The 139343-nt window shown below is 43.1% G+C and overlaps 12 protein-coding genes and 1 long non-coding RNA gene across 23 annotated transcripts in view; 6 read left to right on the top strand and 7 right to left on the bottom strand.

Annotated features, from left to right (window-relative positions):
- otud7a (OTU deubiquitinase 7A) overlaps positions 1-16217 on the top strand; it is a 34837-nt gene extending 18620 nt beyond the window's left edge. For both annotated transcript variants that reach the window (XM_035641333.2, XM_035641331.2), the window contains exons 4-13: positions 1-32; positions 138-356; positions 1754-1855; positions 2293-2420; positions 3061-3173; positions 5787-5914; positions 6004-6153; positions 12036-12150; positions 12696-12780; positions 13030-16217. The exon at positions 1-32 is cut by the window's left edge and continues 154 nt beyond it. In XM_035641333.2, the coding sequence (XP_035497226.1) occupies positions 1-32; positions 138-356; positions 1754-1855; positions 2293-2420; positions 3061-3173; positions 5787-5914; positions 6004-6153; positions 12036-12150; positions 12696-12780; positions 13030-14598 (2641 nt within the window). In that variant the 3' untranslated portion in view covers positions 14599-16217. The remainder of the gene's footprint in view (positions 33-137; positions 357-1753; positions 1856-2292; positions 2421-3060; positions 3174-5786; positions 5915-6003; positions 6154-12035; positions 12151-12695; positions 12781-13029) is intronic.
- Positions 16218-21460: 5243 nt separating this feature from the next.
- klf13 (Kruppel-like factor 13) lies at positions 21461-39186 on the bottom strand. 2 transcript variants are annotated; one of them, XM_035641740.2, is made up of 3 exons: positions 38965-39186; positions 38345-38815; positions 21461-28178 (listed from the first exon to the last, which is right to left on the bottom strand). In XM_035641740.2, exons 2-3 carry the CDS (start codon positions 38781-38783, stop codon positions 27862-27864), a joined length of 756 nt encoding a protein of 251 aa, XP_035497633.1. In that variant the 5' UTR covers positions 38784-38815; positions 38965-39186; the 3' UTR covers positions 21461-27861. The 2 variants fall into 2 exon arrangements, with proteins under 2 accessions (XP_035497633.1, XP_035497632.1); XM_035641739.2 differs by having other exon boundaries at positions 38345-39186.
- Positions 39187-42767: 3581 nt separating this feature from the next.
- Positions 42768-47333, bottom strand: LOC118314941. Its single transcript, XR_004794767.2, has 4 exons — positions 45594-47333; positions 44957-45104; positions 43467-43828; positions 42768-43054 (listed from the first exon to the last, which is right to left on the bottom strand). It is a non-coding gene; the product is annotated as an uncharacterized LOC118314941 (long non-coding RNA).
- Positions 47334-61392: 14059 nt separating this feature from the next.
- Positions 61393-74366, top strand: LOC118315615 (transient receptor potential cation channel subfamily M member 1). Its single transcript, XM_035643047.2, has 27 exons — positions 61393-61398; positions 62209-62285; positions 63130-63325; positions 63510-63723; positions 64047-64171; positions 64276-64447; positions 64808-64982; positions 65521-65644; positions 67302-67374; positions 67508-67608; positions 67896-68069; positions 68181-68315; positions 68436-68486; positions 68613-68753; positions 68857-68886; positions 68965-69257; positions 69475-69703; positions 69870-70001; positions 70107-70238; positions 70339-70467; positions 70569-70820; positions 70923-71097; positions 71707-71727; positions 71821-71965; positions 72061-72266; positions 72546-72678; positions 72768-74366. The coding sequence occupies exons 1-27, from the start codon at positions 61393-61395 to the stop codon at positions 74158-74160; spliced, it is 5034 nt and encodes a 1677-aa protein (XP_035498940.2). The 3' UTR covers positions 74161-74366.
- An 85-nt stretch (positions 74367-74451) lies between these two features.
- LOC118315622 (ras-related protein Rab-8B) lies at positions 74452-77896 on the bottom strand. Its single transcript, XM_035643057.2, has 8 exons — positions 77247-77896; positions 76677-76737; positions 76513-76573; positions 76338-76415; positions 75975-76064; positions 75817-75882; positions 75672-75722; positions 74452-75580 (listed from the first exon to the last, which is right to left on the bottom strand). Exons 1-8 carry the CDS (start codon positions 77368-77370, stop codon positions 75488-75490), a joined length of 624 nt encoding a protein of 207 aa, XP_035498950.1. The 5' UTR covers positions 77371-77896; the 3' UTR covers positions 74452-75487.
- Positions 77897-78266: 370 nt separating this feature from the next.
- Positions 78267-79908, top strand: rps27l (ribosomal protein S27 like). Its single transcript, XM_035643062.2, has 4 exons — positions 78267-78371; positions 78836-78944; positions 79437-79547; positions 79661-79908. Exons 1-4 carry the CDS (start codon positions 78366-78368, stop codon positions 79687-79689), a joined length of 255 nt encoding a protein of 84 aa, XP_035498955.1. The 5' UTR covers positions 78267-78365; the 3' UTR covers positions 79690-79908.
- dnaja (DnaJ heat shock protein family (Hsp40) member A) lies at positions 79905-83884 on the bottom strand. The gene is made up of 8 exons (XM_035643053.2): positions 83745-83884; positions 83338-83483; positions 81696-81870; positions 81498-81602; positions 81192-81419; positions 80850-81080; positions 80656-80756; positions 79905-80536 (listed from the first exon to the last, which is right to left on the bottom strand). The coding sequence occupies exons 2-8, from the start codon at positions 83467-83469 to the stop codon at positions 80321-80323; spliced, it is 1188 nt and encodes a 395-aa protein (XP_035498946.1). The 5' UTR covers positions 83470-83483; positions 83745-83884; the 3' UTR covers positions 79905-80320.
- A 1198-nt stretch (positions 83885-85082) lies between these two features.
- Positions 85083-90071, bottom strand: idh3a (isocitrate dehydrogenase (NAD(+)) 3 catalytic subunit alpha). Of its 2 annotated transcripts, XM_035643054.2 has the most exons (12): positions 89962-90059; positions 89565-89630; positions 88434-88496; positions 88234-88317; positions 87939-88053; positions 87509-87696; positions 87147-87280; positions 86947-87049; positions 86776-86840; positions 86250-86334; positions 85909-86061; positions 85083-85819 (listed from the first exon to the last, which is right to left on the bottom strand). In XM_035643054.2, exons 1-12 carry the CDS (start codon positions 89986-89988, stop codon positions 85733-85735), a joined length of 1170 nt encoding a protein of 389 aa, XP_035498947.2. In that variant the 5' UTR covers positions 89989-90059; the 3' UTR covers positions 85083-85732. The 2 variants fall into 2 exon arrangements, with proteins under 2 accessions (XP_035498947.2, XP_035498948.2); XM_035643055.2 differs by lacking the exon at positions 89565-89630 and having other exon boundaries at positions 89962-90071.
- cib2 (calcium and integrin binding family member 2) lies at positions 88910-101829 on the top strand. Of its 6 annotated transcripts, none has more exons than XM_035643060.2 (7): positions 88910-89017; positions 95365-95574; positions 97035-97069; positions 99131-99242; positions 100325-100472; positions 100581-100776; positions 101023-101829. In XM_035643060.2, the coding sequence occupies exons 2-7, from the start codon at positions 95524-95526 to the stop codon at positions 101042-101044; spliced, it is 564 nt and encodes a 187-aa protein (XP_035498953.1). In that variant the 5' UTR covers positions 88910-89017; positions 95365-95523; the 3' UTR covers positions 101045-101829. The 6 variants fall into 6 exon arrangements, with proteins under 6 accessions (XP_035498953.1, XP_047189285.1, XP_047189284.1 ...); XM_047333329.1 differs by lacking the exon at positions 88910-89017 and adding an exon at positions 93857-93982; XM_047333328.1 differs by lacking the exon at positions 88910-89017 and adding an exon at positions 93869-93988.
- On the bottom strand, positions 90643-94281 carry lrrc61 (leucine rich repeat containing 61). Its single transcript, XM_035643056.2, has 9 exons — positions 94148-94281; positions 93071-93166; positions 92833-92979; positions 92660-92720; positions 92394-92479; positions 92243-92308; positions 92081-92149; positions 91485-91610; positions 90643-91406 (listed from the first exon to the last, which is right to left on the bottom strand). Exons 1-9 carry the CDS (start codon positions 94173-94175, stop codon positions 91300-91302), a joined length of 786 nt encoding a protein of 261 aa, XP_035498949.1. The 5' UTR covers positions 94176-94281; the 3' UTR covers positions 90643-91299.
- Positions 101830-104088: 2259 nt separating the features above from the next.
- LOC118315618 (SH2 domain-containing protein 7-like) lies at positions 104089-107168 on the bottom strand. The gene is made up of 8 exons (XM_035643052.2): positions 106962-107168; positions 106733-106869; positions 106155-106315; positions 105906-105995; positions 105506-105671; positions 105261-105413; positions 104485-105147; positions 104089-104379 (listed from the first exon to the last, which is right to left on the bottom strand). Exons 1-8 carry the CDS (start codon positions 107014-107016, stop codon positions 104335-104337), a joined length of 1470 nt encoding a protein of 489 aa, XP_035498945.2. The 5' UTR covers positions 107017-107168; the 3' UTR covers positions 104089-104334.
- A 2308-nt stretch (positions 107169-109476) lies between these two features.
- tbc1d2b (TBC1 domain family, member 2B) lies at positions 109477-121766 on the top strand. 2 transcript variants are annotated; one of them, XM_035643049.2, is made up of 13 exons: positions 109477-110119; positions 110972-111122; positions 111851-112025; positions 112903-113054; positions 113373-113593; positions 115650-116075; positions 116250-116360; positions 116722-116918; positions 117084-117578; positions 117674-117791; positions 118070-118255; positions 118814-118935; positions 119304-121766. In XM_035643049.2, exons 1-13 carry the CDS (start codon positions 109679-109681, stop codon positions 119497-119499), a joined length of 2991 nt encoding a protein of 996 aa, XP_035498942.2. In that variant the 5' UTR covers positions 109477-109678; the 3' UTR covers positions 119500-121766. The 2 variants fall into 2 exon arrangements, with proteins under 2 accessions (XP_035498942.2, XP_035498941.2); XM_035643048.2 differs by having other exon boundaries at positions 109480-110119; positions 113328-113593.
- Positions 121767-121904: 138 nt separating this feature from the next.
- Positions 121905-135965, top strand: dapk2b (death-associated protein kinase 2b). 2 transcript variants are annotated; one of them, XM_047333327.1, is made up of 12 exons: positions 121918-122113; positions 122703-122870; positions 128294-128515; positions 129647-129785; positions 130640-130769; positions 130861-130909; positions 131002-131028; positions 131137-131289; positions 131777-131822; positions 133894-133983; positions 134106-134186; positions 134814-135965. In XM_047333327.1, exons 2-12 carry the CDS (start codon positions 122794-122796, stop codon positions 134889-134891), a joined length of 1092 nt encoding a protein of 363 aa, XP_047189283.1. In that variant the 5' UTR covers positions 121918-122113; positions 122703-122793; the 3' UTR covers positions 134892-135965. The 2 variants fall into 2 exon arrangements, with proteins under 2 accessions (XP_035498943.2, XP_047189283.1); XM_035643050.2 differs by lacking the exons at positions 133894-133983; positions 134106-134186; positions 134814-135965 and adding an exon at positions 132433-133713 and having other exon boundaries at positions 121905-122113.
- Positions 135966-139343: the final 3378 nt, after the last annotated feature.

Raw genomic sequence — 139343 nt, 5'->3', positions numbered from 1 at the left:
GTGTGCGCAGAAGCAGGAGGACAATGCACAAGGTAGCAGGGCCACCGCAACACAGTTTTACCACCACCAATCACCAGTTCCCTTTGTCTTGGGTTGCTTCCCACTCATCCATTCAATTATTCCCTTTTCCGCTTTAGAGAAGCGTCTGTCCCGCGGAATCTCCCACGCCAGCTCTGCCATCGTCTCCCTGGCGCGGCTGCAGGTGGCCAGTGAGTGTACCAGCGAGCAGTTCCCTCTTGAGATGCCCATCTACACATTCCAGCTGCCAGACCTCAGCGTGTACAGCGAGGATTTCAGGAGCTTCATAGAGAGAGACCTGATCGAGCAGTCCACCATGATGGCTCTGGAGCAGGCTGGTGAGTACCGCTGGAATGTGACACATTCTTTTATTGTATTCTCCTACTACTGATACGAGATATGTAACATAATCTGTGTTGTTTATTCAGATTACACTGAAATTCAGAAGGCCCACAAAGCAGCAGCAGCATTGCCACTGAAAGTCAGTAAGGGACACGGAGAAGTAGAGCATGAGACTGAGGGCGAGACCGAGCAGATCCGACCAGCAAGACAACAACAACTAATTCAAACATCCTGGATGTAGCTATGTAGTTATGCTTAAAAACTATAGTTACAGAAGTGTTGAATTGATGAAATCATTAGCTAAAATAATGGTGAAATGGTCAAAAAATATATTAAATATACATATTTATGGCTGCTGGAGTCAATGGAGATGTAATGAAATTGTGGGTGAGAGCGAACCAATCAGAAGACAGCATCTTATCTGGTGATAAGTCAACAATTTACAGTCGTAAAAGTCTGAGGCCTGTCATGAATTTAATCAGAATGATATGCATCACAAACTGCTGGTCGGATCAACACAGAGACACTATAGAATACGTATCTCTGCAAACGAGAGGGGGGGGGGGTTCTGATTGAAGGTTCAACCATACTGTATGACCTGTGCTAATGATTTGCCTTGCCAGAGAACGGCCATTGAGGCTAATTATGCTTATTGTTGGCAAATTGTACTTGTAGGAGTCACAATTCCAACATCACTGAACAGACAGGAAAGTAGCAATTTTGCAATCTTTTCATATGCAGGCACTAGGCAGAAACAGACGGTTGACAAATTAAAAGAAAACCTGAAAAGTGAGTTGAGAAACAGGACCAAAATGTCCTCATTCACAGGGCACGAGGGGAATGGTTTTAATGTGTATGAAAAATGAAGTGAATCACAGGCTGTGGCCTTCACAGTCACCAGATCTTAACCCAATTATAAACACCTCCAGGGGAATGTCGGACTGATGTGTTGTCACGCTCTCTGCCACCATCGTCAAAACACCCACGAATTTGTCAACTGTATTTATTTCATGTCTGAAAAAAAGGAAATTAAGAACTCAAAATGAAACTTCTGTATATACAAAATGCCGGGGTGCTTGTGTCAATACTAGTGTTTCAATCCCATTGAGATCACGTTTTATTTTGAAGGCCAACTTTTATTTCCAACGCCAATACTCAGTGTCACTGTTCGAGTCCCATAGACGTTTCAGCCCAGTTAGGAATCAATGGGATAGTGTACTGGACAATACAAACGTTATTTTATTATGTTATCACTACTCTTTTTTGTGAAAGGGAAAGTAGGACAACATCCAATTCAAAATGAATTTATACAAAAGGTTATGAGTGTTTTTTCTCCTATCTGTCCCTCAGTTTTGTACACAATTTCTGCATCTATTATCTTGTATGGGTGCAGGTCGTCTGAACTGGTGGTCCACCATGTGCACCAGCTGTAAGAAGCTGCTTCCTCTGGCCACCACCGGGGACGGGAACTGCCTGCTGCATGCTGCCTCTTTAGGTTAGCTACTCATGCACACTTAATAGTACAGTACATTTAATATGCACTATAACATCATTTCCATCAGCATCTCTCCAGGACAGCTTTCAACATCAAGTTTGGAATGGAACAACTGTGTGAGTCGGTGTCACAGGTGTCTGTTAGCAGTGTCTGCACTGCATCGTAGCTGCTCCAGAGAAGGGAGTGAGAAATGAGGAGATAATTAGGGATTAATGTAATCTGCACTGACAGTCAGACAACTAAGGCCCTTCGATGAGTGATGAAAGACATTTTTAGTTGAACAATTGAGGTCATCTCTGAATGACTTATGAACATAATTGCATGGCTGGTGCAGTCGAGAATTGCAACCTCTTGTTTCAACCACATACGATGACAATGTCGTGTTATGTCCTCAAGCTTAACATGCAGTCACGCCGTTGTTTGTCTGTGTTGATCAGGGATGTGGGGCTTCCATGACAGAGACCTAATGCTGAGGAAATCCCTGTACACCATGATGAAGAGCGGAGCGGAGAGAGATGCTCTGAAGAGGAGGTGGAGGTGGCAGCAAACCCAACAGAACAAGGAGGTTGGGAGAGTGTCCACCGTTGCACAGCGCACCTTTTAAAAGCATCACATCCTCTTCACTAATGGCACTTTAATACATGCAGGGATGAGCCACTCGTAACCCCTGCTATTTCAGCTTCCTTGCCGGGCCTCACATTTGGATTTCTGCTGCAAGGAAAATAGTAATTCTATGATACCAATTGTGGATTAGTAGCAGTGCTTCTAATACTGTCAAATCCTCTGCACTTCCTCTCCGTTCTCTTGATGTTCATGGATTAAAGTATTTGCCTGTCTATTAAAAAATGTGTCACCAAAGATAGCTCAGGCAAAGAAGTAGTACAGATGCTCATGTTAAAAAAAAAAAAACTAAAACTAAAAAAACAACGCCCGGGGCATCGTGGTGGCCCAGGGATCTAAGACGCAACCCATGTGAACACAGTGTCCCAGTTTGCGTCTGGGCAGGGATCTTTGTTGCGTATCATCCAGCTTTCTCTAATTACCCGTATTTGCTGTCAGTCTCTTCTGTCAAACCATACATTAGCAGATTTTTAAAAAAAGATGCAAAATGGAAATAGTCAAAGTGACTAATAACTGGGATCGTGTGGGTGAGCCCCAGCACGTGTTCATCTGTATTTCTATTTTCTGTGCGTGTGTCTTTTCAGTCGGGGCTGGTGTACACTGAGGAGGAGTGGGAGAGGGAGTGGAACGAGCTGCTTAAGTTGGCCTCCAGCGAGCCTCGCACTCACCTCAGCAAAAACGGCAACACCAGTGGAGGGTAAGCTGTTTGACTCACATACTATAGACGATTACTACATCCCAAAAGGCAAGGCAAGGTAAATTTATTTCTACTGCACATTTCAACAACAAGGCAATTCACAGTGCTTTACAGAAAACATTAAAAGCATTGGGAAGAAACACATAAAATCATGTTAAAGTAGAATAAGAGAGGTGATAAAAGTTACAGTGCAGTACAAGAAATGCATAGATAGGCAGCGCAAACAGAAAAGTCTTCAGTCTTGAGAAACTGAGAGTTGCAGCAGACTGCAGTTTTCTGGGAGTTTGTTCCAGATATGTGGAGCATAGAAATTGACGCTGCCTCTGCATGTTTAGTTCTCACTCTGGGGACAGAAAAGCAGACCTGTTTCCAGACGATCTGAGAGTTCTGGACGGTTCGTAGCAAAGCAGAAGATCAGAAATGTATTTTGGCCCGAGACCATTCGGTGCTTTGTAAACCAACAGTAGTATTTTGAAGTCAATTCTTTGACCAAGAGGAAGCCAGTGTAAACATCTGAGGACTGGAGTGATATGATCTACTTTTTTGGTCTTAGTGAGGACTCGAGCAGCAGCGTTCTGAATTAACTGCAGCAGTCTGAATGACTTTTTAGGGAAACAGCCTGCAGGCATGCAAACCCCGAACTACCAAGACACAACACACATTACGTTCAATTAACCAGAATCCTGCTGTATTTCTTCCGTGATCATCGTGTACGATGGAGACCAGCACTCATCGCACATTACAACTCTCCGGCTGTGTTTTAATGTCTCGTGCGTTGAAAAACAGCATGAGGCCTACAGTGAAAACAAAAGTGACCTTCTCACTGAGGTGGATTTGTCAGGGAAACTGGTCCCGCTCGGACTGTCGCTCTTTCAAATTGCTTCTTTGATTCAATTCCATTGTTGACGCTCACAAGTGAGACTGTGCCATCTACTGGCTGCCTTCAGCACTCATCACGTCTTCCATAACGGCCTCCCCTGAGCGCTGGGTTACTTTTAGCTGCTGCAGGTGATGTGATTCACACCCTCCTCCTCCCCCTTCAAAACTGTGGGTTTATCTCAGGCTACAGAGGCAGAATGGAAACTCACTCTGGTTTCCTCCTCCTACGCACAGATACCGCGTGGGCTTCTGTTTCCATTTTCACTGAAATAAACATTTTTCATATAGTCACTAGGTATAGCAGATGACATGGAGGGGAAAAAACCCCAGCTATGATGAACAGACAAAGTCATTAATGTTCCTGCTTTTGATTGAAATGTCATACAATTACATGTTAATACAATTTTACATAGACTACGTATGGCATGATCGCAGTTTGGGCATGTTTAGGTTCACGTACATCACAGATGACATGCCTTTGCTTCAAGCAAGAAGATTTAAAGGGACAGTAAGAGATTTTTAAACCAATACACGTTTTGCAAAAATCATGCACTCCTGGCTCCACACAACACCACACAATCACTCCCAGACCCCTTAAGAGGCGTGTTAGCGAGTGATGCTACAACTCGAGGGTGCTGCCTGGTCAGTGCATTAAAATCATCAAGTGCAACAAATAGCGAATCAAGCTTTCTCCAAAATCGCTTACTTCTCCTTTAAGCGTAGAGGTCAGCGTCACCTAACACACATAGCTGTGCCAGCAGAACTTAATACCTCTGTGGTGCTTTATGTCCAATATGAGAAACTAGTCAAACCTTATATGTTATTCAATGGTGTGATATAAAGTGTAACCTCCTGTGTTGCTCTGTGATCCATCTGTTTCATGTGTCTGAATTCAATCTCCCTCCTTAAGACGAATCTCCTCCCTCACCTCAAGAATTAACTCTGACCATCATGAGCTCATAACAAACTAGGCAAAGCGTGTTTCAATAGCAACATTTGAAAACCTTGTTGTTTTATATTAATTCATTGTCTTCTCAGTGTCCTTTGTCCAGCACAGAGCCCTCTATCACCGAGAACATCCCATTAAAGAGCACAATTTGCTCATTTAGTCTGGTGGTTTTAACCTCTCATTGAGTTTGACTGTAATGCAGTAATCAGGTCTGGGATGTTTGATGGTCCTAGTGCGAGATGAGCCCCTAAATGGGATGAGTGGGATTCACATATTAAGAGGCTCTTTATTAGAGTAGATGTGGCAGCGTGGCTGTTTGTGTGGCTGACAACTTAATTGTTGCACATCCTCTGGTTCCCCAGTGGTTGCATGCCTGAATGCTCTGCCTCTGCTTTTTTCTCCCCTTCTCTCCCTCCCTTCCTCTTTCTGCTCCAGTTGATCCAAATACGTGCATGTGCAGATTGATTTCTGTGCATCGTTGTCCTGTTTGTTAGAGGTAGTCAGAAGGCACATGATTAGCACATACATTTACTATTTCGACTGCAGGTGTTCCTACCAGTCAATACCAATCCGAGAATTGTCAGGAATACTATCCCATGATGAGCTATTTTAACGCTGCAAATCTTCCAGAGATTTTCCTGCAGTATCCCCACACAAGCTCACTTGAACATTTCAAGAAGATTTTACTTGAGGGCTGGCAGGAAAAATTCCGGATAATGTCCGGACTTCAGTGCAATGTGTAAAAGCAGCAACAGTGTTAACCTTTTTTTTGTTCCCCTCCTCAGTGTGGATAACGCTGAGGATCCGGTCTACGAGAGTCTGGAGGAGTTCCATGTGTTTGTGCTGGCCCACGTGTTACGCAGGCCGATTGTAGTGGTGGCTGATACGATGCTCAGAGACTCAGGAGGAGAAGGTAGACTCACTGCGTGTTGTGACGATCCTCTGAGATACAGGAGGGGGATGGGACTGACACTAAATATGTCGCTCTAACTGATTTTCCAGCGTTTGCTCCCATCCCCTTCGGAGGCCTCTATCTACCCCTGGAGGTGCCTCCGAGCCGCTGTCACTGCTCCCCTCTGGTCCTGGCCTACGACCAGGCGCACTTCTCTGCACTGGTGTCCATGGAGCAGAGAGACCAACAGAGAGAGCAAGGTAAGCAAGACTCACTCTTGACAGAAAAGGCTTCCGACATCTGACGGTTGAATTCTGGTTTATTGACCTTTGGTTGACCTCTTGTATTTAAAAAAAGTTTTACCCTTTTGTAATGTGCAATAGTTAGGCAGTTTTTGCTTTTAACTTAAGTGCGTTGATTGTGAGCGTGAGGGCGAGTGGTCTGCCTGTCCTGTTAGAGGTGAATCATTTATGAGACAGCAGTATAATTACCTGTGATCCATTATTAAAACTGGGCAGTTGGCAGCAGGGACCAGGGAGTGGCCAACTTGGATGGGAGGCAGACAGGAGGCTTCTTCTTCTTCTCCTTTTTCTTCTTCTTCTTCTTCTTCTGACTAATCGAGTATTAACCAAATAATTCAAGCCTTGTATGTTATTGTATGTCTACATTTCTCTCTCTGAGGTCAGTTGACTTTAGTCTGTGGAAGTGGGTGTGTCTGTTTATGCCCTTTCTTCTTAACACAGGAGTCTGTGATACGACGCTGTGCAGAGCAGACTGATTGTGTTGCATTGTGGTGAGATAGTGCTGATTTTCCATTTTGTGGGGTTGAGTGACTCTTGTTTTTGTCTCGTCGTACACGTTCAGATTCCAGTGTTCCCACTCAGGATGCATTGCTTATTTTTGAGGTCAGAGTAATCCTCACATGGAGGTCCTTTAATTGACAAATGAAGTGGTTCTCCTTGACAACCGGCGTTAGTAGTCACGGCACTCTTCTGTATCTGACTCAGTGGGTGGAACTCACTTGTCATGTGTGTGGGCAGCCGGCCGGCTGCGTGTCTCTCGCTGCTTTTCTCTCACCCTCAAATACAGATACACTTACGCAAACAGTTTCTTCCTCTTCCCTCTGTCTTCCTCCTGCGTCTCTTCCTCTTTTTGTGCTTTTCTGAGTATGTACGGCCCCGTTCTCGGCCCATAAACACCAACCTCGTTATTAAGCCAGGGCATGACCCACTAGCAGACAGACGTGGTTACTAACATGCCATTTCTGCCCTGAAGTCATTCCCTTTTGTGCCAGCAGCACATCAAAGACAGGCTCATCCACAGCCCGTAACTATTCAGCACTCCGGCTTTTATTTGGGTCTTGTCATGTGGCAGAGAGGGTTCTCCTTGTTGTCCACCAGATGGTGCATATGTCCAAAGAACTCGCTGTGGCTCGATCGCAACACCACTGCATGACTGTACTTTTTTCATTCTGGTATGCTGTGTCCTCAGATAGGATCAGAGTGCATTTTGTCTGCAGTCTGTCTCCAGGATGTTATGAAAACACTTACGTACGCACGGCTTGGTGCAGTTGCTTGGTGCATTTGCATGTCATGTGATGAATCATATTACACTGTGATAATACCAACCACTGCTGGTCTGTGTATATTGGTTATGCATTTTAATGGTATTTCAGAGGTGAAATTATTTGAACTGAGTGATGTTTGTTAGATTTTATTTTATTTTTTTATTCTTTTTTAACCTCATGAAAAGTACAGTGTTGTGTCATGCTGGCTCATATCTCTGAACAGATGCCAGGCATGCAAGCAAAGGGTAGGCAGACAGACCTAATCTTCCCCTGCCAATTAGGGCAGAGTAGCCCCAGCCTGCCTCTAAGCCCCCACGACATCACCACATATGGGCCGGGTCCTGGGCTGTCGGGGCCCCAACAGACCGACCCTCTCTCCTGACAGTCGGGCCACTGTGTGGACGTCTCAGGTGGAGGGCTGCTCTCAGTTTCCCCCTGCACAGCGAAGAGCATCCGAGGGGCTGTTGGCCCGGTGTGTGTTCAGGTGCCAGAGGCTGGGTCAGAATACTGGCTCTTTCTTCAGGCCTCTGTATGGAAGATTATAGCAGAGTCCCTCCCAGTAACCTGATTCTAAATCACACTGACACATCACGCTACTGCCCCTTTCATGGCCTGCTTGCATGGCTGCTAGGACTGTATTGATGGTAGATGGTGAAAAAAACAAGGGACGGGTGACTGGAGTCAGAGGCTTTTGCTAAGGATCCAAACTTTTTTCTCATTTCTGTTTTTTTCTCTTTCTGTTTTTTCACGTTTGAGCATATCCCAAAAGTGCAATCAAGTTGTTTTCCTGGGTAAGGCAGTCAGGTGAACCCAGAGTCCTGTGCACATGGGTACGCTTTCTCTCAGCCCACTTTCTGCTCACCTGCTGTGTGATAATGACTCCTCAATAGATGCCGTTGGCAGTGTCTTTTATCAGCTTGTTTGTGCTCCTGTGGTTAAATGACGTAAGCGTGGAACTGGCCCGCTGGAAAACTCTGAAACTATTTCAAGCTCTGGCCCCAGTACCAAAACACTTCCAGGTTTTCGTTGGCATCCCATCATCAACCCTCTGACACCAGAGTGAATGAAGTAAATGGTCGTCTTTTACACAAAGACCACCTACACAACATTGCAGTGTAACCATCCAGCCCTGGCAAGGTTTCCCCTCCTCTATCTATTAAAGGCACCCAGTGTATTATTCACCATGCACTCATTGTAATTAAATCAACATGGCAATCAGAATTAAAATGTGATGTGTTGTGGTTTTATGTGTTACTTCAATTGTGATGCTTGTAATTACCACCATGGTTCCGCTGTTAAAATCTGTGGCGAAAAAAAGGCTCAGGCTTGTTTATTTCCACGGCTGCTGTTTACTCTGGTGAACTGGGTCCTTTAAATCTGCAGCTGTGCAGACTGACCAAAGTCAAGACTTCAAATTTGTGCATTTTCCAGACAGTACAAATTGTTCTTGAATCGCAAAACATAGGAAACATTGGCTCACTGTGAATCAAAGCTCGTAATGAGTGACTTTGTTCAGAGAAGGGAGTAAAATGAGGAGGGAGAATTCGATCTCATAATGCTCCCATGACACATGGCATGATGTTGTTCATTTTGCTCAAATAAAAAAAAAAAAAGACCAAGCAATTACATTTATATTTGACCAAATCATGTGAATAAATGCTTTGAAATGATATCTACCTCGTTTCCAACAGCTGTTTCCTCACTGAGTACACCCAGGTCTCCTCCCTCCCTCTCAGACTGTACCCCCCCACCATCAGAAATGCAAACTGAGCAAGGCGAGGCAGCGCTGCTGCTGAGTACACTGCTCGCATACCACTGAGGCCTATGATGTCATCCATGCATAAGCTATGGGAATCGGTCATTCAAGGACAGCACAACAAGGCTGCCAACAGGGATAGTAAATACATTACAGCACACTTTAGTCCCCCAGAGCTCAATTGGCAGCGTTGAATCTGTGAATCTGGACCGGGCCCAAGCGGCAACAACAGCGCACACAGCACTTTGGAATGGGGAGAGACAGGACAGCTGCATCGTGGGAGCCAGGACACCAACTCACAGACCTCCGCTGCCTGCTGCATGACCCGAGTGGGAACTGAGTGGGAGCTGGCTTACTGTCTTGCTGTGTGTGTATATGTATGAACGCGTGTGTGTGTGTAGTTGCGATTTTTAATTTTATTGGCCTTGTGTGTTCTAGGAAAGAACCCTCTTCTTTTTCTGTTTTTTAGCCCTCACACTGTTTAGTGCTGCTATGCCACTGACCTGTTCGGCTACAGGTATAAGTCATTCCTTTTTTTAGGTGGATGGTATAAAATGCATTTTCATATGCTGGTGTGACGCAAAGGCGAGCTTGACATTGCTGGACAAAGCCTAGTTTGTCAGCAGTGCAGTTAGTGATACGTTTGCCCAGCTGAGCAGGATTTGTTTGCTTAGCAACTGATGGCGTCAGATAAAAACAAGTAATCGTGATATCGGTGCTAAATGTGCTAGCCAGGGTGTGGCTGCGCTAATGCTGTTGCAAGAATTTAAGGCCTCATCAAAATGCGTGTAGCACCAGTATTTTGACAGTTTGCGTGCGTCATCGTGTACTTTGCACTCGAGCGCGGACAAGTCGGAAAGAGACACAAGAGGGACGGAGTGAGGAGTTTGACCTGCAGTTTCACCAGGGATGCAGGAGGGGCAGCTGCTGTCCATGTCTCTGCGAAGCCTGCAGAGCAGAGCAGCCTCTTGGCAGTGGAGGAACTGATGAGGCAGGGAGGAGACTGTATCTTCCATCTGGGGCCGACAGTGAAGGCTGGAATGTCCTCGGCCCGAACAGCCTGCCTCTCACTGCTGTCATGTGGACAACAGCCCCCACACTAGGCGGCCTGAGGAGAGCTGTCATGTGGGCCAGTGGGGTCTAGCTGGTCCTCCTCACACTCCTCAAAGGCAGCCATGCACTCACTCGTACACACAAATACATACACGGCGCCCAGCACTGTGCACACAGTGTAAGCACGCCTCCCACGAGAGGAAGCCCCGCGTGGGTGTCTGTTTTATGTTCGGCGTCCAGTGATTAATGTTGAAAATCTCTTCCTGCTTGCAAGTAGCTGATCATATCCTCTGCTGATATGATCAGCTACTCCTGCTCTTAACCTGTACTGCTGTGTCTGATTGCACTCTTATTACTAAACCACTTAATCATGTACAGTACAACCCCGATCAGCTGTAGAACTACTCAGTCAATATAAATCCAGGCAGCAGGCTCATCGTGCCAAGTTTAGACTAAGGCTGGAGATATACTTTCCTTTTTTACTATGCATGCCCGTACGCATCATGGTTGCCTTGCATATCCTGCATCTGTTGTGGACGTCCTCAGAAATGAATGCCAAGTTTAAAAAGAAGTCGTATGCACAAATCAGCAGTCAACCAATCCAAAAAAATCTGATCGTCTGATTTTTCTGTCCTTCGCATAGTTGAATGCATATGGTCTTCCTGTGTATCCATAGATTATAACTGTCATTTTAAGTATGATCATATTATGTCTTTTAGATTGTCAAGCTGAACTGTCGGTTTGTTTATAACCTGCTGTACCGTGCAATGTCGCTGTGCTCCAGGTCTCTGTAATTGCTCTGATAAGAGCATTGGTATAGTTGCTGATAAAAAAAAGACCATCAGCAGTTTGGCCATGCTGGTTTAAAAGTTGGAACTGAAAGTTCATTCCTGACCTTGGAAACGATACGATAGAAACTGTCTCACCACAAGGTTCATTTATTATCTGATCTGCAGCTTGTATCACATAATAAAACCAAAAGCTCCAGATTAGGCTCTGAGCTAAGTAGTAACATTAGACTAGAGAAGCCAGGACAGTAGCTCAGAGAATCAAGGACCAGTCTGTTTTATATTAGAAGCAACCACGTTGAAGCTTTTAAAGAGACACAGCCGACTGAAGCCTTTCTCTGTCTAGTAGTACGAATGTGAGTGACACTCAATCGTCACGGTCACTGAAAACTGGATGGCAGATTGAATCCTCAACCACCTCCTTCCTACCAAATATAATTTGATTCAAAAACCTCTTTGATGCAGATGCTGGAACTGCTTCTCTTTGGCGGGGAGTCTGATGTCAGATGGTAGTGATGATGATGATGATGCCACTCACAGGCAGCTGATTTGGGCCCAAAACAACTTGTTGAAACAGATCTTCACCTTTTGTAGCGCCATGCACGGCTCCGAAGAGCATTCATTTTATCTGAGTTGTGGATACTGTTGACCTGACAGAAATACAGCATATACAAATATACATATTGTGTACTATTTAATGTTATGATTTTCTTTTTGTATTATCGCTTTTTTTGTATGTATGAATTGTCTCGCGAGCCGCATCAAATTGTCTAGCGGGGGCCGGAGGTCGCCCACCCCTCTTTTGACGCATGCTGACAGGCATCTGGGATAGTTAACGTGGCATCATTCTAGTGCGGCCTCATGGTGTCACTTTAGCTCTGACACCACGGTCATGTGGGAGAACGGGCAGCATGCAAATGTAGTGTCCGGTGGTAAAGCCAGACCAAAGTAACCTTTTGATAATCCCATCTCTTCCAGCTGTTATCCCTCTGACCGACTCGGAGCACAAGCTGCTGGCACTCCATTTTGCCGTGGACCCTGGCAGGGACTGGGAGTGGGGGAGGGACGACAACGATAATACCAAGCTAGCCAAGTAAGTCCTGTATCGTATATCACAGTGTGTTGATGCTTATCAATAAAGCAGACAAAGGCACCGACTACGAAGGCAGCCCCGAGAAAAGGTGGGAGAGTGAAATCTGCATGCAAAGGCAGTTCTGTTAGTCTGACACACAAGGCTGTTTGTGGGGGAATTAACTTTGATTATGGGCTCTGGATTCGGGTTGCTTCAAAGAGTGAGCGGGGAGAGAACAAATTGTGAGTCACGTCAGTCATCCATAGGGTGTCCCAGGAATGGCCTCACTAAATCAGCAACACCCTCTCTGAGTTTAGCAAAGAGTTTATGTAAGGGTTTCTGTTTCACATTCTTGCCAGTCAGGGGATTAGCTTATCCTGAAACAAGCTGCAGTATGAATAATGCAGATATACAGAGAAAAGTGGCTCAAACCACTGGCTAATGCCACACCTTCTGCTGAAAAGGGCTGCACTACAATCTCACTGTATATATGGCAGGAAGTTTGGTTAAAAAATGTCAAAGTTCAGCTGTGAGATTGTATTTAATCAATGCATGTTCTCCCACAGTCTCATCTTGTCTCTGGAGGCCAAACTCAACCTGCTGCACAACTACATGAATGTAACATGGATTCGAATTCCATCTGAAACAAGGGTAATTTATTTCTGGCACATGAGTCTTGTTCGTCTTGGTTCATCTAGCTCAGGAGAGACTCCTCCATTCCAGATGTTCTTTAAACCACAGGGTCCAATCAGTCACTGTAATTTACTGTCAGAAGGCAATAATGTCAGGCATTTATGTGTGCACTGAATGTGAATCTTCAGAATTCAGGCAACTAAATTCAAAAAATTGTTGCTTCTGCTATGTTCTGTGTTTTCGCCAACGCTGTGTGTCTCCGTGCAGGCTCCCTTGGCTCAGCCAGAGTCTCCCACAGCCTCTGCAGGTGAGGACGTCCAGTCTCTAGCTGAGTCCATGGACTCTGACCGCGAGTCTGTCGGCAGCAACTCTAATGTCAACACCGGCAAGCCAAGCAAGGAGAAGGACAAAGACAAGCATCGCAAGGACAAAGACAAGAGCAGAGCTGATTCTGTTGCCAACAAACTAGGTAGCTTCAGCAAAACCTTGGGAATCAAGCTGAAGAAGAATATGGGAGGCCTGGGCGGCCTCGTGCACGGCAAAATGAACAAATCTAATTCTGGCTCAGGTCGTAGTGGGGAGAATGGAGGGGAAAAGGCAAAGAAGAAGGAGTCTAAGACAACCAAGGGAAGCAAGGAGGAGTCAGGTCAGTCAGCAAGCTCCACCTCTTCTGAAAAGACCACTAGTCCCTCTCCCACAGACAGAGACAGACCCTCCAGCTCCTCCCCCACCGAGAGACAGGACAGTGCAGGGAGAGTCTCAGGGGACAAGACCATGGAGAACTGGAAGTACAGCACCGATGTCAAGCTCAGCCTCAACATCTTGCGGGCTGCCATGCAGGGGGAGCGCAAGTTCATTTTTGCGGGCCTCTTGCTCACCAGCCATAGACACCAGTTCCACGAGGAGATGATCAGCTACTATCTGACCAATGCCCAGGAACGATTCAGCCAAGAGCAGGAGCAGAAGAGGAAGGAGGCGGAGAAGAAGCCCCCTGCCACTAACGAGGTGGCCGTGAAGAAGCCTGAGCACGAGAGTGTCTTCCAGAGGGAGAGATCGGACAGTTCGCCTCCGGAGAGCTGCTCTCCGGTCCTGCCCCACCACACCCACACCTACAACCACAACCCACAGCCCCCACTGGGTCTCAAGATGCAGGGCAGGAACAGTCCCACTCCTGCAGCCCCCCTTGTCTCTGTCCCAGTGCCTCCGCTCACACCGCCAACAGCCTCGCACCATGTCTCCCACCCAGTCCCGGCCCCTGCACCTTACTCCTCCCCCAGTATTGGTGCTAAGAGACACGGGCCTGTTCCCGTGTCTGCCCACTACAGCCATACACCGCCCATCCAGAGGCACAGTGTGATTCACATACAAGATGTCAACATGCAAACCTCCATCTTCCAAGATGACCCCTATAAGCCCGTGGTGGGCACCCTAAAGACATGCGCCACCTACCCCCAGCAGAACCGCACACTCTCCTCGCAGAGTTACAGCCCTGCTCGCCTGTCAGGGGTCCGCACTGTTAACACCATAGAGACCCTGTCCTACAATATGCCTGGCGAACACAAGTCCCACACCTACACCAATGGATTCGATGCGGGAGACATTCAGGACTGCCTGGAGTTTGCTGATGAGGACAACTCGTCTCACACCTGGCTCAACCAAGACAAAACCAAAGGGCGGAGCTCTGGAAGCCCTTTGTACTGCTTTCAGCAGCGCCGCTGCAAGAGGGAGAACTGCTCCTTCTACGGCAGGCCGGAGACAGACAACTACTGCTCCTACTGCTACAGAGAGGAGCTGAAACGCAGGGAGAGGGAGAGCAAAGTGCAGAGGCCTGCATAGCCATCACCGCCACTTCAGCCACTTGTCAGCTAGGCCACAGGAGACTTGAGGGAACGACACCATCTGCACTCTGCATTTCGAAATAACGTGACGGCAAACATTTTCCTATTTTGTTGAAGAATGCTCTTGTATTCCTGTCGCCCTGCCCTTGTTAGTAAAGAGTATTACTTTATGATGGGGGAAGCAGAACTTGAAACAGTGAGCAGCTTTGGCCAGAAATTGTGCTATTATTTGTTGTTGTTTTAATTTCTGTCTCATTGAATTTAGTCTTTTACTTGTTTTAGAGTAAAAGTCATCTCTGTGATGTAACTCTCTGTATGTGAGGGAAAGTTCTTTATTTTTCAGAAGATTTGCATCTTATCTGGAGGGAACATTTTAGCTCTTTTAATCAGTTTTAATGCAATACCTCTGCTTGGTTCTTCAAAAATCTCTGTGGGAAATTTGTAGTTGTTTTCCAATCAAAGTAAATTTAATGGGAGATTAATATTAGACTTTAAAGCAATAAATTGGTGATTTTTGCTACACCCTCTCCCAATTTCGTCTATGCACCAATAATATAATTACTGTAGGTTATCTGTGTCTTGTAAATTGTAAAGGATTGTCACGGTGTGCTTTTGTAAACAATTTGAACTACAGGAATTAAAATGTGTGAGCATCATAGGTTGTAATGTTGGATTAGGGTGAAATGTAAAACTCTCATTTCTTACGTGTTAACCTTTGTCGTTACCACAGTGCAAGGGTTCGCTGTCAGAATTGGATGCAAAATATTGTGCGAGATATCATTTCTTATGTTTTGCATAGTCAACCTCCTTAAAACCACAAGCACTGCCAAACTGGCTTCTTTAAAAAAACAAAAATTTGATTCAAATTCCAAAATGTTTTTTTGTGCCTAATACTGAACAATGTGCGTAGGACAAATTGCTTCTCAAATATGCAGTGTTTTATGGTGTGTTTCTCCGAGTCGCCTATTAACTACTTAATTCAGTCAATGTGTTAGATGAGAAGAATTGTGGGTAGTGAGAGCAGGCCGATGCGTATTTGTCTGAAGTGTGATTACGTGTCTCTTCCCCCCTCTACACACGCCACACGATGTGCAATCATGCTATAAGCACTATGTGGTGACCTGCAGTATAGATGTCACCAATCTAGTGTGAGATTGTGTGTTCTTCCATATCTAGAGGCCGTTAAAAGAAGCACCTGCTGCTACGAGCACCTCAAGCCTTTGTGATCATCAGTGCTTTAATCAATCAGTGGGTTTGTGAAACCCCAGGCCTCCAAGTGCTTTCTGCTCATTCGACATGACTACTGTAAAGACGCAGTGTTTGTGTTGCTGTTTGTCCCGGTGATGCTTGGATAATGTACCATGCTGTCCTTAACTAAGTGTGTCCTGGCCAAGGATGTCCACTGCTCCCTCGGTTCACTTCTGTCTCTCTCTCTCTCCTGTACACATCACAGTGTTGCTCCTCTTCGTGTCTACGTGACCAGTTCATGGACTCCCACCATGTTAGGACTGTAAGATATGATTTTGTATTCCTTTAAGAGTTTTACACTACTTTAAATTATTAATTTGCACATTAGGTACAGATGTAAATATGAAAAAAATAGTTTATTGTTACAAACATGGTGTGTCTGTGTCATTTTTGTTTTTGTCAAAGTGAGGAATTTTTTTATCAGTATTCTGCTCTTGAAAGTTTTAAGGTATTATTTAAGGTATCCAGGGAGCAAAGCACTACAATACACTTTTACCCTCTATTTGCTCATCTTCCTCTAATCTCTTACCTTCCTCCCTTTTTCCTAGCGGGGCCTTAAAGCAGATGATTATGGGTGATTACTGTATTACTGTACCAGAACTCAACAAGCATGAATATGGCTGTTTTTCACAACAAACAATGAAATCTGCAATTTCAACTTTTTCTTCTGGGCAGTTGTTATCAGGTTGTTTGGTTACCCATAACGGAGAGTACTGCTCAGGCTGTGAAAACAGTCATATAATGTCTTGTGTATCTCAAAAGTGGAGAAAATAACCACAGTGATCGTCAGCGTTACCTTGAGTTAGATTTGAGACTTCAATTATTTGACAGAAAATCATCTTATAAAGAAGAAAAAAACCTGGGTTCATGGAGTTTGGAAGATGGTTCATTGCACAAGTAATGAAGGTCTAAGAGAAGATGCTGTTGAGTTGCATGCTAGGAGTTTGAAGTCAGGTTATTTCGGCCTCTGCTGTGCTGATTTAAATAAAAAGAATGTAATCCCCCAATGTTTATGGAAGTGTAATAGTAAATCCCTGGGGTACGTCAGTTTGAAATGATGGTCAAAATGCATATGAGGCCAAAAATCCAGAATGTTTTTGGTGGTTGGATCTTACAATTCCCATAATGCAACTCTTTAGCATCTTTCATGGGACATCTGCTGCTGATTCTTGGGAAATAATGATGTCTTTTAAATGACACACCTTCATTCTGCTTGACAGTTTGGAGGCGTTCCACAACCAATTGGAGGTCTCTAAAAGCTGCAAACACTCATGACATCACTATGACATCACTGGGTGGTTTGGTTTTTTGTCAGACTACACAAAGCTCCTAAAAGACATAGATTTAGTTTTCACAGGGTGTGAATTATGGACCGGTCTCCACAAATGTTGTGCAGTGCTCCTTTAAGAGGCTGTCACAACATTTGAATAGGACACACTGATTTATAAGACTCAGCATTAATGGGAGGAGGCGATTAATCTTGGCTCGGCTTATTGAACAAGACAGAACAAAATGGGGGGAAAATCCCACCAAAATTGGTCTGAGGTTACCGAGTTGAGATTCTTGGGAGTGAACTGCCAAGTAGGGCAGCATTCCTGACCGATAGCTGCAACTCTGCCTTGTTCCTCCAGGGACATTTGTTCACTGGCAAGAGGATCGACACCTAGCAGCGAAGCTGCAGCCTTTGAAAAGCAGCAGAAAATGTGCAAGTGCATTCATGGGAATCCTCTCCATCGCTATGATGGTTGAATCTAGCGAGGGCGTGTCCGACAGCCTTCACATGAACATGATTCAGAGGATACTCAAAGAGAGGTTTAGTCATGTATTTGTCACTGCAGAGATGTAAGGATTAAATCAGTTAAAGCTTCATTTAATCTTCTAATGCAGAGAACAGGAGAGGCTCGTGAGAATAACTCAGTGAGAAGGGTTTCATCCCAGTGCATTAACGCTGTTTCCAAAGCCTTCCAGTCAGATTATCATTGATTTTGCACAAGGAATCATGATTGTGAAAATGTAGAAAGTCTTTGGGTGAAAGAGATATTTCAGTCCACTTTTGTCAGATGGAAATATCTCAAAAACAATTACATGGATTATCTTATTATTATTATTATTATTATTATTTGCGGATATTCATGGTTCCCAGACGATAAAATCGTGATGACTTTGGTGTTCCCTTAACTTGGTTTTGCACTTGGAAGCAAGTTTCAGCATGTTATCATGCTAAACTAAGATGGTGAACAGAATACATTTTAGCATATTACCATGCAGATGTTATCAAAGACAAGATGTTAAAAGTGAGGTGAGAGAAATTGGCCTATAACAACCAAAAGGTTTAAAAGAACTCTCAAAAGATTTTTTTTTTTAAATTAGGTAAAATTACTCTGCTTTTTCCAGTGTCCACTGTCTGTGCAGCAGCTGCGGGCTGAGTTGGTGGAGTGAGTGAGTGAGAGTGAGGGGAGGATTCGTTCTGTGGGCAGAAGCCAGCGATGTGTGGGAAGAGTTGCGTAGTTCTGACTGAGCGTATGAGTCTCGTGACTGGGCTGCTCGAGACGACAGTGTGGGTTAGACTCTCTTCTCCCAACTGTTGCCCCGTGCCTCAGGTCACGGTTCTGGCTGCTAATGATATGGACTGACTTTCACTTTGACAGTGAAGTTTTGGAGACGAATTGCAACTCCACGTGACGTCTAATATTAGTCACACAATGGCCACTCCAGGGCTCTCTTTCCTCACAGCAATATATGCCGAGCTCCCGTATCCTGCATCTTCCAAGAACTCAAAGAGAGCACATTGTCTACTTCCTTGGATCCCCTTTTTCTCAGAATTCCCTTTGAATTTGCATGTGGGACCTCCCTTCCCTTTTCAAGGCAACAAAGAGCTCTATCAGGCACACAGCAGCCATTTGGCAGGCCCCTTGCTCTCACACAGTTCAGCAAAGCCTCCATGTTGTCAAATTCACTCACTCAATTCCTAACCAACACTCATACTGAAAACGCCAGGATACTGTAATTCTTAGCTGCCTTTTATTTCCCTTCCAGGTGCATCCGTCTCCTTCCTCACATAATCAGAACCCATTGCAGGCCTTAACATAACACACAACAGTTCATAAATATTGATTTTCATGGAAAGCATTTGCCTCATTAAGACAGTGAAATTGAAATGTGGGACAATTACGCATGGCCATGGGTGTATAAATTGAATATTTAGAGCCTCTTTGCCCTTTTTTCCCCCAACAACTGTTCCCATCAGCTGGACGCTAAGCAACTCTACCTGACAGTAGGTGCAGTGCTGTTGTGTTTTAAGCAGGTTTGCTGCCTTTGATGTCTCTGCTGCAGTGAGTGGTACTGCCAACCCCCTCCCCACCTCCCATAGCTAAGCCTTGTTCTCAGCCAGTGCCAGCCTCCAGTATCTGAGCTCATCCCACCCGCTCCGCAGGATCTAGCGCCAGCCCTGCCATGCACTGCACTTGGGAGTGGGTGGCATCACATGGCCCTTCAGCCTGCCTTCTGGGGCTTGGCATGGAGGAAGAGGGACACACACACACACACATACACGCACACGGGTCTCTGTGTGATTAGGACCACTGTTGACGCTGCTGCCGAACACATCTCTCTCTTCTTTTCCTGTGGATTAACTCCACTGAATCTCAAAGGCAGCGATGCCCACACACCTCAGTGGAGCATAGACCCTTTTCCAGGCTGCAGAGCCTCCCACGCTCTAGACTGTGAGTGTGTCTGGCTTGGGTGCACCAATCAGCAGCGGGTAACACCTCCCACCCACCCACCCGCCCCCTCATGCTCATCTTCCATCTCTCTCACACACACTGTGCTGTACTTTCTCTTGAGACAATGCATTCAAAGTAACTCATGGCTGAGCTCCTCGGAATTCGGTGGATACCTGAGTTTGTTCTGCATCGAGGATTTCACCTGGAGTCATCATGGGTGCTCCTGAGCTGATAATCCTGAGAAAAGGTGGCCCTGCAGTGACAGATCAGTCAAACTGAAACCGCCTCCTCTGCCCCCACATCCTGCCTCCAGGTGACTGCAGCAGAGACGTGCTCTCACCGCTGTGTACATTGTGCCTGCATCTGCAGCAATGTAACTCGCTATGGAGGAGAAAATGAGTCACCTTGATTGATTGACATGCAGCCCAGACAGAATATGTTTCTCACCCATGCAACCACCACAAAGATCTTTCGTTTGAAATGGTGAGATATGTGCCGGTGATGCTCGTGATCAGAAGCACCACACGATTCGTATATTTAGCAGCTCAGATTCTTGGCAACAGTTCCCTGTCTATATTCAACCCCCCCCCCCCCCCCCCCCCCCCCCCCCCCAAACAAAAAAGGGTTAAACTAACTATGCATGTTGGCACCGAAATATAAAAACAAACTCTGGGAACATGCAGGCTGTGATATGGCACACCAAATTGTGTGGCAATGCCAGGGGTGGCAGCTTGTCTGTCTGTGTAGTATGGTGTGTTGGTAGCTCCAACCTGCCAGGAGACAGGAGGTGCACAGATTGAGCCGGGAGAACACCAGGCTCCTCATCAAGAATTTGAATGCCTTCGTTCTTTCTCTTCCTTCCTGTCTCACTCCACATCGCATGATTCATTGTGAGCAGGAAAGGCCACGCCTGTGATCTCTGCTGGTGTCGCGGAGGCACTCTTGGTCGAAGAGAGGGAAAAAAACACATGTTGGCAATGATCTTTTCACAGCGGGAAATGCAGATGGAGAGAGAAACTGTGCTCTGGATGAAAAGTGCACTTTTTCACAAGGTGGGGGGTCCGAAGTTTGTGGTGAATCGTCCATTCCTCAGAACTCGCACAGGCAGTCAGTACATACAGGAAACTTCAAGAAACACAATTTATCAGTTGATTTGAGCTGAAACGGGATAAGGAAGGAAGGAGTACTCGGCACTGCAATGCCCCACCCATTGTTGATACCCCAGCAATTACTGTAAATATTTGCATGGGGAACAAGGTGTACTTCCTCTTGCAAGAATAATACTGAAGTGCAAAGTCGGCTGTTGTGAAAAGACTTTCTAACTGAAAAATATATGGCCTCTTTCTACAGTTATCTGATGTAACTCTGATACTGTTTTATATTCATATAAAATAAAGATATTAACCCTTCTTTAAAAAAACATTCTTCTGAATGTAAAGCTGAAATCCCAAACAGTAAAACACACCCCATTTCAGTACAGTGCAGTCAGAGATATTGTACTCATTTACACGGCATGACCAGAAGCCTAAGTTAGCTTATGAAAGATATGGAGTCAGTTCCCTGACTTAACTTAAAAGAATAATTTGAAATTTTGGGGTTCACATACCTTTTAGCACATCTAAAGTTAGTTGGCTCACATGTTATATCTTGCAAAAAAATATGCATATTATGTGTATTATATGACAAAATGAGGCAAACCAGAGCCACAATTTGTTATTTTTTGGACACTGAGCTAACCATTAGCTTCATCTCCTGTAGTCTACAGACACGGATGCTTCACATACTTCTTGCCTATGTTTAGTTATCTATCCTTATTCTGTCACGTGTTCATGTAAACGGGGGCCACAGGAGCTGTCACATCAACGGGAAAAAAGAAAGGCACAAAACAAATTTGAGCTGCTTATTTTATGAATTTATTTCCAAATGTAAACTTCACTATTTCATGCATACAAGTTATGACAACATACATTATTCAACAATCTGTTATTTTTCATATTTGCATAGGACATGGTCACAATATATTGTCTAACATGTAAAAAATAATGCCATAAAAAGGTACAGCAGAGCAGCTAAGACCAGCACATTAGAAGTGTGTAGAATCCCAGGAACTGTACAACTGTAATACTAGAATGCAGTGATTTTGGTTTGCTGAGAGAGAAAAAAACAACGAAAAAAAAACAAATCAACAAAATGACACCTGAATGTTAGAGTGAGGTCATAGGTGGATGTACTGGCCATAGCTGAGTCGAGTTATTTACAGATTAGATTTTATTGGTGCTGAGAGGGAGAGCAGCACCATGGAGTCACTACAACAGGCAACTGATGGTGATGGGCAGAGGAGAAACACAGAGGTATCAAGAGAGCAACGTTACACTAAGGAGGTACATTGAAGACAAACAGGTACAGGAAACAGGACCAAAAGGCCCTTTGTAATCAAAGGGAGGTCACTGACAGCACTGTGTGCTGCGTAACTTGGATCAGACCAATCCTTTGAGGGCAAAAATGTCCAACGCTTGAGTAAAAGACTTTTGTCAGCGTGCTTTTCTAGAGCAAACTCTGTGCAGTGTCCTTTGTGGCAGTCCAGCAAGAGCACACAGTCAGTGAGGGGCCAACCTGCCCCGCTGCATGTTCACTCGGTCTCTTTAGTTTCTAGTCTTATACTCTTTCACTATTTGTCTGCTCTCATAATTATATGGGTTTTGTTCATTCAAGTTATTTGTTTATTTTTTTTAAGTTGAGGTTGATGTAGAAAAAGGTCCATATGAGACACAACATCCATTCATCTGCACTTACAGCACATAAAGATGAACCCAGGGGTCCAAATGGGTTTGGGTTTCAAAATAAATGCAACATTCATCTTTCCCTTCGAAGCCTTTGGTAACAACTTGTAACTGCGGAGCCTCTGATGAGCTGCCAGAACTCAAGACTCCTTCGCACTGGTCAAGAACCACTTTATCCTTTCATGGCTAACTTTTACACATTATTCCCACCTTAGAGAGTCCCGGCCTTTGTCAAGAGGGAGGACATCCTCAATATTTTTGAGATATTGCATGTAGGGTGTTTATTTGAATTGGCTTAGCCTGCACAAGGAGCCTGCAGAGAGTAAAAGGAGAGATTAAACCTGGGAACTGTTGACAATGGGAAACGTACCTTGTGCACAACTCACAACGTGTAAAACCTCACAGTCAAGACAAACTTCAACTCATCACCTGCAAAGATGCATCAGCTCAATGTAAGCAGCACATTTATAGCAAATGCAATTTTCGATCCTTTGGAATGGTTGGGCGTTCATTATCATTAAGATTGTTTATGTCAAAAATACCTGTAATAAGCCATTATACAATGTTTGAGTATTGTACAGCAACAAAGAGAAGAAGAAAAAAATTAAATAACAAGAACCAAATGAAAACAAATCTACACAACCAAAAATGTTTACATTAAGCAGAAAAGAAATATTTAACTTAGAACAGTTGCATATCAAATATGCAGAGTTGCTTCATTAAATCCTGTACATGACATAAAAAACATGTCTCACTTTATAAAACTGTACAAGTTTGTTAAATGTCTGATAATAGCTATTTTTTTTCTTTTCATCCTTAACATTTGTATGATCTTTATGAACTTACCATAATGGTTTTGGCACGCAATTGCATCAATCATGCTTTTACATTGTGATCAGTCACACAGTTTTCAGCTGAGATGGTCTCATCAGTGATATATTTATGTAATTAATATGAACTTCTTAAATAATATTCATGTTAGTTCTTTACATACTCGTCAACAATCAATTCTCTTGCATTTTACAATTAGAAGAAAAATAGTAACTGGTACACTCTTAGCATCCTGTAGAAACCTTGTATTTCCATTTTGTTATTGTTTAAAGTCCTTTTTTTCTCTAACAGATATCAAAGTCTGTAATCTTACTTGGATTACAATTACAATCATAAAGTTGGATTTAAAAATGCTGAAATAGAGCTTCATACCAATTTACAGTTGACATCATCCAAAACACAGTAAATATTTAAACCAAGACATATATGTGGAGCTCAGTAGGGAAGGGATGGTTTAAATATTTTTTGTAATGTGAAATAATAAAAAATATGGTTTTAGTTTTTCCCAGAAAGATTAGTTTTTGAATCTACAATGATGTGCCGGACCCTGACAACATGGGATGATTATATAAAATGTGGTCCAGGGTTTTTTTTTGTTTTGTTTGTTTGTTTCTTTTTTGTTTACAGAAAAAGTCTCTTTCCTTCTTCATTCAAGTAAGAACAAATAAAACCACCAGTTATTTGTGCTACTTATCAAGCAAATGTAAGCTACATGATGGATACTTTGAAAAGATATGAAGGTACAATAAAAGTCAGATATTTCCAGAGGTATGATTCTTGAAAAAATATACAAGCTTAATTAAAGATTTTACACGACACAACAAAATAATAGTAAAAAAGAAAATATGACTAAATTTCTAACTCACAATGGTGTGGTCTCTAATCTTATGGAAAACTTTCAAAAGAATCTAAATAATAAAGAAGAAGAAAAGTCACTACATCTGAAATCGATGCACAGAGAGGTCAGGACGTTTCCTTTTTTTTAATCATGACATCCCAAACACTCCCCAAACAATCCTTTCACTTTCTGACTTGGAGGAATTTTGGATAACAGGTTCACTGGAGTAACCTGCATCCTGACATCAACTGAGTATTAAGTGTTTCTGGTTAAAGGGGTGAATCCCAAGTCATGGGGTTAATGTTGTGTTACTGTGTCAAAGCAAAAATGCTGCCCGACAGAAACAGTTGACCATAATGCTGTGATAAATACAAAAGAGACGCTGACATGACCTGAAGACAATCGGAAATCTAAAGAAGAAAAAAACATAACAAAAAAAACAGACTATATATCTTTCTCCAGAGAGGTTAATAATTATTTGACAACAAAAGCAAGTACAGTAAAAATGGACATGTACAAAACTGTGTTCAATGGCCTTTTGTGTTGTATTATTCAAGTAAATTTGGTACAGTGAGATTAAAAGTTGAGAGACACGGTGCCTGTTGTTGAGGCCTGTATATCATTGGTGCAGTCTGGGTGGATGGATGGACAGACTGGGATGTCTACACTGTCAAAGTCAGTTTGTTTTCTGATGGTAGGAGCTTCCTGTTGCCTACTGTACAGTATGTCCCCTGACACTAATGGTCAAAGGTCCTTAAAGGGGCATTTCATTTCACTGAAAACAGCGTCCAGAGTGCCCAGTGCTTACTAAGTCGTAGAGCAGGACTGTTGAATGTTCTGCAGACACAATAGGCAGGAGCTGGGCCCATACATAGTCGTTCCAGTGTTTCCAGTGTGGTCGGACACTGGCCAGCAGTGAGCTCTCACCCAGGAACATCGTGGGAGGCTGGCAGACATTTCTGTGCAGCAACTGAAATCTACTGACTGTCCCATATCTGCCGTTGCGGATGTCGACCCTGAGGTAAATGTGCAGATAATGGATGAACAATAATTCGTGAAACCTGTTTGAGGGTGAGCCACACAGACCTTTTGTTGTGGTCGTTGTTGTTGTTGGGTTTTTTTGCAAATATAAAGTTACACTTACACTACAAAATTGAGTATAATAAAAAAAAGAAGCCATGAATCAATACCACAAGAAGCTGCTCAACAGCAACTAGGAGAAATTGTTTGTGAAAATCCAAGTTTTTCTTACAGAAATGGTCAAAGTAAAACCCTCTCAGTGCTTCTTTCACTGGAAGCTACTGATCAGTGGCATTCAAAATGTCATCTTGCGGTCTGGAACCTTCCTTATCATCTTACAGAGGGTCGTTTTCTTTTTTTCAAACATGTGGTGTTTTGAGGAAACTACTTCATTCGATCTAAATAAGGGATGTTTTCTTTCTGGAGGATGTGACCGAGCTGATTCTTCACAACTTTAAAGAGAGATGTCTGCTGTGGAGAGTGAGGGACAAGGCCTGCCTTTCATGAACTTACACCTGCCACACTGCTTCAAAAAACCATCTACGCTTTCAGGGCGAACTTGTTAATATGCATATCGTGGACTGCAGGGTGAGAGTGCAAAGACTTGTTGGTAAGAGGAAGCTGGCACATGCGATTCCCGGTGACATGACACCGTTTCCAACCATGGTGCTGAAGCATTACAAGAAAATGTAGGCATAACACAGACTGGCGGGGCTGCAGCAGTTTTGATAGTGGTGCCTGTTTCCATGGAAGGTTTACTGTGCCTTTTGCCTGACTTATTGAGGCATGTCAGTCTAGAAAACACAAGTCAGCTTTCTCACGGGACATCTGAGCTTCACAGGCAGGACAACGTGAGGCTGGTGAGAACTGCACTTTGCTGATATGTACATTTTGGTTCAGATGTTTTCACAACAGTTTAAAAGCCCCATGTCGCGAGCGAGAAGTTTGAAAGCAGCTGTTTGAGAGCACAGGTTTACTGGTGTGAATTTCGGAGCGACGTGCTCCTTGGCATTGTGAAATCAGACTCTCCACAAGGACTAGAGGATTTCTACCTGTGCTTAGGATGGAGTTGGGTACATCCCACCCACGCTACCAGCATTGTCTAGGCAGTACCGTGGTGCATGTACTTCTCTTTCTACTCTTATCCTACAGGTTGGATCAGCCCACTAATTACAGACATTTTTATGCTCACAGTTGGAGGGAGGGAGTTGTGGAATGAGGAGGAAATGGAGGGTCTGTCTGGCACTGTGGGTCTCCTCCTCTGTGCTGCTCGACTCGTGATTAGCCTCTTCTCGTTCATCAGGACCTGCCCTCTTTTGCCTGCCTATTGCAGATTGCTGCTTTGGTCACTCTGTGCACCACCGTGTCGCAGCCTATAGCCTGGCTCGGCCCACCACCCTGGCCTACATTTGATCTCCAAGTTTGCTCGGTGACGGGACAGGTAGAGCCAGATAGGTGAAGGAAGACTCCCTGTGAATGGCATGACGGCGTGCGCTACTCCTGCGGGCTGTGAATAGCTTCTTGTGGGATGCAGCTGTTTCCTCCAGGGAGGCCACATTAGTCAGAGCCAGGAGGAGGGAAGTGAGCGGGCTGTCTGGTTCTACCTGTGATACTGCCAACCACCAGCCCCAGGCCTCAATGAAGGGCGGCTTACAAGACTGAGTAGAAAGCTTTCTTTCACTCTTGTCTTTGGTACTTTTTCCTATGTGCTCGAGACAGGGATAAATATTGTTTCAACTTTAGTCCCCGTGTGTCCATTTTGTGTGAAATTCTGGCTGATGATACAGCACTTTTATTTATAAAAAAAAGAACAATAAAAAAACCAGCTGCTTTGAAACTTAACTGTCACTATTTAAAGGTTGTAAGGTTTCTTCGACTGAGTACATTTATAAAAACTGTTCACCCAGTATAATCCCGATCCTCCCACAGCGCAGATTTACACAGTATATACTGCACACTGCTGTTGAGTGAAATACACGTTTAACCCAGTGTAATGGCAACTGACTATGAACATTGCAGTGGAGGAACAGATGTGTTTTGTTTACTGAGGTGAGGGTCTGGAAATGGATTTCTTAATACACAGCATTTATATTACATATAAATCCCCAGAACACAAGGGAGACCAGGACATGAACTCCTTGTACAATTGACCGTATGACCGTAGGGTTAGTTTCCTTGAATGTGAAAACCAACAACAACAAAAAAAACAAAAAAAACAAAGAGTGCAATTTGTGTTGAGTGTAAGGCTGCTATATATGTACTGTTTGTTTCGCTCTACTGTGTTCATTCTTTCAAGCTAACAAGGCCATCCCTGAGCAGGGCGCAAAATTCAACCCCTGTTGAATTTCAGAGTAAAGTGATGAGTATATTGTGCAGTCAATGTAAGTACTGTTACGTACTGTGGTATTACAGAAAAAGCAACTGTCTTCAATCCTGAGGTGTGTGTTAACCCCTTCTCCTCACCTGTTCAAAAACAAAAAAACAACAAAGAAATACATGAAAAAAAACCTGTCAGGGTGTCTGTGTTTTTGTTTAGCTCGCTGCGAATGTATGTTGGACAACTAGCCATCATTAGAAGCTAAGAAAAATACAGACATATGGTACAGAATGTAAATATTGCCGTCTGGGAAAGGCATTACCTTCTTTTAGGATCACACAAGTAATTGCACTACAATAAGCAGTTATGTACAGTATGGTACACCACAGCAAGCGCAGGAATAGCAAAGGGGGGGGGGGGGTTGCTGACAACTGTGCAACACAAGTGTTATGATGAAAACACAGGCCTCGCAGGTTAGAGGCGGAAAGTGCGACTGGTTTTCAGTTTAAGGCGAGTTGGCTGGGCTGAGGGTGGGGCTGAGGGTGGGGCTGGAGGCATCCGAGCGGCTGTAGTCGCTGAGTGAGCCGGGACGTGTGGTGCAGCCGCTGCTGCCGCCATGAGGCCTCTTCAGCATGCCGGGTTGAAAATCGGAGTGGCGCCGGGCGTGCTTCATCAGGTGGTCGCTGCGCATGAAGCGCTTGTCACAAAGCGGACACCCAAACTTCTTCTCCCCCGTGTGGGTGCGGTAATGACGGGCCAGCTCGTCGGAGCGGGCAAACTTCTTACTGCAGTCTGGCCAGGTACATGGGAATGGCCGTTCTCCTGGAAAAAAAAGGAAAAGGGGGGAGAAATGTTCATATACATAGTCACACAAGAAACACAAGACTTTAGCAGCGTGGCCATAAGGACCACGGTTTAGCCCATTGTCCATACTACAGATCATGTATACATGAAATCAGGGCTTGCCATTTTCCCAGGCACACTATGCTTAAAAAAAATAACTCTCTCCATTCATTTGAATTTGATATGAAAATCAACTTGCACACATGTTATAGGATGGGCACGATGATGGATTTCCTATCTTCTGCACATCCCGGATCTTTACACGCACATTTTGACACCGTACTGAAATGTCTGGAGCAAGTAGCTGCCTGAAAGTTTTAAACAATCGGGAGACTGGTGGACAGAAATGTCAAGTATTTACATTTGTTTTAAAGGGGCCAAAACATGCTAAATCCACGTATATGTAAAGTCAGTGTCAATTGGTGTAACATGAAGGGAAAAAAAGAAACTCACAATGTTCTTACGTCAGCACTGTGATCACAAGACGGCTGCCACAGTTAGTGACTCATTGTGAGGTGTTTACAGGTTAACAAGTCCTGAACACCGCCATGCACAGCAAACAGACTTTTTTCAAATAAGACAGGTCCTGCTGAACAAGACTGTGCAGTACGTTGTCAACTCTGAGTCACCAAGGAATAATGATCCCATGGTTACTGTTGGGTCTCATAGGTCAGCAGGATGAACGATATCAAAAGACATCCAAGACATCTTCAAAATTATTTCAAGAAATGTGGGACAAAAAGTCTGTAAGCCGTGGGACTTGGGGGTAAATCACGTAAGATTTTGCGCTGTGCTAAAGGAGCAGACGCAGTTTAATTATCTAAGCTCCAGATGCTTATCACATTCACAATGGTTGCCCTGCCCCTTTTCCAACATGCAACTATCTGTGACTCGGCACATGGGAAATTACACCCTTCCCCCCTCCATCAGGCTATAAATGTGGGCTTTGACACAAATATACTCAAAGCCAGATGGCACTATATATCTTGTGGTTTCCTTCCATTCTGATTTGGAAACGGAGAGCATGGAGCCTAAATGCAGCGCTCCGAGTTCAACGGCCAATACGTCTCATCCTGTACTCAGTTTAGTCCCATTTCACTGAGTTTCTGCCTGACAATAGCTACATCCAGCACGCTAATTTTACCAGGGTGACCTCGCAGTACTATATAAAAAAGTGCAGGACATATATATGTCATGGTTCTTTCCGTAGAATGAGAATAATCAGTAATTTGAAGGATTTGAGGTTTGAAAAGGAATAGATGGTGAGGTGCGTCGATGTTTATGGGTGGCATGACAAATAAGCACATAAGAACAGGCCTGCCAAATACTTTCTTTGTTCTGTGGTTTCCCCGAGGGCCACAATGGAAACAGTGGTGTTCAGCATCAGACACTCATATGCTACCTGATTCCAGTGAGTCTCAAAAACAAGAACTCGGTTGACTACTGGTCTCAGTCCCTCCCCCCATACTGCATGGTTACAAAGCGTGCAGACAGACAGAGCAGGTCTAGACAGCCCAGTCAGTGTTCCTGCCTCTGACGCCTCACCTCAGCTCCAGACAAACTCAATCAGCCCATGCCCACTACAGTTCCTGAGGGCTCATACGGTGCTCCGCATATGTAAACTCTCTAACTGAAATATGTACATTTGCATATGCACATTGCATACTGCCTTGTTTCCTTTTAGGTTAACACCATCCTTGTAGTAGTACCGCTCCTGCAGTGTGACTTTTAAGGCACTAATCTCTTTAAAAAAAGACTCAAGATAATTTGATTTCGTACTTTAGAGGTGATCGAGAAGCACCTGGTCCTGCCAAGTGACTTATTCGCTAAAAAAGAAGAGCAAAGCTCTGCAGGCTGCTTGAGGCTCATAACCAGTGTAACGGATCCAACAACATTAATATTTAACCAGACACCAGAGAGCTGAGCTGAAATATCCAGCCTTACTGCCCTGATACAGTAATGCAGTCATAGTGGAAGCATCAGGTATCCAACAGCAAGTCACAGAGACTCCTCAAATTATGTAGAGCGCCGTGACTTCTTAGAAAATATAACATGAACTGATACACTCCCCATTTTCATCTCATGCCAAACAGTTTTTGGCATATAGGTCAACAATATGAATATGCATTAACACCCTGCTGCTCTAATGTCAGCCTTGGAAGATTCACTTGCATAAGAAAAACATGCAGTGCCCCAAATTCACAACCTGAGGATTGGAAGGTTCAGGGAACAAAAACTTTGATCCTGACGGGAAATGATGGTAAAGGCGATTACCCTCTTGGTAGGAGGATGTCACTACAAGATTTTTCAATAGAGTGTGGTAATCGCTCATCACCTCTGTTGACAGACGAATGTGGCCATAGCTACTTCCCTTACCCTGCTGTTCTTCCCATCTAATTCCAGCATTGTAACAGCAGGGCACCGCGGCCGCCATGACGCCAGTGCCCCAAAGAGACCAGGCACCCATCTTTGGCAGATCGCCATATCCAGGGTGTGGTTTGTCTTTCTCAGAATGTGTCAGTTGCAGAGGGCAAGGAGGAGGGGGGTGTTTTTCCCTAACGAACAAAGTGACCCAGTTACCCACAAAGTGAGTTACATCATGCATGCAAACTGTACCTCTGCTAAGCATTCGTGTCCCCCCTCCAAGGCGATGCGATTATGTCACAGGTACTCTTGTTATATAACTGTTCCATCGGAGGCCACTGGGTCAGTAAATAAACCGCTCATCTCTGCTCGTCTCCCTGCATCCTCCTCTCATTCATATCTAAGAAGTTTGGCTCCTCGGTTTCTGCAGAAATGGCGCAGGGAAACGGAATCCGTCTCCCTGGTGTAAGGGATGCTGTCTGTGAAGGCGAGATCAAATCTCTTTTTGACGTGAGCAGCAGCAGCAGCACAGCAACTCAACTCAGTCACCTGCTCCAACAACAGCTACCAGTATTTCAAAGAAGAGTAGATAACATTCCTTGTGTGTTCTCAGGCATGGGCCAAACACAGTGTACAGCTAAAACCTCCATGTGATCCTGCCATGAGAGATCTAGAGTAAATAGCTCTTCACGGTGAGAAGGGGAAAAATACAGCTCCTGTTGATACATCGGAGATCACCTTGAAGTTAACTTTGTTCTGCCTGCACAATGAGAACCAGAGCAGGAAATATCTTTTACAGAGCTCAGAACAAAAGAACAAGATGTACGCACGCACGCACACACACAACATGTACAGATGTTTACAAGCCGACACAAAGGGGAAAGTAAGACTGGAGTCAGACTGTAGATCACAGCTCATTAGACTTGGAGCTACCTCACTTCAGTGCGGGCTCAGTGGCACAGCCTGCTTGGCAACATGAAATGAGAGGGACACCACTAACTCCAGTGGTAGGGATCAGCCGAATCCTGTAATTTGGATGCATGTTTACAACATGCTATGACCTGTAACCAAACAGGAGCCGGCTACTCTGCCAGGAGACAACCATTCATGTGATTTGGGGTAATACTAAAATGACTGCTGAGTCCCTCATCAGCAAAAACCGCCGGAGCAGACTGGGTAACCCAACCATGCCCGGCCTCTCCCTCCGTACTCACCATCACATGCCAAGATGATATAAAGACAAACATGGGAGTGCAGAACAATAAACATACATTAAGGCTTTTTGCAGCTCATCTTGTCATTGTTCATACTGCAGTATATGCAGGCTTCACTTGTGCAAAAATAACAACAAAGGATCACAAAGTTCTGCGGTCTGTAGGGGGGGGGGGGGGGCTACTTGATTTGAAACACATCTGAGATCGGAACAACTGTTTGCGTGGCTGTTTCTCTATGAAAAATTAGCTCAGTGGGAGAGGAGTCAAGTCTGTCTTCCAAAACATGTTTTCTCAAAAGCTCTATTCACAAGAATGAGTCTTGTCTGCAGGAACAACAAAATACCCTTGGGTGGGTCAGGTGCTCGTGATGAGGACCAGCTCAAACTTGTCAGGAGAAAGCTCCGAAAACAGTGGGCATTTGATCTGTTATCATCTTTTGTCTTTATTGAGAGGGACATTGCTTGCCATTGAATAGCCCGGCTCCCCTTGTGGGCCTGTAGCTTGTCAGCTTGTGAACAATAGCGGCAGCCTCGCTCCCAGCAGGAGAGGCACTCCTGTAATACATTTCAATCAGACAGGCTGTGCGTACTAACCGTAACTCAGTCCCCGTGGTCTGCACTGCACAGGGCTTATTGACATTCACCCATAGACATGCAGCGGGGGTCGAGTTTGACTGTCTGATTCCTGTACACACTTAGACATACATTACTTCATCCCCTTGACTCTTTAAGAGAAAGGCCCGGGATAACTTGCCTTGCATTGACTAGCTCATCACATTTGCTTCAATTAGCGAGAGTGGGCACTCTCTTTCAGCCTTGAGTGAATGCTGAAGTAACCTGCAGCCTTGATACGTCGAGGCAAAGTCCCCTCATGTTTTAAGCCCTGGTTAACTATGGACATGCAAACAGCTGCAGCAACTGTATTAATGGGTGTCTGCAGTTGGTCCACATAAGCAGGTGGGATGCCCCATCACCCACTCTCGCAGCACAATGCCAGCTCATTCCACTGATGGAGTCTGACATTACAGCTCCTGTGAAATAGACATCCTCACCACCCGGTGCCAAACAAAGAGCCATGGCCCTGCTAGCTCCTGGGAGGCCTCATCACACACGCGATAAGGGGAGATACAGGCTGGAGATAATGCCAGCTGTCCCAGTGTTATACCTGATACTCTGCCGGTGAGTGGGAGAGAAATATTTTCATGTCTCACTGGGGAAATGATAATGCCTTTCTTCCCCCAAGACTGAACAAAATACTACTTATGCATGCAGAGAAAGGGGACACACCTTTCATGCCGTGGGGAACATAAGGAGCCCGGCTCCAGAGAAAACACTCCCTCTGACATTAGGTCCACGGAAATTTTCCGCCATTCCTCTCCTATTCAAGCTGTGCTGAGAAGAACACAGTGTACACAGTCCGAGTCTAACTCTCAGCTGGGATCCAGTGAGTGCTGGGCTGACAGGGGTGTTTCTCTGCCGCAGAGGTCACAGCCCTTCAAACGTTAATCAGATTAGCTGCAGATGCATGCAGCTGAATAAATGACCTACATCAATGGAGGGTATTGACAGTGACTATCCTGGTATCTAACCCCACCCCCAACACTGTACATTCTCCGTCTCTACACTGCAGAACCCTCCCTCGCATGCGAGATGCGGTTGGCAGTTTTTGAACAGCAGAGGTGAAAAATGCACAGCGCTCCACAGGTCTGTATCCCTCTCTTCCTGCCGCTGGTAATCAACACCACACCACAAGCTGTGGCCGGGTCTTGGCCTCGGAACACAACACGCTTCAGCACCTATTTTGCTTTGCAGGCTGGAGAAATGTGGGAGGGGCTGGTCGGGGAACAGACAGAGTAGCTTTTATAGTAGTACTCCAGAGCTAACTAAAGAATACATGAGCCCCGTGGGCCATTGGAAGCAGCACAGCCAAGGGACTGCCTGACAGGGGCCTTTCAGTGTTATGAGTGTCCACCATGCATGCTTAATCATAGTTAAATCAGGTTTACATTCCAACATTAGTGAGGGAACTATCCTACAGCCATCTCTACATGTTGGGGATAACAAACGAACAGCTTGTGCACCAGCACATGTCATGCCATTGGCCATGTCTGTCATTGGAGCAGCAACACTGCACCAGAGGATTAGCACAGGCAAGATGGTGGTTCCACTGGTTTTATTTACATCCTAAGGATCAAGTAGATTTACCTAATACCTTGTTTCCATTGGATACTGTACTGGTAAATATGGGCCAACCAGATTTAATTCAAAGTCTTATTTTAGAGCAAAGGAAAACACTCAAACATATTAATCTTTAAACGTATAACATATAAAAGTCTACCGCCATGCTATAAACTCCATGAAGCTGCATTTAGGCAAATTGGTGCTTAGAGCTTACTGACACCTGCTGACAATGGTAATCATCCTGGATTCATGATTGCCTTTACAAAACCCTAATGGCGATGCATCCCATATTTGTTTCAGTCTGGACCTAAGTGCACTGCCTAACACACTGCTAGCCTGGCTCAAAGCAGACAACTAGTAGCATCACCAGAATGGAGACCAATGGAAACTGTTGTGCATCTCCTGACGTCATTTTATTACATGTGAGGAGAAATATGGCTCAACTGGGAGGAATGGTGGAAATCCTGCCGTGTGGCAGGTAGAGAGACTGACCTCTTGTGCCCCAGTCGTCTTTTTGATATTGCTCGAGAAAGAGCAGGAAAACCCCATCTCCACCCTGCTACCTCATCGCTGCCACCAGCCACACAGGAACACTGTGCACTCTGTGTAGCAGGGCAGCCAAATATAAAACCACTGGCAGAGATGCAGCACATATAATAAGAGACTCCTGCTTCTTTTTTTCCATGTGGAATTTGGGATAATTTCACATTTAAATAAAGTGTCATTAACCGCAGTTATTTGACCGAAAATAGAAAGCGTGCATGAATGAGTGGAACTACATGGCAATGGAGCAATGCTGCCAGGTGGTGCCACTTATTTTTTAGGACAGACTGTAAAAAGCTTTACAGCAAGCTCTCCATATTAGAGGTACCCCCAGCATAACACAAAGGATGTCCAGACAAAACGTCAAACCAACTGTAAAATATGTCATTAGTCTCTTTGTCTTTGAGAAGTATTGACCCTGTTCCTCCCGGTGATTCAAATAGTTTTGGAATAGGTCTCGTACACTGACAAGATGGCCTTTTGTGAGGCCCAGCTGTGGGGGGCACAGAGGACCCGGGCTGTTCCTTCTGAAGAAGACATGACTTGTAATGAGCTTGTCAGAGGCCAGCTCTCCTTTAGAGATGGCAGTCTGCATGACATGACAAAAGCAGGGTAATGAAGCTTCACACACAACACTGTGTACCCCATGACCGTAAGACACCTCTTGGGAAAGTGGGTCTTCATTGTTAAGAGTCTGCTATACTTTTAAGAGGAAGAGCCAAAAAAGAAACCAACGGGTGCTGAGAAACACCACAAGAGAGAATCAGCAGTTTTGCCTTTATGGCCTTGGTTTGCTCCACTTGACTATAAAGCTAAAACTTTATTTGTACAGCAGCATTACACAACTGCAATTTCCATACTGCAGGATAAGTTGATGTGTTGGTGAAAAGCCCCACCTCCCACAACAGGAGATCAGACAAAAGCTGTCTGGTAACCATGGACCCCTAAACTGCTGTGGATTCCTGGACTTCAGACACGATGCAGTATAATGACAGATTTAAGTTCAGCATGTACTCTCATGTCTGCTGCATGGCACGAGACAAACGTAATGTGAAACCACTTCATCTCCGCTGTGGAGACCTTTAACCAGCAACTTTTGAATAACCAAAGAGATACATTTCCCAGTTTCTCAAGAAAATCCACAGGTCTGACTGTGGACGGTGTGAATATTTAAGTCGCTTATCAATAACAGTAATGAGTAAACAGCTAATATCAACGAGAACATCATGACCTAAACTAAAATATCATTTTTGCATGGATGAAAAATTATGGTAGCCTATGCTATGATATAACAGTTGGGAAACATTCATTTTGAGTTTGTTATGAGGTTGATCTTGTATGTACTGTAGACAACTGCATAAGAAATAAAATTAAGCTCAGGTTTCAGCTTCTCTTGCACTCGGACAGATCACACACATACAAGGATTGAAAAAGATGGAGTGATGAGGCTTGGCGTGTGAGAGAAGTCAAGTGAGGACACCATGTCCCTGGCTCTTTGTGTAGGGTCTGTAACAGTGCCCCCCCCTCCCTTCTCAATTGGATAGTGGTGCTTGGCTGGGACTGACTGAGCTGGGATCCATTCTCTCTTGACTCTGTTAGTAGGGGCTGAAGGGAAGTACACAGCCAGAGTCTGGCTCTGTGAAAGCACCGCAAGGTTGGCTGAGACAGCCCCAGCTGAACTCAGATGACCCACATTCTGAGACCATCCAATCAAATACGCGGAAAGAGTCATTATTATGTGAATTTATGGCACACAAACCAATCACGAAGCCAGACGCCGGGACATATCCACACAGAGAGGCAGGCGGAAAGGAAACGCTTAACAGGCAGGGAGAGCAGGGATTGGTCGAATACGGTGCAATAAAACTGCACTTAAAACACATGGCTGGGGCTGAAGGGAAACACACTGGGCTGGAGGCTGGCACATGAACTGAGATGACTCACGTTTTGTGACTGTCCAATCAAACAAGAAGAAACAATCCTCATTATCAGAATTTACAGGACACAGGCCAATCACAAAGCCAGATGAGTGTATCATAAAAGAAAATAATAGACCTGATAAGCAAAGAGACAAGGGCAGGGCTGATAAGACAGTTACAGTACTGTACTATAACACTGTTCTTAGTATTGTGGACTCCTGGTGTTTGTGCATATACAAGTCAAATCAGTGATTCATTCTCTGGGCTCGTTCTTTGAGACGTACACTGACTATACAGAGCACCAAGATACAGGACATGCAGCTTGCATGAACAAAAATACGACAATAGCTCCGCGGGATTAACGATCATCTACCTGCTTCAGTGTGACAAAACGCCACATGTCAGGCCTGTGGTAGTGTGTGCTTGCAGTTATAGATTTTTGCTTTATTTCCATGGCATATGGCATCCATATGCAATTCTTCCAAAGGACAATGAATCGAGCGATATATGAATAAAAAAGAGTTGTCATGCCAGAGAGGGGAGTGTACCCCAACAGTTAGGCAGGGCATAGAGAAAAGGCTTCAATAAGCATCAAGAATTGAACCCCTGGAAAGACTCATATATGTTTATAATCTCAGAATTGTGTATTAAAAAAGGGGGGCTCGTAGTCACGGAGGGTCTTTCTTATACATATTTCTATAGGATCTCAAATACAGACTCAGATGTTAAGTTCATACGAGGCGATGTGATCAAGAGATCTGTGTTGTTTCTGGTGTGTGTGTGTGTGTGTGTGTGTGGGATGGATGATGCCGGTGGGGAGGGGGAGTGTGAGCTGCGGATGGAAGGGGAGGCTCCTCAGTCGAGGCTCAGCTAGCTGAGTCTGTTGCTGGCCAGATCAGCTGGCAGTCTGTCTGGTGGGGGTGTGGCACATCACAACAAAGGGCTCTGGGCAGGCAGACGACTGCTACCTCTCTTATCAACCCCCCAATTTGACTCGATCTACGTCTGTTTTTCTTCTCTCTCTCCACCCTCTCTGTGGCCCATCCCGCGGAACGCAAAGCGCAAATGTGGAGGTGTGGTCCCTCGGGGAAGGTCAAACGACGCATACAGCCGATCTGGAGCGCACTTGATCGCCTCTCTCTCTCTCTGTGTGTCTCTGTGTCTCTCTCTCTCTCTCTCTGTGTCTCTCTCTCTCTCTCTCTCTCTCTCTGTGTCTCTGTCTTCCTCTCTGCGGTGTTCGCGGTACACTTTGTCTGCTGGATTGATCATGGGAACTTTTTTGTGCATGCCCAAATTAGTGCACACTCGTTATTTTATTTATTGTGATGTGCACGTTACATGGTGACACTTTGTTTTGTCACCTCGCCATTAAACTAACCAAAGTTTTACTTTGAAAAAAAGGGGACGTGTGAGATGCTTATACGCATTCTGCTTTGCATTCTCGGTTTGTGCGTACTGTGCCATGGTTCTTCTTTTTCTTTTGGAGGGGGGTGCGCAAGAGTAAAGCTCCGAGACTCGAGTGGGAGTGGCACTATTTTCGACCCCCCTCCTCCCTCCCCCCGAAATTAAAATGACACTTCGCAAAGTTCATCCAAGTTCGTGGTAGAATTCTAATGCTTTGAACTGCGAAACCAAATGTGGCTTCGTCGCTCTGCCTCTGCCTGACTCTTTTCAGTTTGGGTGGATCCGCGCATATTTACGCACAACACGAGGACATGCAGCAGTCAATCAACCCTCCTCTGCACAAATGTCTGCTTGAATGTCAGAGGAACCACTCACACACAAACACACACACACACACACACACACACACACTCCCCTCTCCTATCTTCAGTTTTAATAATCTCATCCTCTCGCAGTCAGGGGAACCACTGCGCGCGATGCTCACACGCAGCTACAAACAATGTGCGTCCGGTGACACTGACCTGTGTGTGTCCTCAGATGAGCTTTGAGGTGGGAGGATTTGCCATAAACTTTTTCGCAACCTGAATAGTGGCATTTGTGCTTCTTCTGAGGTGACTCCTGCTCGGCGCGACCTCTCGATCTTCGGCCTCTTTGTCTGAGCGAGGGGTCGGAGGTGGCGGTAGGTGTGGCAGGCTCCCCATCCTCTCGGAGGTTCGGCGCGCTCTCCTCCTTCATTTTTGCCTGCTCGGCAGAACTGTTGGGAGTCTGCTGGTTGAAATCCGCCAGGATCCGCGCCACCACGAAGAGAGAGGAGTTGTCCCTCACCAACGGCTCCTTCATCTCCTCTCCGTTCCTGGAGGAGGACGGGATCTCTGGTCTAATCTCCCTATTCCCTTTAGGAGCGTGGACAATTGCACGGCTGGACATGGAAACAAGGCACTCTGCTGCAAAGTGATCCATTTTGTCTTTGAAACAGCCCCCCCTGCTTCTCACTGACATTCAAAAAAAAGAAGAAAAAGAAAAAGAATAATTATAGAAACGATGGCGTGTGGAAAAAGTACTTGCTCCGTAGTTCCCTTTGTGCGGTGGTGACGAGCAGGAGGTCGTTCTCATCGGAGGAGAAGTGACTTTAGGATCTTACCCGGCTTTCCAATATCATCAACATCCTGCGAGAGCAACGCCTCGGACAAAAATGCAGACAAGCCCCCCTCAGAAAGAGCGCGCGGGGGCGAGAGGGACAACAAGAAAGCCACAGTCTTTGTTTGACGTTTGCAACGACGCTGGAAGCAGGAACTCTAGGAACTTGCATGCGTTGCCTCCCATCGCAGCGTCCAGCACCCGCGCAGTGAGCGTGCGTCCTCCGAGCGGCCGCTCCTGCTGCTCGAGTCCCCGCGGGGGGGCGTGTCCACCGGGCAGCGCTCCGGCGGCGGCGTCAGCGCGAGCGCGCATTCATTGGGCACCGCGTGTCCTCGAATGCACCGAGCGGGACACACACACACACACACAGGTTGCGAGACGGGCTGTATGCATTGCAGGTTCCATTTGGGAAGAATCGGTGCAGCACATCACAGGCGGGGTGGTTTGTTTTTTTTTCCTCTTTTCCCGCGGAGAGGAGTGGCTTGTTCTGCAGCCTGCAATGCATGCACACACTGACACGTTTTGGTTCTATTTGCAAAGTGTATTGGATGCCACTGATTGATGGTATTATTCTACCGATTTGTCGATTGGGAAATGGCCAAATATGCAGAGTCTTCACAAACTGTTTTGTCTCAACAACAGTCCAAAATAACAGCCCAGACCTAAGGGTGTCAGTTAATGGAACTGGGAGCAATTTCATCTTGCCATCTTGAAAAAGCCATTTTCTCACTGACTTCCCCACTTGTTACATATACACGTGACCAATCACAAATGAGGAAACAATAAAGAAAAGCACACAAGTCACAGAGGAACGTTCAGGCAAGTGAAGTTGTCACGGTCTACAAACCAGGCTGCAGCTCATCATCAACAAGACCCCCCCGGTTCTTTGTGTCACCTTGGAGCAGGGCCCCTGGCCAACGACACCTCGGTGATCCAGCAGTGACCTCAACTGCGTCCGACGGACAAATTATTGGCCTAGTCTGCTGGGATTCCACAGGGAAAACAATTCTTCTTCACGGCCTCGCAAAGGCTTTTAATTACACTCTAGTCAAAGCAGGGACAGTGGCGTAAACATTACTGGTAATTTACTTTTTTCTTCTTTTTTTTTTTACAGTTGTTCAAATACCTGTCCAACCTGTTAACTGAACCTCTACTTTTACGTGATTGCATGTGGGGCATGGTCATTTGCAATGTATACATGCAGGTCGAAAAAGACAAGTGGTAAAAGTTGCATCATATGTGTGTTGTGGCCTTGCCAACTCTAAAAATCCTATTCAGGAGTGGATATGTGTCACGGTCACGATCCATTTTGAAGCGCAATATTCTGCTAAATTTAACACCAACAGCTTGCACATTGTTTTCTGAAGATGGCAGCTGACTTTCAGCAGAACTAGCAATTTACCTCAAAACCTTCCTCTGAGCAGCTCTCTGGTCTCTGCCAGCTGAAATGCAGCCAGGCACCACAGGCAATGTCTTCTTCAATTTATCCTCAGGCAGAGAGACAAGTGACACCATTGTGGGGCGGAAATATTCAAGGTACAAAACTGTGCGATATGAATGTTTTTTTCTCATCATTAGACAGCCAATTATTTCATAGTAGTTTTAGAGCTGATCCATCTGAACAAATGTTCCAGAAACTTGGAATTAAATCCCAGGCGATTTTTCATTAATTTTCAACGTTAGATTTTTTCAAACATAGACATGCTGGAAAAAAGCGCGTCACCAGTTACAAAGTCCTGGCAGAAAAACAAACCAGCTGATGCTATTGATTAGCAGCAAGGACACACGTGATTGGCCCTGATGACCTCATGCACCCAGATTAACCCCACTGTTCATATAAACTATATTTTCAGGAATGATTTAACACAACTCTGCTTTGTATATAATGTTCTCAGTGATCCCTGTCTGCCGCGCGGCCGTTTTTTTTTAATCACTTCTTTATCCAGCTGGAAGCCCAGTTAACAAAAGTAGTTGATTAGAAAAAATGTCATTAAAGAAAGGGAATAAACACACACTCCACTGATACAGTATAAGACCTGCTTCTCTGCAGCAGCTGATGCTCTCCTGGGAGAATGAATGCACACTTTCAGCACTGTGCACAAAAGCCCGCACTAGAAAGTTCCCAGTGTTCGGAGTGAGCAAGGCGATGTGGCATTCAGAAGGCCATCTGGCTGTATTATTTTACATATTCTTTCACCACAGAGCACAACAACAAAAAACGTGGTGTTCTTGTATTTCAGGTGGTGCTTTGGCTATGGCTGTTCTATGGCTGAGAGCACGTCAAGAGGGTGTAGTTCCTCTTTCACAGGGTTATTTCCCAGAGCTGTGTAGAAACTGTAAGTGTTTATCAATTCCCACGGGGTGTACCCGCACACGGAGACCAGAAGAGACCGTGAAGAAAAATCGGTCGCAGCTCTAAAGGTAACATGCAACAGTCTCTCTCTCTCTCTCTGTGGCTGCAGCAATCTGATGATTCAAGAGACCTTTTGTACATTCCCAAATCCCAGCACCAACTCCCCAGTGCTGCAGCACACTGGCACTGACATAAAACTCTCGGGCAGGAACAGCGATTTGATTGGCCTCCTCACTTCTTGTTTGTAATGGGAGAGATCCTCTTTAAGCACAGGGCAGCCGGACCACTATCTGACTGGCCTGTCGTGTCAGGGCCAGGTTCTCAAGGCAGAGAAAAAAAACATCAGGAACAATAAAATGAACATGAAACACCACAAGTGCACTTAGGCAGATGAGTTTTCTCTTCTCTGAGGCAGGTGGTGATGTTCAGTGGAGAGCATAGCATGCTAATACGCAAATACATTATACAAAACGATAGCTTTGGTAATTGTATTGGACAAAATAAAGTTTGACCTAATGATGGGCTCTGTGCAAATAAAAAGTCCCTCTCGTGATGTTTTCTCATTCAAAAGAGGCAACTGACAACTTTAGTGCCCCTAGTGGTTCCAGGTGGCGTTATTGTTCAGTCACTGCCGTAAAGGCGCTGCAGTAGCGTACTACTTTTCAGAGCTCCCGAGGAAGTTGTCAACGCCACTTTGGAGAAGAAAGAAGTTTGTACACTGAAGCTCCAAAGCAAAAAACAACTGTAAAAATTCCAATTTGAACATTATCACGAGTCAAACATCTGGTAGTAGTAATAAATAGGCTGGTCTCTTTACTTACTCATCTAATAGGAAAAAGGCAAACTGCATGTTGTGTTTGAAGCCTCTCAAGCCTCGGAGCTCTCTCCACAGATTGAATGTCAATCCGAGGTTCACTTTTTAAAATGTATTTTTCTAGTTTCTATCACTCTCCTTCATCACCTTCCATTGTTTCTCCATCAATAGAATACTTTTTCTCTCGGGGGGGTTGAGGTGTTTTTGTCAATTCTATTGTCTTCCTTAATTGTTTTGGTAACGCAAAGGGTTTTTTTTGTGGGGGTTTTATGCTGTAAATCGAGTCTTAACTCTAACCCTGAATGCGTCCTGGTGACCAAGAGAATAAAATGGTGAAAGCAGGGCTAATAGGGGACCATTGTAATTAGGATGGTGCCATTTTCCCATCACCATTACACTGTGCCATCAGTTTTTACAACACAATGACAAGTTTATGCCAATAAATTCTCTCTTTCTATTTTAAAACAGAACTTTTCCTGTAAACCTGACCATTCCCTTTACTGGGAAGTTCCCACTGGGTTTCCTTTGACTCAGAGCTCAAGTTGAAAGGGGACGCCAACCTGCAAGACTTCCCTTAACCGAAAATCAGCCAGCTCTTATCAGAACGGGAAAAGTACTAAAGCACTTTAGGGTGTTATAGTGCAGAGCCAGTCTTTCTGGAAATGTCAAGTGTCTTATGTTTTACTGACTCGGAGCATAATAAACCTAATAAAATAGTAAATAAGAGACACCAATTCTCCGATAAATACTAGCATATTATGTTTTTTGAGTTGTAAGAACAGACACAGAACATACAGTGGACCATAGATAGGTCCCACTATATTGTCACTCCTTTTTGTTTTTGTTCTACAAAGTTTACTCATCCTTAGTGACACACCAGAAGTGGGGCCTCATGACTAATGATGACAGAACAGGCAGGGATTTCACCTGTAAAGAAGCAAAGAGGATCAGTTAAAGAGTAAACAGGATCGTGTAAGTCAGCAGTAGCCTAACACCCACCTTCTGAAACTCTGTAACAATAGACCGCATGAGCTGGTGTTTCAATAAGTCACGTGTTAGATACTTTTCCCTTGGCTGACAAGGGAAAAGTACACCAGATTGCATGCAGCATGTAAGAACGCAGTAATCACATAAGGTCAAATGAGTCAGTCAGGTGTAACTGAGACGAGTAAACAAGTCCAAACTATGTGTTATTGTAACAGTGCGTCCTGCCTACTGTCTAGCAGGATGTTCTACTTACAGTGTTATTGGGTTTATCATAAAGACTCCCATAGTGCAAACAGGAGACTGAACAAATACTACTGAGTATTCAGCACAACAGTGAAAGCAAAATAATTACTTGGCACACGTATGTACTCCTTTTTCATGCTATCCTCATACAATCTGGTGTTTTATTAGGAGAGGATTCAGGATTAGATCTTTCACAAACTGCTCTCAGACATGCACTGAAGTCCGGACATATCCCTGAACTTTCCTGGAGGTTCTGTGTGGGAGATGATAGAACGCAAATGTTGCAGGCCCCAGGTAAAATTTTGGAAAAATGTCCACATGAGCCCATGTGAGAATACGGCAGGAAAATCTCGAGAAGATTCTCGAATGTTTCTGAAATGCTCCTGCTGGTGTGAACACGTCTGACTCAGACAATCTCCTGCTGTCTTCTTCATGTGTGAACTGCAAACTTCAATGTCTGATAACATCCACCTAAAAAATGCACAACTAAAGTTCAGTAATCAACACATCATATATCTACAAAAACATGTAAAATACCAAATGAATGGCTAAAGAGGGCATGTGTGATTTTGATGTTATGTTACGACTTTTTCTTGGCCAGGCAATTGAATCCTAGGAGTCTCCGCTGTTTGTCAAGCAACCTCATGGAGATGGCAAGACTCCAAGTCATTGTGCTTAGCCAAGAAGCGATCTGGCACACAACTCCCAGTAAAACCACAAATTGTCACACATACGTGCATTAAACAAACAAAATAATGTCTTAATCATCTTTGGAGGTGCTGGAAGGTGGACTTTGTGATGTTCAGAGTAACCCCCAAGAGCAGCACAGGGCAGTTTGTATAGATGCTGTCACGCAGGTGTCCTTCAACAACAACAACTGGTAAGTTGAGACTGGAAGAAAGATGAGGAATCATTGTAAAGGCCGATGGCACAAAGGAGCACTCAAAGGTGCTCTGTGAGGCACCTTGCAGGAAGAGGGTGGACACTGAAAGGGGGGTTGCTGCACCAGTTCGCGGAAGGTTGGGAGGTGTTTGTTGTTGAAGGAGTTAGAATTGGTAGTCATCCTCCCTCTGCATGTGCCTCTAGGCTGTCCACACGTTCAGCCACACAACAGTGGCAGCCCTTTTTCACCAGTATGTTAATCCTGCCTGCCTCCCCCGCCTTGGTGCTGCCTCCACAGCACACCACCACAAAGGACAGAGCGCTACCCCAACTCTCATTGATGGAACATGTTGAATCATCTGTTGTGCAATCTGAAACAAGAAGAGCCTTCCTCAACCGCTCTATCCTATGACGTGAAAGTGATGATTACCATGTATGTGGCATTGAGTTCAAACTCCACGTCACTCACTTGACCCCCAGGCTAACGCTGAGCCATGAGTATGTACTGCCATCTTTGTCCCTTTACATCACAGCGTGGTGGCTTTGTCCACCGCACACAATACAGCTCAAAAGAGCAAAGTGAAGCGGACACAGTTTTGCTTTTGCACCCATTTGCTGGTCAGTCGTGGCCCTATTCAGAATGCATTGATCAGTGCTGTGGCGGGGGAGGGATGTGCCTCGCAGGCACTGGTGAGGAGAACTAACTCAGAAATATACCATTCAGCTTGGTGGCGAGTCCGCAGGCGCTGCATTAACTCGCTGCGCCGATGCAGTGGCGATGAGGCCATCTTTTCCAGGGTCACTCAAACAGAAACACTTATGTGACATGTCATCCATGAAGAACGGGCCACGACTGTACAGAACACTGCAACGAAACACAGAAAAACACAACTCAATGTTAGAATGTTAATGTTGATCCAACCCTGATGTTGATCCAACTGATTATTTCCATCACTGATTAATCAGTTTTCTGTTAATCTGATTACTTTTCAATGAATCGTTCACCAGCCATAACAAATATGATAATGAAATGATAATTTCCCAGGGCCCAAGATATCTTCAAATAGCCATTTTTTTTTTCCTGAACAACAGTCCAACCCCCCAAAGATATTCATTGAACATTGGATGTAACTTGGAGAAATGCAGAGATGCATCTCACCAGAGGCTGGAAACAGTGACTTATTCACAATATTGTGAAATGACCAAAGTGAATCAGTGATAAGAGACCAAACGGGCGCCCACGACTTTCTCTGAAGTGCCCTCATCCCCCCATGCGCAGTGTTTGGTGCAAATTCTGACATGTCCCCCAACTTGTCTTCTAATCTTAGTCTATGTTTTGCGCGCGTCCACGTACTTGCCTCCACTTTGCGCACGGTAGTGAGCCTGTTTGCGGAGAGCAGAGGGTTCAAATGGAAAACAACGACGGGGTGCAATTTCAAAACATACGATTTCCAAAGAAGCACTCTTGCATCACGCGGCTGATTTCACCGCTGCTACCGGAGCGCGCTCTGGAGTCATCGGGTTCACAAGTGGGCGAGGCTCCACGCGGTCCGTGCGCTGTGGTGCGCAACCGCAGCGCTGCGCACGGACCGCGTGGATGCGCCCCGGCGCGAGCGGGTGTGAGGAAATGCGACGGGAGCATCTGCAGCGTCGGTCTCCCTTCAAAAAACTTCCCCCAGCTTCGCACCACTCGCCGTAGCGACACCGTCTACGGGGGACGCGTGTTGTTTATCCTCGAATGACCCCAATGCTGAGGCGAGAACATCCCGTTCCCTGAGATATTAATAGCTCCCCTTGCGTCACCGAAACTGTGGAGGGGCCATTTCGCTAGACACGCAACGGAGCCACGAACTGTGCCAGCAACACATTTCTCCTCCTCAGCAAACGTGGTTATAAAACATGGTGGTCATCGTGCCCCATCAGCTGTCGCGAGTGTTACGCACGCTGTTATCAAGCGTGGTGACAGAGGACAATAAGTTCTGCAAGTGCACATTAGGGGACTTCAGTGTCACTGACCTGAAGGACAATATATTTGTGTGCATGTACAAAACACACAATGAGTCAGTGTTGAAGGCAAGAAAAAAACCCTCCACCCAACAATCCAGCACAGTTTTGTGTCAGGGGGAGAGCCAATGTTGTGGATGAGCTGAAAGCCATAGCCTACAAAGCACAATAAGCCATATGTTAACTCAGCCCCTTCCCCCAGTCATGGCCTGCATAGCTGCCTGAGAGGGGTATGGGAGGGGTGGTCCGTTGCTATGATTCTCTGGGAGTCTCCTGTCTGAGGGGATCTATGGGGCAGGCTGATTCTGAGGGCTGACATGGCAGCGTTGTATGTAGGTCAGCAACAGTACAAAAAAAACAAAAAACTTAGGCGGCCCCAAAGCACACTGGGGTGTGCATGTGTGCAATGGCAAATTGTAAATCTTTACATAACACTGTAAAGTGACAGGCTGGGGTTGCGCCTCACCCAGTCATGAGGGTGTTTCTTGTGTCAAGCCCCGGCGTTTTCTAATTCCATCCCTTTTCATTCTGTGCCCGCACAGCAACGCCACACCTGCATCAACAAACACATGAGTTGAGGCCTTCACCCCTGGAAGACGCATGTTGTCCGACGCCAGATAAAACATCCTGTAAAATGTGCTAAAATTACGCCGGCTGGTGAAGTTGCAGTTTTGCACCAGACCACTTCTCTGAGGTTTATTTCCATTGTATCACAGTCGCCAACGGCGGGGAAGAGCTTCCTCAGCAGCCGTGAAAACTATGATTGATTTTGAGAAACCTTCAGGGCCTCTGGTAAATGTTGATGTAGAATTTGAACTTGCAGCTTGGGAATCAATAACAAACACAACCTGCAGATGGAGACCATATGAAGACCATTAAGTGGAAATTAAATCACCCTTGAGTCAAATCTGTTGTTTCCATGCAAGGTTGAGACTGAACTGAGCGTATAGTACGTGTAAAGAACCGATTGTTTCCTGAATTTGGTTTGGACTAAAAAACAGGGAACTGCTGGTTTTTTGTTAGAATCCTATATAGATCTCATAAGAACTTCTCTTATGAAGTTTTAGATGCCACACGTAGAATCATCAAAGCACCTAAAACACGTACCTGACGTGTTTTGCTGCAGGGAGTTTCTGTGTTGTGAGCTGTCTCGGTCTCAGTCAAACCCAACTTCCTGTGTGGGTGTGAGAAAACAGTTCATCTTTAAGGGAAACGATTTCACTTACATAGAGACACAACTGTATATACTGTTCAAGATGAGAGCAGAATGGAGCTTGTATTAGAACCTCAGATTAACTTTGTGACCCCCACATTTCTGGGGCTTTGAAAAAAATGCCTGGATTCACAGCAAGTGCATGAATAAGTCTGAGTGTGGCGTCATGACCTGCAAGAGGACGTGACTTGATGCGGTTTATTTATCATTGCTGGACGTTGGCTGGAACTTTTCTTGCCAGCCCCCTGGTGACATTTTCGGAAAATGTCAGAAAATGTCAGAAAATGTGGGCCCATGAGAGAGTACAGCAGGTGAACCTCTGGAAGATTCGAGGCGAGGGTGTGGGCGCTCTACCCAGGCGCCACGCCTCGCCCGAATGTTATGGAAATTTTGACTAGAACAATCTCCTGCTGCGTTCTTCATATGAGAACATCAGCCTGCAAAACACGCCCAGACCCAATTTTCCGGACATTTTCCGGGGGTTCATGTCTGAGAACCACTTTGGTGTGATTCAATCATCAGTGGCATTATTTGGTCAATTGCATTTCCCCTACTTGGATTTGATTTCAGACCCCTCATTCACATTTATGTTTTTTACATCGCTGAAGAGGTTCCTCGTGACAATATGTCTCCAGAATGATGAAGCCACCGTAGAGACTGACTCGTCCTAACAACTCAACGATTTGGGTGTTTAGCCGCAGTCAGCACCAGGTCTTTAAAGATTTGTTTGCTCCCAGCAGCCCCAACCGATTACCGTACCGCTGTTTGCCTAGTCTCCCACCACCATCTGCGTTTCAGATCATCCAAGGCAGTTCTAATTACAGTCACAGGCAAGAGCCTACAGATAATGACAATGCTGCTATGATCAGCAGGATTAGACACGTGCTCGTCGACTTGCTTTGACTTGGGCTTTTGTGGCCGCCCTGTGAGACCCCCTGGACAATCACTGAGGATTGTCCAGGGGGACAATCCGACGCGTTGTCTCCTGCTCAGGACACTGCCGGTCAAAGGTTTTAAACTAGGCTTTTTCTCATCTCATGTAATTCTGTGTTTTTTGTATGACCCAGTCATGGAGACCGCTCTGTGGATCTAGCGTGGCATTCGCAGCAGCCTGTGACTCAGATGAAGCGCCAAAAATATTGACTATTTTTGGCTCGTAATTCCCAGTAATCCCACTCGCGGCAGTTCTTGGACTGTAGAGGTAATCAAACAGGAAGAGCAATGACTATTGATTTGGCTTGTTTACAGCAGATTCTGACATTCTCTTGCATCTATTAAAACTGTGTTGTCTTGACAGTCGTTGTCCCACACAAACAATGACTGCATCATGTGGCTTCGGTTCCTAGTGCGAAAGTGCTGTTCAGCAGTTCCGTGCTGGGGTTTTTTTGTCTGTCTAGCTGTCTGTTCCCGTCTCGCATCTCCAGTGTGTTTATGTGGGGCAGTTCAGATATTTCCTCATGATGATTTAAAGGTCAAGAAAGAGGAGGGGGAAAGAAGACTTCTGAGTGTTATTCCCACATCTGGTAGTTTGGGTCTTGGGGACTATGAGAAGTTGATTCTGGAAGTTTACGCAGCTGAGCACAGGAGCCACCACCCTCCTCCTCCAGTGAGAAGGATCTGCAGGGGAAGGGCTTATGTGCCTCTCCCCCTCGACAGCCCTGCAAACACAAACATGGAGGTTTGAGAAACTTCTCCCATCAAAGGAAGGGGCCACTGTTCTGTTCGTTTTGACATATTGTTAAATGCTGTCAGCGGTCGGAGAAACCTCCTGCAGGTCAAGAGAGCTGCTGTTTTACAGCCCCACTGCATCATATGGATTCCCCCTTAACCCTTGTGCGGGCCCCCAGGTCAATCTGGGAAATGCCCCACGCCGGCATGTGCTCACCGAGCGGCAGAATAGAGATATATAAACAGGCCCAGACCATTAACTGCTCCGTGCCGGAGATTCATGGAATGCATTTCTCCCAGGGGACGTGTTTCCAGGAACAGCTCTGCTCAAGTGGTGAGCAGTGAGCTCGTCCGTAAGTGGAGGCAGGCAGCGCCCGTCATGGTGTTCGCCAGAGAAGTTGTTAGCCTTGTGCAAGCAGCTCTATCGTCTACCACGCCTCCTTCCTGTCCACTTCCCTAAAATCCGTTTTGTGCTGACAGTGGAGTACAGAGGGACCACTCCTCCGAGCATATGCCTTATCACCAGTGTTGTCCCCATAAGCTCTAACGTTCAGGAAAGCCCAAGGTGCATCACGCCCGCCCATGCTATTTTACCCTTCACCTAATTCTGCCCCCTCTCGAGCCCCAGACATTGTAAACATCCTTTTTCTGACATTTGTGGACACACCCCACAGCTCTGAGACGTGACCCATAGGAGGCCTCCTCCCCTATGGGCCTCCGTTAGGCTTTCTAGCTCCTGGCAAGAATCAGCTTTTGCTTTCACTGTTTTATTGTTCTGTGCATCTTCAGTTGCAATGTTACATCGCTCAGACTATTTTCCTGCAGTACAGCAAACGTACAGTGTGCATTGTCATGTTGCCATACACGTTGACTAGAGGATTAGACTATTGGATTATATTGTTTTGGCACTGCAAACAACCTGCAGTGTGGCATCAAACCAGACAGAATGCATTAATGTAGGAATATGTAAAGATACATGGCACATAAACATGTACAGTGTTGTATGCTGGAAATATAGCCATGGGAAAATGGTAAATTATAATATACACTGAACAAAACTTTTGTTTTTGCCCCCATTTTTCATGAGCTGAACTCAAAGATCTAAGACTTTTTCTATGTACACAAGAGGCTTATTTCTCTCAAATATTGTTCACAAATCTGTCTAAATCTGTGTCAGTGAGCACTTCTCTTTTGCCGAGATAATCCATCCACCTCACAGGGGTGGCATATCATAATGCTGATTAGACAGCATGATTATTGCACAGGTGTGCCGTAGGCTGGCCACAATAAAAGGCCACTCTAAAAAAATGTGTACTTTTATCACCCAGCACAATGCCACAGATGTCGCAAGTTTTGAGGGAGCGTGCAATTGGCATGCTGACTGCAGGAATGTCCACCAGAGCTGTTGCCCGTGAATTGAATGTTCATTTCTCTACCATAAGCCGTCTCCAAAGGCGTTTCAGACCTCAGGACCTCCATATCCAGCATCTTCACCTCCACCATCGTCTGAGACCAGCCACCCGGACAGCTGCTGCAACAATCGGTTTGCATGACCAAAGAATTTCTGCAGCAGTTAGAACAGGCAGAGAAGAGCTAGCAAATAGCGGTCACATAGCAAAATACAGTAGATCTAAAGTTTGCTATCATTTGCCACAATAAGCCGCTGGACACACCATTACATTTGACGTTTACTCTTTTTGCAGACGCTTAAATCCAAAGCAATTTCCAACTGAGGGGATGAGGTAGAGAAGAGCACCGGAGGTGCAGGGTAAGAGATAGTTAGGCTTGTTAGAGGCGGGAGGAGAGGAGGCGCTCAGGGGAAGAGATGAGTCTTCGGAGGTTCATGGAGACGGAGAGGGACGTCCCTGCTCTGATTACATTTGGCAGCTCGTTCCACCATCGGGGAACCAACAGTCTGGACCGACTGTCTCGTGCACGCATGGCTTTGCCAGACGATGTTCCTCGGAGGAACACAGTGGCCAAGAAGGAGGACACTCAAGTAGATGGGTGCATACCCACGTGTCGCTCCGCAGGCCAGCACTAGTGACTGGAATCGCATTCGGGCGGACGACCACAAGTGCGTCTGTCGAGCCAAATTCCCGAGTTTGTTGAAGTGCATTTTATTGCTTATAAATTAAACTTTTACAAGGATTAGTGTGATCTTTCTTTCAAAAAGGTTTTATAGTCTGGTTTTAAACAATGATTTAACAACATTCAGCACTTTGTTCCACACCTCTTTAGAGCACATTTTGTCTGAGACGTACAAATCAAGCTTTTACTGAGTCGTGTCAGATAAGTGGTTATTATGTGGGGAACTGGGAAGATGCAACAGATGGACGCAAACAGAGCAGAGGGAACATGTCCTGGCATGACTCACTCATAACAAAACACTTCCTGCCCTGAAGTTCAGGTTCAGTGTTTGGTCTGTGAAGAGAGATGAACTGTCCACACTCATATAGCTGCATGTTGTCTCCCTCTACACATTTAACGTTTTCCCATCCAACTGTGTGCATGTTAGTATCTGCCGAGTGTGTTTGTCCTCCACTGCGGTACTGAGGGACTGAACACACCTGAAGCACCAAGGTCTCAGGTGAGGGTGCAGTCCATCTCCTTAGCAACCAGAAGAAACACTGGCTGTTCACCAAGTCCAAAAACACACAACTTTTATTGTTTTGTTACCTTAGGTCATTACAGATTACCTCGACAAAAAACCCCAGCGCACATGCAAACAAAAGCAGACATGAGACATTGTGGGCTTTTTTCCCAACCGCATGTTTCTGCAGTTCTCTTGTTTCGAGCATATAAGTGTAATTTAAAACCCTGTCAGCAATAAAGGTCTTCCACAACTTGCACAAAGTGAAAGGTCCTCTTTTTTTGTGTGTGGAACAGTGACTACTTCCAGAGTACACGTGGAAGTCGTTTTTTGCCTAAACCTGCTTTCCAGTTGTCGGCTTTATACCACGTGGTTTAAGAGATGAAATTCGTCACACAAGACATTTACAAATTATCAAGTGATTAAAGCAGCTCAAGGAGCTTGATTCAAAGTGGAGAGCGCCAAACAAAATGTTAGGTGCACGATAGTAGGACACTGTTCCTGTTCGCGTTGAGTTTGCAGACTTTTTTATCCGTCCCGCTCTGATAACCTGATAGAATTAGAATCACAGCGACTGTTATTATGTCCGGTCAATCAGGTCAATCACTCTGTGACCTCCATGGTCAGAGTGATGCACAAAGTCCGTGGCCATACAATAGTTCCGACCGCCATCTTGTGGCTGAAGTAAGGTATTACGTGCTCTGTGCCCACAGATTTAGGTCTGTAGTACATTGTGTACTCTGAGGAGATACTGTTAAATTAATAACCGCTTGTATTTTAATGACAAAGACGCCACATTATTTTTGTACACATGAATTTACTGATTATTCACATCATGTTTTATTAAGATTTAACTAAGGCATTACTTTTTAACATTAATTCTGACACAATGGAGCCAACAAAAGCCTCATCAATGATGCTTTTGAGTCAATTTGGATTTAATTTATCTATTATATACCTGCTGCCAGTGAAGAGAGATTATAATATGCCAACGTCCTGTTGGGTTTATGGATGGAGGAGAATTAGGGCCAGGCACGTGGGGGAAAAAAAGAGAAGAGGAAGTTTTGTTTTTTTACATTTGCATTTTGGTAAACAAAGTTGAAATGTTGAAGAAAAAAGTTGAAATGTTGATTATAAAGTGGAATTTAATCAGAGGAGAATACTTCTCTTAATTTGGCATATAGAGAACAAAGTCGAAATGTCGAATTGATGAAATTGTTCTCCAGAATCACACGTGGTAACGAGGGAAATTCTCTTTCAGCAAATAAAAACGACAAAGGGATTGTGCCAAAAACTGCATCTGTTCAGAAGGAAAAACCTCACAAGTTTATAAAGATGAATCACTGGCAGCTCACACAGCTGTCAGACTCTCTGACTGGACTTGATGGAACAGAGGAGTTGACTTTACTCTCTCACTTTAATTCTCAACAATCCACTTTATTCTCGAAATGCTTTATTCAGTCTTCAACTTCACGTATACCAGTAGTTCAATCTATCTGTTTTGGATTTTAAGGACAAGCAATGCTAATTCCCCTGCGTGTGTGTGTGTGTGTGTGTGTGTGTTTATTTTTTTTACGCCCCAACTTTAAAATCAATAGACCTAGTGCTTCTGCAGTGCTTCACCTTCTCCTGGAGACTAATAATCTCCCCTAGGGACACCCGGCAAAGCCACCAGCAGATGATAAAGCTCATTTGTGTCTGCTTACTAGGAGAAATTAGACATTATCCATCCTCTATCCAGACGGACACCACTGAGACACATGGCTGATGATGACGATGATGTAGGGAAAACAAGGAAATCATCTGTTCATGGTTGGTCCTTCCTCGGGGAAAACATTGTCTGACTTTCTTCACTTGCCTTAGCAGGTACAGCTCATGTTGTTTATTATCTCATTTGCATTTTTGCAAGGGCTGTCTTAGACTATTTCTATTAGTAGCATATATTTTTCTTGACAGTTTTGAATGTTGCTATGGAAATGTTTCTCCCCCCCCATGGCAGCTCAATTTAGTATCCAGTAGAGGGAGTTGTTGATTTATGATTGTGTTAAAGTGTTGTAGTTTCTTACTATTAATTCATCTTTCAGCTCTTATATTATTTAATTTCTGTTAGTGAAAAGTAATTGCTCAAATTTTTAAGGGTTGGCTAAATGCATTTACGCATCGCAAAATAGTTTTATTTTCCATTTATTTTGTTGGTATTGGTCAAATTCTTTACTATACTTCAGATGAAGCGGCTTCAAATCTGTGTTGTGAAACAACTTCATGTGGAACAAAACTCCATTTAAAATGCTGCTATTGAGTGGAAACGTGAGAACTCCACCAGCATTATATTCTATCATGTCATAATTAGATCCTGACTAGCGTTTGTCCGTTATTATCAGCTGATATGAAAACTTTTATTTTACCAAATAACCAGTGCAAAAAAAGGATTTTTTTGTTTACATTTTCTGTAAGAATATATTTATTTTCTGAATTGAAGTTCTACACATTTGGTTATATTTTTGTTTTATTTTTATTTAGAGTTATTTATAATAAAGTTTATGGTTACACTTTAAAATATCAAGGCTCAATTACTTTGTCATAAAGGTTTGATATCTTAGGAATCATTGCCAATTTTCTTTTGAAAAACAATAATATACATATATATATATATATATATATATATATATATATATATATATATATATATATATATATATATATATATCGGCTAGTATATTAGTATCACTTATTATTTACTCCCTAATATCAGTATCAATATTGTCCCAAAAGAAATCCACATCGGTCCGGCTATGATTGTAATAGTAACAAAACCATGTTAAGAACATTTATCCCCGGTATTAAATAAGAGTTGAGTAAAGGAGTCTGACAACATGATAGATGTTGTGCTTCGAGTAGATTCAAGTATTCACTATGTCTTCAGTCTGGTGCTCGTCTCTGCATCACACTTTGTACATTGCATACCACTCTGTTGGCACCCTAATGGGACACACCCGTCTTCCCCTGTCAGACACACTGAGCCTCATCTGGTGGGACAACCTTTGGCTTTGCGCCTGCTAACTTTAGCCTTGCAGCTTGCACGTCTCTCTAAGCCTTTTTTTGGGGTTGTTGTGTACCAAAGTAGATTTACCTTCAATAACCATTTATTAAATCTCTATCCATTAGACTCTGAGGCTTCATAAGAGCCGGCTGCATTAAGCCTGATTATGGGATGCCCGGCAGAGGAAAAGGGTCTATGTGTCAAGTGTGTCATCGAGTGATTTATATCCCTGGCTGGGATCCCTGTCTTGTCAGTCGGCTGTAAGCGGCAGAGGGGAGAGAGATGCACTGAAACCGTCAATGATGGTGAAACTCTGATTTTTTTTTTTGTTTCTTTTTTTTTATATGTGAATCCAGCGGTTGTTGCCATGCCTTGGTTCTGCAGTGGGTATCTAGAGTTTCGGTCTTGTTCTCAAGCTGACGTTGCTGCTGAAGCCTGACCTGCCGCTGCTCTCCAAGGATCCCGTCGAAGTCAGTTTGAGTTAAATTGTCAGTCTTCAACATGGACGCCAAGGGCCCGAGTTCCAACTTCAAAAGGTCCTCCCTGAAACGCACAACGTCTGGCTCGCAGAAGGTAAGATGAGGTGACATTCAACATGTGATTCAGCATCGCCTTACAGAGTTAGCTCCGACTTGGAGTGTTGTAATTTGTCTCCAAGAACTTGTTTGATCAAGTACTAGTAATCATACTTACAGTGGCATCAATAATGAGGAAATGTTTCATGCAAATGACTGACAGCTGTATTTTATCTTGGATGATTTTTTTGAACATGTGTTATTCAGAAACCATACAATTTATTTCTGACAGTGACTTGTGCTGCACAGCTTGTGTCACATGGCACCATTACTATAGCCAGAGCCCATATTAGGGCCTAACCAATCATTGTAGAGCCTATATGTACGGGGTAATGACATGCATCCTTTAGGACTGTTGGCTGTATATTAGTGAGCACGTGCTCTGCACTCCCACTCCCACAAACTTACAGTTAAGTGGTGTTTGAGGCTGAGCAGCCGCTCGCTCCAGGACGGCAGTTTAATCCTTCATAATGGCCCAGTATGGGAGACCATGGCCATGGCAGATTAAGGATTTTTATATCTTTCTAAAGTCTGCTTTCATGTGATTAACACACACCTATTAACATGTCCTTGAAAGCAATAAAGATGCCATTTTTATATGCATGCACCCCTCAACATCCAATCCAATGGGCAGTGTGTGCTGGGATTACACCCACACACACACACACCCACACACATACACACACACACACACACACACACACACACACACACACACACACCACAAACTAACTCACTTGGTGTCAGTTTTGCGGATGCACACGTGACTACGGAGCAACTGACTTTTTGGGGAGAACAAAGAAGAAAAATGCTTTCTTAGTTTAAAATATATGTTAAGTAACTCTAACTCTACAATTTTAAAAGCATCTAATTATCCAGAAACAAATATAAAAAATGATAAAAAGTCCTCCTTTGTAGATAACATATTGTTCATATCCATTATCAACATTAAAATGTTCCAGTAAATATTTATATATTTGTTAAATACATCGTCTGGAAATTATTCACTATGTGTCTAAATGGGCCCAACTCCAGAAGTATATCCCGGCAGAACATCTGACGCTGACATCCCTAAAAAGAATTTAGTGTGATGAGATTCTATATGGAGCCATTATTTGGTGAGATTATTATTCTTTGTACAATCCACAGCCTCTTTTACATGAGCTATCACTCTGTAAAGCAATCAGCAATCCCATGGCTCTCAGCAGAATTTTTAATGAGATCGGATATGTTTTCTAAATATAAACTCATTGGCTGCGCAAACCAGACGGCCGAGAGATAACACTGTCCTTCTTTTTTTTACTGATCATGCTGATATCCGTCATGTAGTTACTGAATGACATTTTTTAATCATGGCTTTATCTGCTTTATTTAAATGATAAAGCATATACTTCATTATTTACAGTGGGTCATGGCAAAGAAGGAGGATTTGCTTTTCATCCATTACTGTATGTAGTGCGTCAGGAACAGGAGACAATATCCGTCTGAAGAGTTTGGATGCAATTTGATTAGAAATGAGGGGAAAAGTATTGCTTGTTGCACATTCAGTTAAATATGTGATATTCCCCTTTCTGTTGCTGTAAAGAAATCACGAGGAGTCCCATCCACAGATAACAATGTTCACCAGCAAATACGGTGACTGCTGACCTTCCGCCACTTTTACTGGGATATTGTAGCTCAGTGCTTATTAACAAATTAACTATGTGCATAAAAACTGCAAGATATATTCAACATTTGACTGAGAAACTACACTTTTCACAGCTGGATATTTTTGCGAGATCACATGACTGTGTGTTGTAAGCATCAGGCTCAGGTCAGCTGAGGGCCAAGAATCTTCTTAAAAAAGCTTTAAGATTCAGGTCAGGGTTGAGCATGAATTACTGGGGCCATGCGGCACCAGGCCTGGGGTTACGGCAGACCCCCCCCCCCCCCCGTGTGTGAAGGTGTGAGTCTTTAAAGCTTGTGAAAAATAAAAGTCAAAGCGAGTAAGATCTTTAAATGTTACAGCATACTGCAGCAAAGAAAAAGCTAAAGCGGTTTAGCGTTCGTGTACAACTTTAGCGAGGTAGCTGTACCTAAATTGTGAACCAGACTAAAACTAAAGGGACATTATGGTTGTGGTCAAAGCGAAGGGAAATTCTCTGGATTGTGCTATGCAGATGACAAACTCCATATGATTACACGTCAGAATAAAGGGACACTTTTGCTATTGATTGTTCATTAGTCGACACACACACACACACACACACACACACACACACATTTCTGCTACAGAATCGTATGAAGTCTTAAGATTCCTATCTAATAATTGATTTTGAAAAATGTAATACTGCCGTCAAACCTCGGAAGATCTAGCAATTATTATCTGTTGCTCAGGTGCGTTGATCTTTATTCCGATTCTCGTATTTTATTTTCGAAAAAATGTAGTCTCTTTTTCTGTCAGACTTTCCGTTTTTTGCGGGGGGGGGGGGGGTGGTAACACAGAAAAACACTGTCTTTAAAAGCGTCTTATGACTACCCTCAACTCTTGGGGATAATCAGTGACATGTTGGACTCGTGATGGCTAACTGGATTTTCAAACCCAGCAGGACAATGAGAGCATTTACAAAACAGGGCCGACTGAAAACAGTTAGCTTCACAGTTAATGCAAATTTGCCTAGCCAGAGCTTGTAACTCGGGTTGTGTTGCTCTTTTCCAAATATCTTCCCCCTCAAGTGAAAACACGCAAAAGGCAGCGTGTTATCCGGTCCACGTGAGATCGACCATGAGTCTGGAATCATTTTTTTTCTCTTTTCCCGACAGTAAAGGAGTCTGCGTGGGCTTCCTTCCTGTCACATTGCATCAAACTCGAAACCACATCTCCGTTCAATACCAAAGCTGAGCAATTAGTTGCTTTTATCTTCAACCCTGGTGACATCACATTCCTCATAGGACCCCCAAATCCTTTCTGATCCATTCCCCTTGTGCTGACGAAGCTTCTGTTGTGTAAAATCAATCAATATTTTCGGCATAAATTAACAAATAGCAACATACTGAACTTTATGAAGCCACCAACTACAAACAAGGTGTGACCAAAATGCACTGAAGTAGACCAGGTCAGATATCCACGTGCAGAAATGCAGACATCGTTACACCTTTTCCTTATGACTGTCGGGGCTGAATAGTCAATGTGATTGCAGCTGAACTGGAACAAATTTGCTGTGATTTAGCTGCTCGCTAAGCCGTGGGTCAGGAGACCGGGACCATGTGATTCGAGCGCATGAAGGCATGAATGTATGGCACACAGTGCATGTGGACTGTAGGTGTCTTGACTGATACAAATGTGGTATGTACAGCATTGTGAAACTGGTAGAAGTTCTTGTTCTAGGAGAGCATAGACTGATTCATATGCATATTCAACCCATGGTATGTAATGTGTAGGGTTATATGGTCACGCAGCAGCCAATATTATATAAAAAAATTTGGACAAAATAATTCTATGTCCTCCTCGGCAACGCAGCAGTTACAGTTTCCCCCTCACAAACAGTTGTCTCTTGTTTTCGACAACGATCATGTCTTCAGAAAAGCGCTGCATGTTGGAATGAATGTCGTTGTTTGTTGCAGGGCTTGTCTTAAGATGGTTAATTTGCCCGGTGTGACACAATCTGATCTGGCAGTATCTAATTCTTGAAGGGTTTTTTTCTGTTGTTAAGTGCTCAGAGGCAGCTCTCAACGAGGCAGCTGCTCGCTGGCAGGATTTTGGTTTTAATTGCTGTGGTTAATGAGTTTAAGTAAGCTGAAATAACTGCGTCATAGCGGCCAAACCCTTCTGGAAATGAGCTTTGTTTTCTTCAGCTATAATTAACAGCGGCCCATGTGCTTCTTTTTTTTTCCACCGGAGCAGGACCAAACGGGGAAAGTTGAGGCGAGGGGGATGGGGGGTGATGGGCTTCTCTCCTATTGTCTTCCAGGGACATCAACCACCGACCTCCCTTGTCCTTTTCACCGAGACTCACAGTCAAAGTGAGCTCAAACTGCTCACTTCGACCATACAAGGAGCGATTATCAAACCATTTCACATGAGGAAGGTTTTAAATGAATACTTGCAGCTCTGTGAGTTTTAACTCCATCTCAGCTTCTGGCTCTCCTAATACCTTCCTCTAGTTATTCAAGCATGTACCTGAAAGCCCTTCACAGTTTTAAACTGATTTACTACAATAAATCCCCCAAGTGTAATAAACATCATTCAGTTTAAACTTATGTAAAGATCAGATTTGACATTTCCCTAAAACAAAGAGGCCTAAATCCTGCTTTTTCTTCAGTTTTTCATGGACACTTTTAAAAGTTGGATGTCAAACTGTAGTCAAATGTAATATTTTTTGAAATGGTAACATCCTTTCAGTCTGCTGAGAAGCTATTTAATATACATTATGAATGCAGTCAAAGTGATTTTAATGCAAATCAACTTAACACTACCAACATTTTATAAAAACAAACCCCGAAGTAAGTAAAGGAGAATGTTGAATAGCTGGTCTGCTAAGTTTTTCTTTACTCCCCAAAACAAAGTGGGTGGAAATGGAGATTAACTGCAATTAGCAGTGACTGACCTTGCCCCCAACTGGAGACCAGTCATGTCTTAACAAGGCGCCTTCCAAAAGAATGCCTGCATCCAATTCTTTCAATTATGCAAATTGGGTTGAAATCAAAGTAGTTGGAGGGGGTAAAAATGTTCTAATAAAAAATTGGAGAGCCTCTGAACGACACTGCAGTCCTACGAGGTTGACCACTCTGCCCCGTCTTCTCACACAAACTGAGATCTTCCACACTATGAAAGAAAGGAGTTTCAACAACGTGGGAGATTAGGGGCCGGGTATCAATGTAGATTTATTGTGCCTTGTTCAAGCGAAGGATGAAAATACCCTGTGGGCATGGAGAGGGGGTCATGGGACTCCCAAAAGGATTACCTTGAACTGGAGTCATGAGACTTTGGCGAACAAAGACCCTGCTCACATGCTCATCATATTAACTGGCCCTCATAAAGTGAAGAAGTTTCATGTCTTGTGGGATTCATTGAGAGCACTTGCCTGGGAGTGCAGCAGCAGGGGAAAGCTCCGGTAGAGAAGCAGCAGCCGGTAGACCTGCACCTCCACTCTCTGGGCTTAATCTCCAGCAGCCTTAGAGATAGGACGCCGCACCTCGGACAAAAGATTATTGCGTAAGTGCATCTGCATTCAACAGCTGTAACTCTTAAAACTTTATTTAATCACTTTTATGAGAGATTTGTTTAGGGGCTGTGGGTGGAAGGAGATGTGGTAGGAATTATTGACACAATGTGAGCAGGGCAACGCTGTTTGAGTTGTGTGTGTGCTCAGTGATGCACAACAGCACTGAGTTGGATCACTGCTGAGACAAGACGGGCACAAATCAGACAGCAACCACCACACTATACCTTGGACTTTTGGAAAATACATGAGGATGGTAATAGTTTTGCAAAAACCTATTTACATGCACGCAGGAAAATTGTCTTCATGCAAGAAAATTGTTCAAAAGGTCTTTTTTCATTTTTCATTTTTAATTGACAAATGCAAAAAATGACGCTAAATGATTCAGAATACTGTGGATATTGTACATTAAGATGTACAGTGTAATATAGAAGATGGTGCTTAGTTAAACTAGTTTTATCCTGTGATTAAGCAAAACATTACTTATTAATCAAATCTACTCAACTAAGTCACTCTCAGATGACTGGTTTGGATTTAGACAAATTAAAATGAATCTGGTGAGAATATCATACCAATGTACTACCAAACAAAAAGTTATTTTTTAAGGTTTTGAGATTAAACTTTACATTTTTTTATTTATGTTTAAAGGAAAGATGAAAAGTGTGTCTTTGCAGTGGTGCTAGAGTTCAGCAAAAGAATCCAAAGAAAGAGTAGGAAGACATTTTTTATAGTTTTATCTCATGAAAAATACTAAATATGCAATATGTATATGTATGATATATAGGTATATATATAGGCCTTAAATAGACAGGCTGTAAAAAACTCATAACCACGGATCAATTGAAGATTAGACGGTAGCATGAAGGTACCATACGAGCAACATCTTTAACCAATATTAACGAAATGTTTTTGTAAATGACGACAAGATACACTTAAATCACCATTTGTATTTGCTTAGAATTTTTTTTTTTTATGTAGAACTTTTGGCAACAAAAGTTGCAGCCACCCTCCCGGCTCAGGCCATCCATGGAGAAAGAGAGAGAGAGGGAGAGAGAGAGAACAGTAACTCTCTTGTGGTTGCCGGTCACAAGGCTTCAATTAAATGTATCTATGGTCTTTCATTTAAACTCATATGACTTCAGATTAATAGAGTTAAAAGAAAAAAAAATTAACTATGAAGAATACTGTCAAATGCTATCATTCTTTTTTTTTTTTAATGTTGACAGTTTTATTGGAAAGGTTTTTTGCTTCCAGTTCTTCAGTTTTAATTGGTCCACACTGTCAACAATGGCTCTCAGAAACATTGGCTCTGATCTCAGGTGATGTGGCGGACCAGCGACGTGCTGCTTATAAAAACTTATAAAGACGATAAAAGGTGTCTACTTCTCTCCAGCTGTTAGTCATCATCAATTGTGCCATAATTATCTCAGGAATTACAGAAGATGCTCATGTGTACTTTGTGATTAATTTCACTTGAATTATGTTTCCCTCTCAATTGTATTTCTATCGTCTTTTTTTAATTTTGAGGATGCAAAAAGTCCTCATCTCTTAACGGTGATAACACTAAGAGGATTTTAATGGTGAAACAAATAAACGAAATAGATACAGCAAAGACAATCTTTCTGTTTGACATGTCGACTAAAACCTTTCCCTTTCTTAAATTGTCTCTTTACAGGCACAGAAAGCTTGGATTGAAAGGACCTTTCTGAAAAGGGAATGCGTTCATATATTTCCCAGCAAGGACCCGACCAGGTAATTATGGTCTTTAAATTATTATTATATTACTCATCACTTCTAGTTTACTGTATACCACTATACCACTGTCATTTATTATGAGACATAACATGTAGAGCACGATTCCAAAACCTATCAAGACAACTTCTTCTGTCATATTTAGTCACGGTCGACTGATAGTGTCGCTCCATTTAACCGCTTGAAACAGTTTACTGCAAATCATTTTCAATTGACTCAAATTTATTGAGTAAAATACGAGTGTGACTTCTCTTCAAGTCTATGAAAATAATCACAGAAGAATAAACTAACATTAATCGTCAACTGGGATCTTGTTTGTAGAATGTGTATCTGGTGACGCTGTTGATTATGTAAGTTAAACTAAGAATAATTCATTATGAGTAATGTTTTATGTCTTCCAATAAATAAATAAATACATTTACTTAATAATGACACCTACGACTACAGGTTGTCAGACATTTACCAAGATTAAAAGGGATTTTTTTTTCAAAAGGGTATTGCCGGACGTGGTTACTATCCTGGGCTCTGAGAACAGGCTGAGGGCAGCCAGGCAGTGCGACCTTTTGTCCGTTGAGGCACGGATTTCCCAGAAATGGGCACAGTCATGAAAGAGCCTGCACAATGTGTGTTTCGAGGAAAAGACACAGCCTCCACGGGCTAACACAACAACATTCTTTGACTTGGGTCGTTCTCTCCTAGTCGTGGTTGATGTCGCTCGGGGGTCTCTATGAATAACCAATCCAGTTTTTTTAGTTTACAAATCAGGGAGCCGGTCACAGAGTCGCACACGCAGGGCTCAGTGCCGATATGCTAAATGTGTGATTGTTGTCGTGTGGTTGTCTAGATGTGCCTGTGGTCACCTGACGACGCAGCACGTGGCCATTCCTCCTGGTGCCAACTCGGTAGAGGAAACGAACCAGCTGGTGCAGATCGACACCCCGAAGGACAAATGGACCGTGGTCAAATACACCAGGACGTATCCGACAGACGCCTTTGGCCTGATTGAGTTCCAGGGTGGAGGATTCGTCAACAAGGCCATGGTGAGTCTCAGCTGCTGAAAAGTTATATCTGAAGAAGTTACAACAGCTTGAGAGACGTTAGTCGATATGATGTGGCCTCTGCTTAGAACATGTACAGCTGACAAAGTGAATGAGGGCTTTGATTAGAAATAAGTCACAATACATTTTTTTTTATCCACTTCAAATACTTATTTTTGTTTTCTAGTACATCCGGGTTTCCTATGACACCAAGCCCGACAACCTGCTGCATCTGATGGTGAAGGACTGGCAGCTGGAGCTGCCCACCTTGCTCATCTCTGTCCACGGCGGTCTCCAGAACTTCGACCTGCAGCCCAAACTCAAGCAAGTGTTTGGCAAAGGCCTGATCAAAGCTGCTGTCACCACTGGAGCTTGGATCTTCACGGGCGGAGTCAACACAGGTAGGAACGCTGGCGGCGCGGGATAACGGCTTTTAATGTTCCCTTAACAAATAACAATTTGTGACATCAGAAGATTACCCGTTGCTCTAAAATGTCATTACATAATACTTATTCTGCAATTTCCTGGGGGAGATTTGGCCAACCTATTGTCACAGGTTTAAGCACTACAATTAGAGCTTTTGTGCGAAAAAGATTAATCGCAAATGACAGTCTGTGTGGATTGCGTGTGCGGTAAACACCCATGATGCAGCCCCATTACACTGCTGAAAGAATTATTATCCATGGGGCTATATCTTACATCATATTATATTATCACAACTTAGGGGTGATCCGTCATGTCGGAGATGCCTTAAAGGAACATTCCTCCAAATCACGAGGGAAGGTGTGCGCAATCGGAATTGCTCCGTGGGGGATCCTGGAGAACAAAGAGGACCTCATTGGGAAAGATGTGAGAACATTTGCAGCTGCATTCAACTTCCTGGAAAGAGACACTCTCATACAAATATTTCATCTTGAAAGATTTCCCACTAATTTCCCTCCTTCCTTTTCCAGGTAAACAGACCCTATCAGACGATGGCGAACCCTCTGAGCAAGCTTGCTGTGCTCAACAACAGCCACTCCCACTTCATCCTGACCGACAACGGCACCTGCGGGAAGTACGGCTCTGAGGTCAAACTGCGTCGGCTGCTGGAGAAGCACATCTCACTGCAGAAGATTAACACCCGTAAGTCACGCAGTTCCGAGCAGTCGTCTGTAAAACATCCTCCATGGTGTGTGACTGTGAGCCGCTCGGTCTCTGTGGACGCCTGGGTGGAGAGCTCCTCTGTGACCTGTGGGCTTCCCTTTGTCATCCTATGCCTGGTGCTCGGATAAGGCAGGGACAGCAAAGGGATGCTCAGCTGTCACCACTGACTTCACCACCTTCCGCCTCCGGTTTTGGCCTGTTGAGTCATCACATCGACACTTTCTGTTTGTTCAACATTTCATTCCCAAAGCTGCTGTTATTATAAGGTGACAGTTGAGTGACAAACGAATAGATAGGTGTCAAGGACTGACCCTTTTTGTTGTTGTGGTTGTTTTCAAGGTTTGGGTCAGGGTGTCCCCCTGGTGTGTCTGATAGTGGAGGGAGGTCCCAACGTCATCTCCATCGCCCTCGAGAGCCTGAGAGACGATCCTCCCGTCCCCGTGGTGGTGTGTGACGGCAGCGGCCGAGCGTCTGACATCATTTCCTTTGCACACAAGTTCTCAGAGGATGGAGGGTGAGATTTTAGATGAGTTCCACTTCTCTATATTCAATTCAATTCAATTTTATTTGTATAGCGCCATAACAAAACATACATTGTCTCAAGGCACTTTACATAGTGAGGTCAATATTACAATATCACAGGGAAAACCCAACAAATCCCACAATGAGCAAAGCACTTGGCGACGGTGGAGAGAAAAAACTCCCTTTTAACAGGAAGAGATCTCTGACAGAAGCGGACTCAGTTGTGGGCGGTCATCTGTCTCGACCGGTTGGGGTGAGGAGAGAGAGGAGGAAGAGAGGAGAGGTGGGCAGAAAGAGGGTGGGAGGAGAGACAGTAGGAGAGAAGAGAGAGAGAGGACAGTTGTACAACCGCCGCTTTAATCTCTACCAGACTGATACTTATAATTAAAAAATACAATTATGTTGTTGTTATTATTAGTGATGATGGTAATAATAATAATAATTATAATAATAATTATAACAATAATAATAATAATATTCATATCATTCATAAAAAAGCTGAAATGTCACCTCAAACCCTCCACTTCCAGCCTGGTTAATGATGACGTCCGAGACCAACTGTTGGTGACTATTCAGAAGACTTTCAATTACAGCAAAAGCCAATCGCAGCAGATCCTGCTCATGGTAATGGAGTGCATGAAGAAAAGGGAACTGGTGAGTAGGAGAATGAAATTGATTAATAATGTGTTCACATCTTCAGGCTCCTTGTATTTCGCAAGTATGCTGTATTTGAAAATAACGTGTCTGCCTCAATCAATAAATCATTTTCGAGTTGTGAAACATCTGGTCTCCATCGTCTTTCATCCATTCCACTCATCTGTGTATTCCCATTAACATATTGAATAAACATAATCCCCACAACCTGCCTGTCATTTCTCCTTCTTGTCGTGGTCATGTCATGTAATCCGCAGCTTCGCTGTTGATCATCATAAACGCTCATGTGTAAGTGCACAGCTGTGAAGTGGCGGCGTATGTGCGATACTGCCGAGATAAACTCTTTACTTTACTGTAAACAACGCAGTGCAGCGCTCTATGATGAGGCACACACCCTGGTGAGAGTCTTCACAGATTGCACATTAATCCCACCGCTATGAGTGTTTGATCGAAACCTCGGTACATAAATAGCGGCGGCATTTGCGCATCCCCGGCAGATTTCCATGTGATGTGATTAGTAGTTTGTAATACACGGCAAATATAATCTCCAGACTCTATACATTTGGGCGGGAAAGATCAGGGCACATTACCACCTGCTTAGCAGAGGCTCTAACTTCATCCATTCGCAGCACACAGATGGAGGAGAGGATCCATCTCCCTAATCCTCAGACAGGTTACTCTTTCTCTCCACTCCCCAGGCTTTTTCCTTTTTCAGTGCCCAGAGTGCTATCTCTTCACCAGTGACTTTGCATCCTCTATCCCTGGTGTATTACTCTGCCTAATGCTCCAACACACCCAGATAAGCAACTTAAAATGGCTTTTTCAAAGATCATACTGCTGCATAGGCTTTTTCTCCCCCCCGGCACCATTTAGTTCTCACTGATGCCCGACCCAGACAATGTGACAGAACTTTATACACAACTAAGAGGCCCCATCATTGCCTGCTCTTAATCTAAAGTGCCATGACTAACCTACAGGTGAATCCGTGTCACTGTCTGGTCCCCACATAATCCTTTCATCCTAAGTGCATCTCATGTGAACAGCTGGGTTGGACAAATGATAAAAACACTGCGGTAGAGAGCCGATATGTGCAACAATGTAACACCAGGGTACAGCATCTAACTGAATTATGAGTTCGCCGTCTCCCTATTTGCAAAAACACAGAGCACACAGGGCGCCGTGTAAAAGTCTGGTAGAGGAACACAAGTTTCCAGTCTTGATACCGATGCAAGCTGCTCATTATTGACACATCTCGAGACCAGCTCTGAAATCTCTGGCACAGTGCCACATATTCATGCCACCCTAATCCCATTTACCACGGCTGCACATGTGACTGGCCCGTCAGCGTAACTTCATTTGATATAGTCGGGCCTGTAACAAGGAGCGTACTATCAGTCTGGCAAATAAATTAGCTGTTTGCGCACGAAGGATCAGCCACAGAGTCCCGCCGAAAACAATCTCTCAGCAGTTGACTCCGCGTGTTGGCAGCCATACAGCGAGAGTGGCAATACACACATCCTGGCACAACGTCATTTGTCTGTTCATTCAGCTGTTCATTTATGTAGTTTGTTATTAACAGATTCCATCACTGCATGACTGCCAACCTCACGTCTGCGATTGTTTCTTCTCCCCTTTCCACGTTTTCTCTCGCATGTAGATCACGGTTTTTCGAATGGGTTCTGAGGGACAACAAGATATCGAAATGGCCATCCTTACAGCCTTGTTAAAAGGTAATTGCTGGCTGCACCAGAGTTAGATGTCTCAACAATATTGGTTCCATTGCTCCACAGCAATATATTTCTTGCTACATACTACATACCACCTCTTCTGTTTCTCTCTGTTCCCCCTTTTCTTTTGCTTTAGGCACAAACGCTGCAGCAGCAGATCAGCTCAGTTTGGCTCTGGCCTGGAACAGAGTGGATATTGCTCGTAATCACATCTTTGTCTATGGACACAATTTACCAGTGAGTGGTGCTCACATCTGAATAGCGTAAATAAATCCTTCCACATGCGTGCACTGCAGCAACCAAAGATATTTTAGACATCTTGGATGTTTCGAACTGAAGGAAACCGTTGGTTTTTGTGTTCTCACGCTATGGCAGAAAGACAGAGGGAGGTGTTTGAAGTGATTTGTATCTCTCGGAAAATCTCAATGAGTTAATGTTACCAAGTAATACTAATGGCTAATTCTAATGATAGAAATAGAAGATTGATATGTTTATTCAAAGAAGAGATATTTTCTTTTGGTCAGCCTGCCGGTGCCATGGCCAACACAAGCTCTGCAGCCACGACGCAGGAGAGGCAGAGGAGTCCGGCCAGCGCTCCTCGCAGCAAGGCCCGGGCGAAGAAGGGGAAGGGGAAAGGGAAGGCAAAGCCTGAACCCCCGGAGGAAACAGACCCCAGGAAGTTGGAGATGATTCGTTGGGTAAGAGTCGGATTCATAACATGCTCTTCACTTTGGACGGAAATTTGAAAAATAGAAGAAGGCTGTGTGGTGTAAATAATAATCAGAGCCTCCTGTGTCAACTTTTCCTAGGTGAACTCGCTGGAGCAGGGTATGATGGATGCTCTGGTGCTGGACAGAGTGGACTTTGTCAAATTGCTCCTTGAGAATGGAGTCAATATTCACCACTTCCTCACCATTCCCAGACTGGAGGAGTTATACAACACGGTGGAGCTTACACACTGCAGCAAAAAAATAGATAAATAAATAAAGTCATCCAATCTGAATGCCACAAAAAATAGATCTGACCATTATGAGAAAGGGTGACACTTTCTTCTCTTCTCTCAGAAACTAGGCCCGCCAAATACACTGCATGCCGTGGTTAGGGACGTCAAAAAGGTATAATGAGATTTCCTACAGTATTAGATTATTTTAATGCATAATGTCTGACAATTCAGATTATTTCAGGTTTAATATTATCTTCAGTCACCAGTTTTGTTCAACATTACTCTCGTGATTCGACAGGGAAACCTTCCTCCGGATTATCAGATCACTGTGATTGACATTGGTCTGGTGCTGGAGTTCCTGATGGGTGGAGCATATAGGAGCAATTACACCAGGAAGGCTTTCCGTAACCTCTATAACAATTTGTATGGACTAAAAAGGGTATGCATGTTTGGAAGAAAATTAATGGCAATGATTTATAATTGCTTATTATATTTTTCAACATCTGATATTAATTATCATGTTTTTTTCTCTCCTCCTGCAGCCAAAAGCTCTAAAGCTTTTAGGAATGGAGGTGAGGTTTGCTAGTTTGTACAACAAAACATTGTCAGTTAGCCGAAAACAACAACTCACACAACGTAATTTTCATTAGGATGATGAACCGAGGACAAAAGGCAAGAAGAAGCCTAAGAAGAAGAAGGAGGAAGAAGTGGAAATTGACGTGGATGACCCTGAGGTCTGTCGATTCAAGTTCCCCTTCCACGAGCTGATGCTGTGGGCGGTGCTGATGAAGCGCCAGAAGATGGCGCTTTTCCTCTGGCAGCGTGGAGAGGAAGCCATGGCAAAGGCCCTAGTGGCTTGTAAACTCTACAAAGCCATGGCTCATGAGTGCTCCGAGAGTGAACTGGTGGACGACATCTCCCAGGACCTGGAGAACAACTCCAAGTCAGTACACAAATCATCTCCTACATAGGTTTCAGCTGTAGGGTCACAACTTATTTTATGAGGCTAAAAACAGGTGCCCATCACCTCTCACACTTCGACATTAATATACTCTATCGATTTGATATATAAAGCATATTTCATTAACTCATCTGTGGTCTCAATTTCTTTTCGGCAGGGCTTTATTGAAACGATTCTTATTGTTCCTTCTCTTTCCCAGAGAATTCGGCCAGTTGGCCTACGAGCTGTTAGACCAATCATACAAGCATGATGAACAAGTGGCCATGAAACTCTTAACATACGAGCTGGTCAACTGGAGCAACTCCACCTGTCTGAAGCTGGCTGTGGCTGCCAAGCAACGGGACTTCATCGCCCACACCTGCAACCAGATGTTGCTCACCGACATGTGGATGGGTTGCTTAAGGATCGGCAAGAATCCAGGCCTCAAGGTTGACGTGACAAAATGTTTTCCTTTCGGGCAACCATGAAGAATATTTTTAAATCATATAAATGACATTAGCAATTGGAATATTTGTCATAGTAGTCGCATTCACTGTAAACAAGCCAAAAAAATAGATTTGTCTAGTAAAAACTCTGATAATTTTTCTCACCCAGGTTATTCTGGGAATCATCTTTCCTCCTCTGATCCTCCTGTTGGATTTCCGTCTTGGAGATGATGCGTCCTATCATGCACCAGGAGGCAAAGAAGAGGCAAAAGACAAGGACGATGACACAAAATCCAGCAAGGTCTTAATTCATGCTGACCTTGTCGTATTAATTAGTTTTTACACATAGTGTTAATAGGCCATTTTTGTCAAGATGATAAGCTGAGTATTTCCTGTTACGTTGCAGGACCCCAACAGTGATGCAACTTCCCGAAAAGGAGATGAAGAGGAGGGTACCACCAACGTCCGCAAAATCCCGATTGGCAAAAGATTCTTTGAGTTTTACGATGCACCCTTCACCAAATTCTGGTTCAACACCGTGAGTTCCCTTCTTCTGCACGAGATGAATTATGGTGAGCATTTGAAAAAATATTCATAACTTACAATGAAGAGACTGTATGATTTCCTTCTTCAAATAGATTTGCTATCTGGGATATCTAATGTTGTACAACTACATAATCCTGGTGAAAATGGAGCGATGGCCATCTTTACAAGAGTGGATTGTCATTGCATACATCCTCACACTTGGCAGTGAAAAAATCAGACAGGTAAAAGGGACAAGACATTATGAGTTTGCTCAGATTCTAGTCACTTTATTGTGTTAACAAAATTTGAGTTCTCTGTGTGATCTTTCAATCCTGGCGTCTAGATCCTGATGTCAGAGCCCGGGAAGCTGAAACAGAAGATAAGTGTGTGGATGGAGGAGTACTGGAACATCACAGACATGGTTGCCATCACCACCTTCCTGTTTGGGCTCATGCTACGGCTGCAGCATGAGCCTTACTTGGGCTACGGCAGAGTCATCTACTGTATAGACATCATCTTCTGGTACATCCGTGTCCTGGACATCTTCGGAGTCAACAAGTACCTGGGACCCTATGTGATGATGATAGGGAAGATGGTAATCAAACAAATCATATGAACACGTACGCCAACGGAATAAACAGCAGTTCGGACAAAGTTCAAATGTATGTTTCTGTTTTCTTTTGGGTTTTTTTTCCAGATGATTGATATGATGTACTTTGTTGTGATCATGCTGGTGGTGCTTATGAGCTTCGGGGTGGCTCGGCAAGCCATCCTTCACCCAGATGAGGAGCCGACCTGGCGCCTGGCCAGAAACATTTTCTACATGCCCTACTGGATGATCTATGGAGAGGTTTTTGCGGACTCGATAGACCGTAAGACTAGAATTCATAGTAAGATTCTGTTTCCTGATTCTGGGCAGATGATCACCGTTACATTAATTTTTGTGTTAAATTCTGTGATTTTTCTTAGTAACAGTGTGTTACACTGCAAGCCCATACTTTGTATCCCTCTGCTGGCACATTTATAATAGGCTCCTACCTCAATGCATGGAGGAAGAGCAGAATAGGTCATCACCCTTAATCATGATCATCTGCCTTCAAGTTTTTTGTTCTGTCAGTTTCTTCTGTCAGGGTGAAGGCAGTACGCAGCTATTGAAAAAGCCTCAATTAAAAGGGTTATATCAATCAGGGCTTTATTCCGAATATTTTGGTGCTTTTAACACACTGTATATTGATATCCAAACCAAACCAAAACCAAATCCATTATTTCAGAATAAAGCCGATAGCAAAATCAGCTTTTCAATGAAACAGTATGTTCAAAAAAAAAAGTCCAAAAAAGTCCAGAGGTAGTCCAATCTCTCATGCACGTCAGCTTGACCTTGACAGAAGTATGCTACGAAAAACCAACATTTATTGATTTTAACACTTTCTACATGTTTTTGTTTTTTTTACTTGACTGTGCTTTTCTCGGATTTCTTTAAGTCTATGCGATGGAAATCAACCGTGAGTACTTTTCAAGTCAAGAACGTAATTCCAATCAGTTCATCCTTAATTTGCAGAGTAAATTCAACAGCTGAAACGTTGTTTTCCCCACAGCTCCGTGCGGTGAACATTTATATGACGAGGATGGGAAGAAACTGCCTCCTTGTATCCCTGGTGCCTGGCTCACGCCTGCCCTTATGGCCTGTTACCTTCTCGTAGCAAACATTCTCCTGGTCAACTTGCTCATTGCAGTCTTCAAGTAAATATGTGTTCCAGTGTCTGACAGCTCTATCATTTTACAAGACACATCAACAGCACTGGCACAGTTTGTACTCTTGTTTTTCTGCTTCACAGCAACACCTTCTTTGAAGTCAAGTCCATCTCTAACCAGGTGTGGAAGTTCCAGAGATATCAGCTGATCATGACTTTTCATGACCGTCCCATCCTTCCTCCACCTCTCATCATCTTCAGCCACCTCTACATCCTCTTCAGCCGGCTGTTTCGACGGTGTGCCAGGAAGAAGCAAGAGGGAGAGCTAGATGAGAAGGACCGAGGACTCAGTTAGTTTTCTCTAATGATAAAAACAACATATACATTTAACTAGTCAGATATTGATTAATATACAAGGTCACTGGTTAAATGGCTTCTATAATATATATTTTAAAACCCTTAAATTTAGGACCTATAGATCAGGACCTTCACTTTAACCTTATCCTGGTTCAATCTAATCTCATCATGTTTCAGCCCAATGACATACACCTTTGGAACAGTTTTAGTCCTGACTTATAGCAACAGAAAGTCTCAGATTGACAAACAGTGTGGTGATTTGTTTCCAACAGAGCTAAGGCTGAATCCAGAGGAGTTAAAAAGTCTGTACGAGTTCGAAGAACAGTGTGTGGAGGAATATTTCCGAGAGAAAGAGGATGAGCAGCAGTCCTCCAGTGATGAACGCATCAAGGTTACCTCCGAAAGGTGAGCCCCCCTTTTCAAGTGTAGCGTAGACATTTCCACACGTTATATATAAGACATACATAAATGGATGTCTTTTGTGTTCTTGGCAGAGTTGAGAATATGTCCATGCGCCTGGAGGAGGTGAATGAGAGGGAGAACACTATGAAGGCCTCTCTGCAGACGGTGGATCTACGCCTGGCCCAGCTGGAAGAGATCCACGGACGAATGGCAGTCGCCCTGGAAAAACTGGCTGGTGTGGACAGACTGGAGCTGACCAGAACCTATTCACGAAACTCCTCTGTGTGTGACCCTTCCGCCCTCCATCGTCAGGGCAGTATTAACAGTGCAGACGGTTATAGCCTTTACCGTTTCCACATGGACATGGAGGAGTACGCACAGAAGCAGAAGGACACAGATGAGACAACAAAATCTGGTCTGGAGAGACAGAGGAGTCTGCGGCAAGCCTCCAGTGTTTGTACTCCCAACGCCAAGGAAGGCGGTCAGATGCTAGAAGTTGCTGGTTTGGAGAGAACACGGCCCGGCTCATGCGTGGACATTCTCATATCTCCATGTGAACAAAAACCTCCCTCTGCGGGATCAAGTCAAGAGAGCATAAGCAATATAAAGCAAGGCAGCACGTTGCTGATGGATAGAATTACAGACCAGAATAGACTAAAGCCTTCTTCCCCTCCAAAAAGGACCAAATCCTTGAGGTACTATCCAGTCGAAGACCAACCCACGTCTCCACTCACGAAGAGGAGGTCTATGAGCACGATCATTGTCAGCCCTCCAGATGAACCAGAGGAAGCAGCTGACCAAACAGCAAAAGCCTGCATGCTGCTGGGAGCATCATCATCTCCAAAGAGGACTGAATCTTTGAGACATGTCCCGACTGAAACCCAGAGTCTAACTTCTCTCATCACAAAGAAGAGGGCTATGAGCAGCATCATCTACAACCCAGCAGAGGCAGGTGACGATGTGCTGCAAACTGCAGACTACAGGTCACTGGTGGAGCAAGTGACTAAAACACCAAATCAGTGGCCAGACAACTTGGAGTATCAGGTACACCCCAGCACTTTGGGTCATATGCCTAAGATATCAACGGTCAGAACTCTTGCGCAGCAGTTTCCAACGAACGCTGCACCTGCAGAGGTCCAAAAAGGGGAGAATCAGACTGATCAAATTCCCTCAGAAAGTGAGGGAGCTCTTCCGGCAGCAGAGCCCATGGCGGACCAAACTAAGATGAAGGCTAAGAGAAACCTCTCAGACACCACCGAGTATCTGACTGTGGCTGATGAAACGTGCTTGGTGTCTCACAGGTCGCAGAGCTGGAACGCCAATGTGAGGAAAGCAAAGTGCTTGATGGTTAGCAAGGAGCCCGAGGCCTCGAGCAGTGAGAGAGACCTCGCTGGAGTCTGCAGGGCGGCAGCCGGTGGAGGGGAAGATGTGGGAACGAAGACGGAAGCAGAGAAGAGAGACGATGATGCACAAGAAAAGAAATGAGAGCCACATCGGGAGAGGAGATTGACAGAAGCAGAAACACAGGACAATGAAACAAAGGGGGGGAATGTATAAACATATATAAGAGGGAGAGGAACTAAATGCTACCAGTGAGGCTGGCAACTATGAAAATGAAGACAGCCTGCCATCGACTGGATGTCACTGACTGAGGCTATATAACTGTTTTCACAATAATGACAGAACATAGAGACAGTGATTACTAAACTCTTCAATATTTTCAATCATGCAGTAAATGTTAGTTGCAAAATAGCTAAAAAACAACATAATATTCTCTTTTGAAGATACACTTTCTTTACTTTTCATTGGTGTAACATACAGTAGCTCACAAAGACAATCATTCACATTACAGCTTTCCCAAATAGTTGTGTTCTCATGGTGAAGAGGTAAGATGGACCTGCTTGATGTCAGATAAAGTTTGAGGTGAACATAAAAGATATATACAACTCTTCATTGTGCACCATGCAAACAGCAAAAGCATGAATTTCCTATACATGGTAGACACTTTCTAATACTGTCTGTAAACTTCTTCTTTCGACGAAAAATGTGCTTAATAATGACCCACTCAGAGGTGTCCCTACAGCTTACATGCAAATACTGACAATCCCATAACAATATGTATTAAGTACAGCTTCAAAGAAACAAAAAAACATTTTTCTGTTTAATTTTTGTCACAGTAACCTGTATAAATAATTTGAAAAAAAAAATAAATAAAAATAAGAGAATACAGTAGGTTGTATTTATACATGGTTTTTTTTTCTGAAACAGCACTGTAAATCCTTCTAGGCACACATGAACGAGCAGAAACTGGAGACCATAAGCTTATTAATATACATGACTTCACACAAATACTATCAGTGCGTAGACTCACAGACTCATCATATTAAATATGACAAAAGGTAGTGTAGATACATTGATGCTACATTATATGAAAAAAAGGAGTTTGTTTTCATTGTTTGACATTCATAAGACAACTATGTGTTACTGAGATATTTTCACGAGATCCACCAGAAGTATCATAAATGCCTGCCTCCTGTGAGCAGGTACTGCAAGGCCAGCTACAAACCACTGCTGATGACCTTCATGCACAAGTCTCCTTCCCACGGGCGGATTTACAGTATAAAGCCAGTGATGGTCCTCTGGTCGTCTGATCAGGATGGCATCTTAACCACACACCAACCGGTGAGCTTCAGTGAGGCTCTCTGATTATGACCAGTGCCGCCGCTGCCGCGAGGACATCCGGGAGAGCAGCAACGCTCAACGACAGCAAAGTCCCACGAGCTGTGAGCTGCAAAAGCTGGAGACGATCGGCCTAGAGGAGCGAACACTTGAAGAATTTGAGTCTCTTCGACTTTTTCTCTGTGATCTTGAGCGGTTTGCCTGACCCTCCGGCACTGTTGTCAGTCTAGCACAGGAAGACATGACGGTGGAGAAATGTCAAGACATACAGTATCACATATTGTAGCATCTATAATCAGAAACTCTTAACCACTTACTGTCCTTGAGCTCAGATTGTGTAATATGTCTCTTCCAATGGTATAAAAAGCCTTGAGTGACAGAAAAACCAACAAAAAAAGTTAATAGTACATATACTATCAGTGTTGTTACATGACACTTTCAGAGTTAATAATTTATGCTTACCTCCTCCACATTTAGGCTAGACTTTGCACTGGTTTCCAAGAACTTAACGCCGTAATCAATAGCCAGCTAAGTGAGATAAAACTTCCAATGTTAGTGCAAATCGAAAAAAGTTTTAGACTTATTTTAGTAATGAGCGGCTGCTAGTGACCCAGACTCACTTTTTCTCCTCGGTCTTTGGAAACCTGTCTCCTGTCTGCCATGTCACATTTGTTACCCAAGACCATCTTCTCCACGTCCGATGAGGCATGCTGGGAAAAATATACAAGATTCTTTACACAAAGTATTGTTACTCTGCACATACTCTACAGCAATTTCTAACAAATATTAATGAATATCATGCAAAACCTTTAGTTTAACTACTAATATAAATCAAAGGTGCTATATGTAAGTTTTCTGTTCTGCCAAACATGGTTTTAGGGTTGGGGTGAGGTTATAAGAGCTGCACTACATCTTCAGACTGGACCTGCAGTGACTTTCCTATCAGAAAGTAACAAAACAGACCAAGTAAAGTAAGAGCTCACCTCTTCAATGTTTCTTATCCAGTTTTTTATGTTTTCAAAGGACTTCTCGTTGCAGATGTCATAGACCAACATAATACCCTGTGAAAAAACAGACATCTTCACCAACAATTTCCAACCCCTGATGTGTACGGTATGGACACACAGAGAGAACATGTAGGATGAAGGCCGGACTGACCATAGCCCCTCTGTAGTAAGCTGTGGTGATGGTGCGAAACCTCTCCTGTCCTGCCGTGTCCCTGAGAACATCAAATCAACCAATCATAAATGACCAGATTCATGGCAATGTCAGATTTTATTTTATTTTTAAAAGAGGAAAAAGTCTGCTCAGATCACACTCACCAAATTTGAAGTTTGACTCTCTTTCCATCCAGCTCTATTGTTCTGATTTTGAAGTCTATTCCTGAAATCGAAAGAACAGAGCAGCATGAGCTGATGCTTACAGCAATGATTAGTTACATGATATCATACACTTTGTCACATGTACGTCATGCACAGCAAAAACAGGCCCTTCTGCAATAAGTGTCCTTTGTGATCAAAGTGTTCAATCATATGTCAACCTGCTGAGGGACATAATCCAATGTCACAGCAAAAGCAAAAGCAAAAGCGTGATATAACAACATCATAACTATCCTTAAAGGCTTTCACATTTGAATCAGGTTTCCAAAGGTCGGAACATCACGGCTTACTGGTGCCCATGAAGCGTCAAGGACAGGAGATCATCACTAGTTCCCAGTCCCATTGTCTTACTCTTATGCCCCCGTTATAGGTCTGTATTGAATAACACGTTTTTTAATTGTTACTATATATACATGTTGACCAACATGCACTGGTGGTAACGCAAGGCAATGTCTTGATAAGGGCATGCATTGAGCCAGATGTATCCTGAGGGGCGGCTGCAGGGGTATTCACCTATCGTGGATATGAAGGTGGTGTTGAAGGAGTCCTCGCTGAATCTGAACAGCAGACACGTCTTGCCGACTCCGCTGTCTCCGATCAGCAGCAGCTTGAAGAGGTAGTCGTACGTCTTCGCCATTTGAGACACAGCATCGACTCCAAAATGAGCGATATTACAAAAGGCCGAGCTGAGCCGGGGTCCCCCGTCTGGAAGTCCTCAGCTGTCTTTGGCGATGGCAAACCGGCAGCGGCAGAGCGGTGCCGAGGGGAGTGACGTCACCCTCCGCTTTGCATGATGGTCAATGTAGTTTGAAGTGGCGATCCAGGACTACGTGTGGTTATATTTCCTCTTTCTTTCCCCACTATTTACCACTGGCTGTTATAAATGAACACAACGCAGACATTTGTTTGGTATTCCCCTTATCTTATGCCCCTTGTACATTTTGATACATTTAATTATGAGGCGACTGCAACTCGCCGTATCACTGTGGGATCCAATGAGTCTATTTGGGCGTTCACGTGCTCCTCGGAAGATCCTATTTTCCGAGTCGCGAAGTCGTTTCGACGTGCTTCACGTGCTTTGAAGTCGAATTGTGTGAAAACAAAAACAAAAGAAGGTCACAGCAACTCGCTACTCGTGTACCACAATTTGTGTAGCATTGCACTTTCCGAGTTGTTGGTCCGATGTGGTGTTCACGTGACATTCCCCAGTCGGAAACTCCGATTATTCTGACATCACTTGAAGGCACCATAAACCTCACCTAATGATGTTTTTGAAAAGAAAACATGAACAAATGTGCATATATGTTATGAAAGATTAATAAAAAAAAATTAAAACGTTTATCGTTGTTGGCCAAATCCCAAAACACTGCAGAGACAAGGCGGCACATAATAAAGTTATAAACTTGATTTAATCGAAAGCTTTCACATTTCAATACTCGCAGTATATAGAAAATCACAGCTGTGTCCCACTTATTTCTATCAAGTTTGATGAAATGATAAATAGAGTGCATTTTTTTTAATGATAGTGTGAATAGTGTCGTCGTCCCCCCCCCCCGTCCTCCTCCTCCTGACTCAGTCTCTGACCGAGCAGCCCACGTACACGCAGGGAAGGCTAAAGCTATCACGGTGAACATGTCTGTAAGTCAAGACTCCGGGCTCGTGTGTGTGTGTGTGTGTGTGCGTGTGCGTGTGTGCGCGTGTGTGTGTGTGTTGTCTGCTGTCCGGTGACACGGTGACACCTCCGGGTCGTGTTGTTGACATGGAGCCGCAGTTAGCTAACGTAGCTCGGTCTGACTCGTTTTGTTCCTACAAACACGAGTCAGTAGAATAAATATGAATTTTTAGGGAAAGGAAAACTATAGTGTGATAAAGTCCAGTGTGTTTTCATCGTCTATGGTGTCGCTTAAACGTCAGCTATTATCAGTTGCTATATTAAAGCTAACATGTTATTCCTTTATAAATCTTCTATAGGGTTAGATTAGAAATGACATTACAAATGCCTCCAAACCACTGCTGCTCTTTTATTTTCTTGGCTCATCTGCCCTTAAAATCTGTGCCAAATCACACGTGACCTCTGCTTTGTTTTTCGTAATCGATTGTAGCTGGCCAGAGATCTCCTCCACCCTTCTCTTGACCGCGAGAGGAGACAACACAAGAAGAAAAGACTCGTTCAGAGTCCCAACTCCTACTTCATGGACGTGAAGTGCCCAGGTCAGTCACGTCAGCAGATTGAAGTCCTCACAGAACACACACACACACACAGACATACACACACACACACAGACACACACACACACACACACACACGCAGACATACACACACACACACACACACTAGATTGCCTGTCAATGTGTTGGGTCACATTGACCTTGTACACATCACATGATAAACATGACAGTATGACATTCATTAAAATATTGAGCTTTAGCTCAGTTATGAGCTACTTTAGCCAAATATTTTTTTATTACATTCTTATACTTCACTGCATTTCAGAGGGAATTAAGTTCATAACTTCACGTCACTGTGCCCAAGTAGTTTTACTTTAAAGTACACGTTGTGGTGGTTATACTTATGTAACAGTTGCATTGTTACTGAGTTAAGGATTTTGGAACAGTTCTTCCGCCACTGCTGGAACTAAAACATCTGTTAAGGGCACTTCTGTTAAACCGATTGTGTATAGTTGTAACACTACGTTTTCGCAGGCTGCTACAAGATTACCACCGTGTTCAGCCACGCACAATCAGTGGTTCTCTGTGTGGGATGCGCCACTGTGCTGTGCCAGCCAAAAGGAGGAAAGGCCAGACTGACCGAGGGTAAAACATCCACATGCAATTGTATTGATAGTGATGTGTTCTTTGTCTCCAAAACATCACCCTGGGTTATTATTAGAAGGCTTTCTAACGAAATTTAAATTTTTGTTTCACAGGTTGCTCTTTCAGAAGGAAGCAACATTAAAAAGGGATCACCTACTAAAAAATGCCATGCTGTTGATAAATACCTTATTTTTTCCATGGATTACTACATAGTTGTTCATTCACTCATGACAGGTTCTGTCACAGTTCAAATGTTCAACTTTTATGACAAATTTCTCAAATTATAGCAACATTTTTTAAAAATGCGAAATACACAAATGTAATATCTCACTGAGCAAATAAAGTTGTGATAAGAACTGAAGCATTCTGGGACTTTTATTGAGAAATAACCAGAAAGATTTGTCGTGGAAATTACCTTCACAGAAAGCATACAAGTAGTCCTTTCAGCTGCTGAATGAAGAGAAAACATCAGAAGCATACTTAAAAAAAAAAAAGAGACATGGATCTTAAATGGAGAACTTAAGGTCAAAACACCTAAATCACTTTTGAGAACTTTGGGAGCACAAATAGAATGTGAAACAGGTTCTTTACTTGCATATTTGTGTTCCAGAAATGTAGCACAAAAATGGCTTTGGTAACTGTTGTAAACTTGCAGTGGATTACTTTGTGAAAACACGACTTCAAAGAAAAAAATGTTTACAATAAAGATAAACAAAAAAATCCAAAACAAACACACCCACATGCTCTACAAATTCATGTATCAATGACAAGAATCACTGTGTCTGACATTGCACTCCGCCCCTGGGACCCTCCTCATCTTCCTCATAGGCTTCCCCTCCAGAGTTTCTCTGCTGTGTTCGCTCGTCCACCTCACAGAGTTCCACCTCCTCCATTTCATCAGTAATCATCACGTCCTCCCTGGCAGGAAGCAGTCTTTCTAGCTGGAACATGAGATGCTCTGGAAGCCAGTCTTTTTCTGGGAAGGCCACCTGCGGGAATAAATTACAATTGGTTGAATTGGAGGCTTTTTCTTACAAAATAATCTACTAAAGATTTTTAATCCTGGGTTGTGTCACACTGGTGACATGTTCTTTGTTCAGTGTCTTACCTGGAACTGAATAAAAAGCTGTCCCTTTTCATAGGGATCTCTGTAAATAGGCATGCCCTCATTCGCAACACGTTTGATGTCAGTGTGCTTGATAACTTCACCTGTTGATAAAGACAAATGTTAATGAAATCTGGATTAGAAATATTTACTTTCAAAACAACACATACATTACTGGAGACCATCTGTCCAATTACCTGGCAGTGAGCTGATGACGAGCGTTCTATCGTCTAATGTTTGAATGGTGTTTTTGAAACCACAAAGCGCCTCGACAAGTTTGATGTTCATCTTCATAGTCAAATTATCCTCTTGTCTCTGGAAAACGGGATGCTCCTTCTGATCGAGCACAATGATCACATCCCCAGGCTCCAGTCCGGGTTCCTGGTCACCTTCTCCGTGGAATGTAATTTTCTGACCATCTTTCATACCTGCACAACACATTTAAATCTTCAGATTAGTTTAATTAGCAAAGCCCACTTACTCCTTACTATAATTTTTTTTAAAGAAATATGACCATCTCAGATGGCGAGCAAACATACCTTTGTCAATGTGAACTTCAAGAATTTTCTTCTTGCGCTCTACTTTCTGTCCATTGCAGTTCTTGCAGCGGTCTTTTGGGCTAAATTTCTCGCCCTGTCCCTGGCAGTCGGAACACATGCTTTGGATCTGCTGAATCATGCCTGGTCCAATCTGTTGCACCTTAATTTGTACTCCTCTTCCTTTGCAATTTGAGCACTTCTCCAGGGCACCTTTCTTACCTCCATAACCTGACAAAGAGAATTACATTTAGTGAAAATACATTTATATGGGATGGAAAAAAAACTAAAGGAAAACATGAAACACACCATCGCATTTTTCACAAATGACATTCTTCTGGAGTCCAAGCTTCCTTGTGGTGCCATTGTACACTTCATCCAGTGTAACACTAAGCTGGTGGACCACATTCTTCCCTAAAGGAAAAGAAGAAATATAAAGTAACATTAATAATACATTTGAAATATATAAACTGTTGGACAACTATCTGAATACGATACAAATCTTACCTCTTCTCTCTCTCTGCATCCGTCCTCCTCCTCCGAAGAACATGTTGAACATGTCCATTGGTGAAGTTCCTCCGCTCATGCCTCCCTCTTTGATCGCCTGTTCTCCTCCTTGGTCATACAAGTCTCTCTTCTTTGGATCTGACAGCACCTCATATGCTTGAGATATAAGCTTGAACTGTGGAGATAAAAACATTTAAAGTCACTTTTGAAAACAAGACTGCAATTAAAGGTTCAGTGTGTTGGATGGAGTGACATCTAGCGGCGAGGTTGAAGATTGCAACCAACTGAATACCGACAACAAAATAAGAATGAGCTTGTTAATTGGTTCAGTGCTTGCCCATGCAGATTGTCAAATTTCTCCTGGAATTCTCAAGATGGCGGGCAATCGACCGCGTTTGCCTCAAATCTGCTTCGGGTTATAGTTTGTTCTCGTTGTAGACATCAAGCGACAACTTATGTATGACCTGTCAGAATTAAGACTATATTAGGTTTTTTTTTAAATCACTAAATCTTCGTCAATGTCTGTACCTCTCTTCTTTCGCTCATCTCTTTTCGTGTTGTGGCCCCACAACCATAGCTCCCTCCTATCCAAGCAGGCAAGAAAGCATACGGTGGCCTTTAAATGTTAAAAATTAAAAAGCCCTCTCTAGAGTCAGTGTTTGTCCATTCCAGGCTACAGTACAAACATGGTGGTGCAACATGGCAGACTCTGCGGAAGCGGACCCGCTACCAATGTAAATAGAAAGTGCTACTTCTAAAGTAACGAAATGATTCCTAAACTGTTTTCAGAAAGGGACTCCGGTAAAAATATCAGGAAAATTGCATCAGAACATTTTCTGGAGTTTGCTTTTCACATATGACGAACGCAGCAGGAGATTGTCAGACGCGTTCACTACAGCAGGAACATTTCCAACGCTTTCTGTGGCGTCTTGGTGTATGCAGGAGGCAGGACATGGCGATGATAATAATTGCACCTGCGAAAATACGTTTTTTTGTTTACAACCATCAACAGTAGCCACTTGATAGTAATGAATTTCCGCAGATTTTCTTTTCTTTTTGTATTCTCACATGGGTTCGCAGGAAAATGTCCAGAGCAACATTCCCACATGCAGCCCCTCCGGAAAAGAGTTAATGAGAATGTCTGTCACTGTCCGAAAGCAGCTTTAGTTCCAGGTGATCATTCACAGATGCAAACATCGTGAAAATTATATCTCTGTTGATAGATCAGTTAAATTCCTGCAGCCTGGAGCTGTAAAGCTAAACAGTCGCTCCAGTGTAAGCGTGGTAATGTCGGATATTGATTTTGTGTTTCCTGACCCGAGGATCTATATCACAATTATTTGATCTGCCCTTTCAGCATACTTTATGATAATGGTACTGAAAACGTACAAATTGAATTAACATGAAACATTAATTTCACAGCCCGAGGCATTTCGACACTGTGTCAGTGAGTGTGTGAGTGAGTGAGTGAGTCAGTCTGAGTGTGTATGTGTGCGTGTGCGTGTGTGTGTGTGTGTGTGTGCGTGTGTGCAGTCAGCGGCTCGATCTTTCCAGAAACTTCCCGCTGTCTGCTCGACTCGACGTGCTGTTTTAAAATTAGCCCGGGCCTCGACCGGCTGCTCGCTCCCCGCGTGTCACTCACCCGCTCCCCCTCACTGGGGTTCTTGTCGGGGTGATACTTCAGGGCCAGTTTCCTGTAGGCCTTCTTGATCTCCTCCGGCGACGACTTGGGGCCGACACCCAGCAGGTCGTAGAAGCCGGTTTCGTGAACCATGGCGGTCGAGTCACCTGCAACGGACACGATACAAACGAAGAACGAATCAAACCGGCGACGCACTGCCGCTTTCACCCAAGAGGGCTACACACGCTGGGAGGACCCGACGCCAACCGCTAGCGCAGGAGCTAACGTTAGCCTCGCAGGTTGAAACGACGGGACGACGCCGAGCGCACAGTAGAACTCGTGTGTCGTCTGACGTCACGCGGTGAGCGACCCTCCGTGTTCAACACATATGACTATAACGCTCCCGAGTCGTGTCCCGGTGTACTCACTGAACAAGATGGCTGGCTGCTCTTATAACCCACCGCTCCGCGGCGCAGAACCTTCTGGAGAGCTTCCGAGGAGACAGACCGGAAGTTCCGTCGGCCGCGAGACTGCAGCGTCTAGAAAAGACCGAGGCGATGAAAAAAAAAAAAGGGGGCGGGGTCAGAGGCTGCCGGGTCAGAGGCTGCCGGGTCAGAGGCTGCCGGGTCAGAGGCTGCCGGGTCAGCTCGTCTTGACTTTCCTCGGGGGGTTTAAATTAGACCTCGGCTTCTCGGTGTCGACACAAACGGCGGCGGACCTGAGGTCTCTTAAAGCATGGCGAATTAATCAGAAACCAGTTTAAACCACCAACACATCACCACAGTTTTAATTTGGAGAGTAGATCAGGTTGTAAAGTAGGACTGTAAGAATTACAAACTTACTTTATACTCAACAGATTATTTCTATTCTATTTTAATTTATTTTATTCTATATTCTTTTTCTAATTCAGTGTGTATATGTTGACTGCTACATGGACCTTGACAACACCAAAAAAAATCCCTCGTATGTAACCTGTTACCTACCTGGCAATAAAACTGATTCTTATTCTTAAATCTCATGCAATGCGAACAGATTTAATTCAATTCTATTTTGATTTCACTTTTAAAAATCTTTTTTTCCAGGGATGATGAGTAACCATTCCTGTTGTCTTCTAATCTAATTAAATCTAATGAATATGAAATAACAACAATACTTATTTCTTACATATAGTTGTGGTAAGACTCTATGCGGGGGACGTGTGTAATTTTGCTTTTAGGGAAGCAACATTTCCATGGGTTTCCTCAATATGCAAGACAAAACAAGAAAAACTCTGGATGAAGATGGACGCCTGCATTCAGGAGACCTGAGGGTGATAGACCAAGAGGGTTTCTTGTACATCACAGGGATAATTAAAGGTAGAGCTATCAGAGCAGATGAGGCTTCTGTGAAGAAAACTGCTATTCTTAGGTCAGCTCACATTCTGCACAGTATCCACAGATGAGTGCATGTTGTTCAGGACAGAAGATACGGCTCCATTGTCGTTGTTATAAGTCATTAACAGCTGCAGTGTCAGAGTGACCTTTCTCGCTCGGTTCAGACTTGATCAGAGCAGCAGGAGAGAACATTCCCCCAGTTCCCACAGAGTAGGCAGCAAAGAAGGAGCTATCTATCATCAGGAACTCTATGCTGATAAGGAGGAAGCTCTTGTCCCTGCTTTTAACTGTAAAGATAATTTTCCGTTATCGTGTAATATCCACAGCAGCAGTGTGTGCATACTGCAAGTGTTCACTCCAACCTGTAATTATGATTTATGAGGAAATATACCATATACGATATTCTTTTAATCAAAATCAGACTAGTTGCCTTCATGATGGAATCTTACAATGTACATGTTTTGTGTAAATTTTTGGTGGTTTTCAGTTCATGGTTTAAACCGGTTTTGATGAAAAAGATCATAGGGGTTATCATCATAAGTGGAGGGAGCTTGTAAATCCAACAATAGTCATTTGCATAATATTAAATTTAATGTACGACATTTTCTGATGTTATATTTGTTGTCTTTATTCTGTACATTCATGATGTTTTCAGCAAAGAACACTATGACCTGAAGAAAATAAGAGTGCAAAACATTTGCAAGTTTCATGTCATGGAGCCTGGCAGCTCCGATCCAAACTTGTCTTTCATGAAGAAACAACATTGTCAAATACATCACACAAGAGGCTAAATGCAGCCAATAAATAGACACCACCACAGGTTCAGCTGTTATAGAATATACGTAAAGAACACAAAGTGTTATATGTTGGTCCAAAGTTTTAAGAGAGTGCTTTGGAGTGTGCAGAAAAAAATAAAACATTCAGGATCTCAAGTCTCGAGTCTTTTTTAAAATACATATTTTGTTTTAAAATGTGCAGACACAACAAGCCATGATAAAGTACAGAGACACTTATAACAATTATCTCACAGCCACGTTAGAATCCTATTGGTCCAGATCACGCACTCTTTGACAGATTGCATCTGTGAATTCTGAGCACTTCGAGTTTCCTCCCAGGTCTTTTGTGAGAACCTTGAAGTTGGATGATAAAAGTAATATTAAATCAGAATGGGAACATATAAACAGAAGTACATGTCTCAATGTCTTGAAAAGAAGATTACCTTCTTCTCTCGAATGGTGTCAAAGCAGGCAGTTTCGATCGTCTTCGCGTGGCCATGCAGACCCATGTGCCGCAGCATCATGACTGCACTGAGCAGCAAGGCGGTGGGGTTGGCCATGTCTTTTCCCGCAATATCTGGTGCAGTTCCATGAACCTGACAGAGGAAATGAATTACAATCCATCATCATGAAACACTTCTCTAAAAACATCATATTTCTAAAATGATTTTAAAAAAGGCATGGAGGCCAGAGGTTAACATTCATTCCTCATCCTGATTTTGTAATCTGCAACTTGTGTAAATATAAAACAGGAGACTTACGAATAGGAACAAAAACAACGTACCGACTCAAATATGGCAACACCATTGGCGCCAATGTTCCCACTAGGAGTCACTCCAAGTCCTCCAATGAGTCCAGCACAAAGATCACTACAATGGTAAACATGGTAACATACAGTTAACCCTTAGATTTGTTTCTATGCCTTAACTTTGACTATGATAACTGCATGGCACTCACATGCACCTGATGTTGAACTGATAAAGACGATGTAAGCACTATTTGCAATAATGCATCTTCACCACAAATTTTCCATTTGCAGTATTACGTTTTAAGCCACCTTAACTTTCACCAATACTTAACTGTTATAGTTAAGGTTTGCCTATGTATTTCTCCTGAAGTGAAGTTTTTGTGGTTACACGTTACTATTTTCTGTTAATATGTTGTCTGGTTGAATCAACCTAGTCAGCACTGCTCTCTGGGAACACATTTCTACATGTAGATCAAAACAAAAAGTCACAGTGCAGAACTGTATGAAAATTAAATGCATATACGAATGTTGGTTTTTGTTGTAATTCAATGATCTCTCTTACCTGAGGATGTCTCCATACAAATTTGGCATCACTAATACATCAAACTGTGTGGGGTCCTGCACCATCTGTAGAAACATAAGCGAATTAATACACAAAATTTCAAACAAAATATTGCTTCTTATCCATCTAAACACATTAAACTTGTTCATAACTAAAGTTCATTTCACTTACATTAAGACACACAGTATCCAAGTACATCTCAGAGAATTTCACATCTTTGTGCTTTTCAGCAGCCTCTCTGCATTTTCGCAGGAAAAGCCCATCTGACATGCGCCTGTAAAAAAAGGTAATAGGATGACAACCTTTATATTTCCACAAACAGCTTTAAAATGACATAGTACTATAATTAATTTGTAATTATAACAACTTACATGATATTGGCCTTATGAACAGCAGTAACACTGGCCCTCTGATTGTTTCTGGCATATTCAAAAGCATATTCGGCAATACGTTGGCTGGCTTGCTCTGTAATGAGCTTAATACTCTGTACAACTCCATCAACAATCTGAAATAGTTAGTATGAAGAGAAAATGTGAGTACCACATCTTCATCAATCTACGCTGGGGAAGAAAAATCAACAATCACAACAACCACCCAAAAAATTTAATTTAAAAGGAAAACAGCCTATATTTTGACTCGATGAGGATATAATCAAATGGTCAAAACAGGGGGAAAAATTTAAATACAACAATGTGAAAAATAAATAGGTAATTTATTGTTCATTTGTTTTTACCAAATGTTCAATCCCACTGTATTCTCCCTCAGTGTTCTCCCTGATGGTGACCAGGTTCACATCAGTGTAGGGGGTTTTGTAGCCCTCCATGGACACACAGGGTCGCACATTGGCATAGAGGTCAAAGGTTTTCCTAAGCAGAAGGTTCATAGAGGGATGGCCAGCAGCTATTGGTGTCTTCAAAGGACCTGCATATTGTTAAATATTTCAAAATTATTTTCTCTTTCACCTTGCAAACACCCAATGGAGGATTAAGATCTAAACTTATTGTACGTGCCATGTTTGTTTTTAACAGCAGTTAACAGAAATGTGTCAACTACTGCTTGAAAAGCTACTGTTGTCGAGAGATTAATTACCAAATAAGTATCAACACCAACAGAAATAACATATTGGCAGATTATCAAGTTTTTGTAAATATAAGAAGAGTTACCTTTCAGGCCAATCTTGTTCCTGTCCATTGATTCTTTGGCATCAGGAGGAATCATCCACTTGCCACCAGGCCCTTGGATGGCAGTGACATTCCTCTCTTCCCACTGAATAGGTGCCTAATTCAAACATGTGCAAAGAAGCACAAGATCATTTTATCTAACGCATGTTCCCCAATTCAATTTAAATAAAGATTAGTCACCAATACAATTGCAGACTTTAAGTGGATTTCTCATTTGATCTGCTTTGTTTGTATAGATAAATGCTGGTGTCAATAAAGAAATATATCTGTTACTAACTTTAGCTGCTTCAAATATTTTCATGACAGCAGTGGAGATCTCTGGACCAATTCCATCACCAGGGATTAAAGTAACAGTTTGTATCTGTAAAGCAGAACAAAGACATACAAGATTCAGTGATACAAAAACAACTATGCACTACATAGTCACAAAATCGATAATAAAGTACTACAAGCAATGCATTTATTACAAAAATGTACCCCACGGGTGAAAGTCCTGGGCTGTGGAGTCTCTCTCATCAAAACTCCAACCACCTGTGACACCTGGCAATCAAAAAGCTCATCATCAAACACTTTTTTCCATCCAACATAAGCCGACTCTACTGCATAAATAAAGTCATAAATACTGGTCTGTGTATTACTGATTGAGAAAAAAGAGAGTTATGAGCTATGATATAAAGCTAAGGTGCAGCTTGCTGGAGCAGTGCTGTAATGCTGCCTCGCAGTGAGCATCAAAGGAACAGAATGACCCAAGAATAGTGCACAGCTGCTGTGCCAAAAAACAATTATCTAACACTGTATATTCACCCCCCACATCCCACGTCCCATGAAACAAACAACAAAGCAAACACTGCACATCATTGGACAGCATAATAGCAAAGAAGGAACTTCTCATAAAACATTGACGGATATTAAAAAGGCCTAGCTGGATCGGCGGCGGGGATGTCTCACTGAAAGCCGCTATGGCTGCAGGTACTAGGCTTTTGCTGAAGCGGGAGCTGTGTTTGACCTTGTGGATCTGTACCTGTGTCCTGAGGGCAGTCTGGAGAAAGTGGCAGGAGTGGGTGAGTGATGTGATGTGCTATTGAGGTTGCGATGCGAGTGGTGGCCTTATAATGAGGTTGGGTGAGGAAAGACCTATTATCTTAGCCGTATGGGCTATATGTGTTAGTTTTGTTCGGATGGATGGATGATGCATAGATGGATGGATGGATAGTCTGCAAAGCACAGTCTCCAGATCACCGCAGCAGTTACCAGTCCATGTTAAATAGCATGTCCTGGTGTCTTGTTTAGCACCAAAAGCTGTGGTTAAGGACCCACACAAGAGGCCTGCAATGGAGGCGAGGGTTAGCTAAGCTGGCAAATGTAATGTTGCTGTTAATCGGACAATAGGAAAAGCAAAGCAATGTTCATTTTGAAGACACACTGGCAGCTTTCAATGGCAGGCTCATCGTAGCCGTACTGAGCAACAGACATGCGACAAAACAAAAATGGCCATTTCAGATTTGAGCCTCATTACTACCGAGGGACATTGCTAGCTAGTCATTTTCCTCACCCAGCGGGTGAGTTCAGTCAACTTTAAAAAAAAAAAACGTATGCTCATTAACTTACTTCCTGTGCCTTGATTTTATCCTTGTCATTGACCGATAAACCCCACTGTCTTAGTAGATTTAGAATCTGCAGATGATAAAAACGTGTGTAGCTTTGATAGAACATATCCAACTTGTACAATCGGCTATACGCTGTTACAACAATGTAGTTATAAAAAAAACAACATGTCGCTAAAAAGCTGGCTAGCTAAATTGCTGTCAAGAAACAGGTTGCTATAGTAACTACAAGCAAGTAGCATTGCTAGTTAGCCGAGTAGCTGATGTCTTTGATATTCTGGCGATCTTTGAACGCATAAACGGAAGTATACGACCCAAAGATTAATTGACGAGTTGCAACAACAGTGCCATGCGCTTGGTGCAACACAAGTGACAAATGGACATTTCCCCCCGGTACATACCGCTGACCTCCACGTCTTCCCTGCCATCCTGAGCTATCCGACCAAGGTCGACACTGCAGCAGCAGAAGAGGCAGAAGAAGCAGCGGTGGCGCTTCTTCTTCTTCGTTGGTGTTCTATAGTTTCCATCCTTAACGTCACAATACCGCCACCCTCTGGCTTTAGACACTGACAGGAGTATTCGTCAAATACACAAACTGAAATCTTCTGCATCCCCCACTGCTTCCATATCCCCATATAAGCTACTTTAAAAAAAAGAAAAAGATTTGTGCATTGTTGTTAACATGACTATAAAACGAGATCATTCCCGTTACAGAATGGTCTGTATTCTGTATTAAATTATTTTGGGCTTTATAATCAAAATTCGTCTGCCACTCTTAATTATTCAAATACTTTTCAGTGCAAATTATAAATAGCAATAATTACATAAAAATTAAATGATACAATTGAAATCCTTGCATACAGGTACCATGCTCGATATCTGTGCAGCCCACTCGATTGCTCTCTCTTTCTGGTGATTTGATACTGCCACTGCTGCATCCATCTGTGGATCCTTCATCATTGAAAATATGAATAAATTCAACAATACTTTAGTTCCTACAGCTAGGACACTAAAGTTCATAAATGCCACCAGCAAGTGGCGCCATTATGCTGCTACTGAGTTTACATGGGCGAGTTCATGAGTGGCTTATTTAAGACAGATTTATTAATACACATTTTCTTTGGCTCTGGATGTGTAAACAGTATTACTAACATTGTAAATCTGAGCAAAAATCAAAGCCATGAAGTACACGTTTACACCTTTATAAGCACTGAATTTTCAACAAGTTGGTCGTACACATAATAAACTTTATGGTATAAAACAAGTAGAAACGGCTAAAACAATCATTCATTCACTTTTTGCAAAAGTTCAACATACAAAGAAAGCATATAGCATGGGACACATTAACTCCCAAACCTATCCAGCAATGCAAAATGGAAAAGAGCTCTTAATTACTGAAAACTTATAGAAATTCTTAAGCAGCATATAGCTCTCAGCATAAATGCGGGCTACAACATGGTACAAAATGCACACTGTGCAAGTATAGACCTCTTTGAACCAAACTGAGGGGTGTCAGCATGGATAAAGGTTTTCAAACCACTTGTGTCCAATACCCGATGCATAGGATGCGATAACAGTTCCACTAATGCCTGCACTGCAACACAGAGCATGTGTCTGGCAAAAAATACTTATCAAGCATTTGGATACGGCTTAATAATTTGAAAAAAAACTACAGTACATCAGACATAGTATTTCATACAGCAAAAAGTTGTTGAATGCTGCACATAAATGTGCTCAACTTAGATGGCGTACTGCTTTGGCTGCTTCTTCAGGCTCATTGATCTTTCGGTTTGTGAAATTACATGCGTGGCTCTGTTGTTGAGGAGTCTGCATTCATGGAGAACATCTGTGGGAGTAGAATATAGGTAATGGATTACATAGAGTATCATAGAGGTTGAGTTGACAATTTGTCAGAACATCTTACCATTAAACTGCTTGTAGGCTTCTTCAATAATGGCATTGTTTGATCTCTTTATGTCCCAGTAATTGTCTTCAACCCATGGCTTGCAATCAGGATGTTCAACAAGCTGTCCATTCTTGTATAAACCAGCTAAACATACAAAGACAGAAAAAAAACTTATTGTTTCATCACAGGCTCTCGGTCCGATAACATTTCACTTGACCAAGAAAACATAACGGGCGAGTCTGTAATGTCAGTTGAACTGTATGAAATGTAAATACTACGTCCAAGATCTGAATCTGTAAAAACATCACTCTGACCAGGATATGAGTTTTTTTTTTGGGACATCATGCACTTGACCACTTTTTGATCTGTGTAATGAACCAGAAATCTCCTCAATATTGAGCCTTAAATCATCTACAGTCTCCATCTTCTTGATTCAACTGCATACATTTCTCCATTACAATTTGCTCTTGGGAACCTTTAATTCAGCAACTTTTTTTCAAAGTTTGGCTTAAGGCTGCAATTTAACAAAATGTGAAAAATGTGAAAGGGTCTGAATACTTTCTGAATGCACTGTTCAAATATTATACACTTGCATACAATTTACAAAATTGTACCTTTGATGGTATCATCAATGTCTTTGCATAACTGGTACAAGTCACTGCCACGGCCGACCACTCTTTCCCCTATAGTTCAGACAAACAAATCCAGAGAACTTGGGAAACATTCACATTCATCTGAGAGTTAATGCAAAGGAACAAATGAAAGAAATATCTTACCATCCAGCACCTTAATGTTGGAGAACATGTCCAGGACTATGGTTCTATATGATGTGTTCCTGCAGACTGACACAGAGAGTCATTTGTGAGTTCTCACTAGAATTTTCCATCCACTAGATTGTTTCAAATAAAATTAATTTAAAAAAATTACCTGGATTAGTGTAATTATAAGTGTTGTCTTTAAGACGTATACTTTCTAGCTTTCTCAAAGGCTGAAGGCAGTGTAGGTTCTCAATGCTGTTGAAAAAAACCCCAGAGAAGATATAATTTCACGGGGCCTGAAAAATACCATCACTAGCAGCAAAAATATTATTTTGCTTAACATCAGATAGTATGTAATTAACAGTGAAATTAGTGACATATTGTCACTCTCATTCATCTAAAGTAAGCATTTGGTTAAACGTTATTAAGCAGTACCTGGATATGATGTTCCCAGCCAAGTTTAAGTTCTGTAAACTGTCACAACTGCGCAGTGGCTCTGAAAATACACAAGCAAAACATTAAGCTTACGAAAAATAAATAAAAATTTATTCTATGATGAGCGAATACGCAGCATGGAAATTAAGACTCTATTGCTCCTGACATCTCACCTATATTGGAAATCCTGTTTGCAGACAAATTGAGCACAGAAAGAAGCCGGAGAGACGCGAAAGGAGCCAAATTGGTGATATTATTTCCAGAGAGGTCCAGTCTCTCCAAATTTACACACTCCCCAATGCATCCAAGGTCATGTATTCCTGTAGAGACAAACAGTAAGAAAAATAGATAACAAGAAACAATGATGCATTTTTCAAAACTCAAAATACTGAAATATTAATTTCATCTTACCAAGACCTCGCAATTTGAGGAACAGTATCGACTCCAAGTCAAACTCTCCCGTTCGTGACTTGAGCAGCGCGGCGGTGATCTTCTCACAGTCTGCGTCTGCAGCACAGCGAAGCAGTCACAAATGTTCTGTTCTTACATATGCAAACGCGACCACAGGACTCTTGTATGTGAGTCAGCACTGCAGAGGCAGCAAAGGCTGGAAGCGCTTTATGGCACAACAAGAAAACAACTCATGCAATCATATGTTAATAGTAAATAACAATTCATGCGGCCCGCAGATTTTTCGAATCTGCCAGGACACTGAAATATTCTGCTCGGGGGGGGGTCACACACACACACACACACACACAGGCTGATGTGCTGTGATGGTCCTGACTCGACTTTATGATCAACTGGGGGAGTTATATTTGGTTTGATTTCCTAAGGCAGATGATGTCCCTGACTCTTAAGTCCACATGAGTACTCCTTCACGAGCCTGCTGGAGGGAAACAGTGATTCCCTGTAGAGAAGCAGCAACAAGACTCGTCAGGTTAACCAGACATAATGAGGCTGGGGTGCACCGTGTTTTTTCCTCTTTTAATGCTGTCGTTTATTATTATATTTAATAATAAGTTACATTAAATGGAGGCATGTTTTTTTCCTCACATTTATGGATATTGTGTTAGGACACTTGTCGTTATAACAGCAGCACAGAATTGGGGGGGGGGGTGGATGAAGGACCACCCGACCTGCAGAAACGAAAGGTGATGGTGTCACTGTTGTTAGCTAACGTCGGCGGCTACCTGTGCGCTAGCTGCGAGCGTCGTGCGGCTGCGTGATTCGAATGCGGCTGATCGAGCCGGATGGAACGTGGGCGGCTTGTTTAATGAAATGCTGATTCTTCCTCTCGTGTCCCCGCTCCTGGTGATGATGGTGATGGTGATGATGACGATGACGACACACGCAACAAAACAAATGGTTGTGTAACGAGCCACTCGTCGTTAGCTGCACGTTAGCATGAGCCGCAGCTCGCTAGCCTAAGCCGCCGCCGACGGCTAGCGACGCTGACGTAGCAACAAGCTACTCGTCACAGCTCACCTTGGTCCTTCTCTCGCTTCGACTCCATCGCGGGCAACTTTGCTGCTTGGAGGCGGGAAAAAAAAAACGTGTCGCAACAGAGAAGCGATGGTTTTTCAACCGAATGCGGAGACGAGAGGCGAAGCGGTGGTTGTTGTGCGGGAGTGTGACACTGGCATCTGTCCCGGGGTCCGGCCAGGACGCGCTCACTGAGCACGGCTGTACGGGGCTGGTGGTGCTGCCGCTGCTGCCGTGTGACGGGCAGGTGACGAGCGATGAGCGATGAGCCCGCGACGGACCTCGGCTCTCCGCGGCGCGGAGCTCCGGGTGATCGCGGATGCTTTGTTTGTTAAAGAGGCCGGTGGAAGATGGAGATCGCGTCCGGAGAAAACTGTCTCCCAGTGTTCGTTAGATTGTTGCCTCCCGAGCAACAGGTCCTGTGTCAGTTTGAAGTTTTGTTCTTGTTACCTCGGAGCCTTGACTGACAAAAATGAAATAAAGTGGATTTCTGCTTGTCAGCACAGAATACGAGTAAAAATAAACAAATCATTGTATTGACAATAAGTAAATGAGCATGAAAAATAAGTTTTTCAAATGGAGAATAATTTGTCCCGAAAATAGAAAGGGAAATTACACGATTGAAAAATGGATGAATGTTTGTGATGATGTTTATGTTCGTGTTTAATTAATACGCATTGCCATGGTGCAGAGTCCATTCATTTCAGGTGGATATGTTCTAATCAATTAAATTACTACGATAGCTTAAGTGACCACACTTTGCGGATGAAATGAAAAATGAAATTAATAAACAGAACACGATCAGCTTCTAGCATTTGATGAAACGATTCAACATTAAAGTTGTAGACAGTAGTAAATAAAAAATGCTGAATTTAACAAATCAATGAATAAACAAGTGAATAACAGTGGTGATGATGATGATAATAATAATAATAATAATATGAATTATGATGAAATGTTAGTACATTTCCATTTATGCAAATTATACTGCTATCATCATTTATTAATTCATTCATTTACCTCGTGTCCCATTGGTTGTCGGTGTGTCTCGGCTCCGGTGGTCAGCAGCAAGAGGAGCAGATCTGTGTGCGCTCCTTGGACTCCGCTGTCAGCCTCCACTGACACAACTGGACACTGCTCTTTGACTCTTTTTTTTCTAACCTTTTTTTTTTTTCTTATTATCATTTTATACAACCTCTACATTTTAATTTTTTTTGCAGCCAAGCAAGATATTTCCCGCGAGGACATCGATACGGGTTATTTGCAGCGTCCTCGACACCCTGTGCGGAGACTCACATCCCCTAAATGCCTCTCATTGAGAAAAGGCTGCGGACGGTCAGCGCTGTCAATGTGTTCAAGCAGCAGATCACTTGATCGAGATGGGAAACAAGCAAACAATATTTACCGACGAGCAGCTGGATGCCTACCAGGTGAGCGTGCGTGTCATGTCCCACTGAGTCTGTACCTGCATCATATGTGTGCAACCCCATGGGATCAGAAGAAAACAAATGAAAATGTTAAAGCACAAGATAACAAATTCAGACTTTCTTGAAATGTGATTTTTAAACCTTGAGTTTAAAAAAGAAGAAAGAAAACGGGAAGTTTACAAAAGTACATGCTTTGTGTTTAAAAGGCTTAAGTGCACGATTTGCTATTCCATGATGATGATTATTATTATGCATATTTGTCTAATTTCTGATATGGACCTCTCACTCCTGGTGACTTGGATTGAATTTTAAGGATAAAGCAAAAAAACAAACCAACATTAAACCTTTTCAATCACGACTTCAGTCACTTAATGGAAATATAGTGGTCCTGGATTCGTGATAGGCAATAATCAATCACCAAATAAGGTGCCATCCTTTATGACTCCTCTGTATAGCTGGTTTTGATATTATGACTGGACGATCTAGTGTTCATTGAGTTATTATCTGGGAAGATCCAAGCTTTTGTTCCCCCAGCAACAATAATGCAGGTTTTTCTGTGAAAGAATATATCTCCATGTGCACAGGTTTATCACGTGTTTAGGTGTGGACTCAATAATTGATGCCAAGTCAGTGTGATATGCTGTGAAACTCTACTCTCAGGAGACAGTCAAGTTCTCAAGAGCCTCTCTGGTTACTCTTGGTTGCCCCTGTTTAAAAGTCCTTCTCAGAATACTGTTGCTTTTTGTTTCGAGCCTTACTTCGGAAATTGACCAATGTGATATCTTATTATTATTATATATTTTTTTAAGATCAGATATTTAAGATATAACACCTGATATAGGTTTTTGTTGGTTTCCTAAGAAATTCAGTGCTACACCACGTTATGATCTTTTCTATGCATGTAGGCTTTATTCGCTGCATTGTGTTGTTTGATGGAGCCTAGAACAGGTTAGGATATTGTTATTAGATAGTGCTTTGAATATTCTCACAATTATAATTAACCTATTTGTATGCAGTCCTGTTTTTGACTTGGTCAGGTGCAACAGTGAATTGGGTTCCTTTATTCTTTTGTAAATCACATCTGCTCCTTACACAAGTTATACAAGGGAGAATGTAAAGTGAGGTGCTCCCTGTCGGGCTGCTGGATAATGTCTGTGCCAGTATACATGCATGTCAGACAACAGCAGATCATGTTCCCCTGCCTTCACCGTTCCTATCGCAAGTGGCATGTGATAACACTCATATACGTCCTCATTTAAGAGAAAGCGGACACCTCCACGTGGCGTTTTACAGTAAGGGTTGCTCACATGACTTCAGAGGAATTATGACTCACAGACGTGTCACCGAGTGTTTTTAGACCTTTTTACAGAAGGTGTAAACAATTACTGTAGGCTACCGTCAGCAGTAGGCAATTCAGTGCAGTTCTTTGTCAACTTACACGTGCTGTTTTTCTCCCATTGCAGGACTGTACATTTTTCACTCGCAAAGAAATTCTGCGGTAAGTTTTATGAAGTGAAGATCTTGATGCTGATGCTCACAGATGTGATGTAGACCCATTACAAACCGTACACCTCACCATGAAAGATCATACACATACTAACACCACCAGGATGTTAGTATTTCCTTCCTTGCTCTATGCTGTAAGTTGAAATACAGTATACATTTAATGAACTCTGATTTGGCACGTGATACTGAATGTTAAATCACAATCAATACTTGCAGTACAGGGGTCTATATGTAAACATTTAACATGTCAGACTGCACTTGGCACGTGCACATGTGTCAACCATGTCAAGTCCTCAGAGCAGACTGCTTCTCCTCGATGAAACCTGATACTTAAGTTGATTTCATGTGTAATATTTGGGCTCTGTTCAAAAAAGGGAGCTTATAATTCTGGTGATGTTGCAGCCTGGGGATGATGGTAGAAATGTAAAATTTTTCATTCAATAAACACTGTCAACAGTCAATGGAGTATGACACGATTACATTTGGGTTGGTTGATTTAGTTTTCTTCTGATTACAACGTTGAAATACTGCATTTTGGCGTATGCGCACAGTGTAATTAATGTGTATGATATATTTATTTGAATCTATAAACATGCAATTTTATTAATGACGGTATAGGTTATAACATCTAAATTGTGTGTCAATAATAACATTTCAGTCAGAAAGCCTAAATGTTTTTATTTGTACAAAGTGAAGCTGTGTAAGTGCAAAGCAAAATTAAGGAACGTGGTCTTCAAAAAGATTGAATTAGAATACAGCCAATTATTATGTAGTGGCTCCCTAAGTTTCTTGGTACTGACTGACATTTTACTGTACATGATTATCTTATCCATTACATTAGCGATCTTCTTGTATCTCCTCGTCAATCTGTCCATATCGTCCTGCAGCAGTGTTAGGCTGTTATGGAAACCTTTGAAAGTCACGTTGACCTTTTGACTGTGGTGTTGTTTTCATCGCCACCCAATGAAAGTGTCATGTTTCTTCCTCTTTCAACATGTGTAACCTCAACACCTAAAAAAAAAAGGGAAGTAAATATGAACATACTCTTATTGATTGCGCTATAAGGTATCATGACTCACTGGGTAGCATCATTCTGCTCTTCCCGTCAGTCACTCCCTGCATGACAGGCATAAATTAAACAAAACGCTTTGCTTTTCTCTTTAATTGAATTGACCTGTGACGCTCATGTTTCAGTGTCTTTTGTCAGTAGTTCCTACATGGAAGATAAAAAGAAACTTAGAGAAATTAACTTATCAAGTCAAGAATGTTGCTGTAGGATAAGGATGGAGGTTGTGTGATTCCAGGCCTGTATGTGCAGTAAAGGTTGTTCTATAATAAGATAAGACAATAATTTGTGTCCACTGGTGCATCTGTTATTATCTTCTCTAATCACCTGAACTATCGAGAAACGGGATTAAAATTGAACAGATTGCACAACATAGTTGTCTTAAAACAGGTCTGTATACATGTCCCCCTGTTGTGGTCCTTCTTTGTTTCTTAAGAAACACAGCATTTGTTATGTTCTCCTCATCCCAGTGATATTGAATTGACTGGGTTTCCGAGGCCAGCAGCGGACTGGAAACCACATTGACAATCAGCAGAGGGCGTAATAGGCTCCTTAACTTTATGACCTTCATAAAACACTCCTTGTTTCCGTCCCCAGCTGCAGCTGTGACAGCACAGTTATGTAACATCAAAGAAGCAGGTTATCACTGATGACCATAAGGTCACTGATGTGAGCCCTCCAGCCTTATGTCATACAACTCAAGAACATAACAGTTGAGTGTTTTTGTATATTTCCATTTGTAAAATATTTGTAATTGAAACCCAATGTTAATTGCAAACTGAATATAATTTTTTCCCATCATGATTTGCTATTTCCATAAAAATACTATTCAAAGAGATTTCTGAGCCAAGGAGGTCAGAGAAGCTACATGCCAAACTATTTCAAAGGACATGAGTGACACAGCTCCTTGTTTTACTGAGAGTGTATATATCTGTATGTTGAGTAAAAAAAAAACTCACAGCAAGTGATTTTTATTTCTTATTCTAGGTTGCATGGCAGATACCATGAGTTGGCTCCACACCTTGTACCAATGGACTACACCAATGAACCTGATTGCAAACTGCCTTTAGCCTTGATCGTCAACATGCCAGAATTAAAGGTAAGAAAAATCCTTTACTACAGTACCTCAACATGGCATTAACTGTGTTGTAACTCCTTTCAAATAAATCTGACAATTTTTACCCATTCTTTGTTTTTCACCAGCAGTTTGCACTCCTATTGTGTTTTCTATTTTCTATTTTGCTTATTAAATCTTTATGACACAAATGTGGCACCCGCTGTGGGCCAACACCTAATCAATACACACTCTCTTCTAGAGGACAGAATTGATTCTCTCATCATCACACATCACACATTTGTATGACACAGCATATGAAAGCTAATGTGCCATGAAATGCTTTGCCTCTCTATCAGAAATTCTAGAAATGCCATGTCGCATAGCGTCACCAAGGGTTTAGCACAGAAACTCATAACCTGTCCATCCTCTGGGGATAATAAGCCCTTTGCCTGGAAACTGTCATGACTGGCAGAGCTGTAAGGATGGCAGGAAGAAGACGGAGACCAGTCAAGGCAGGATTGATGAGAACTCGGTCACCCTAAGTCCTCTGCAGCTGCATAACCATAAATTCACTCCTATCTAGCCGAGGACTCAGTTTTAATGAGCTGTGTTGAGTCGATTGGACTGATTCAGGCTCCACTCACGTGTCCTAGGATATACACTTAAAATTGACATTGCTTTAGATGGCTGTTTATCTATATGGCTATGACTGAGCTTACATTGAGCTCAAACATGCTCTCTGTTGCTCAGGACAACAGTTTTATTTCATCACACACACACACACACACGTCTATTTTGATGGCCTCTACGACAGCGTCAATTTATTGCAAGTTGTGCCAAATCAGCTAATTACCTGGGATATAAAACCGCTCGTCGCAACGTTCGGGCAATAGAGGAGAAAATATTGGCTTTACCATGCCAGGAAAGAGAGAGAGTCAGCCTTTTTTCAGATGAAGCCCGTGATCAGCAGAAAACCACTCAGCTCATATGTGAAACAGACAACAGCATAAAACACATACATAGGTCATGAAAGCTACGTTTCCTTACGATGTTTTACATGAATTTATTTTCTGATCCAGAATAAAAGCTCTATATATGTGTGTTGTCGTCCCCTCCATCTGTAGGAGAATCCATTTCGCAGCAGGATCGTCGAGTCTTTCTCTGAGGATGGGATGGGGAATCTTAGCTTCAATGAATTTGTGGACATGTTCTCAGTCCTCAGTGAAATGGCTCCAAGGGAACTCAAGGCCATATATGCCTTCAAAATATATGGTATTGCCAAATTTCTAGAGGATATTTCTTTTTTTCTTTCTTTTTTTAAAAGTTCCTAGATCTTTATAAAGTGAAGCCATTGTTTCCTGTTACCGCTGTTACCCACAGATTTCAATGTGGACAATTACCTGTGCAAAGAAGACCTGGAAAAAACTCTGAATAGGCTGACAAAGGAGGAGCTGACCCCTGAGGAGGTGGAGCTGGTGTGCGAGAAGGCCATCGAGGAGGCGGATTTGGACGGGGACAACAAACTCTCTTATGCTGACTTTGAAAACATGATAACTAGGGCTCCTGACTTTTTAAGGTAATTAAATGTGCCTTGCCAAATATCATCTTCAGTTTGTGTATATAAAAGCATGTGACGATATTGTTTACACATCATTTTATATTCAAAATTGGGCACTGGGGCTCTGTGTCCCTGGCTATTTAATGTTTACATTCCCCAGATAGCTCGTCGTGTAATTGTCACCCTAACAACACATTATGTTCACAATATGTAAATTGAGTCATTATGTTTCATATGTTCATTTTGTGTCTTTTGTTACTCCAGTACCTTCCATATACGAATCTGAGAGGGCCCAATGGAAGTTTTTCCAAGGTGGACAGTGTGATGAACCTCAGGACTTTACCTGAACCACGTCCTGGCCACAGCACAGTGCCTGTGTCCCGCTCCCATCGTCAAAAAATCACACATCAGTGCTCTCTGGCCTGAGTGCAGTCTGCTGAGTAAAGAAATCAAAACACTGGGTACAATTGAGTCCCCAGGACATTGGATTTTTTTTTTTTTACCGTAGAGGGAAGTGGTTTTTTCCCCCTTTTATCACATATAAAGGGCTTGACCTGGATTGGTCTCTTTCTGGGAGAAAAGGTCATTCTTCCACATTTTAAGTTTGGAAAATGGGGACTGAATGAAGTCTAAAACGAGCCAAACACTGGATAGCTGCTTATTGGGGCCGTTCAAGAATACTACATGAAATGCTCCAGCTACCTATATTGCACATGTCTTCCTACAATGACACACACAAGCTTGAGGTGAGTGAAAGCACAGCAGTGGCGTTAAGGGGATACATATATTCTTTATAAGCTATGCAATATTTGTACATGCAGTGTGTTGCTTTTCGTCATTATAGGTTGTATTGGTTCGTTTTTTTCTCTCGCTTGTGGGGCTGGAACATGTTGACAATCATATATTACTGTTCTCCAGTTAAATGAAGGGCTCTGTCATCTGAATTCATTTTGGTAGCTTTCATCCGTCTCAGCCATTATCGTGAGATGTTAGTTACAGCCATCTACATGTGACAGTGCAGTATGTGACTTCAGGTATTTGTCTTACTTTGAATAAATGTTTTTTTCTGTCTGTATTAGTTTGTGTAGTTAATCATGTCTGTGGGAATGAATCTGTGTGATTCATTGTGGTCACTGAAAAAGCACAAGCGAATTGTTTAAATGCAGGAGCCCCCACCCGACGAGCAACTTTAACGAGGTCTGCAATATCCTGTCCACCAGTTCACCTCAGCCCACCCACCCATGATGATCAAGCAGTGTGCACAGTAAAGATCAAGAAATGAGTGACTGCGCCTCTGTATAGCCCATCACATGAGCTGTAATAACTTGTTAAGCAGGATGTGATCAAGAGCCAGCTGCCTCAGCGTTCACAGGCATGATTACATCCTGCACACACAGTTCATCTCAACGGAAAAACTGGAGGAAATGGCCCTGGTTGTGTTAGTTAATGATTCATGGTTTCTGGTTTCCAGGCTGTAAGGTGCTGATTTGCATCAGGTGCATATAAAGTACAGTGCACAGTGTTTGTTTTTGTTCACCTAATTTCTTCAGCACAGGTTGCACCAGGGAGTCATATTGCACAAGTGGATGTTGGCTACATGCAGACCAGGCATCTGCTTAGAGTTCGGTCCAAGTCGTCTTTTATTGCACGATGGCTGCAAATTGAATGTGACCTGGTTAATTGGTGCTGAGTCGGACTAATGCAAGACAATTATAAAGAAGAGATTGGGACACAAAACATGATACATATGTTGGGAGGAAACAGTTCAGGTTTGTTTCCTGTTGCATGTCGCTATCGGTAATAACAAGCACTGCCAAAAATGAAATACACTTGAACCCATTGAGAAGTTCCAGTGTTTCCGCCTTGTGTCTAGCAGCAGACAGAAAAAAAGAGCAGCATCTGAGCAAGCTACATTCAAGTGGATCAACACCAAGATGTAAGTTTACACAACAGAGCCTACAGATAATGAATTCCGAGGGTGTTGAAATCAGTTAAGGAGTGTGCAATCTGCAGGGCGGCCAGTTCATTCATTCCATTATCTCCAGTTCCCTTTATGAGGCCAGTATCAAGCACTTAGAGCAATACAGCGCTGATTGTGTGGCCTCATTAATTAACCGAGAACATCTGTTAATTATGATTCCAGCAGAGAAGCTTCTGGCACACTGCGATACTTGGGCTGTAAAGCAGCCATCGCTGCTTCTGAGGCTGAGAGGAGCCGGACTGTGAGTGAAACTCTGATTTCTCTTCATGGGGCCTTGTCTATTTCAATCTGAGCTGATTTCAAATAGTGTTGTTTTTTTTTGGGGGGGGGGGGGGGGGGGGGGGGGGGGGGGGGGGTATTAAACAGCATAGGAAGGAGGTACGTATTTGGAAAGTAATCCATTCATAAAAACGTCTTCATCCTCCATGACAACTGAACAGACTCCACCTACTGATGAAGGCATGTGACAGAGAAGTGCCAAGAGAAATCCAGTAAGTGGCCTTTGAGTGTAAATGTGCTACTTTGTCCTTATAAGCTTTGAACACATTATAAACAGTTTAAACCAGTTGATGTTGTGGAAGGAACGGTTTGCAATTTCCATACAGTAACACAAAGCTACTATCAAATAATAATTGTATGTTTACTGTGTCTGTAATCTCTTGAATTATTTGAATTCACTCTTGACACATTCACACCTCAGCACATAAAAAATTGTGTAATGGAAATTAAATTATGATATGATTCAGAGTTTCTCTTATTTTGCATTTACCAGTGTTGGTCACAGGTGTAGAAACCCAGTGATAGACAGTCATCTTTTTTCTCTCTCGTAAGAAGTAACACGTATCAGCTTCCATTTTCAATGACACTTTATCAGCTGGATTTCAGATGATTAGATGTCAGAAATATATATTAAAAAATCTCTTGTGTTTTGCATATCAGTGTTTGTGTGACATGACTTACAGGGGAAAACACTTTAGTTCTATCACCCACATTCAACATGAGACAGTTGTGTTGCTGTATTTAAGTGCTTATATAAATATCTATCCAAGCTTCCATAGAAAGCTTTCAAGAGAATAAACAGACGGGCCATTTGAGTATTAGATTCACCGAAATTTTACTGGGCCCACGAAAACTGTAATTGGAAAGAAAAAGAGCAGCAAAAGATAGAATATAATAAATTACATTTAAGTATCTTTCCTCCTCGTTGCTGTCGTGTAGACATTTGAATTCTTAATGCAAATTAAGCTTCCTGGGTTACGGCTAGAGTTAAGAGCAGCACTGATGGTGGCAGCCTGTAGTCAAAACAAATGATATACATATACATCAGATATGCACATCAGAAACTGCTGAAATGTCTGTATGTAACGTGTTTTATTTAGCACATTGTCTTACATCTGGAAAATGTAAAGGCATCATCATTTTTAAATAAATACATTAAAAATAAAAAAATACAGAGAATGAGTATCTATGAACATATAATCATTTATGTTGAATGAATAAAATAGGTTGTCACAGAGTGTGTAGTAGTACCACAATAGTGTCAGATTTTAATTTGGAAACATTTCCTCCAGTTGCTGGTTAAGTTAACCTCTTCATCATTTCCTCTTCGCCTCGGGGAAGAGCCATTTCCATTTGTCACTCTGCAGGAGGTAAGTAAGTTCATTGTCAAATATGATGAATATCAAGTGCAGTTTTCGGAGAATTAAATATTAAAGCATGTTGTATATATTACTAATCTTTATTACCTTGGGTCTGACGTCCTCCAGAAGCTCGTAAGTGTTGCTCTTGGGCTTAAGATGAACTGAGTCCTCGCGCCCAGGAATCAGCTCATATGTGTTGCCTCGAGAGAGGCGACTAAAAGGCGCCTCACTGGAAACCTCAGCATACACTGAATCACTATGCTTCACTAATGTCCCTGAACTAGTCCCAGACGGTGCAGTGTGTGGGATGCCATGTTTGCCAGCCAGGTGATAGACGGCACTGTCGCCCAAGTGGTCCCGACTGCCTGGTGAGCTGCATGAGTCGGTCTTCTCCATCCGTGGAACTTGTCTGATGGGCGTGGGGGAAAGTCTGGGTGGGGTGTGTGGGGGTGCACTCAGCTTGTGATAGTGCTCCCCATCAGAGCTGTTGTCTGGGAGCGGTAGGGACCTTCTCTTGCTGCTCTCTAGCAGGCTGAGCTTATAGTAAACGGAGCCCGGAGGACAACACTGACTGACAGTCTGATGCTGGGCTGTGGATCCCTCGACCCACCCTGGACTAGCTCCAGGTAGATGGCTGTGTACGGTGTGATCTTGGGATCTTGGTATCTCCCATGGTGTTTGCTTCCTGAGCTGAGCGTACACAACCCCGTCCTGGTCAGGCACGTGACCGCTATCAACGTGCCTGCTCCTAGGCAAAGGTGGCACTTCCTGTTTGACACAACAAGCCATATTGGTCAGATCTGCTCAGAGATACTAATTCAGTAACAATTTCAGTTTAAAACATTGACTTTAATTGTGTGAAATTCATGAACTGTACTCACCTCTAGTGACCTGCTGCTCTTTTGTGGCTGTGTACGTTGCTGCTCTGAGGCCGAGTTAGTCTGTTGTTTCAGTACATTAACAGCTCTGACATTAGCCACAGGTTTTTCATTCGGGTTGATCTGGATGACATCATACAGCTCTTCGTTCACTACCTGCACGAATGCAAAAACAAAACACCAGTCAGGCCTTTACTATTGATCAATGTCACTTTAAAATCAGTGACTTAAAAAAGACATTGTCTTACATCAAAGCATGAAGATGTCAGATATTCTCCAAACGGCTCGATGGGGCTTGACTTGTAGTATTGTATTAGATCGGGCATCGTGTCATGTGCTTCACAGTCTCCGCAAACTACAAACTGCCCTTTCTCACTTTGGTTTATCACAAAGTGTCGAAACCGATCCTTGCCTCTGCAACACAAAAAAAGGTTGTTATAGATCTTTTACTTTTGAGCCAAAAAATATTAAAAATGTCTCCTTTTAAAAAAAATGTTATAATGGTTTCTGGATAATGGATCGCTGGATTCCACTGAATGATAAAAAGTGGAACAATTTGAATTGGAGTTATGTTAAAATGGCTGAAATAAGATATGTGGTTATGGCAAGCCAAAGGCAGAACAATGATTTGATTAAACCAGAACTTACTTATAGGACAATATGTACCCGATGGCCTTTTTGCTGAGACGGACCAGGAAACAGCCCTGCTCCTTTAATCTGAGTATTTCTTCAGCATCCCTGTAGAAAGACAAAGAAGAACTTGAAAAGACATACTCATGCAATTCAGCCAAGAAATTAACTTGTTTCAAAGAAAAAAAAATCTACAAATTTATGAAAAAAAACAAGTAGTCTGGAACAGTTTGATTTTTCAAACCTTTTTTCTCGATGGATACTTACTTTCTGGTGATGAAGCCCAGGAACCAAGTGGGGAAGAAGCCATTGTGGACGATGAGTGGCACTTGAGTCTCTATGAACCACTTTGATGCCAGTTCCCTTAGTTTTCCCTCCGTCTGTTCAGCATGAGAGTTTGGTTCTCTTGGCTCCATCCTCGCACGGTCCTAATCAAAGCCACACAGACATCCAGTGAAGAGAGTCAGCATTCGTTTCCCAGCATGTACAGTGACGCTGTACTTGTAACTAATTTGCTTATTTTCCAGGACGTGTCAACCACAGGCCAAAAGTTGGTGCTGCAGGAAAAACCTGTCCACTCCACTCTGTCACTTGTGTGCGCACCTTAAGTTACATTTTTAAACATATACCGCACAACATTTATCGACAGCAAGATACAATTATTTAAATTATATGATCCACAAATGCTATGCAGAATCCACAATGTCCATAGGCACATTCTGACTTTAAAAATAGACTTTTATTTACATAGACTGCTGTAAGGTCACGCTGATGTTAGGCAAACACTTACTGTTCCGTGCATGGAGATGGGGAGGATTTTTTTGTTATCAAAACATTTTTCTTACCTTGAAGCAAAACTTGGGACAAGTCCTAAAGAAGGGCGATTTTGGACTACTCCGATCCTTTGTCCTTGACCCTGAAAAGATCTTTTCAGATCTGGGTTTCTGCTGCCCATACAGTGCACACCGATTCCTTTCAAACCCTAGAAAAAGAATAGACATTGCTAATGAATCTTTCTCTTTTAAATGTAACACTCAGGTGGCGGTATGAAAAAGTGTCAGATGGAGTTCATACCTTTCCTTGAGCCTGACAGCATGTGGTTTGAACCTGGTGTCATTTCAGCAAACATTAAAATGCTTCTCTCGACTTCTCATCAGACTGTGATCTACAACCAAATGTGTTCTGAGGGAGTTCAACACGTCAGGGAGATATAGACGGATGACATTTATAATTGCACACTTTTTTCCACCGTCTTGGAAAGCTGTGATGCTTCGCAACGACATGGCAGAGAGTTCAAACGTCTCATTTGCATGAAAAAGACGGCTAAAACAAACATGGGCTTCCTGAAGAGAAACGGAAAGAAAGCAGTACAGAAACTGTGGTTTGTGCACACACGAGTGCATTGGTTTTTTTCAAGGGGGAGACGTTTTACCCACACACTGTCTGATTACTGTAGTAGTGGGACATAAGCTGCGTCACCAGTTGATCTTTTGTTTTTTCAGACCTGGGTTTACAAAAAATTAAGAACAGTGGAGACATCTGGGAAAACTTGAAGGGATTACCGAGGTCATCATAAGTTAAACCATATCAAAATATTCTATTTCCCAGTTCCCTTGTTTCTAAGGTTGTCATATATACCGACTAACTCATACTCCCCATTGCTCAGACAGTCGCCATGAATCACCTCCAGGGGTTTCAGGTCCGTGGTGAGCAGTATAGGAGCTCCCTGTGGGGGAGAGACAGTGACCAGAAGCAGTCTGTGTCATACTGAGCGGGATGAGACTGGATATTATTCCCCAGTGATAACCGTGCAGAGGGCTCCCTGCACCTGTTGTCGATGAATGCAACTGATTGAATAAGTCCCTGAAATCGAGATCGGTGGGGTTCCAAACATATCATTACAATATATGGATGCAATCAGCTCATGATCCATCTGCCCAGCCAGCAGATGGCTGGGCAGAGTGTGTAAGTGTGTACAGTACGTATATGTTCCTTGTATGACTAAGTGTTGCTACAATACCATGACCTACTGTAGAATTCCATCATCATCTTAAAGGTGTTGTCTGGTGGTTTTAAATGTCTTTGTGAGTCAGTATGTGTTCCTTGGGGGAGGGGCATGGAGGGGGAGAGCCATCTCTGAATCCATTACATTATATGTAAAGTGTGTTAAGCAATGCATGAATAACATGTATTTTTCCTAAGGTAGCAGCACAGAACGGTATTTTTTTTCTGATACTGTATACTGTTTAATAGCTTCTTTTACTTAACAGACAGTTACCATGCAAACGTCTCTTTAAGCTCTTTTTTCACTCCTGTGGCGACATATCTATGAGGAGGATGTGGGCTTTTCAAAGGTCACAAGTCAGTTGACGCTTGTGAAATGTCAGTGCAACAGAACCACGTCACTTTTTCTTAAACTTTCCTTTAAACCTCGGGGTAAAACGAGCCTATTCACAAACAACCTAAGGCAAATCTTATGCAAATGTTAATGATGCAACTTCGATAAAAACACATATATCACAGTTGGTTATAGGTGTACTTCCAAGCGTAAGACCAGCCATCTACTGTTTACTCGCTGAGACCCAAATACATCATGTTATAACATGTTCAAGTGTGCAGGCATCAAGAATCCTGAACATCTTGTTCACTCAGTCGCATACGTTGTACATTTTACTACTTGATGTATCTGTAGCTGTGCAGGTGCAGCTTACTTTGCAGATTGAGACTTGACCATATTTAATGTGCAGGAAGACTACCGAGTATTGATGGTGTTAAATCTTGTGACACTGAAAATATCAACTCCTGAAAGTAACTGTTTCAGCACAATGACACAACTCATTTTAACATTAGATACTGTATACTTTTCTCTCTGGTATTATTTCAGCACACGAAAGCTGATTGTCAATGATGGGATTTTAACAATTACATTTATTCATGTATTACACGTCAGTGCAATTTTGTGGTTCTTGTGTGCTTTCTCTTTTTCAATTCTTTATATTTCTACCCCACCACATCCCAGAGTCTTTATGTACATTGCAGTATTTACAACACTGACTTTATTTCATGAGACTTCTAGCTACTGATAAGATTGATTTGATGTCTGAATAAAACAACACAATGGTATACAAAGCTGTTAAAGTGGCTTTTCTTATACTGCTACAGCATTAAAGTTAAACACCACATGATAATGCATCAATAATAATAGAATGAATATTAAAATACTGTAACTATTCAATTCAATTCAATTTCAATTCAATTTTATTTGTATAGCGCCAAATCACAACAAACATTGTCTCAAGGCACTTTACATAGTGAGGTCAATATTTCAATATTACAGGGATAACCCAACAAATCCCGCAATGACAGGATAATTTCTGCCAAACAGGTGTTTTTTCCCGTTAGATATGACAGATTTTTTTTTCCACAATGTGAACAGGGGCCTAACCACTAACTTTTGCCTCGAGGCCTCTTAAAAGATGATACCAACCATGTTCACCTGAATGTTTTGGTAGTTTTTATTTTTGGCATCTCTGATTTTGTATCTGTCCCTTATTGACATTTGACATTTGAACAGCTCTTATTAATGGCCACCTACTTCACCTTGTGATGGTTTATTACTAAAGAAAAGCCTTTGAGTGTTTCACCGTGTGCAACAACAGCGTTGGCGCATCACTATCCGCCAGGATGGAGTGAGAGCGCCTCACGTGGCGCACCTTGCTGAACAGCACCACCTAGCGGCGAGGCCGCCACGCGCGCACGCCGCTCGGGCTCTGTCAAGAACTACACCTCCCATGCTGCCCCTGTCCGAGAGGGAAGCCAGTCATGCGGATGGAACCAGCAGTGGGCATCCGCAGCGCTGCACGAAGAAGAAAGTTCGCGGAAAGATGCACGAAGAGGAGGATGGCGGCGACGCGAGCTCCTGCGCCGCGCCGCGGATCAAGGCCGTCCGGTCGGTGGACGTGGCCGAGGTCGAGGGCGAGGGCGCGCGGGAGCAGGCCTCCAAGCTGTGCGGCTACCTGAACAAACTGTCCGGCAAGGGGCCCCTGAGGGGCTACAAGACGAGGTGGTGCGTCTACGACCCGAGGAAGTGTTACTTGTACTACTTCAAGACTCCCCAGGACGCACTGCCGCTCGGACACATCGAAATAGGCGACGCGTGCTTCTGCTACGACGTGGAGGGCGAGGAGGGTCAGTTCGAGATCCGCACGGCCGGAAAGGAGTTCATCCTGAAGGTAAGAACTTCTGCTGCATGTGTTTGACTGCTGGATCTGTCATTTGTCACTTCCTTCTCTCGTTGCGGAGGAGGCAGACACTCCCATTGTGACCGGACGGATCCATCCCGAGCTCTGCTGACAGGGATGTGATCTGTGTGTCAATGTTCAATCAGCTTTAAAGAAAGAAATGAACTTGTGCTGTGTGTGTGTGTGTGTGTGTGTGTGTGTGTGTGTGTGTGTGTGTGTGTGTGTGTGTGTGTGACGTTTTCCAGTCAACAGCTGAGACACACTGTCCTGCCCTTTGCTTACTTTTAGACACATGTATGTTGCAGATGAGCTCATCCGGCCTCATGTCACCTCTGACTTGTAAAGGGTCAGAGAACCTCATGTGATGGTCGTCTGTCACATGTCGTGACTGTGACGGATTCACTGCCCAAACCCAGGTCCCGTTGGTTTCCCTCAGCCCCGGCTGCCCACTTGAAGCAGATGGAGGGAATTGTCAATGTACCAAACCCGCTTGCAAATGGCCCGAGGCCGGAACAGAGAGCGAAACCAGCGGCATCTGTTCTCATTCACATGCCCCATCTCCACAGTGACCTGCTATTTAAAAACGGTTTCATATGTTTAATTTAATTCTGCAGCTGTTATCGTGTTCCCAGCCAGGGTGTCACTCCATTAGTATTGATCTGGGTGTTGTCATGTAACCTTTGATCTTTAGCAATGTGACTTGTATCAGCACTTTTTGTCTCACTGCAACTTAAAAAAAAAAAGTTCAGATTCTTTATCCATGAGTGTGACGTGACATTGTTTATGTGTGTGTGTGTGTGTGTGTGTGTGTGTGTGTGTTTTAATGTGTTTGTTTATTTCTAGGCCCCCAGCAAGCAGGTGATGCACTACTGGCTCCAGCAGTTGCAGCAGAAACGTTGGGAGTACAGCAGCACACGAAGCTCCGGCCAGAGAGACAGCTGGAGCTCCCCGACGCTGGCCTACCCTCCTACTGGCCTTGTAGGCAAAGACAATGGTAGGCACACACACACACACTCACACACTCACACTCACACACTCACACACTCACACACTCACACTCACACTCACACACTCACACTCACTCACTCACACTCACTCACTCAATGTACATTGTGGACAGGACACTCATTTTCACAGCTCTGTTTCATCACATGCAGGCACAAGCTGAAATTAAACCCCTCTATCTGATGGATTAATGTTGACTCAAGTGCTGCAAACAACGAGTCGACTTATTTGCTTGCCAGGTTCCTAAGTTTCTCCAGTGGGAGTATGCTGGGGTGGTTATGTTGAGCATTGACTAAATGGAAATCAGAAGAAAGGGCAAAAGTAACAACTCCACATCCACTAAGTCAAACATATTGTGATACTCAATTCTGTCAACACTGGTCAGCCAATCACGAGACAAATCTTGGAAGGTATTTGTCTAAATATTCCAGACAGCATAATCACGTAGCTGCTCGTCAATGGAGAGAAATGGAGGAACATTAAAAATGCAACACAGTGTATTTTCTTTTGGTTAGAGAGCTGCTCATGAACCCAAAGGCATCCATCCTGCTGTAAATAGCATTCTGGCTAACTCAAATTATTGCTTCACTTTATTTTGGAATTCATTCGGGGTCACGACAGTATAATTTCTTAACAAATCACAGATATATCCAAGGTATACAAAAACTAGTGGTGATTAGGATGTTTGACCCTAATTGTCTCCGCGTTGCCCTTCAGACGGTATCATCTTTGAGAAGCTGAGTGACAGCATGGAGAAAGTGCGCAGCGACTTTGCCATGGAGACGGAGACGGATGGCGGGGCAATGGTGGGGATCCAGTCAGCCAGAGGACCCGCTGCTGGGTCCACGAACCCCCTCAACTTCTCTCTGAAAAACTTTGGTACAGAACTCAAGTAAGGCTCCAACGAAAGTCTCCTGCTCTCAGTAATATTGACACACGGTATTTAAAAAGGAATCACATTTTCAAGTCTTTGTTTTGAGTCCTTGCTAAACAGGTGCATCTAGTTTGTCTGCTACAACATGTGCCACAATAGAACTGTATTGAGGAAAGAAAATACCTCCTCAGTTCATACTGAAGTTGACTGCGGTTGAGGAAATGGTTACATCCATTTCATGAGTTGCTACGGTATGGAGCCATCGACAGTTCTGCTTCTGGGCCACACAACACCTCTATTCAAGTGATACAACACGCTGACATGCTAAAAATGCGACACGTTGATTGGAATTTGCCTCTTTTCAATCATGGAAAGAGAGTTCACTTGTTAAGTTGCCCAGGAATCTCATGGCAACTTTGCTGCAACGCTGCTCATTCCTCGTAGCATGCCTCCGCGCCAGTCTCTTCTACCTCCAATGGTGATTTAGCCTCTCGTACTTAAAAAAAGTGTTTCCAGAGATAAAAGACACAGAGAGCGACCAGCTGATAATTTTGTCTTCGGACAACTGCAAAGTTGTGGTGAAATAGGGGTCAGTAGAGCTGCTTACCGTACCTGTTTTATATCTAAATCTGTAAGTGAATCATTGGCATGTTCTGCACGTATAACTAATGACGTGAGCAGGAGCACAGTCACAGCAGGGCCTTGATGTTAAAAGATGCTTCTACTTCTGCTTACGCAGGCTTTAAGTGAAGAATGATTCATTATTTGGGTTTGTAGGCCACTGCATTCATTACCTCCGCCGTGGAGGGCTTTTACAAAGTAGCAGTCACTTGATGCCACTGGAGCTCCGGTTCTGGTCTTACTCACCGTCCCGTCTGGTTTTCTGTTCTGTCAGGAACTCCATGTCTTATCTGCGGCAGGGCAGAGGAGCTGAGAGCAGGCGCAGTGTGTTTTACATAGGTAACAACAGCACTGAAGAGTGGGAGCTGGTGGATGCTCCGCACAAGGACTTCGCTGAACAGAAACATCATCCCAACGCCCACAGACGTACGTCCACCTCATGCGACCTCAACTACCCAGATCTGACTGGGGTTTTAATTCTCATACTCATCTTACATTCCCCATTGTCTTGCATTGCTTTGCCCATTTGCTCAATACTGTAACAAATGGACAATCAATGCCTTTTTCCTGAACCTTTCTAATTGTATCCAGCCCCTGGAATTAATTTTTGTCCATGTCTGTCCTACAGTACTCTCATGACCTACACATACAGTTAAAAAACTACATACAACGAGTGATAAATATTGACTTCTCTCTCAGATTCCTTTGGATCTGCATTCACGTTTGACTTTGTGCGCAACTCAGCCCGGCCTAAGAGGCCTCTGCTGCGCGACATGATGGCCTCTGGGAGGTTCGGGCGCAGTGCCGAGACACGCAGTGCCGAGAGCTCCCCGGTGGATGATGGCAGCAAATGTAATGGCAGCAAATCTTTGGAGATGCAGCTTCGCCTCCAGACCCAACAGGAAGAATTGAGCCACATGCAGCAGGAACAGGCCAAACTCAGAGAAGAGCTCGCCAGTCAGAAGGTACAGTTGTGTCACTCTCAATACTTCACACAGTGTAATACCATTTGAAAAGGAGTGTCATTAATACAATATATATATGGAATACATGATATAAATATAAATATCGACAAATATGGATCACATAAAAACAAAACATTTTGCGCAAAGAGCAAAGTGGCATTGTAAAATTGTTATGGTTTTATACAAAATATTATTTCCACTATGAGATAAAGTATTTATCGTTGTTAATCTTAATATTAATTAATGAATGACTTTCACGATTAATTAATGACTCACAATTTCCAAAGTGATATATTTTTGCATTTTTTTACTGAAAGCATCAGGACTGCACTTCACAATGTGTGAATCATCCACATTCAGGGAATTACAAAACTGACCAGAGTGTTTCAGTGAATTCAACGGAAGCCTGACGTGTCTGTGTTTTGGCATAAATCGGATGCTCTCACTGACACAGGAAGAGAGAAAATGTACACATCATGCACAAGCAAGAACTGCGGAGCCGTCAGTTCTCCTAACAACAGTCACTGGTGTGCTTCCTCTGTTCTTGTTTCAATGTTTTGAGACTAGCTGGTGTGTGTGTGTGTGTGTGTGTGTGTGTGTGTGTGTGTGTGTGTGTGTGTGTGTGTGTGTGTGTGTGTGTGTGTGTGTGTGTGTGTGTGTGTGTGTGTGTGTGTGTGTGTGTGTGTGTGTGTGTGTGTGTGTGTGTGTGTGTTTGTGAGTGCGTGCCTCTATGTCAAGCCTTTTGAACATAGTACAACAAAATGTCCAACTAGTACTGACAAAGAGCCAACTAGTGGAGGAACCTGGTGTCTGATATCAAGGATATGCAATGTATGTTCAAAAGGCTTGCCATATGCCTTCACTGGGTTGTTAGGTTACTGCAGTATCAGCAGGTCCATCTTTAGGAATTTACTGAGTCTGAGTCTAACTGATTTTGGAGACAAATGGTTGTTGTCCCTGTGTAACTGTCCTAGTTAATATTGTCATGGTTTTTATATATATATACATATATAATTTATATTAAAGGGTAAGTTAGGTTCATCTACGTCACATAGAATCATAACAATGTCCTTTGTTTAACAGTTCTCATGGTGTGTAAATTTGAAACGGTAATGTTTCTTTAAAGACACGGTGTTGGGGTCATTTTAATCCACAGACATTGATGTGGGGCTGCATGTGGTGTAAAAATAAATAGTTGCCAGTCAAGAACTGTGTGTGTGTGTGTGTGTGCGCGCGCGTGCGTGTTGCATTTAACCATTACTGTGTATGCATCTTAGTGACCACATGCATGTGGGTGTGATTGTGTATGCACACTCGCCACATTCTCTCAGTGCAGCATATGTGATGATGTACCGGTAGTACACTTATGTTACTGTACTGAATGAGGCCGGATACGTGTTGCTCAGGTCAGCATGACTGCTGAAGCCTCCAGATGCTTATGCGTCTCAGCAATGTTTGTAATGTTTTACTTTTACTACGCTTTTGAAAATAATACACGTTGGATGTTGTTTTTTGTTTTAGCCGAGGTGGCCCCCCTCTGCTTTAAAACACATTGGGAAACTCTAAAATTGCACACAGTTTCACATGTGTTTATCAGTACGACAAACTGTGGCTCATCAATACATTTTTAGATATATATCCTTGTGTAGTAAGATTTGTAGTTTGGAACGGAGGTACAGTAACAGTCTGCAATTTTTGGGCGATGAATGTAGAATGCAACTAGTCTGTGGTTATTAGTCATAGATCGCAGATCGTATTGTGTGACTTCACACATTAGTTGATAACTTAAGCGAATATTTAAGCTCCCAATATTTGCTAAGCTTACTAAGTCTGTGTTCCCAGCCACCCTAAGAGTAAATTTCCATAGCAAATATGATCTAGAGATAAAGTCAAGCAGTGCTTTTTAATTAATGAATGACTATAACCTACAAGGAAAAACAACATTCAATTCAACAAATACGTTTTCTGTGAACCAGGCCACTTTGTTCATTTTAAAACATGATTGTGACCCTACTAGGTGAAGTGTTGACGAATTCAAATTGTCTCTATCAACCAGGAGCTGGTGAGACTTCTGCAACAGACTCTTAGGACGTCTCAGAGCGATAGACCAACAGCGCGCTGTCCAGCCCCGGCTCCAGATCCATCTGCAGGCTCGGACCAGACCCCGGCTTCGGTAGTAACCCAGCAAGAAAACTCCCAGCTGGAGAACTTGCTTCAAGAAAGAGACGAACAGATCCAGTCCCTGTGTGGCCACATGGAGCGTCTCGCCCTGGAGAAGGAGAGCCTGCAACAGGAGCTGAAAGGCTTGAAGCTTAAAGTAGGGGAGATATATGACAAGCTGGAGATGATGATGGAGACCATCCAGGCTAAGGATGAAGTCATCATGAAGCTGTCGCAGGAGAGCCCGGAGAACAGTGGAAATTCAAATGATGCCAGTTCACTATCTCCCAACAGAGAGCAGCAGGAGCTGGACGTCCTCAAGGTGCAAAAGAAAACACTTACAGCAGACTTATCATTGACAGATGTTAAAGCTGCTGAATATAATATAATTATTTTTTAGCTTCATTTTCTGATCAACATGTTTTATGTTATTTTTTTTGTGCTGGGTTCAGTTCTAACTGTTTAAATGGACTTACTATGTGCTTTTTACTTTCAGGACAGTCTTCAAGGCTACAAATCCCAGAACAAGTTCCTGAACAAAGAGATCCTGGAGCTGACTGTATTACGCAGAAATGCAGAGAGTAGGGAAAAAGCTTTAGAAGCAAAGGTACAAGGTCTTGTGTTTTGGGGGGTTAAAGGGGCAGTAAGCAGTTTTTAAAACAATTCGCGCTTTTTTTTGGCTCTGTAAATTGAAAACAAAAACAGGGTGCAGACTGCACCTCAAAACACTGCATGTGCAGTTTGTAAACATCACTCCCCGACACCTTACGATTCATCCGAAATCCGCTTACTGCCCCCTTGATGGTGCTTTTCTCTGTTAATAGAAACGGGAAGTCTGAGTAACTTGTAGGGGAAGTCCAGCGTTGAACTTAACTGGTGCCCACTGAACCTAAAATGCACCACAAGAGAAATGACTAACAAGCTGAAACTTTATTCTGACCCCCTCCTCTTTTTTTTGTGTTCCGCAGTGTACGGCCCTGGAGGCCAAGTTGTGTCAGGTGGAGAGTAAGTATCTGGTGCTGCTTCAAGAAGTGAAGACACCAGTGTGTTCGTCTTCAGAGCAGAGCCCTGCCCGTGAGGTCATTTCCAGGTTATTAGAGGATGCACTGCAGGCAGAGGGCCCAGATCTGCATGAGCACCTCATCTTCAAACCAAACACTGTCAGGTATGGACACTAAATATTAGGAAACCTAATGCAGTTATACGCGAACTCAGCTTTTTAAAAAAAACATTTAGTTTTATTTAATTGGAAAAAACCCGCTCTGCAAATTGGTTTTAACAACTGTTGATAGTTTTTATACATGTTCCCTCTGTTTTGAATCCATGTTAGTGAGTATGACGTGTACGGCTTCAAGACGGTGCCTGAGGAAGAGGAGGAGGAGGAGAAGCTGGTTGCCAAGGTGAGAGCCCTGGAGCTGAAGTCCCTGTCCATGACGAACCAGGAGGTGTCTGTTGGAGTGAAGTGGGAGAACTATCTGGCGAGCACCATGAACAGAGACCTGCTCCGCTCCCCGGAGCTCAAAGCCCTGATTCGCTGCGGCGTTCCCCACGAGCACCGGTCCCAGGTGTGGCGCTGGTGTGTCGCCTTCCATGTCAAGAAGTTTAGGGACCATTTGGCACCAGACTATTATGAGACCTTACTGAATGTAGCCCGCGAGAAACCCAATCCCGCCTCGAAGCAGATCGAGCTGGACTTGCTGCGTACTTTGCCCAACAACAAGCACTACTCCTCCCCAAGTGCAGGCGGCATCCAGAAACTCCGGAACGTCCTGATCGCCTTCTCCTGGAGGAATCCAGATATCGGCTACTGCCAGGGACTAAACAGGTACTGGTGGGGATTTAGTTTGCCTTCTCTCCCTTTTTTTTTCTTTTCCTTTTTCTGCCTTGTACTCATTTCTTTATTGCATGCCATTTCTTTAGGCTGGTTGCCATTGCCTTGCTCTATCTGGACCAAGAGGACGCCTTCTGGAGCCTTATAGCAATTGTGGAAGTTTTCATGCCAAGAGACTATTACACCAAGACTCTGCTTGGCTCACAGGTAAACACGCTCAAAGGTTATATTGTAATACTGGAAGACACTGGGACAAGTTGCTGCCTCCACACCAGTGTTTACTTTTTTTGTGTGTGGCGGTGATGTCATATTCATGTGACTGATGTTGCTGCTCATGACTTACCAGAGCAGGAATGCTGCGCAGTGACCAGCACTATTTGCCGTCTTTCTGTCTGCTGGAGCGTATCATGTTAACCTCCTGCTGTGAAAAGAAATCTCTCTGTTTGAAATAAATAAACATATATGTCTTGGTTCTGTCTGTGCAGGTGGACCAGCGTGTGTTCAAGGACCTGATGAGCGAGAAGCTGCCCCGGCTTCATGCCCACTTTGAGCAGCACAAGGTGGACTTCTCCCTCATCACCTTCAACTGGTTCCTGGTGGTGTTTGTGGACAGTGTGGTGAGCGACATCCTCTTCAAGATCTGGGATGCCTTTCTGTATGAAGGCCCGAAGGTAAGAGGCAAAAGAGAAAGTCAAACTGTGATCTTCTAATCTCACGTGCCGTAGCCCGATTTCTGGGATGTGTCCAGGCGGGTTCACTCAATCTTAAAAATTATAATGCAGCCATTTACATTCTCCTGCCCCTAGGAGAATGGTATGTTTTTCTGTTTGGGTGTAAACACGTTTCCAGAGGTTCATTTTTAGTTGTTTGGCATTGTGGTGTCTCCAAACTTATCTGAAAAGCATTCATGTTTGAATCACTCCAGACATCTGTGAGACTTCCTTTGTTTTTATTTAATAACAATGGATCTGTGTTACTAAAAAAATACAGTGATTAAGCCACATGAAATTATCTTCTTCTCTTTTTTTTGTGCCTTTTTTGTTCTACGGGTTGTGCTCTAATAAACCTTATTTCCAACAGACGTTGCTCTAAAAGTAATGAATACGGACTTCTTCAGTTTTCATAAATGGGCCTCGTGTTTCAAAGAAGATCATCTGATATGATATATGGTCACACGGGAAAGTCTTTTGATGATTTCATTTTGATAATTTGATCACTTTCCTCTATAGATCATGTTTCGCTTCGCCCTCGCTCTCTTCAAGTACAAAGAGGAAGAGTTTTTAAAGTTGCAGGATTCCACAAGCATCTTCAAATATCTTCGATATTTCACAACAACAATCCTGGATTCAAGGTACAGTCACGGCCAGCTGTTTCCTTTGGTATTTGCAGTCTTTGCTGTAATGTGGAGTCTGTCTGCAGTAATAAGGTAGTCGACACTAGAGTAGCTGGTTGTATCTCCGTGCCGTGTGGCTACGGAATGCAAAGAAACTGTTCACATACAGTCTATGAGTTTTGTTTCTGCAGACGAGCATTACAGCTAACTAGTAATCAGAACAGTCGGCCGCGATCACCGGTCATAATAGACTTTTTTCTAAGTAATAAACATAGTAGCCTAAAACAAACAACAGGATGTCAAATTCAGTAATCCTTGCGGAACAATAACAAATAAAAAAAACATCCCATTACTGACTTCTGTTGTCTGTTTTTTTTCCCCCCCAGGAAGCTGATGAGCATCGCTTTCGGGGACATGAACCCGTTCCCCATGAGGCAGATCCAGAACCGCCGCTCCTTCCACCTGGAGAAAGTCCGTCTGGAGCTGACCGAGCTGGAGGCCATCAGACAGACCTTCCTCAGGGAGAGAGAGTCGCATCAGGATGGACGGAGCTTCGCCAGCGATGATGAGGAGGATAACTGACCTGAAGGCTGAGCACCTTTCTTGGCCCATGTGGCTGAGGCCTGAAGACAAAGAGGTCACCTCCACACACCAGAGATGTGTTGCTGTGGTAAAAGGAGATTCTTTGGAGTTGGTCTCCGCATCAGTGCTGGAACAATCGACTTTCTACAAGTTTTGAGTGAAATCGCATCAAAGGACCAAAACATTACAGGCCCAATAGGCTTGCTATCAGTATTCCTGCCTCTTTTTTTTGTGTCAATTCTTAATTTGCTGTATGCTTGTATATTGATGTGATGGCCAAAACATTGTGCTTGTCTTATCTCTGTATCTTCCAATGCCAAGCTCAACACTTGCTGTCCAAATCAGTATTTTTGAAAACATGGCTGTGATCTTTTTATAGTTAGCGATTTTACGACTGCTGAAGTAATTATTCTTTACTTTTTTTTTTTATTGCTATTTCTATTTTTTTGTGATTTGTCTGTGCCCACTTCCTTAATTCTTAAATGTTTTATGATTGTTTGGCTTTCCTTTTATTATGCTATCCACAATGCCACTGAACGACACGTTTGTGTTTGACCCCTGTGTCTATTGGTGAACTTGAATCACTTGTGCTGAAATTCTTATTTTCCTAAAATGTAAAATGTAAGTTTTAGGAGCCTTCTAATCACTAGGCAATGTGCATATCATTCCATGTTGTGTGTGTTCCAAGAGCATGCACTCAAAGATTTATGATTACAAAATTTCCCCCATGTATTTCCACTTGGAAAGCATGTTGAACATTTTAGGAAAGATGTTGCAGTAATATTGTTAAGTCCCTTTTATGTTGTCTGCCCATATTTTGCAGAGTTCTTTAACTTGTAATGTTTTCAAATTACTTTATGCTCAAATACCACTTACTATTTACCTTTTAAAAAAACATATGTCTTACTGGTCAAACTTATTTGCACCTAAAATTGTACTTAAACCAAATTGAAACAAAACACAATATTAGTAGATGCAAAAAAACTGAAAACTATTCTATTTGAATTACTCTAAAATCATTGTATTTTATTTAATGCCTCAGAGAACTACTCTTCAGTCTAATTTTGTTTGTTTAGGTAATGTTTCTTTTTTTGGTTGTTTTTCATACATTACCCATGTGAACGACATACTTGCCAAATATATAGCACATGTATATTGCTGGGATTTCTGAGCCCGATCTTAACTTGCTGTTGTATTTGCATGCATTGTCCTGAGTGTGGCAGTATAACATTGTTTACACTTGTACAGAGGTACCGTTTAGTGTACTTTATTTCAGCTCGGGATGAAATGGGGATTATGTCAATCTGTCCATGTGATTGCTGTGCAAAAGTGGAGATAAGGTGTGATTTGCCATCTATGAGTGAAATATTTCAGTGTGGACATGTGGAGCAACATTTTTCTCTCTACCACATCCAGGTACTAAGACATGCCAGTTTAGTCTTCATTGACCATAGTCTTTTTATAACTCCCACTGTTTTACAGTGAGTGCTAGAGAACTAGAACTAGAGTGAAAAATATTCTACAAACACAAAGATCCATATTTTGATTTGGTTTATCAAAAGTTTGTTTTTGTTTGAATGCACATCTACGAGGAGGGGGACGCATATGTTTTTCTCGCTGAGCCTTTTCCTTTGTGCGCTGATTTATTGTTTACAACTTATAATACATTCTTTGTATTTCGTTTGTTATTTACAGATATTTCTTTCCTGTTAGTTTAAAATTGGTGCATCTTTTCTCTGCCTTAATATTGTCAGCAGAGAAATTTTGCTTGCAAATCTTTGTTTTGCACCTGAACTTGTGAACACATGGAAGAATTACAGTGGTTTTGGTAATAGAAAGGTTAGTTTGTTTTCCTCATGAGAGCAGGTCTCTCTAGAAATCCAAATTTTCAAGCTTGATCATTGTTTCACAAGTAGATTTCAAGGTTTACCCATATTACAATACACAACCCCTTTGTTTTAAGGCTATTAAGCAATTTTGATGTTATGATTTTCACATTGAATAAGCTACATGTAAAAAATATAATATTTTCTTCAGTTTGTTTCTTCTTCTCTCCTCTTTCTTTCTTTTCTTGTCTCGCAGCACTCTATTGCACAAGTGTAGTGACAGGATGACGTCAGAATATTATTGTGCACTTCGCTTTATTTGTTTGTACATCTCTGCCGTATCTTGTTCATCGGAATACAATGCAAAGCTTTTATGTTACTGAAATGAGCATACACCACTGTGTGCTTGTGTTGAACTAGATAAAGGACAAATTCAATAAACAGTGGCTGACAGAGTGTTATTTCATCTGTAGGTGTCCATAAGAAACGGCTTGCTTTAGTAATCCTCAGTTCCTCAAATGCTGCTTTGGTCCAAACACCAGACGTGTTGTTCATCTTTATTCATAGTCTGCCTCTCTCATGCCTCAGTTTCAGAGTGGAGCCAGCAGGGGGAGGGACCTCTGCAGACTCAAAAGCCTGATAGTGCTGTCGCAAGTGACAGAAAACAACACAGACGGTGGAGGAGCAGTTCCGCGACTGAACTGCGGCCATGACAAGAGCTCAGCAGCTGTAGGAGACGTGGGAAGAGTTTTTCATCAGCGCTCCATCTGACAGGAGGAAACACAAATGTAAGATATAACTGCAGTCATGTTTGTGGAGCCCCTGAGTGAGGGATGTGAAACCTACCATATGGGAAGTTTGTGGTTCAGACTTAATTTTGTCTCCACAGTTGCATGAATGTCTCTATTCCTGCACTGTTCTGTTAGTTAGCAATTTATTTTCACATTCTTATTCATAGAATGGTTATTCTGTAGTATGTATGAGCATACGCTGTGATCATTATCAGCCCTTTTGCCGGACAAAATGTTTCACAATAGTTACCCTGCCCTAATTACCCAAAATGCTCTTTTCTTTTTAAATGTAATCCTGTTATATTCACAAGGACTAAGCAACGTTACACTGGCCAGCTTGGCACTGTTTTTTTAAGTTGTACTTACAAAATTTCTAAGCCAGTAATCAGTATTTAGACAAGTACAAGACAGACCAAGTGCACTTTTTTTTAATTTCCTTTGCTGGTTATTGCTTTAAATGCAATTGAACCGGAAAGTGATAGTAGGTCCTGCTCTGAGATGGAATGCTCTACAGCAAGCTGCGACATGTATACATTTTCTTTGCCATAGTCACAAATCAACGTGTAAAACTTATTTCAATCCGCAGCGTTGGACTGGAGGCCTGGAGAAGAAGGAAGAAAGTTGCCTGACAGACAGACAGACTGAAGTGGTGCATATCAGGGAGATAAACCACATCAATGAAGACACCTGGCATGGCGGTATTCAAACAACAGAATGTGGATGATTTCTATGAAATTGGGGAGGAACTAGGAAGGTGAGTATTCTTAAAGCTGAAGCGTGTAATGTAGAAGATGTTTATATCCAGTGCTTAGAAAATGACCCCCCCTCACTTTGTGTGGTGTGTGTCAGAGTGTGCGTGTGTGTGTGATTGGGCTCTCCCCTGCATGCCTCTTCAAGCAGTGGTGCACATGTGCATGAGCAAACAGCTGGCTTGTTAAAGCTTGAATCAGGGCGTGTCGCTTTTGTCGAAGTAGGTTGAAGTTTACAGCGAGTGATATAGTTTGAAAAGCGAACGCGCTCCCATGAAAACGAGCTCTGTTTGGCCACAGTGTGTTCGGGGGTTAAAATTGGATTTTTGCATGTGCTGCTTCTGGATGGTGTAGTTGAAGAGGGGTGTTAATTTGGCCTGCAGGACAGAGCAAACATCAAGGAAACGGTGTCCCATGGGGAAATAAATTAAAGGAAGTTGGCAGTTTGCACTGTGTCGACTGAGGAAGCTGCAAATTCACCTTGCACGGCAGGGCGGCTTGGGCATACACACCACTTGTTAACAGACAGGGAGGGTGTGAAGGGAAGGCGTCTGACCTGTAACCTTTCACCACTAGTCAAAACATACACCAGTGTTCCAGTTTTTGCTGGTCACTGCACCGCTTCTCTGACGCATCCCGACAGGACAAACCAAGACCTGCTGTTGAAATTGGTGCTTCAGCTGCATTAGCATTTACTATTTCATTGCATTTTACATTGAGATTCCCCATATATTTCCTTATGAAATACGTCAATAAAAGGATTCTATACTACTTGTATTGAACACCACTGTTTTTTTTGATAAACCAGAAAGTCATAGAAAGTATAATGGGTATGACTTTGTAGTAAGACATCCATTATTGAGGGTTTCTAAGTTGCAAAAAATCATTCATTAGTCATACAGTAAGACCAACTTTCGGGTTGTCCAGCAAGACTAGCTGGACATAAATGCACTATATACAACTTAATGATGATTAATAATTATTATTATATAATTATTTACAAATGTATTATCATAAGAACCCTCCATTTAATATTTATTAAGATCCGTAATTGCAGATGATTCTCTTGATTAATTTAAGACAAGTGACATATTGTCCTTAATCTGGCAACTAGAAAGTTGTTCTTATCAGTGACTTTGAATTGAGCTTTTAAGCATTAGTGAACGAATTCTAACATTAATGAAGCTATTAGTGTATTAAGTGTCCTTTCCAAGGGGTCTGTAAAGGGGTTTAAACACTCTGTAGCCTGTTATAAAATTGCAAAGTTATACCGGATGAACGGCTGACGTGGAATGTCTATTGTTCAAAGACCGACAATATCACAGAGTTACGGTTGAGCTGAAGCTTGTTTCTTAAGAGGCGAACTCAGCTGTGAGAAACACAAACGTTCGTCTACTGTGGTTAAAAGCTGAAGGAGGTTGCGGTTGAAACTACAACACCTTTTCAGCCGCATCTGAGAATTTTATCACTAATTCAGCTGAATTTTCTTGCTCATAGCTCTTCTGCCTTGTTGCGACAGCTTCACAGCGAGTTCAGAGTCCGCCCACGGTTTGTGAGCGCCTCATGGGTTCAGCCGTCTCCACTCTGGAACTGTTACTCAACTGTCCTCTCGAGGGGGTTGGGGAAATTTGATGCAGGGGGCCGCACACTGATCGATGTCAGGTGTTTAAATGTTCTTTGCTCTATGAAACTGTTGAGCCATTCGCCAGGGGGAAAGTTGATTCGTCATCTCGTCCCCCCGTTGTCAATTTTTTTTAACATCACACCACCCCACACAGTTGGACTCGTGTTTCTTTCCACTACTGATGGAGAGTGTTGGGTAAACCTATCCGTAAAATAACCCTTCGCTTGACATGTGAGGCATTCACAGACAACTGTACCCGTCTCACCATCTGATTGATGACACTGATGATGACATACAGTAGGAAGTGTGTGAGTGTGACCCCACAGCTGCCCCCCCCGGTGACCCCATGGTTGGGCTGTTATGCAAGTGTGCATAAAGGCAAGATGGTGAAGTATGTGAACTCTACCGGTCAGCAACACATTCGTTCTTGTCCACATTTGGTTTTTCGGAAAAGTTTAGACATTTACTCACCTGCATTTCCTAGACGCTATTTCTGTGGTGGTCATGTAACACTTGCTGATTGAAAAAACACCTGCTCTTTTAGTCATCGTCAAGCTACGACAAACATTCCCAGGATGCACTGTTGGATAGGAAGTGCCATTGTCTTTGTAGTCCTGAACAAGAATAAAAGCCATCGTAAACTTCCAGATATGTAATCAACAGGTTAATGCTGCATTTATAACCTAGTGGATATGACAATTCAACTGTGACGTCTCCTTTCACGGGTTTCACGTTGGCTAGTGCACACAGCCGTGGGTCTGTGGCGTTTTGTAGCCACGCCGACATCATCACTCTCTGGATGTCGGTCAGTCAGCTGGTCGGCCTTGTCACTACTGTAAAGAGTTGGTCCAGAGTGCATGTTGTCATCTCTGAGGAACATACATTCCTGCTGTTGAGTGGGTAAAAAAATGTGTTTATTCAGTGCGACCTGACAGAAGGAACTCCATGTCGACCTCTAGGACATTACTGGAGTTCCCGTTTGACAGAGGTCATCCCGTTATCGTCCAGCCTTACTACTCCACATGTGCTTTGTTGACATGGGGCCTCTTCAAAACCACTGGGAATCTACAGGATCCTGAACAATTCGAGGGCATCGATGTTGAGGTGCGTCATAACAATAGCATAGCAGTTGATAAAGAATGCTGTATTTGGGTCATCAAACGTGCATTGAGAAGTTGGCGCTGCGTCTCCTGCCTTCCTTCACATTCGATCCACGGATGCGAGAGGTGGTGAGGGACAGGGATCGGTCAATAATGAATCTGGTTTTCATTGTCATCACAGCCCCCGAGGTTGTTTCAGTTGAAAAATGTGTTTAAATATTGGGCCGGCGCCACTTGTCCGAGCATTCCGCCAACCTTGGCCGTGGATAATAACCTTCAGCTGTTGGAAGTGGAAACTCTGTGGAGAGATGGTACTTGCAGTCCCACTGGCCCGGCTTAGGAGCTAAGACAGCCGGCACGCCTGGCCCAGTGTGGAATACCACTCCCAGCATCACTGCATCTCTCTGCTGCTACTCTACACTTCGTAACAACTCTAAAGTAAAGCCCCCGAGCCCCGAGCCCCCACCACTGACATTTGTGCCGTGCACTTTCTCACATTTGGGCTATAACCATCAACACCAAGGGTTATTCTGTTCCTGCTAAACAGGCAAATCCAGGACACTGTTCGCGGGTCCTGCCATGTGACTGTTCCTCCCCTTAGGGCACTTGATGCCCTTTTTCTTTTTGCAAGTGGATTTCATTGGATGACTTACCCTCTTCAACGCTTCACACACCATCATAATGTCATCTTTAATATTGTCAGCCTCTCGGGGATGTCCCAGAGGTGCAGATATCCCCTGAATGGAACAAACAGAGGGAGCATTTGAGATTCAATGTTACTTTGCCTATCACCCCACACTCCCTGTTGTTATTTCACCTTTGTGGCAGGTGTGACTCTTTGCTATCGGGTATGAAGCCTACCCCACTCTCTGTTGGGACATGTTGTTCACACGATCTTGATGAGGTTTCGTTGCGTTTCGTATGACTTAAATTATGTTAATCACTACCTTGTGATTTGCAGTTGACAAGATACTGCTCTGGAATGCGGAAATTAAAGTGACTCATAAATTGTTGCCGTTCATTAGAGACACCGGTGAAGTAATACCCTGAAAACCTGTATAGTGTGACGCAATTCAATACAAGTGCTCCTCGTGGAGACCATTTCAATTTCTCTACTCAATTGCAAAATATTGGAAGTTGTCCCTAGATGGATCTGGTAACTGTTGTTTCAATGTTTCCGAGCAAGGGAAATGTAATGGGAAGCTCAGCGTCTGCAGTGGAGCTGCTCCCAGATGTGATTGTTGAACTGAGTGAGCACAGGACAGGGTGTGCCTCAAAAGAGCAAACTGGCTCACCCCGTCCCACACTGATGTGGTTAATGAAAGGTTAAAGTCATCGAGGTTGCTTTCAATCACAAAGAAGATTAGTGACGTTTGGTTGTATCTACATGTGTTGTGATGAGCCGGAGCTACCTCTGTGTAAGCAGTAAGTGGAAACTGCTGTGTGGAATGAGTCTGGCGGTGTTTTGTAGACTCTTGTCTTTTATCCAGCAGCTCCCCTTTGCTCTCTTCTTTTCCACCCATCATCTCTTTCCACTCCTCCAGCCTCCGTTCTCCAGCAGCAGCAGCGGCAGCAGAGAGGTGGCAGGTGGAGAGCGAGCCTGAAAGCACAGCTATTCTTAGCCCACGAGACACCGTGATGATAGTGGACACAGACGGGACAGCTTCTCACAGCCACCCTGGAATCTCGGTGTGGACAGTTATGTCCAAAATATAGGAAATGCCTGCCAGTTACTATCTACCCGCCACTCGTGTGTTCTTCCACATTGTCTAATAATACAAGGTGTCTCAGGCTGCGTTGAAGAATTTGCACACGTCAAAAATTCATGGGATTTAATCCAACCGTCCAAACATTCTCAATACAATTGACGGAATATTCCAAGACAGTCCTTACACAGAGCGGCTTTGCCATCTCTGCCATCACACTCACCCCCGTGTCTCTGCGTGGCCTATTATTGACGGATCAGTGACTAAGACGCTTGTTTTCACAGTCGGAATTTATTGAGTCGGCAGCTCAGGCCACAGCAGCAGGAAGCATGTAAAGCAGGAGGAGTGGCAGCCGTCTTGGTCAGGTCTGAAATTACGAGTGCTGGTCTGCTAATGTAGTCACAGAGACTCACCACATATATTTAACTGGGCGACAGCGCTGGAAAATGTTTTCCCCTCTTTTCAATCGGTCTGTCAGTGGGTCAATTATGAGCGAAATGGCCGTGTAGTTATGTTCGGGGAGAGTGACGATGATGGAGAATGTTTACCGGTGGAGTCAGAGTCAGCACGGTGAAAAGTGAAACAATCCTCCACTTACAGATGGTCTCCAAGCCACACCTCTGTTGAGAAATATGCAGCGTTCGGGGAACTTTTTTTTCTCCCTCTGGACTGTCCACTTATGGATGGCTTGAAATTTGGCAGGAATGTTGTGGGAGGACAGCAGCTCTGTCCACACTGCCTGCTTGTCTGATTGTTCTTTGTCTGGCTGGGAAACAGGAAGCGATGAATTCTGCACAATATTTCAGCTGGTTTTGACACACGGCATCCTCTCTGGCCACCGTCCTCACCTGTTGCTGTATCCTGTAGTTAATTGTTTGGCATTCTTTCAGAAATTGTTTTCAATCTGAAAGAGACAGCAAAGATTAACACAAATAATGGTATCATCTGCCATCGATACCAACACTGTCAGTGTCTTTTTGTGTCTTTTGTGTCCGCAGTGGGCAGTTTGCGATAGTCAAGCGCTGCACCGAGAAGAGCACGGGCACCGAATATGCAGCCAAGTTCATCAAGAAGCGCCAGAGTCGGGCCAGCAGACGAGGTGTAAGGAGAGAGGAGATCGAGAGGGAAGTGGTCATCCTGCAGGAACTCCAGCACCCCAACATCGTCGCACTGCACGATGTGTACGAGAACCGCACAGACGTGGTGCTGATCCTAGAACTGTGAGTCACGGCATAATTCAACACGATGTCTGTGGAGTGACAAGAACAGATGCTGGCCAAGCGACACCAGTGTTACGCCCTAAAAAGAGGAGGCTGGGGGGTAACTTAGACTGCGGCTCTCCCTCAGACAAAACCTGGAAAACCTCTGCCATAAAACATCCAAACATTAACACACAATAGTGTTTTTTGTGCGTTTCTTTTGCAGTTAATCAGTTCAGAGCCTATTTAACATAATGCACAGAGCAGTGTTTGATCAATGTCCTTGTACTGGTCTGTAACTCAAATGTGCACAGATTGTTTGTTACCACGATACAACGAGGTTATGTGATTGGGTCGGTTTGTCTGTTAATTTGTTTTCCTCTGTTTGTTAGTTAGCAGGATAACTCAAAAAGTTACGGACAGATTTGCAAGACAATTTCGTCAAAGATTAAATTTAAGGAGGGAATTTTCTAAATGTTTTTCCTCCATTGCGAGTCATGGGTCATACCCTCACAAATACACAACATTTAAAAAAAAAAAAGATGAAGGTCAGATGGAGATGCGAATGCAAGCTTTGGGTCAAAGAGCATATAGGTCTTATTGGAAGCCTGCGCTCTCCGAGTGCTCTTGTTGAACATGTGTTTGCTTCAAACCCCTTGCCAGGATCATTTGTACCAGAAAGAACTGAATGTCTCGCACAGAGTCAATTATAGCTCAGCGGGTCCAGCGAGTGCCAGGGAACATGGAGGGCCCCAATTAGGACTAATTGAAAGCTCGGGCCGAATGAAGCAGGGCTGAATTGACGTTAGCTGCGGGATCGCACACAGTGCGTCATTCAGTTAACCGTCTATTATGTCTTCTTTTTTTTCTTATGGGATGCCGACTGGTCAAAGGATGCTTTATACCATCGGCAGCTCTTTATGAAGTTAATATAGAATTGCATCTATTCATAAGTGGGGACAAACTGACAGGAGACAGACAAGCTGCAGCGACAGACAAACACACACAAGGCATCCGGGAGCAGCCCGTCACATGTCTGAGAACACACTTTAGATAAGAGAGACACGTTTGTGCCCACACGTTGATTCAGTGTGTGTGTGTGTGTGTGTGCGTGTGTGTGCGTGTTTGTGTGCGTGTGTGTGTGTTTTTCAGGGTCTCTGGCGGAGAGCTGTTTGACTTCTTGGCTCAGAAGGAATCTCTCAGTGAAGAGGAGGCCACTCAGTTTATCAAACAGGTCCTCGATGGGGTCCAGTACCTCCACTCCAAGAGGATCGCACATTTTGATCTAAAGGTAAATTACGCTCCATTTGTATGACAGGCTAAAAAAAGAAACCTGAATACAAATAAACAAATGAAGAAATAATCAATTAGACAAATGTAGAAATACATAAATAGCCTTTTTCATCATCGCACTGTATTACTTTCTTTATTCATTTATGGATTTAACTATCTATTTCTATCTATTTGTTTGTACTTATGTCCTGTTTTTGTCCTTCATACATGTGTGCGTCACACATAAATCTATATTTGTCCCGTGTTGAAAATGAAATTCTGCTAAACTAATACCATTACATACTGTACATGCAAGGGCACCCATGTGAATTATATATATAGCAGGTGTCTAATGTACATGTCAGTAGAGTCTCGCTTTTCTGAATCACGCATCCTTCCTGTCTTCTCTGGCTGAGGTCCAGACTCTTGGATACAGACACCACAAGGTTATCGCTTCACTCTCAGAGAGCAGTCTCACTGCCTCTGCTCTCGGAAAGTCACCATCCTGTTTCTCTACAGCTGTGGCGGCTGATCGTCACGCTTGATGCATTTCACGGCCACCTAGTAAAGTCTAAATGTCTGTCAAATCTGAAAAGCTTTAAGGGAAAAGTGAGAAGATTTCCGGAAATTTGCTTATTCGCTTTCTTACCGTGAGCTAGATGAGAAGATTGATTGAACATTCAAGATGTCAAACATTTCATTTAACGTTATACAACAAGTAGGAAGTGTAACGGTTGCTATGTTCTGTCTTAAATGCTCACACAAAAGGCTGCTTTCATCAGGTAATGTGTGTCATTCAGTTCTTCATGTATTCCCCAATCTTGGTATTCGGGGAAATCTGCTGATCTTTTTTGTCTTGTTTTTGCACTTCAGCCTGAAAACATCATGCTGCTGGACAGGAACATCCCTCTGCCCCGCATCAAACTCATAGACTTTGGACTTGCACACAAAATAGAAGCCGGGGCAGATTTCAAAAACATTTTTGGCACTCCTGAATTCGTTGGTAAGTGTTTTATAAGAGATTTGTTTTCACTGTAGCACAGTTTGGAGTCTGGCCTGTTTGTGATGCAGGAGTGTGTGTCGTCTATTTTCAGCTCCAGAGATAGTCAACTATGAGCAACTGGGATTGGAGGCCGACATGTGGTAAGATCCTTTAATTACCTCTGACTCTTCTGCCTTCCATGCAACAGGCTGCAGTGCATACCTCCGGATTAACCTTGTACTTTTGTCCACAGGAGCATTGGAGTCATCACATATATACTGTAAGTGTCAATGATTAGTAATCATGAATAGGGAATCTGAGCGTACCTAAAGAGATTATCGAGGAAGGTCTCGGTCAGCGTGTGTGAATGTTCGTACGATTGTTTCAGATTGAGCGGCGCCTCACCTTTCCTCGGCGACACGAAGCAGGAGACGCTGGGAAACGTCTCGGCGTTGAACTACGAGTTTGACGAAGAGCTCTTCAGCAATACGAGCGAGCTGGCCAAGAACTTCATCAGACAGCTCCTGGAGAAAAACACAAGGTAAACGAGTCCGGTCGCTGACAAACAGCTGACAGCCAAAGGTCAAGTCCGACAATTCCAGTACAAAGCCCAGCTTAAGAGGTTTCTCTGCCATAAGTCCTAAGTGCATGAAATGTGCAGCCCTGCTCCAAATGAGAATGAAAGGACAGCCAGTCCACAAAAAATGTAGCAAGGATTTGTTATTGGTACACAATTTGATACACTAAATAAAATAAGATGAACAAAACATTATTTACACAGTACGCTCATTACCTCAGGCAATGCATTGTGCAACGCTTGTCTTTTTTTTTTTTTGCACTATGTGATGCTGTTGTGTTTCCACTTAAATGACTTCCAGGAAACTGTGTATTCCCGTGAAAGTTTGAACATGCTCCTGAGTGTTTCACAACCTGATGTACGACTGACCAACTTGCTCCGTCTCTGATGGAGCTGTTTGGGGTGTGTTTACTCAGCTGCATTCGCTCCTTCTTTTCTCCCATCATTTTAGAAAACGGATGACCATACAAGACACCCTCAATCATCCGTGGATTAAGGTATGCACTTCATGTTGTAATATGGCATGTGTTTGGTATTTGTAATGTGGTTCGCACTCCACCCAGACATGTAACAGTTCATGTCAAGTGTACAAAAAACCCCTGCTACAGGCTCATAAGAGTTCCCAAACACTAACTTAACTTATGTTCTTATTTACTGAAAAACTTACCCTAGTTTATCACAGTTACTGTACACTGAGAATATTAGCACCACAGATCTAGTGCAATAATAGTCCTTTTGTCAACTCATTCAATCAATCAAGGTGAAGCAACATCTAACAAATTGTGTTTTTAATGGCATGGACATTTAACAACCTGTGACGTCAAAGAAGTCCTCTCCGGCGCCGGCTGCTGAAATGCATGGGAATAGTGTTTTGCTGTGGAGGCTTCATGGTGTCTGGATACATGAGCATGAAACCAGGAGCCTTAACACACTCAACAGGAATGTCTGCCGTACTTTGGTGCTCTTAACCACCATGGCTTCCGCTGTAGGGTCACACACTAATCCTACAGTGCCACTTCTGCTGGGATATTCACCGCTACGTGTGTTTCCAAGACAATGAGACAGCCTCTCACCCAGTGTCCTCCCCCTCCACCCTTCTGTCTGAAGTCCTGTGGCCACACACAGGAGGACAGCGCCGCCCCTGAGGCCGAGAAGTTGGCGGAGCAGCTGAAGACAAAGCGTTTGAAGGAGTACACCATCCAGCTGCATTCCAGCATGCCCCAGAACAACACGTATGCCAACTTTGAGCGCTTCGCCCACGTGGTGGAAGACATTAGCCTGATGGAGACGGGGCTGTCGGAGGTGGCGGGCGCCCACCACACTCTCCAGGGTGACATGGACGCACTGCTCTCCATCTACAACGACAAGGAGGCCCGGTGCAAGGAGGAGAGCGAGGCCGCAAGGAAGCAGCTCTCCCAGGTCCGCTACGAGTTTCGCAAAGCGGTGGCCACCAGGCGGCTGCTGCAGGAGGACATGAAGGTCGTAGACGCCGGTCTGGAGAGCATCAGCGGGAAGTACGACCAGAGGCAGAGCCGGCTGGACGCTCTGAGGCAGGAGGTGAACTCTGAGATGCAGTGGCTCCAGGGAGTGATGAGCTCTCTGCATCCAGACGGAGGCAACGGCAGCATCCGCAGCAGCAGTCTGAACATGGACGTGAAGCAGGCGCTGAAGGAGCTGCTGCATCAGTCGTGCGGAGGGGAACTGTGCCCCGAGGACAAGCAGCCGCTCACCGAGTCTGGTTAACACGCACAGATGACGACACGCTTCTATTGAACCTTAAAGATCGTAACGTGTTTTTGAAGATAAGACTGTTAAACACATTCAGAAACACAAAACTCTTGAATGTGTAGCTGTGTAGTCTTTACATTGACCTTTTACATTTATTTCTAGAAAAAATATTTTCTTTTCAGTTAAAGGAATATTTTGTATTTGAATAGAATTCAAAATTATTTTCAACTGAATGTATTAGAAGTTCACATTTTCTTATTGATTTATTTTTTCATTCCAGTCTATTTAGGACTGTGCAGATGTCTAGTAATGTGCTGTTTGATATTTGATTTTTTTCTTACAATGGTTAAGTAACTTTTGTAGTCATAAATGTTGTCTTTTTTCCCCAGATTATTTTTTTATGAATTCAAATGGGCACTTTTAATGAAAGTTGAATTTATTTATTTGTTTTTGAAAACCTTTTTCATTTATTTCTTGGAGATGTTATGAGATATGAGCCGATGGGAAAGACATCTATGAAAAGGCCTTGTGTGTTAGTCATTGTTTCACCTCTATATTTGGGTTTTACACCATCTCAACAGATGTACACAGCTCACATTTTTTGGGCACATTTTTAGCTGTTGTCAAAACCACTGAAATAAATGTTCCTCAGTGATTATATATCCCCATTTTCAAACTGTTGTGTTTCATCAGCGATTCGGGGTTTCTGAATTCCCTGTTGTTGTTGATATTCTACTGTGACAAGCAGATTAGCATTCTCTCGTGAACTTGATCAAACATTTGAGATTAACACGAAAGATACCCTCTTCTGCTGTTTTATCTCTTAATGTGTCTCTGCAGCCTCTCAACCCCAGGCAGGCCATGGTGAAGAGGTTGTCGGTGGTGAACTTGGAGAACTTTAGGAGACAGTACGCCAGACGCAGATGGAAGGTAAAGTGCAGTATTGAGAGCCGGGTTATAGTATCATACAATAAATCAGTGCTCTATAAAAAAAAACCCTCTATCTTGATTGATTTTGTCTTTCGTTGTCTTTGCTTTTGTCTGTCCCACAGTTTTCATTTAGAATTGTGGCTCTGTGCAACCACTTAACACGGATCATGAAGAAGGGCAACAAGCTGCCTGAGCAGAATGGGGTAGGAACACACTGTTGGAAAACCTCCTTGTCTGCACAGTAGCTGGCTTAGGAGCAAAATCTGCCTTCAAGCACCCCTAGCTCAAGCTCATCCATTTTTCTCTTTGGAGCTCTTACATTTACAGCAACACTGTGCAACCTTTGCTGAGCAAATGCAACCTCTGCAGCCACAAATGGTGAACAATTATGTCTGGGCCCGAGCAGTTAAGTGGTTTTCATGTACAAAATAAAACCCAAACCTATAAATGGCTTCATCAGCCCTCAGACTGCGTTGTCCCACTCACTGAACAGAAACACACCGAAGGTTGTATGTTGCACATGATCAGCAGCTTTCTGAACTGGAAGTGCTGTTTCTGTAACAAACAAGTCAAACACTATATTTCCTTGCTGAATATCAAGAGATGAACTCAGTTTTTTTTTTTTTTAAAGGCCTTCTAAGTCTTTCTAACTGATCTACAGTCCGACATTACTCTTAAACTCGCTGGGCCTGGTTCCGGCTGTTAAATTAGCTGTCCAACGCTTAGTAAGGCACTTGTGGGAGATTGTTATCCTTACATTTTGTTAGTATTGTCATCATCTTTCACCGCAGTAAGAATTCAAACACTAGTATTTTTTTTCTCTTTTTCAGAGGGATTGTGAAAGTGACCAAGAAGAAGAAATCCAGAAGATACGGCCGAGGACCAGAAAGAGAAGCAGCACTTCCTGAGATCAACAACCAGCACATCAAGTCTGTTGGCTGATGTTCCGGTTGCAAAACAGTGCCTTGGCATTTTTTTTTAAATTTTGTACGCTCACCTTGCCACTGACACTCTCACACTGAACCAACCACTGTATCCGTTTATGAATGACAGCTGATTATGCAGCATTTTTATTGGTCAAGGCAACTGTGTCTGTCTTTTTCTACCCATAAAACCAGCAGGCGATAGACAGATTCTGCTATTTCTAAATTCAAACGATTGTTTTATGGTGTAAGATGATATAGATATTATTTTTGACAGCAATAATGTTGCTGCGTACACAAGAGTGTAGGCAGCTTCCTCTAATAACTGCAGTCTTACAAGTCCCTCTGCTGTTGTTTGACATCTGAATATCGACGCGTATTGAGCTGAATCCATTTCTTGTTATTGTTTGGTGCGTGTGAGGATCTACAAGAGTTGTATTGTCCAAAGTATTGACAGATGAAACGGTTTAGAGCTGTGGGATGACAAGATGGCAGCAGGTCTTCATAACCAAATGTTTACATGTTGTTCTGCTCAAAATACAGCAATGTCTGTGTGAACAAAGTGTTTACTGTTTTTCTCTTTACTTGGCACATCAAGTGTCATTACCTGCAACTTGTTCACTTCACAGCGCTGTCTATATATTGTATTGAATAGAGGACATTTAAATGACTGTAAATTAATTTCCAATGGGAAAATAGTTACATTTCATTACATGCCAATTCTAAAGCAGTTCATAAATACTTCATATACATAGGTGCAACAAAGTTCACAGTTCGAATTCTGATGTTCTTATTACTTGACATTCTTTATATTTATGGTGTGAATATACATAAATGTAAGCCAAATTTCTTAAGTCCAGTTTTACTTGTATCTTACAGTAGCTCATTTAAAGGAACATTCACTGTTTTCAACACAAAAAAATCTTCTTTCCGTTCACTTGTATGTATTGTAAATTGTGCTTTTATGTAATAAATTAATGAATATGACTTTTCTTGGATATAAATCCTCGCCATTCTTTTGTTCTTTTAGAACTGTCATATAATAAAATGATCTCTCTACGTGAGCCTATTTGTTAAGGTGCGATCATGACCATTTTTAGCTCATAAAAAATTACAATGAACGTGTTGTACCCATGGGTTTCTTACCATGTTGTGCACGTGACTAAAGGGTACACTGATAGCAGTGGCCCTTGACAATAAATACATAGTAAATTATCTCAACATCAACAGGCATTAATTGTAATTGTGCACTTCTACTAATTTTTCATCTGGCCACCGCTCAATTATTTAGTCCCACAGAAGTTATGTTGTTTGAGCCCAGTTGGGCTGAAAGAGATCAGAGGGAGAATTTGACCTGAACTAAATACATTTTTGGCAGTGACACAATATAGGCCAGTTCCACACAGACTGTAAGAAAGGAAGTTTTCACATGAAACCAATTAATAAATCATTTTGGGGATTTTATGTTCACATTTTGAGTGAAGAAATACAGGCCGACAGCAGTACTGCAATACATGTCGGGCAATGCATATGGTAATACAAGTTTAAAGCATATACATGAATATTTCCCTTACAATAACGTAAAAAGTGGGGAACCATTTTTAGTTAACACGTTTCGCTTATTTCAGCCTCTATTACGGAATCAACGAAAGTATGGAATTTGCCTCTGTCAGGGTGAAATTGCCAGTATCACACTGCGGATTCTCAAGTCCTTATTAGAGCATACACACACAGAGAACAGTGGCTCCACACTTCTTTATTCATCTGTTTCTGTGTGATGACAACCCGTGATTTACTGGCATAAGATGAGAGAAGAGAGAACATTTAGGGCACGCTCTGATCACTCGTCTGGATTCGGCCTGATGGAGTCTGTCCCCAGGCTGGTGACTGTAAATATTTCAGCCATGTCTCACTGAAATACGAGCTGGGTCTTTTGCAGCTTTGTCCGAGAGTGAAGTGACATGCCTTCCAGTCAGCCGCGACAGTTAGGTCTGAAGCATCTCATGTAACCGAGTCACGGCTGGTATGTTGAGATCAATTCTGTGGTCTGTTGTGGGATCGTGAGATTCTACCATGGCTTACGGGGAGATGACCTGATGGATGGACCACTCACACAGACAAATAAGGCGCGCGGTCAGAAATCGAACGCTGCATGTATGTAACACAAAACCATGTCCTTCATCAGCAGAGATACAGATGTCTTTGAAGCAGCGCTTGACTCAGAGATGTGTCAGGAGGCCACACTGAGATATGTGAAGTGGTGTTCACAAGGCCGACAGAATCCAGTGATGCTCTTCAGTTAGAGTTTTACTGTAAGTCACATGCAGGTTAATGTGAAGAATGAGGCCCCAAGGTAACTTATGAAATCACACCATTGACATTTGACACTCCAGAAGCTCATTGATACCAAGCATGTTAAAATATCCCAAACTATAACTGTAAGATTCCTGCATTCAACCTCAGCACTGAAATAGTATCTTAATAAGTTTCACTGCAGTGGGTTTGTTTTCTTTTACAGCACTGCCATCTAGTGGTCAAAACAGAGAAATGAATGATATTTTAGTGTTGGAATAAAACATTGTGAGAGATGTGTGTGTGCATGCATGATTGATAATTTTAAAACAGTGAATAGAGATAAAAAAAGTGTTAAACACATCTGCACTAAGATTATTTTTTAACATAATTGAAATAATTGTTATTCAATGATACAGAAACATGGAACCAATTATCTACTATATAGTGTCAAAAAATCAGACGTCTATCATTTGCATATTCATATTTATTTGATGCACATAGCATGACAAACTAAATAATAATTGTGTGAATGAATCTTAGCCTTAGAAGAATTGCATTGATATTATTTTCATTGATAATAATCTTCAAGAGCAAAGGTGTAAAATTAAGCTCCCATTCATTTACAATAATCAACCACATGTCACATGATTATTGTATGTCTTTTAGTGTTGTGTACTAATATTATACATCTGATATCACAGCTAGCTGCATGTGTGCACAGTGACAAATGTCAACAATACGTCTTCAGTTTTTCACGTTGTCTCTCATATTATCTGAGCATCTGATACTGTGCGCTTGGGGAACGCAGGCGCCAGAAGATCTGACAGAGGAGGTCGTGTAGGTCTGGTAACAGACCTGAAGGCATTAATCTTGAATGTCAGCCTCTCACTTTATCTGTGGGATCACAAGGCCATACTTTAGCGTGATGATCACTCTGGAAATTAGCTCCTGGAGGCTGCTTCCATTATTCATACCTACAAGAGCACAGCCCGCGCACTATTCTTGGAAACGCAATTTTAATGAAGGGCGGTCGTATTGAGGCTCTGTGCTCTTGATATGTCACTGGCTGGTATATGTCTGTATCAGTGGTCTCATCCCCCTCTCTGTAAGCATCCGCTGTACCTGCTGATTAGACTCGGGGGAGGTGACAGGTGCACATTAGGATTCTGAGGATGACTAGTTCGCCCCTTTAAGGAAAAGCCCCGTCAATTAAATGGCAGCTATAAAAACAAGTGTGGGTCTGACAGAACTTTAAAGTTGAACACTTACTTATGTGATAATTAAGCAATGAAAGCAATATTATTATTCATAATTAGTATGAACAGAGTTCTTTGTGATCAATTTTTATACAAGGCTCATTAGGATTATCCTAAATTGAGAACATTGGTCAAGTTGTAAAACTCTTTGTCAATAAGAGGTTTGCTTATATGATTGTGTGAAGTAGTTGCTGAAGGTGTAGTGGTCCATATATTCAAATTACCCCTCTGGGATAATGCCGTAGTGTCCAATTTCACAACATACAGCGCGTGTTTTGGAAGACGTTCGGGGTCCTAATGGAGTAGATACTGTATGTACACACCCAAAGGGACGTGAGAACTACCAAAGGCACTCAAATGCTTCTTGTTCGTTGGTTAAATGTGTAGTTTGCATCTTCCAGGAAGATGAAGAAAAAAAAGCCCACGAGAGTCAGTTGTGCACCTCTGCTACAGGCGTAAGGGCAGGTAATCAGCTGGCACTATGTGGCAGGTCGTGGTGTGAGTGCTTGATGATGCTAAGCTCACATAATTGGTCTCCGAGGCACCGACAGTTGCACAGCTTGAAAAACTGCATCCAAATCAACCCATGAGAGTTGAAGCTGGCGGAAGATGTTCAGTGGAATCAGTGACAGATGACCAGATGATGAAAACATGGAGGAAGTGCTCTGATTTAGATCATTTCCTTTAGATCATTTTCATTTATGCTACTCGTCATTTATGCTGTGAGTGTGCTCTGTGGAAAATATAAGAAGCCTATAAAAGCCTCCTGGACGACTACTTTTACAATCGGGCTGTTTCTCATTTGATGTTAGTTTTCCGTGCGTGTACAATTCATAAATTAATGATTCGTTGGCTTCCTTTGGTATTTGGAATAGGAAAAACCTGG

This window comes from Scophthalmus maximus, chromosome 7, assembly GCF_022379125.1.
Source record: "Scophthalmus maximus strain ysfricsl-2021 chromosome 7, ASM2237912v1, whole genome shotgun sequence".
Classification (NCBI taxonomy): domain Eukaryota; kingdom Metazoa; phylum Chordata; class Actinopteri; order Pleuronectiformes; family Scophthalmidae; genus Scophthalmus; species Scophthalmus maximus.
Note: the sequence above shows the minus strand (reverse complement) of the source record. Positions and strands in the feature narration are given on the sequence as shown.

What these genes read in the sequence shown, in the direction of transcription:
- klf13 (XM_035641739.2), bottom strand. Translation starts at nt 38,822, where the DNA reads ATGTCAGTGAGAAGCAGGGGGGGCTGTTTCAAAGACAAAATGGATCAC. An exon ending in TCATCTGAGGACACACACAG is followed by an intron (nt 28,179 to 38,344) that starts GTCAGTGTCACC and finishes TTTTTTTTCCAG; the next exon opens with GAGAACGGCCATTCCCATGT.
- LOC118315615 (XM_035643047.2), top strand. An exon ending in GATTCGTCAACAAGGCCATG is followed by an intron (nt 63,326 to 63,509) that starts GTGAGTCTCAGC and finishes TTTGTTTTCTAG; the next exon opens with TACATCCGGGTTTCCTATGA. An exon ending in TTTTGCGGACTCGATAGACC is followed by an intron (nt 71,098 to 71,706) that starts GTAAGACTAGAA and finishes GATTTCTTTAAG; the next exon opens with TCTATGCGATGGAAATCAAC.
- LOC118315622 (XM_035643057.2), bottom strand. Translation starts at nt 77,370, where the DNA reads ATGGCGAAGACGTACGACTACCTCTTCAAGCTGCTGCTGATCGGAGAC. An exon ending in CTTACTACAGAGGGGCTATG is followed by an intron (nt 76,416 to 76,512) that starts GTCAGTCCGGCC and finishes GTTTTTTCACAG; the next exon opens with GGTATTATGTTGGTCTATGA. An exon ending in GGATAAGAAACATTGAAGAG is followed by an intron (nt 76,065 to 76,337) that starts GTGAGCTCTTAC and finishes TATTTTTCCCAG; the next exon opens with CATGCCTCATCGGACGTGGA.
- rps27l (XM_035643062.2), top strand. An exon ending in CATGGACGTGAAGTGCCCAG is followed by an intron (nt 78,945 to 79,436) that starts GTCAGTCACGTC and finishes ACGTTTTCGCAG; the next exon opens with GCTGCTACAAGATTACCACC. An exon ending in AAAGGCCAGACTGACCGAGG is followed by an intron (nt 79,548 to 79,660) that starts GTAAAACATCCA and finishes TTTGTTTCACAG; the next exon opens with GTTGCTCTTTCAGAAGGAAG.
- dnaja (XM_035643053.2), bottom strand. Translation starts at nt 83,469, where the DNA reads ATGGTTCACGAAACCGGCTTCTACGACCTGCTGGGTGTCGGCCCCAAG. An exon ending in ACCCCAGTGAGGGGGAGCGG is followed by an intron (nt 81,871 to 83,337) that starts GTGAGTGACACG and finishes TTATCTCCACAG; the next exon opens with TTCAAGCTTATATCTCAAGC. An exon ending in CATTTGTGAAAAATGCGATG is followed by an intron (nt 81,420 to 81,497) that starts GTGTGTTTCATG and finishes TCTCTTTGTCAG; the next exon opens with GTTATGGAGGTAAGAAAGGT.
- idh3a (XM_035643054.2), bottom strand. Translation starts at nt 89,988, where the DNA reads ATGGCAGGGAAGACGTGGAGGTCAGCG. An exon ending in ATAAAATCAAGGCACAGGAA is followed by an intron (nt 88,497 to 89,564) that starts GTAAGTTAATGA and finishes TTTGATTGCCAG; the next exon opens with GTGTCACAGGTGGTTGGAGT. An exon ending in GTTCATAAGGCCAATATCAT is followed by an intron (nt 87,050 to 87,146) that starts GTAAGTTGTTAT and finishes CTTTTTTTACAG; the next exon opens with GCGCATGTCAGATGGGCTTT.
- lrrc61 (XM_035643056.2), bottom strand. Translation starts at nt 94,175, where the DNA reads ATGGAGTCGAAGCGAGAGAAGGACCAAG. An exon ending in GAAGCGAGAGAAGGACCAAG is followed by an intron (nt 93,167 to 94,147) that starts GTGAGCTGTGAC and finishes GCTGTGCTGCAG; the next exon opens with ACGCAGACTGTGAGAAGATC. An exon ending in GCTGGGAACATCATATCCAG is followed by an intron (nt 92,480 to 92,659) that starts GTACTGCTTAAT and finishes TTTTTTCAACAG; the next exon opens with CATTGAGAACCTACACTGCC.
- cib2 (XM_035643060.2), top strand. Translation starts at nt 95,524, where the DNA reads ATGGGAAACAAGCAAACAATATTTACCGACGAGCAGCTGGATGCCTAC. An exon ending in ACTCGCAAAGAAATTCTGCG is followed by an intron (nt 97,070 to 99,130) that starts GTAAGTTTTATG and finishes TTCTTATTCTAG; the next exon opens with GTTGCATGGCAGATACCATG. An exon ending in ATATGCCTTCAAAATATATG is followed by an intron (nt 100,473 to 100,580) that starts GTATTGCCAAAT and finishes TGTTACCCACAG; the next exon opens with ATTTCAATGTGGACAATTAC.
- LOC118315618 (XM_035643052.2), bottom strand. Translation starts at nt 107,016, where the DNA reads ATGTTTGCTGAAATGACACCAGGTTCAAACCACATGCTGTCAGGCTCA. An exon ending in GCTGTCAGGCTCAAGGAAAG is followed by an intron (nt 106,870 to 106,961) that starts GTATGAACTCCA and finishes TTCTTTTTCTAG; the next exon opens with GGTTTGAAAGGAATCGGTGT. An exon ending in GGGTACATATTGTCCTATAA is followed by an intron (nt 105,672 to 105,905) that starts GTAAGTTCTGGT and finishes TTTGTGTTGCAG; the next exon opens with AGGCAAGGATCGGTTTCGAC.
- tbc1d2b (XM_035643048.2), top strand. Translation starts at nt 109,679, where the DNA reads ATGCTGCCCCTGTCCGAGAGGGAAGCCAGTCATGCGGATGGAACCAGC. An exon ending in GAAAGGAGTTCATCCTGAAG is followed by an intron (nt 110,120 to 110,971) that starts GTAAGAACTTCT and finishes GTTTATTTCTAG; the next exon opens with GCCCCCAGCAAGCAGGTGAT. An exon ending in TCATCCCAACGCCCACAGAC is followed by an intron (nt 113,055 to 113,327) that starts GTACGTCCACCT and finishes CTTCTCTCTCAG; the next exon opens with ATTCCTTTGGATCTGCATTC.
- dapk2b (XM_035643050.2), top strand. Translation starts at nt 122,794, where the DNA reads ATGAAGACACCTGGCATGGCGGTATTCAAACAACAGAATGTGGATGAT. An exon ending in GTGGTGCTGATCCTAGAACT is followed by an intron (nt 128,516 to 129,646) that starts GTGAGTCACGGC and finishes TGTGTTTTTCAG; the next exon opens with GGTCTCTGGCGGAGAGCTGT. An exon ending in TCAATCATCCGTGGATTAAG is followed by an intron (nt 131,823 to 132,432) that starts GTATGCACTTCA and finishes TTCTGTCTGAAG; the next exon opens with TCCTGTGGCCACACACAGGA.